Source organism: Anomaloglossus baeobatrachus, chromosome 5, assembly GCF_048569485.1.
Source record: "Anomaloglossus baeobatrachus isolate aAnoBae1 chromosome 5, aAnoBae1.hap1, whole genome shotgun sequence".
NCBI lineage: Eukaryota > Metazoa > Chordata > Amphibia > Anura > Aromobatidae > Anomaloglossus > Anomaloglossus baeobatrachus.
The window spans coordinates 255,980,034-256,098,805 of NC_134357.1; the positions used below are offsets into that span (position 1 = coordinate 255,980,034).

Sequence of the window (118,772 nt, forward strand, 5' to 3'; positions counted from 1 at the left end):
GAAACAAGTGAATATAAAAATCATTTTATTTCAAAGATACGTGTTTTTCCTGGCACGTGTTACACGGATCACACCTCTGTGTGGTCCATGTGACATCAGTGATGCCAGGAAAAAAAACTTGTCTCCGTGCGGAACACAAGGACACACGTGTGCGCCGCAGGGAAACACGGTCAGTGAGAAAGCACTGATGTGTGAGCAGACTCATTGATTTTAATGGGTCTGCGTATGTCTCTGATTCTGGTACGTATAAAAACTGCAACATACGTACCAGAATCACTGACATTTGGAGGAGGCCTTAAGGCTGCTTTACACGCAGCGACATCGCTAGCAATAGCACCTACCCCTGTTGTTTGTGCATCACGGGCAAATCGCTGCCCGTGGTGAACAACATCGCCGGTACGTATCACACTATCGTACCTTCCTAACAACGTTGCTGGGGCCGGCGAACAACCTTTTTTAAGGGGGCGGTTTGTGCGGCGTCATAGCGACGTCACACAGGAGGCCTCCAATAGAAGCGGAGGGGCGGAGACCAACCGCATTAACGATACGCCCACCTCGTTGCCGGAGGACGCAGGAACGCTGTTGTTCATCGTTCCCGGTCACACGTAGCGATGTGTGCTGCCTCAGGAACGACGAACAACCTGCGTCCCAAAGGAGCAACAATTTTTTGAAAATGAACGATGCGTCAACAATCAACAATTTGGTGAGTATTTGGGATCGTTAGCGGCCGCTCGTTGGTGTCACACGCAACGACGAGGCCGGATGTGCGTCATGAATTCCGTGACCCCAGCGATATCTCGTTAGCGATGTTGTTGCGTGTAAAGTGGCCTTTAGTTCATCAATGTTATATGCCCAGATAACCCCTTTTACCATAGTTTATATTATGGTTGTGTTTAACATTACATTCATGTAAAAGCCCTTTTTACATCAAGTTTTGACTCAAGATACACATTGGAGACATATCTCCAATATATACCACCAATGACCAACCGGGGGAGGTCCACCAATAACTGATAACTGCTACAAAAAAGTGGCACTAGAAAAGCAAAATTTCCAATCCGCCTCCTCAGCTTTATCCGGGCTCCTGCCTGGCTTCTTCTTGACTATAATTCACCTGCTACACAGTCTCCAACAAATGTACCAATAAAGTATTGCCAAAGCCACACACCAGCAAGTATAAAAAACAAAGCAGTTTATTTAAAACAAGACATATGTAAAACAGACAAAAACTGCAACGTTAAAAAACATGATAAAAACACATGTAAAAAAATGCATTGAAAAACACAATGAAAAAAATGCAAGTAAAGCTGAACCAAATCTGTAACATTAAAGGCTCACTAAACACTCACCGTCGGAATGTGACCTAAAGGCCGCTTTACATGCTGCGATGTCGCTAGCGTGCATACCCGCCCCCATCGTTTGTGCGTCATGGGCAAATCACTGCCCATGGTGCACAAAATCGCGCAGATTCGTCACACTACTTACCTGCCTAGCGACATCGCTGTGACCGGCGAACCGCCTCCTTTCTAAGGGGGCGGTTCGTTCACGTCACAGCAACGTCACTAAGCGTCTGCCCAATCGAAGCAGAGGGGTGGAGATGAGCGGGACGTAACATCCCGCCCACCTCCTTCCTTCCTCATTGCGGGCGGCCGCAGGTAAGGTGAGGTTCCTCGTTCCTGCGGTGTCACACATAGCGATGTGTGCTGCCGCAGGAACGACGAACAACATCATACCTGCAGCAGCAATGATAATTGGGAATAGGGGGGCATGTCCCCGATTAACGATTTTGCACGTGTTTGCGACGATTTTCGATTGAACGTAGGTGTCACACGCAACGACATCGCTAACGCACCCAGATGTACGTCACAAATTCCGTGACCCCCAACGACATCGCTTTAGCGATGTCGCAACGTGTAAAGTGGCCTTTAGAGTGTAAGCTTTTAGTGATACTCATTCACATTTTAATTTCAGTTTTTTTATTTTGGATTTTTATAGTATTTCCATATCAAATATATCAAATATATCAAATATGATTTTCCATGGATTTGTCAGTCGTAACATAGACCATGATCTTTGATTGATACCATTATATATGGGAGACAGGATTTCAATATTCTCTACATCTGGTTCAGATCATGTAATCACTCGAGACATGAAGGGGTTAAACTGAGAGTCCCATCAAATGTTGAAAGCAGGAGACATTAATCGTAATTAATTCTAGTAATTAGGCTTTGCCGTCTTTATCCTAGTGTTATATGAGAACACATATGACACCATGTTTCATGACCAATAGAATTTAGACACGGGGTTAACGCAGAACATGAACTTTTCAACCTGTTAAATGACATAAAGCCGATAAGTGTCCCGTAATCCCGATCCCAGACTTACGAGAGCTGATGGGCTTTGTCTATGGAAAATAGAGTAAACATGATGACGTTAATGGAAGAAACAAACGTCTGAATGTGTAAAAAGTAATGAAAAAAATCCCAACAAACAACATATTGTGCGATATTTTAACATCATGGGCTGGAATTACCTAAAATCGTCCTGTGAATTCCCACAGAATACTGCAATGACAATTATTGGCCAAACAATATATCCCTACGCTGCTACACAATACTTGGCTGATGTAAAGTTATTCTGGTTGGTAAAGAGGATCAGGGTGTGATAATAGAAGTGCATTAGTGAATTGTATTTCTTACTATTATATGTATATACAGTCAGGGCCAGAAATATTTGGACAGTGACACAAGTTTTGTTATTTTAGCTGTTTACAAAAACATGTTCAGAAGTACAATTATATATATAATATGGGGTGAAAGTGCACACTCCCAGCTGCAATATGAGAGTTTTCACATCCAAATTGGAGAAAGGGTTTAGGAATCATAGCTCTGTAATGCATAGCCTCCTCTTTTTCAAGGGACCAAAAGTAATTGGACAAGGGACTCTAAGGGCTGCAATTAACTCTGAAGGCGTCTCCCTCGTTAACCTGTAATCAATTAAGTAGTTAAAAGGTCTGGGGTTGATTACAGGTGTGTGGTTTTGCATTTGGAAGCTGTTGCTGTGACCAGACAACATGCGGTCTAAGGAACTCTCAATTGAGGTGAAGCAGAACATTCTGAGGCTGAAAAAAAAGAAAAAATCCATCAGAGAGATAGCAGACATGCTTGGAGTAGCAAAATCAACAGTCGGGTACATTCTGAGAAAAAAGGAATTGACTGGTGAGCTTGGGAACTCAAAAAGGCCTGGGCGTCCACGGATGACAACAGTGGTGGATGATTGCCGCATACTTTCTTTGGTGAAGAAGAACCCGTTCACAACATCAACTGAAGTCCAGAACACTCTCAGTGAAGTAGGTGTATCTGTCTCTAAGTCAACAGTAAAGAGAAGACTCCATGAAAGTAAATACAAAGGGTTCACATCTAGATGCAAACCATTCATCAATTCCAAAAATAGACAGGCCAGAGTTAAATTTGCTGAAAAACACCTCATGAAGCCAGCTCAGTTCTGTTAAAGTATTCTATGGACAGATGAGACAAAGATCAACCTGTACCAGAATGATGGGAAGAAAAAAGTTTGGAGAAGAAAGGGAACGGCACATGATCCAAGGCACACCACATCCTCTGTAAAACATGGTGGAGGCAACGTGATGGCATGGGCATGCATGGCTTTCAATGGCACTGGGTCACTTGTGTTTATTGATGACATAACAGCAGACAAGAGTAGCCGGATGAATTCTGAAGTGTACAGGGATATACTTTCAGCCCAGATTCAGCCAAATGCCGCAAAGTTGATCGAACGGCGCTTCATAGTACAGATGGACAATGACCCCAAGCATACAGTGAAAGCTACCCAGGAGTTCATGAGTGCAAAAAAGTGGAACATTCTGCAATGGCAAAGTCAATCACCAGATCTTAACCCAATTGAGCATGCATTTCACTTGCTCAAATCCAGACTTAAGACGGAAAGACCCACAAACAAGCAAGACCTGAAGGCTGCGGCTGTAAAGGCCTGGCAAAGCATTAAGAAGGAGGAAACCCAGCGTTTGGTGATGTCCATGGGTTCCAGACTTAAGGCAGTGATTGCCTCCAAAGGATTCGCAACAAAATATTGAAAATAAAAATATTTTGTTTTGGTTTGGTTTATTTGTCCAATTACTTTTGACCTCCTAAAATGTGGAGTGTTTGTAAAGAAATGTGTACAATTCCTACAATTTCTATCAGATATTTTTGTTCAAACCTTCAAATTAAACGTTACAATCTGCACTTGAATTCTGTTGTAGAGGTTTCATTTCAAATCCAATGTGGTGGCATGCAAAGCCCAACTCACGAAAATTGTGTCACTGTCCAAATATTTCTGGACCTAACTGTACACTCCTCATCAATGAAATGTCAACAAAAAGAAGGAAAAATCATGGAAATAGTGCCACAAGTAGAAATCCCCGCACTTAAGGCCCAGTCACACTAAACAACTTACCAGCGATCCCAACAACGATACAACCTGATAGGGATCGCTGGTAAGTTGCTATGAGGTCGCTGGTGAGATGTCACACTAAGCGACGCTCCAGCGATCCCACCAGCAACCTGACCTGGCAGGGATCGCTGGAGCGTTGCTACACGTGGAAGGGATGCTGCGCTTGGTAGCTAAGGTAACTATCGGGTACCAACCCGATATTTACCTTGGTTAACTGCGCACACCGCTTAGCGCTGGCTCCCTGCACACCTAGCCACAGTACACATTGGGTTAATTACCCGATGTGTACTCCAGCTACGTGTGCAGAGAGCAGGGAGCCGGCACTGACAGCTGCGAGCGGCGGACGCTGGTAACGAAGGTAAATATCGGGTAACCAAGGGAAGGGCTTCTTAGTTACCCGATATTTACATTGGTTACCAGCGTACACAGAAGCCGGCTCCTGCTCACTGCACATTTAGTTGTTGCTGTCTCGCTGTCACACACAGCGATCTGTGCTTCACAGTGGGAGAGCAACAACTAAAAAATGGTCCAGGACATTCAGCAACAACCAGCGACCTCACAGCAGGGGCCGGGTTGTTGCTGGATGTCACACACAGCGACATCACTAGCAACATCGCTGCTACGTCACAAAAGTCGTGCCTCAGCAGTGATGTTGCTAGCGATGTTGCTTAGTGTGACGGTACCTTTACACACCTTGACTGCTATCATTGAGGTGAATAATGGTTATCTAAGGAATGTTCTGCCACACTGAATGTACTTGGGCAAATCATCCAAATCCGCTGATGGCAGCTCCCTTTGCAATTGCCAACCAATGATGTCCCAGATGTGCTCGATGGGAGACAAATCCGGAGACTCTGCAGCTCATGGTAGCACACTTTAATCTGCACAGGCTGCTCACAGTAGCACGAACAAGATATGTCCTGGTGTTAAAATTGGTACCTCAAACACTTTGGAAAAATTATGATTTACATACCCAAATGACTTTATCAGAAGAAATTATGATTTGCATATCCAAATGGCTTTATCGTACTAAAACATTCCTCAGACAATAATGAACTTCACTGATAGCAGCCAAGGCATATACAGTAAGTGCAGAGATTTCTGCACAAAAGGTGATACCCAATATTAAATAAATCGAGAAGCTTCGCATTTCTTCATCTTCTCCATTCTAAGAGCCCATGGAAATTATCTCATCCGAGTGCAGTCCGATGATTTCCACGCACCCATATGTGGCACCCCTGAGGCTCCAGTCGCCAGAGAGTATAGCACCTCAATTAAGGTGCGGTATTCACCTCGGGTAAGGAGGGGGTTAATCACCGGTGTTCCACATTCACACTTTACATACAGCTTAGGAGCCTTCTCACTGGAGAACTGGACTAGGGTAGGCAGGGGGTTGGCCATCCCAAAGCATGGGAATTTCACGGTCACTAGGACAATCACCTGGGGGGTAGGTTACAATGAGAGTATAAGTAGGAGTAACCATACACAATGACCAGTCAGTCTTCTTGGGACATCAGTTCTGGCGACACGACACCACCATTTTTCTTCATCTTTTTCTTTCAAGGGGCCTAGGCTTGGAGCGGAACGCTCAGCCAGAGTTCCTCACTACTGGAGGGGCAACTCTTACAAAGGACACTTTGCAAATACCGGTGGCTTCTTCCAACTTATCCAAGGTCGACGGGGGCCAACACAGCGGTGACCAGTGCTACTGCGGCAGCAACCGGGTTACTTAAAGAACTGTGAGTAAAGACAACTGGAACCGCAGCAGCCGGCTCGGACTCTTATTACCGGCACTGCCGCCCTGCGCCTCGGCGCCAACAGCCCCCACTGCCACTACTACTCCAATCATCATCCTCCCCGGGTCCTGCTCCACCTGTGGGGAGCGACACCATCTCTGCTGCTATTACCATCCACCCCGGAGGACAGCAATAGCAGCAGCGGCTAATCCCTGGCCACGTACCACAGGTTGCGTCACGACAAGCATCATTCATCCCAACCTCCTATCCCCCCATTTATATCCCCCCATTTATTGTGGACACATCGGGGCACGAAACCGGGAAGGCCACCCATGACATCCCCGGACTCGACATCACCCGGCCCAGTGATGAGAAAAGATTAACCCCCGGCCCCCTGGGTGCCACACATACACTTGTATGGCTCTGATTTGTGCTGCCACTTGCGCTGATCAGCACTGATCCATAGAATAACATAGGTCAGAGTACTATCTAATAAAACATCAGATAGCACTCAGCCATGTTATACGCTTATGTGAGTTAACCCTTAACCCCAGGATTTAATAATAAACTATCTCAAAGTCCTGGACTATCACGGATTAAGGAATAACTCCAGCTATAATTGGGCAGTCCGGTTTCTTTGCCCTGTAAGTGCATGCAGTAAGATCAGGATCAGGCTACGTTCATGCATCCCATAGAATTTCATTGATCCTTACACACTTCCATTTTAGAAACTGATCCATGTATTCGATAAGACATTTCGGTTTGTTCATTTTACCTATATTCCTTTTTAAACGTGGATGCAAAACAGAAGATGCCCAGAAAAAACAGCTCATTATCAAGGATGTAAAACCGGAATCAGATGTGTGAATGTGGCCTAAGCGTCTTTTGGTGCAGATTAATCCTGCCTACAGTTTCTAGCTTGACAAGAATACTGATGGGTCCGTATTTTCAGTCAGGTATAAGGTTCCCTTCTTTCTATTACATTTTAAAAGGAATCTGTCACCAGGATTATGCTACGTGATCTCAGAGCAGCATGATGCAGGAATAGAGACCCTGATTCCAGCAATGTGTTACTTAATGGGCTGATAGCTCTAGTTTGGATAATATCACAATTTTATCTGCTGCAGATCTACCAGTCCTCTGAATGCGCCGAGCTTTCTATAACCCTCCCACATTATTGATTGACATCTTCCTGTGTTCACTGTGCAGAGGCAGAAAGCTGCCAATCATATTCAGAGTTTGTGGATATGGAGGAATACAAGGCAACAGGAATACTAGTTATCACTCACATAAAATCACTGTTTTATCAGTACAAGATTATCAAGACTGCAACAAGCAGAGTGACACTGGTATCAGGACTTCTGTCTCTACATTATATTGCTCTCAGATTAGGTGACAAATACCTGATGAAGGATTCCCTTTGAATATAAAGATATGCTTGAGTGAATCACTTCCTTTTACCATAAGGCTATGTGTCCACGGTAGAATGTACCTGCGGATTTTTCTGCATGAAAATCCGCGACTTTCGAGGCAAATCCACACCTTATTTTTGCCGCAGATTTGCCGCGGATTTACCGCGAATTTGCTGCGGATTTTGATGCAGATTTTTTTTTTTTCCCCATTCTATACCCAAAATCCGCAACAATAATTGACATGCTGCAGATTTTTCCGGATCAAAATCCGCGGCAAATCCACTGTGGAAAAATCCGCAGCATGGACACAGCATTTCCAAAATGCCATTGAAATGGCTTGGAAGTGCCGCTGCTGCAGATTTTCTGAAAATCCGCGGTAAATCCGCGGCAAATCCGCGGCAAAATCCGCGCAAAATCCGCAGCGTGGGCACATAGCCTAACACATCTGGTATTGTAGTGACCAAGGGTAGTCTCTAGTAGAATGTCCCCTGATGGGCCATGTGTTTCTCTATAATGTTGGACATTATCTGTGCCTTCTGAAGCCTTGCTCTGAGAGTTGTAGCATCTACACTGACCTCTGCTGGCCTTTCTAAAAACTACCTTTGCCTTATATGGTAAAAGGAAGTGAAGCAGCAGTGAGGAAACTTCCGGGTCCTTTTCTGACAGGAAAAAGGAGAAAGACGTCTGTGGCTGAGGACTGAGGAGGCGAGGACTGAGTTTGGTGGGAGAGGTGTATAAACGCTGGAGTCGGTGGGCCTCCTTCCAGTCACTTATATTCTATAAAGTGGCTATATATTTACTTGAAGATAAGTCACTGGTCAATGGTATTTTATACCAGCAGACATTATTGTTCCCCTAGCCCACAACCCATATGGCTCCACACATTCTCAGGAGCTGAACTACAGCATGACAATTGTAATACTATTTTACTGGATTCCACCAAAAGCATGGCCCAGGTTAAATGGAGCCATAATTAGTCTATGGTGTCCTGGTCTATGTCTATACTCCACTCACTTTATGGTTCATTAGTCCCTTATTAACCTACGGTATCTATTCCCACATAGAAGCTTTTTTCCAGGGGAAAGTATGATATTATGGCACTTTGTAGAGTCCCAAGCTCTCGGAATATGAGAGTCCATGTGCCCCTATATTGGACCCTTACCTTTTAGTTGAAACACCTGGATCAAAAATCAAGATGTGCATTTGTTTATGCTTTGAGATGTGAAAAATCTGGAAGAAACAGCCTCGCCACTCTGCCAATCCATTCACTGGCTTCCCATCACCCAACGACTGCAGTTCAAAACATTTACCATGACATACAAAGCCATGCACAACCTGTCTCCTCCCTACATCTGTGACCTAGTCACCAGTTACCTACCTGCACGCAACCTCAGATCCTCACAAGATCTCCTTCTCTACTCCCCTCTCATCTCCTCTTCCCACAATCGCGTACAAGATTTCTCCCGTGCATCCCCCATACTCTGGAATGCTCTACCTCAGCACATCAGACTCTCCCCTACCGTGGAAAGCTTCAAGAGGAACCTCAAGACCCACCTCTTCCAACAAGCCTACAACCTACAATAACCCTCAATCCAGTAGACCACTGCACAACCAGCTCTGTCCTCACCTATTGTACCATCACCCATTCCCTGTAGACTGTGAGCCCTCGCGGGCAGGGTCCTCTCTCATCCTATACCAGTCTGTTTTGTACTGTTAATGATTGTTGTACGTATACCCTCTTTCACTTGTAAAGCACCATGGAATAAATGGCGCTATAATAATAAATAATAATAATAATAAGAAGAAATGGAACAAAATTCTTAAAAATATCATCTTTATTTAGTTATACATTTTTGCAACATTTTATACAAATTCAATAACATTTGACGCAAAACATAAAGTGATTCTGTCATCATGTTTTTCCTACTTAATCTGGAAGCATCATGATATAGGGGAAGAGACCCATGTCAAAGATGTCATTTATTGGGCTACTTGCTATAGTTTTGATAAAATCACTGTTTTATCAGCAGATTATCACTACAGTACTAGTAAACCTGTTGCCAGGTAGTCCTCATAAACTCGGCCCCACCACTGACTAGCAGCTTTTTGCCTATACACAGTGTACACAGAAAACCACCTATCCGTGGTGTGGGTGGGGTTATACAGAGCTCAGCATTTAGAGAAGTGGTAGATCTGAAGATGGTAAAACTGCAGCAAGCAGCCCAGTTAGTGTCACATTGCTCAAATCATAGTCTCTGCCACCTCTTCATGCTGCTCTCAGAAGGCGTAACAAAAACTTGTTGCCCAATTCCCTTTAAATAGTAGATATACAATTGTCTGATACCGTTTCGGTGTCTCATGTGATATTACAGAGTTGGAACAAATTGCAGAAGGTACTTTGTTTACAGTATAACCTAGGGGCCTGCTTTTTTCCGTTAGCTATGTCTGGCACAGTCTTATTCACTTTGACGTATATGAGCTGCAATACCAAGTACAACCTGTGGACAAGTGCGGCACTGTTTTTTAAATAGAAAAAAAATATATGTTTTATACAACTTTTGTAAACTGACCACAGATAAAATAGTTTCCATTGGAAAACGCTTGAAATCTTGTGCAAAATATTTGTATGTGGAAGACTGAGTAGGCTTAAAAGATCCCAAATTCCCATAACATAAGACCAGCGCATGACGGAAGAAAATCCTTTAAACAGATATTGTAGTAGGGCCCAAGAGCCATAAGCTACTTAGCCATAATAAATACTGATAAATATTGTTAAAAAATTGTCAATAACTGGTTAAATTGATCATTAATTCTAGTCTTTAATAATATATATGTACACGGCCGGCGTCAGCACCTGGCGCACCCGGGCAAGTGCCAGGGCCCTGGACAGCATGGAGGTCAAGGGCGATGATGTATTCTACTGTTCTTGGGCCGATTTCCAGGGACCACAGTGCTCGGGCCGGCAGCTGCACTTTCCTGGCTGCCCTTTAAAACTGTACTTGCACGCTGAACACTGTGTGCACGTGTATTGAAGTTCATCTGTAGGCAAAGCTAGTGTGTGATGTCTCCCATCCCACAGTTGAAAAAGAGCCGCAGCACTACCAGCGTCTCCCAGTGTCTCCCAGAACTGTAAGCCCAACCAGACCCCCAGAGCTATACGCCCGACACCCCACTGCTGTATGACCCCCCACCCCAGTGCTGAATGCCCCCAGAGCTGTATACCCTCACCTCTCCAGTGCTAAATGTCCCCCAAGTGCTGTATGCCCTCTCTCCCCAGTGCAGTTTGCCCACCCCTAGAGCTGTGTGCCCCCCCTCCCCAGAGCTGTTTGCCCCCCAGAGCTGTATTCTCCCACTCCCCAATGCTGAATGCCGCCAGAGCTGTATTTCACCCCAGAGCTGTATGCCCTCCAGAGTTGTATGCTCCCCAGAACTGTACGCCCAACCTCAGAGCTGCATCCCCCAGACATGTGTGCACAACCCCAGAGCTGTATCCCCCCACCCCATGCTGTATGTCCACCCCCAGAGCTTTATGCCCCCCCCAGTGCTGTATGCCTTGCCTAGTGCTGAATGCCCCTTAGAGCTGTATGCCCACCCCCAAGGCTGTATACTCACCCCACCCCAGTGCTGAATGCCCCCCAGAGTTGTATATCCCATCAGAGCTGTGTGCCCCCCCCCAGAACTGTATGCCTGCCACCACCCCAATGATGTATGTCCATCCCCAGAGCTCTGTGCCCCCCAGAGTTCTATGCCCGCCCAGAGCTGAATGTCCACCCTGCCCCAGGGCTGAATGCCCTCTTTAGAGCTGTATGCACCTACCAAAGCTGTATGCCTACCCCACCTAATGTGTTTATGTGTGCATGTGTGATGTGTATATGTTAGTGTATATAACTGTGTATATATTTTTGTCTATTTATATGTATTTTTGTAAATTTGTCTTCAAATATGTATGTATGCCTGTATATGTACTGTAAGTATGTGTGTATATATTTGTGTATGTGCATGTATGCGTGTGCATGTGGCCCACTGAGACTTTCGCCTGGGGCCCACGAAAACCTGCAGCTAGCCCTGTTTATATATCATATCCATAATTCTTCTCAAATGTTCTTCTCACAGTCCCCTTGCTTTGGAAATTCTAGAATTAATTTTTATAACATATACTAATATTCTTCACTTACTGCTTACAGTGGTTTTGCTAAAATCACTGTTTTACCAGCAGAATATTATCATTAGAAGACTAGTAAACCTGCTGACATGTAGTCCTACATATACTCTGTATAACCCCGATGGAACCACTGATTGACAGCTTTCTGCCTATGCACAGTATACATAGAAAGCTGCCAATTAGTGGTGTGAGAGGTGTTCTCAGACCTCAGCATTCAGAGAACTGAACTACAGCAAGCAGTCCAGCATGTGATACATTGAATGACATTGCTGGAAACAGGATTTCTCGTACATCATCCTGCTCTCAGCAACAAAAATCTATTCAGAGATTCCCTTTAAGCTGATTTTACATGAAGGTTCCTGAAAGTGCTTTATGAAGATATGCCCAGACCTGGCAATAATACCTATCAGGAGCAGAGAAAGGCCTCTAAAAAGAGCTGAGGATGTCATATGAAATAAACCACAGACATGTTCTGTTAATGATACATGTACATAACAGCTAACTTCTGGCTGATATGAATATAGAAAATGTACAATGTATAAATTAATATATTACAACCTAGTTAGAATATGAAAAATAATGTACAGAATATTGACAATTTCACATTCTCCTCCAGTTAAAATACCATAGAAAGTTTTCTTTTTGTATTATTCACACGTACCGCCCTATTATGACCTAGTTATACTCGCCCCCATACTCACTGCACCCCACACTGTACGTCTCACTGCACTCCTGGCGCATGCTGCTATATGTGAACTGCCATATGACCTGCAATCTACAGATCAAATACTTTTACCTTTATTGTCACTCCTATGACCTAATAGATTGTAAGCTCTTGCTCACTCCTTTTATTTAACTATTAACTAACGTGTTACCTAAATAGAAAGACACTCTCTGATTTTATTTTTTACCCTAAAAAATACGCTAGGGCTTATTTTCAGGGTAAGTCTTATTTTTTGGGGGGGAATTATGGCTTGCCCCCAAAAGAAGGTGGACACATCCAGGAGAATCGCACTTACCAGACTCCGGATATCTGTACTGTATCTCTGTCAGGTCCCCCTGCATTCCACAGCTCCCCCTGCTGGATGGAAGCAATAACACTGGGTGGGTGTGTGTGAGAGTGGAATGTTATTGCAATCGTTTGCTAGCGATGTCGCAACCAATAGCACCCGCCCCCGTCGGTTGCACGATATGTGGTGATCGCTGCCGTAGCGAACATTATCGCTACGGCAGCGTCACACGCACACACCTGTGCAGCGACGTCGCTGTGACCGCCGAACAAACCCTCCTTCAAGGGGGAGGTGCGTTCGGCGTCACAGCGACGTCCTGCGGCGTCACTAAGTGGCCGGCCAATAGAAGCAGAGGGGCGGAGATGAGCGGGACGTAAACATCCCGCCCACCTCCTTCCTTCCGCATTGCCGGTGGAGGCAGGTAAGGAGATGTTCGTCGCTCCTGCGGTGTCACATATAGCGATGTGTGCTGCCGCAGCAGCGATATTAAGGAAATGAGTGACGTGTCAACGAGCAACGATTTTTCACGTTTTTGTGCTCGTTGATGGTCGCTCATTTGTGTTACACGCTGCGATGTCGGTAACGGCGCCGGATGTGCGTCACTACCGATGTGACCCCGACGATATATCGTTACCGATATCGCAGCGTGTAAAGCACCCTTAAGAGCGGAGGGATACTGCACTTGATCTGTGTGTGTGTGTGTGTGTGTGTGTGTGTGTGTGTGTGTGATAGTGGAGAGATACTGGACCCATTCTGTGTATGAGAGCGGAGGGATACTGGACCTGATCTGAGTGGGTGTGTGTGATAGTGAAGGGATACTGGACCCGATCTGTGTGTGTGTGTGTGTGTGTGAGAGAGAGAGAGTGGAGGGATACTGAACTCAATCTGTGTGTGAGAGTGGAGGGATACTGTACCCGATCTGTACGTGAGAGCAGAGGGATACTGGACCTGATCTGTGTGTAAGAGCAAAGGGATACTGGACCCGATCTGTGTGTGTGTGTGATAGTGGAGGGATACTGGACCCAATCTGTGGGTGTGTGTGTGAGAGTGGAGGGATACTGGACCCGATCTGTGTGTGTGGGAGTGGAGCATACTGGACACGATCTGTGTGTGGGTGTGGAGGGATACTGGACCCGATCTGTGTGTGTGATAGTGGAGAGATACTGGACCTGATGTGTGTGTATGTGAGAGCAGAGGGATACTGGACCCGATCTCTGTGTGTATGATAGTGGAGGGATACTGGACCCGATCTGTGTGTTAGAGCGGAAGAATACTGGACCTGATCCATGTGTGAGAGTGGAGGGATACTGGATTGATCTGTGTGTGTGTGTGTGTGTGTGCGTGTGTCTGTGTGTGAGAGTGGGGGGATACCGGTCTTGATCTGTGTGTGTGTGGGGGGGAGGAGCAGAGTGACACTGGACCTGATCTGTGTATGTGTGTGAGAGCAGAGGGATACTGGACTCAATGTATGTGTGTGAATGGAACGGTGAGGAACCTGACAGCGACACAGATCACTGTGGGAGAGCCCATCTCCCATCGGCACTGGCCAGCTGTAGTTCGGGGTCTGGTGACTGCTTTTTTTTTGGAAGGGGGGTTGTCTACTTTATTTTGGGTCCGTCTCTCTCTTTTGGGGCTGTCCTCTATTTTGGGGGTAACAAATAAGGGATAACGTTTGGAACACCATTATAAGTCTGAACTGGGTGCAAAAACCTAAAAAAACATCACTATGGGAAGATAAGGTATGCACACCAGTGACTATGGAAGGGGAATACATGAAATAGCAGAAACTGCTGTGTGAATACTGACTTGAAAAATCCAATAGCTATATGTAAGAGTGAAAATGTGAAAAATGGAATCTGCATTACTGCCATGAACATATGAATAAAGAGAAATTTAGCTACTGAATTGATCAACGCAATAGAGCCCCAACACTACCACAAAGTATTTCTCTATGTTGGGGTCCCTAGCTTGTGTGTGTCCTCTCATGCAGTTAAAAAACTTACCGTGTATGGGAATTATGGGAACGTAGAGAAATACTTTGGCGTAGTGTTGGGGCTCTATTGCATTGATCAATTCAGTAGCTAAATTTCTCTTGATTCATATGTTCATGGCAGTAATGCAGATTCCATTTTTCACATTTTCACTCTTACATATAGCTATTGGATTTTTCAAGTCAGTATTCACACAGCAGTTTCTGCTATTCCATGTATTCCCCTTACATAGTCACTGGTGTGCATACCTTATCTTCCCATAGTGTTTTTTTTTAGGTTTTTGCACCCAGTTCAGACTTAGAATGGTGTTCCAAACGTTATTTCTATTTGTTAGTGTTTTTTTCATTTGTGAACCCTCCCCACTCACACCTATTGCCAATCCATATCATACGCATAAATAGCCTGGGTCTCAGCTTCCCATACACGGTAAGTTTTTTAACTGCATGAGAGGACACACACTAGCTAGGGACCCCAACGTAGAGAAATACTTTGGCGTAGTGTTGGGGCTCTATTGCATTGATCAATTCAGTAGCTAAATTTCTCTTGATTCATATGTTCATGGCAGTAATGCAGATTCCATTTTTCACATTTTCACTCTTGCATATAGCTATTGGATTTTTCAAGTCAGTATTCACACAGCAGTTTCTGCTATTTCATGTATTCCCCTTACATAGTCACTGGTGTGCATACTCTATTTTGGAGGTGTCTGCATTCTTTAATGAAATGTCCTGTTGTATTTTTTAACTTTTTTAGCTGCATGGACACTTCATTGTTGAGCCGCAAGTAGGGCTTATTTCTAGTGGTTCTTATATTTTAATTAAACATACTCCAAAAAGGCCAAAAATTCCTGCTAGGGCTTTTTCAGGGTAGGTCTTATTTTCAGGGAAACACAGTTTGTTACTGCAGGGTCTGATTCCTTTTTTATACCCTTTAATTTTGGGTAAAAGTGTGTTACGTCACCACCGGAGTCCACTCCATCGACTTGTACTCCGATCGCCAGGCGATGTCGTGTTTCTGCCGTGGATAGTGCTGAGGATGGGAGAGTAGTCGATGCCAGCGGTGCTGGTGAGCGCAGGCTCCGCTCATCCACTGGTCTGGGTTTCCTGGGGATCTGCAGTGACACTGGCTGACTGTAGGTGGCGGGTGTCTCCCAGCTGAAGTACCATCATTCAGCTACAGCCTATAGGAAGACACCACACCCTTTTTAATGCCCCTCCTGTCTGCTGACCTCTGCCAGAGATAGTTCTGAAAATTCTGGTTCCTGTTCCGTCCTGTTCTGTGATTTTGTGTACTGATCTCTGCTTGTTTCCTGACTACCCTCTTGCCTGCTGTTTTTGTACCTTGCTGCCCGATCCGGTTTTGACCTCTGCTTGTTTCTGATTACATCATTGCCTGCCGATTCTGTCCCTGTTCCGCAATTCCTGGTTTGACCCTGCCTGACTACTACGTTCTCGGACTGCAACCTGCCACAGGTAGTGATCTCATTGGGCCCTGTGTAATTCCAAATCCCTGTATAGGGGTTAAAGGGTTTCAGGGTTCTAGGGGTCCTGCTTGGTGAGTGGCTTCCCTCTAGCCTGTCCATTACAGCCTGTCTGAGTCTGTGGATCCAAGCCGGCGTTACAAAGTGTTGCAGAATATTGGCACAATAAAAATAAAGGGTATTACATAATTATTATCTGTGATACAATACCCATATATTGCAATAAGTTCATACTTTACCACCAGATACCTTCATTTTTATATGAAGGCGCTCAGAGGTTCTTCACACATATGGAGTCAGACTTCAATGCCAGGTCTATTATGAAAGTAATTTCCTCTACAAACATTGCTTCTATGAGTGAATATGACCTAACATTTCAGCCCAAAGCAAAGTTGGGCATTTCTTAATTTTTTGTAGACCTTTCTTCTAGAATATATAGACACAAATGGTGCTGTTTATAGGAGATGGCAGGTAGAACTGCTTTTTTAATTCTGGTTATCCTCTTCAATGATGACACATTATGGTCATGCTATTAACCAGTAGTCGGTAGAATTAGCACATGTATTGCATACCTGTCATTTTTAACACATGCCTGTCTATTGGTCCCTGAATCATTTACTGTCCCTTGTAAACCTGGTCTAGTAATGAAGACTACCTGCAGCCACACTCCAGTACTTTCATATCTTCATAATTTCTCATGATGGATATCTGTTTATCATTCTTATATACCACTTGCAAACTGTCCAACTTAGTCGGCACACAGCAAACGCTTCCAACTTCTTTAGGTTTGGTCAAATGCACAAGTGACTGCACCAGTGCATGTTTTGTAGGCTTCAGGTTATCTGTCAGGGGAGGGTAGCAAGTTCCTACACATTGGCCAGCTTCATAACTTGGTGGATAGATTATGAAAGAGCCCCATCCAATGTCACTGAAGTTGACTGTTAGTGATGCTTTTGTGCAATGTTCCCTTTGTGCGGCACGCTTTGACCTTGTCTTACCTTCTTCCAAGGGTTCATGTCCTTCACCATGATCAGTTGTAGAGTTTTTAGAAAATATCCCCAGGTCGTTACTTTGCTTATAGAGCATAATTTGTAATAGATCCATGGGATCCTCCTTCACATTGTTGTCACTTTGATCATCTGAGAAAATTATTAGAATGGGAGGATGACTACTATCGGAATCCATGGCAAACAGTTTGGTATTGAAGCATGTTTCCGAGGGAACCTTCATCCTAAGAAAAATTTCTATTTTATTCAGTTGCACCTTGAATTTTATCCATCGTTTCACAGCCTTGGTAACATCAATTGTTACAGCTTCAGCCCCTTCAACATCTTTAGACGCTAAAAAGGAATTGAGGTCCCTTAAGTTCTCTGAGGGTTCAGTGTGTATGACATCAAACAAACTGAGGTGTCCGAAACCAGAGTTGCCTACAGAAATCTTCAGTTTCAGCTCAGCCTTTGTGACCTCCTCATGTTGTGGGATTGTCACATTAAACAGCAGGATGTGACTCTGTAGAAGATTGTCTTGAGGAATTGATGACAAAATGTCTGCAAGAGAATAAACATCTGGTTACTTCCAGTCAAGTATAGTAAAACTATTAAGTGATGGACCTAATTTAAAATTACCCAAGAAGACCAGACCATTCATTATGTTTGCCCCAAGCTTTTTTGACTGAAGTTTTCAGACTGCATTGATCTATAAAACCTAATTCTTTGGCTGTATGCAAGAAACCAGGGAGGCCTCAAAGTAATCAAACGATGTAGACGGTCACAAGAATGAACAAGTTCAGAGTTGTATTCAAGCTCTACATGAAGTATAGGGGGCGCAAACCTCCAAACTTATAAATGTGCAATCCAGACAAGATCCAGAGTGGTCAATCAGTGTGCAATAAGGGAAACACTGGTAGAAACATGTATAGATGTAAAGCTCTGCTGCTGGAGATTGTCAGTTTAGACGAGTGGCATGGTCATTCTAATTAGAACTCAGCACTCTTCCATGGGAGAAGCACATGGGGTCTGAAACTGGACAGGTCCAGCAATCTGGCCAGCTTCAGAGCGGTGCTTGATTGCAGGCTAATTCATTACATTCTTTTAGCCTAGTTAACTGGCCACTCTCAGACTACAGCTTGTTTGGTAGCCTACGCAATGAGCAGCACACAATATGATTAAAAAATTCCCTTCATTTTTAGTAATTGCTTATTTTTATAAGTACCTTGCATTACCCTTTAACGAGGATAAGACAACCCCTTTAAAAATTAATGCATATATAAGCAGATGGACAGTCTATGACTTTCCTTCCTGAAGACACAAATCATATTGAATTTATGTGAAATGTACTGGGTAAAAGGTTAAGTTGCCCAGCAACAGACTGCATGGTCAGAGACAGTTAACAGTGGGAGGAGCTAAAGTGTAGAGAGAGACTGTTTTTCCAGTTAGTTAGTGTGTTGTGAAGACCTCTAGACAGCTGGCAATTACAAGGCAGCAAGATCAGCAAAAATAAACCATTAGTGCCAACAGAGATTGAGCACAAAGGCAACTGGGTGATACATGCTGTAGAGAGATTTGGTGAGGAAGTGAGTCTAGTGTCGGACAGACGTGGAGGACCTTAGAGAAAAGGATCTGCCCAGTTTGTGACACAAGAAGAGGATAGCAACTCTAGGATCAGGAATCACAGTCAGTTGTCTGAGTGCAGGGCGCACAGAGTAACATATTGATCCGTGTGGCCTGTACCGGGAAGATGGAGATTCACCTTACCTCTTCTGCCTGTATACAGTACACAAGTAAAGTGGCATAACCCGCAACCATGATGAACGTGCCTCTGTATTACACAAAAGTGTCCTTAAAGTCCAATGCTGGCTGCCCTGTGTACTTGACTTTATTGCCAAGTAAAGGAAACTCTGTGTTTACCAACTTGTCTGAATTTGTTAACCTGGGGACAAAGGGGTCGGATGCTGGGTAGAGTGTGGTAGGCCTGAAGGTGAAGGTGTCCATAATAGCAAGGACACCACACACACACACACGCACACACACACACACACACACACACACACACACACACACACACACACACACACACACACGCAGCACTCGTCCATAGCTATATATAAAGGGGCCTCTGACTCGAGCCCCCTATAATAGCCAGGGGACAGGACCACTGAAAAAAATGTCACTGAAAGCCTGTATGAGCATTTCCCACTTTCCTTAGTTATATCTGCTTAACTGCGGTAGTATTATTACAATTTTACCGTAGGTTGCAAAATATATCCTTATCCTGAAATTGATATTGTACAATCCATGCATGACAGCACTTAAACAGCAGATGGCAGCAAATGTCAATAAATCAGCCATCATTTCCATTTGTGTTTCGTCCCGATAATAAAGCTAATATAAATTGTTGCATCACATAGATTGTTCTGTTCCCTCTGTTGCAGTATGCTCTTGTTACCTAAAGGCCGCTTTACACGCAACGACATCGCTAAAGAGATGTCGGTGGGGTCACGGAATTCGTGACGCACATCCGGCCTCGTTAGCGACGTCATTGCGTGTGAACCGCAGGAGCGACCATTAACGAACGATAATACTCACCATATCGTTGCTCGTTTACATGCTCCCCTATTCCCAAATATTGTTGCTGCAGCAGGTACGATGTTGTTCGTCATTCCTGCGGCAGCACACATCGCTATGTGTGACACCGCAGGAACGAGGAACCTCACCTTACCTGCGGCCGCACGCTGTTACATCTCGTGGCTCTCCTGAGGCAAGGACTGAGGCAGTCTCCCATTCCTTGCCTGCCACGAGCACTCCTGCTCAGCAGCGCCGAAGGTCTGCCAGACTGCGCAGTGTGCAGGAGATACCTTCTCAGAGAGGCAGCAGAAGGGTGACACCTAGTGGTTCTCCTGTTACAAGGAGTGAAGCGGTCTCCCATTCCTGGCCTGCCGCAGACTCTCCTGCTCAGCGGCCCCGAAGGTCTGCGAGGCTGCGCAATGTGCAGAGGTTTACTGCTCAGGGAAGCAGTGAGATTCCCGTTATCTCTGCACATTGTGAGACCGAGGATCCCGCTTCTATTTCCCAGAGGCAGGAGGGTGAGCATGTGCAATGCGTGGTGGGTCCTGATTAGCTCACTGACGTCACACGGCTTGATGACAAGGCTGGTGACGTGGTGAATCCTGACTGGCCAGGCTGGGACGTCGTGGACCCTGATTGGGTCAAGTCCGTCATCTCCGCCTCGCGCCCGCCCTCGGGTGGAGCTGCACCTCCTTAAAAGCTCCCCCTGCCATCATGGCGGCACGCGACCGTCCTTCTATGTTTGGATGTCTGGCAGCGTGCTGCCACGCCACTGCTCAGGCATTACTGTCTCTTGTGGGCTTTGCCCTTGCTGCTCCGGCAGTACCTCGTTTGCAGGCCGTGTTCCTGCCTTGCTGCTCCGGCAGTATCCCCTTCAACAGGCCGTGTTCCTGTCCCAGGTGAGCTCCTCGAGTCTCCACCGGACTCACCTGGTTATTGAAAGCACACGTGCGTGGGCACCTCTGTGCTACCCTCGTGCCATATTCTCGTGACTTCCACTGACACACGTGCGTGGGCACCTCTGTGCTTCCCCGTGCAACAGGTACACCGAGCCGTGAGATCTGTGCCATACAACCCTCACGGGTTAGGGCAGATCGGTGTACATAGATCGTCTGTGACATTCCAGACGATCGCTAGCAGCAACCCGCTCACTCTTCACCCACCATAGCGGCGGTCCCTTACACCGCACAGTGGACCTTGACCGGCGGAAGCTGTCCATTTCCCATCTTGGCACGCTTCCCCGGGTCCCCCTCGTAACATTACGGTCGCGCCAAAGGTCTGGCTATGGCTGAAGAGCAGCAGCAGTTGCTGCGTTATGTGCAGCAGTTGGAGTCACGATTGGCAGCAGTGGAGCAGTCTTCCTCCGATAAGACTACTCTGACGACAGTCGCCACCCAGGCGGCTACCCAGGCTGTGCTATTGGGCGGAAGGTCTCCTCGCCTTGCGCTTCCAGAGCGCTTTAGCGGCAACAGCTCTGAGTGCCGTGGTTTTATAAACCAAGTTACCACCTACTTAGAGCTGTCCGCGACTCTTTACGCTACCGAGAAGGCGAGGGTAGCCTTCGTCCAGTCCCTGCTCACAGGGAGAGCGCTGAAGTGGTCCACGCCGTTGTGGGAGCGCGGAGATCGGGTGGTGAATAACTTAACAGCTTATCTTGGGGCCATGAGAATGGTGTTCCTCGGGCCTCAAGTCACCCACGACTCCGCACTGAGCCTCCTACGACTTCGGCAAGGGTCCGCTTCAGTCGGGGACTTTGCGGTACACTTTAGGACACTTGCCGCAGAGCTAGACTGGCCGGATAAGGTCCTTGTCCCTGTGTTTTGGGAGGGCCTGGCAGGGTTTGTTAAAGACGCACTGGCCACGCGTGAGGTGCCTGCCACTTTAGAGTCCTTGATTCAGGTTGCCTCTCGCATAGGCATCCGCCAGGCGGAGCGAAGGCTCGAGGTCTCTTCAGCACCCACGTCTTCTCGGCCTAAAAAGCGTCTGCCTCCCGTCTTCCATCAGACAGGTCTCCCAGCCAGTCCTGTAGGCGACTCCGTGGAGTCAATGGAGGTGTCCAAGGTGGTCTCCTCTGCCCCAGGTTCTCGGTCTTGTGTCATCTGCTTTTCCTGTGGGCAGAGGGGACACATAGCTACCCGATGTCCCAAAACCGTCGGGAAAAGACAGCGTCTAGTTTCTATCAGAGGGGGGACTCTAGACGCTACTTCTCCCTCTAGGTTGACTATCAGCGCCCAGTTGCAGTTCGGCACTACTCTCTTCTCTGCCCTGGCTTGCTTGGACTCAGGCGCTGAAGGCAATTTCATCTCGACCTCCCTGACAACCCGATACTCAGTTCCCCTGGTTCTGTTGCCCAAGCCACTCAGGGTTCGGGTAGTCGACGGGTCCATACTACTCGATCCTATCACCCAGATCACCATCCCTCTCAGGATGGATGTACCACCGGGACACCATGAGCAGGTGTCCTTCCTGGTGCTTCCAGGGGGGACGGATGAGATCCTACTGGGCCTTCCCTGGTTGAGACAGCATGCTCCTATACTCAACTGGGCAACAGGGGAGATCTCATCCTGGGCAGGATCCTGTAGAGAGCACCTCGTGACTACCGAACCACCCGCTACCATTAGGTCGGTAGGGTCCTCAGGGAATACAGAGGGGCCGGGTTTACCGACACCTTATGAGGCCTACAGGGATGTCTTTTCAAAAAGGGCGGCAGATACTCTTCCTCCCCACCGGCCATATGATTGCCGAATAGACCTGAAGCCAGGCTCCGAGCCCCCTAGGGGCAGAGTGTATCCACTCTCTGCGCCAGAGACGGAGGCTATGTCCAAATATATTCAGGACAGCCTGGCGAAGGGGTTCATTCGCAAGTCTATTTCACCGGCTGGTGCAGGGTTCTTTTTTGTGCAGAAGAAGGAAGGGGATCTGCGCCCCTGTATCGATTACAGGGGATTAAATGCAATCACGATCAAAAACAAATACCCTTTGCCCCTCATTACTGAGCTATTTGATCGATTCCGCGGGGCAAAGGTCTTCACAAAGCTGGATCTACGCGGGGCGTATAATCTAGTGCGAGTCCGAAAGGGCGATGAGTGGAAGACCGCCTTTAACACCAGGGACGGTCACTACGAGTATCTAGTAATGCCCTTCGGACTCTGCAATGCCCCCGCCGTATTTCAAGACTTTGTGAATGACATTTTCCGGGATTTGTATCTTTCCGTGGTTGCATATCTGGATGACATTCTTATCTTCTCCCCCGATCTTACCGCCCATCGGAGGGATGTCATCCGAGTACTTAAGAGGTTCCGTACCCATTCGCTATATGCTAAGCTGGAAAAGTGCGTTTTTGAACGGGAATCCTTGCCGTTCCTGGGGTACATCGTGTCCAGTCAGGGGTTAGCAATGGATCCGGTGAAGTTGGAGACAGTGATGAACTGGCCTGAGCCCCGCTCGCTGAAGGCGATCCAGCGATTCTTGGGGTTTATCAATTATTATCGCCAGTTCATTCCCAACTTCTCGACGGTGGCAGCACCCATCATTGCCCTTACCCGCAAGGGCGCTAATCCCAAAGCATGGACACGAGAAACGGTAGAGGCATTTCACACTCTCAAAACTCACTTCTCCAGAGCTCCCATCCTTCATCGTCCAGACATCTCCAAACCCTTCCTACTGGAGGTAGACGCCTCTTCGGTCGGTGCAGGTGCAGTCCTGTACCAGAAAAACGAACGAGGAAGGAAGCATCCTTGTTTCTTTTTCTCCAAGACCTTTTCTCCGGCCGAGAGGAACTACTCCATAGGGGATAGGGAGTTACTGGCGATGAAACTAGCATTCCAGGAATGGCGGCATCTCCTGGAGGGTGCGAAGCATCCATTTGAGGTATTTTCTGACCACAAAAACCTCACATACCTCCAGACAGCACAACGCCTGAACCCAAGGCAGGCCCGTTGGTCTTTATTCTTCTCCCGGTTCCGCTTTATTATCCGCCACCTGGCCGGTGAGAAGAACGTACGGGCCGATGCCTTGTCACGTTGTATGGTTGTGTTGGAGGAGGACGAGGAGGAGCCTCGTCTTATACTACCCCCGGACAGCTTGAGGATGGTCACTCCCACTTCTTTGGACCAGGTGCCACCTGGCAAGACCCTCGTTCCCCCTGAACTACGGAACGAGGTGCTATCGTGGGCCCATGCCTCCAAGGTTGGGGGTCACTTCGGGGTCAAAAGGACCAGAGACCTGGTGACCAGGCATTATTGGTGGCCGAGAGTACCCCAGGACATACAGGAGTATGTGGGAGCCTGTATGTCGTGTGCTCGGAATAAGCCGTCCCGGCAGAGACCGGCAGGTCTTCTTCACCCACTGCCAGTGCCGGATCGTCCCTGGGAAGTGGTAGGGATGGACTTCCTGGGAGATCTGCCCAAGTCAGCAGGGCACGGGGTCGTATGGGTCATCACAGACCACTTCTCTAAAATGGTCCACTTGGTGCCTCTCCCACGACTCCCGACGTCACGTGCTCTCGCCACCTTGTTCATTCGGCATGTATTTAGGTTGCATGGCATGCCTGACAAGGTGGTGAGCGACCGGGGTCCCCAGTTCGCGTCTCGCTTCTGGAGAGAGCTCTGTAAGCTCCTGCAGATAGAGCTGAACATCTCCTCCGCATACCATCCCGAGACCAATGGACTAGTAGAGAGGACTAATCAGACCTTGGTAACTTACCTCCGCCATTTTATATCCGCGCACCACGACAACTGGGCTAACCTCCTTCCTTGGGCCGAATTTGCCATTAACAATTCGGTCCATGAATCCTCTGGCCAGACTCCGTTCCTACTCAATAACGGACAACATCCCAGAATCCCGGTTCCGATGCCCATTACGTCACCCGATACTAGAGTGGAGGATTGGGCGACCAAGGCCCGGGAGATCTGGGATGACACCGAAGAGGCTCTTAAAAGGGCTAAAGACCGGATGGTGACAACGGCTGATGTTCGCCGCCGCCCTGCACCATCCTTCGCCCCTGGTGACCTAGTATGGCTGTCCTCTAAGAATGTTAACCTACGGGTACAGGCAGCCAAATTCGCCCCTAGGTATCTGGGTCCGTTTAAAGTACTACAGCAGGTAAACCCAGTGGCATATTGACTCCAGCTCCCTCCACGCTGGGCTATAGCCAACACCTTTCACGTGTCCCTCCTGAAACCCGTACGACTTAATAAATTCTCGGGGTCCCTGCCGGCTCAAACCGACTCCCCGTCCGACGACCCTGAGGTGGCAAAACTTGTGGAGACAAAAGTCATACAGGGCAAGAGGTACTACTTCGTGGAGTGGGCCGGCCGTGGTCCGGAGCATAGATCCTGGAAGTTGGAGGATCATATCCGCGCCCCGGGTTTGATAGCGGCCTTCGAGCACGGACAGGGGGGGCCATGTTACATCTCGTGGCTCTCCTGAGGCAAGGACTGAGGCAGTCTCCCATTCCTTGCCTGCCACGAGCACTCCTGCTCAGCAGCGCCGAAGGTCTGCCAGACTGCGCAGTGTGCAGGAGATACCTTCTCAGAGAGGCAGCAGAAGGGTGACACCTAGTGGTTCTCCTGTTACAAGGAGTGAAGCGGTCTCCCATTCCTGGCCTGCCGCAGACTCTCCTGCTCAGCGGCCCCGAAGGTCTGCGAGGCTGCGCAATGTGCAGAGGTTTACTGCTCAGGGTAGCAGTGAGATTCCCGTTATCTCTGCACATTGTGAGACCGAGGATCCCGCCTCTATTTCCCAGAGGCAGGAGGGTGAGCATGTGCAATGCGTGGTGGGTCCTGATTCGCTCACTGACGTCACACGGCTTGATGACAAGGCTGGTGACGTGGTGAATCCTGACTGGCCAGGCTGGGACGTCGTGGACCCTGATTGGGTCAAGTCCGTCATCTCCGCCTCGCGCCCGCCCTCGGGTGGAGCTGCACCTCCTTAAAAGCTCCCCCTGCCATCATGGCGGCGCGCGACCGTCCTTCTATGTTTGGATGTCTGGCAGCGTGCTGCCACGCCACTGCTCAGGCATTACTGTCTCTTGTGGGCTTTGCCCTTGCTGCTCCGGCAGTACCTCGTTTGCAGGCCGTGTTCCTGCCTTGCTGCTCCGGCAGTATTCCCTTCAACAGGCCGTGTTCCTGTCCCAGGTGAGCTCCTCGAGTCTCCACCGGACTCACCTGGTTATTGAAAGCACACGTGCGTGGGCACCTCTGTGCTACCCTTGTGCCATATTCTCGTGACTTCCACTGGCACACGTGCGTGGGCACCTCTGTGCTTCCCCGTGCAACAAGTACACCGAGCCGTGAGATCTGTGCCATACAACCCTCACGGGTTAGGGCAGATCGGTGTACATAGATCGTCTGTGACATTCCAGACGATCGCTAGCAGCAACCCGCTCACTCTTCACCCACCATAGCGGCGGTCCCTTACACCGCACAGTGGACCTTGACCGGCGGAAGCAGTCCATTTCCCATCTTGGCACGCTTCCCCGGGTCCCCCTCGTAACAGCACGCAATGAGGAAGGAAGGAGGTGGGCGGGATGTTACGTCTCGCTCATCTCCGCCCCTCCGCTTCTATTGGTCGCCCGCTTAGTGACGTTGCTGTAACGCCGAACAAACCGCCCCCTTAGAAAGAAGGTGGTTTGCCGGTCACAGCGACGTCGCTAGGCAGGTAAGTAGTGTGACGGGTCCGAGCAATGTTGTGCGGCACGGGCAGCGATTTGCCCGTGATGCACAACCGATGGGGGCGGGCACGCACGCTAGTGATCTCACTAGCGAGATCGCAGCGTGTAAAGTGGCCTTTACTCTCCTAAACAATTGGATCTATACAATGCATATAACATGACAGCTGCTACACATCTAAAAGCTAAAACTTTGTCTCCACATAAACAGTTTCATAGATCTTTTGGTTGAAAAAAGACACAAGTCTGTAAAGGTCAACCTATAACCTGATATGATGGTCTAGAATAGAGGAAAGCAATAACCCCATGAGGCAGATGCCTGTACAGTAAGAAATTATCTTTGATGATAGAAAAACCTTACTTCTAGAGAGGAGCAAATATATTCAACTGAAATTAATTCTATTTTAATATTACAAAAATCTACTTTTGCTGCTCACTGTCACGTGTCCAGTCTTGTTTTCATCTTCTTATCACCACTTCAAGCATTGACTCCCAGGACTCTTCACGCTAGTCCAGGACATCCAACTCTGATGAGGCCCATTTTGCCCACGCTCAAGGTTAAGGATAAGGCCGGAACCCTACCCCCAATATGGGTGGAGGCCTGCATGACTTTGGTTAGGAGGAGGTGACACCAGGAGGGGGTGGGGGCTAGGGGAGCGCTTTGGTTTATATAGGTCAACCTGACGGCGGAGAATCCCTTTTAGCCTGCGCTCCCTTGGGATAGTCCCACCAGCCCTCCCTGTGTAGTGGTAACCGGTTTGCAGTGGCTTTAGGCGGTTGGGGTGGGTCCTCGAAGTTGGTGTAAATTGTTATTGGGGGTTCATGGAGATATGGATCCCTTTAATTTGCTGGTTTTGGTTGGTGGTCTGGTGATTTGGGGGACCGCCGGCAATGGACTGCCGGGTCCCGTGTTTGTATTTATCCCTTCCCCCTCTTTTCTATTGGTGCTTCCGAGTTGGTGGTTACAGCTGGGAGTAAGTGTGGTTCAAGGGGAAGTTTTTAATGTTAATAAGGTTATTATTATTATTTAATCACCATATTTATGAGCTTTGAGGACCCAACCCTATTTGAATTATTTTCTGATGTTTGTTTGCTAAATAAAAGGCTGCTGTGGCCATTTCATCCAATGTTGTGTTTGTGTGTTATTTATACCCATTGGGGGTAAGGGGACAAAAAGAAAGTTAGAATGGCGGGGTCACCGGAAATCAACTATACTAAAGTCATGACTTTATGGCATTACTAAACTCATAGAAGTGATAACAAGATGCGACGAGGACAGAAGAGGTGATGGTGAGATGAGCATTTGGGGTTTTTGTACATCATACTTTTCTGTGATCTGGGGTTTCTCAAGTGTGAAATGTATAAACTTTATTAATATTTGTGTTTTTGCGGGGGGAGGGGGCAAATATTTTAAAGCACTGATGCTGGTAAGCAAGTGGATTGGAGGTGCGGAAGGGTGGTTAGATGAACAAGTGCTCATCATTAGTGGTGAGCGCAAATACTCTTCACTATTCGTTACTCACACATATATTAAGTTATTTGCGATATCTGTTACTCATCGACTGTTTTCAAATTCCCTTTGTGAGATTCGAGACTCCACCCCAGCATGTTTGGCACCTGATTTTCAGCCACAAAACATGCTGTGATTGCCTTCTAATCACAGTAATGTTGTAGCCATTGTTACTACTGGAATTACTGTGATTTGGAGGCGCAGTGAAAAAACAAAAAATGACTTACTGAGATTCCCTGCAGCTGTCACACTACTTCCGGGTCCGCTCATTAGATCTCATACATATGCACTGCTTCCCCTGCCCATACTCTCTTCCGGTGTCTGTGATTGGCTGAAGTCAGACTGCTGCCATGTCGGCGTCTATGATAGGCTCTATTAAAGGCTCCTTTAAGGTTTCCAGGCCTGATAGCTGCCAGGAGACCCGGTGACTGTGAGCTCTAATAGGTTACGAGAGCTCACAACCACTGGAACTTGCGGCTCTTGTCAACTGGTAACTTTAAGAGAGCCTTTAAGAGAGCTTTTAACGTTCCTTGAGTTCCCAGCTGCTGGGACATTTGGAGACTGTGAACAGTTACCAGAGTTCACAGCCCCCAGGCGTCCCAACGGCTGGTAACTACAATAAACTTAAAGGCTCTCTCTTAAAGCCACTCTTAAAGGCTCCTTTTAGGTTTTTGGGCCTCAGAGCTACCAAACTGTCGAACTGCTGTGCCACTGTTTCCTGCAATCTGACAGTCCAGCAATCCAGTAGTCAGGTCACCAGAGTTCCCACTTGGGAACTCCTCCGCTGCTCGCAGTAAACTCAGTTGAACCCGGTGCCGGATTGCTGGTTTAGGCGATATGCACATGTGATGCCCTAGCACCGCCAGGTGGTCACAGAAGTGTACTACACCCTACATAACACCTACCCACACAAGGTTCCCTCAGCCACAAAATCCTAGCCACCCCCCCAGGGTAGGAAGGACACACCAGTGGGCAGGACCAGGGGGATTGGGAGCGCCCACCTACGGGTCTTGAGGATCCGGGGGCGGTAAAAAGTAGTCAGAGTCTAAGTAAGTGGAAGTTTGGAGTTGAAGTGGATAGGAGTGACAGCGACAGGCTGTCAAAGGAAAGCTGAGCCTAGTGAAGGGTAGACAGGGTAGTTGCCCTTGTCTACTGGCTAGGTGGCAAGCAGTGGACCGTGTCCAGAGGCGATGGGAATACAGTTGCGGGAAATCCAGAGTGGACTGGGACAGGGTTGGAGCCCGCCGGTACCAACAGCGAGATCCAGTCCGGAAACCGTGCACAGGCGGGGTACCTGGACCCTAGTTAGAAGACGGTTGCAAGCCCCTTCTCTAATTCACCAGGCCGGGGGCAGGTTTCAAGCCTAGCTCCAGAAGTGTTAGCCCAGATAGAGGGAAACGGCAGCCCACCGCGGGGAATAGGGTATCCGCAAACACCCACTGAAATCCCAAAGGTCAGTTTTCGCGGGCACATCTCCCAACCAGAACATATCGGGAGTGGACTTCCCCATTCCAGACGGAGTCATCCGAAAGTGAGGAAAATTTCAGAGTGCCGGAGGAAGGGACATCGGTACACCAGCCGGGTTTGGGACCCGAGTACACCCGGACGCGGCAGCCGGACACTGACACCTTGGTTTACCAACGGACTTGTGTGCAATTATTCCACAGTGAGTACACCAACACTCCCCGGTCCGGCCTGGCGTGCCACTTCCGGCCTGCATCACTCCCCGTGTTATGGACACTGAGCCCCGGGGCATCCATCCCTACCCACGGAGGGGTTAACATCCAGCTGCTATCTCATTTCCCCCAGGTTTTCCCCAACAGCAGCGGTGGCACCACATCTTACCACACTCCGTGGGTGGAGTCACAAAATATCTACAGTAATCCCCGTACAAATACGTCCCCTTTTTATTTGAGTGTCCGCGCGAACCCTGGGTCCGGAAATCCCTCGAGCCACTGTCGATCCGGATCCCAGCAGCCCGGCTGCTACTGACATGGGGGCGGCACACACATGTAGCATATCACCCACGGAGCAGATGTTTTAACTTACTCATAGCCGGGTCCGGGATGCAGATCCTCTGCGTCGTCACGGGGTGGCTTGGGTGGTACGCGGCCAGGGATGGGCCGCCGCTGCAGAATCTCTCACTGGGGCAGATGTTGGGGTGCAGCCGGGATGGTGTTGCTCCCCACATGCTTACCTCGGGGAGGATGACAGAGGACAGGGGTGGTGTGGTAGTCCCCGTTGGCACCGCAGCAGTTGGCACCGGTAAAGGAGAGGCAGAGACGGGAGCTGCGGTTCCAGATTTTTTTACTCACAAGTCATTCAGGTGCTGCCCCAGGGTACCGTCCTCTGCCACGATGGGCTCCAGCCGATCCCGGATCCATGGAAGGTCAAGTCCGGTATGTGTGTCAGCCTGTGAGTCCTTTCTTCCTTTGATGCGCTAAGTATCGGACCCCCGTGGCGTGAAGCACTTGAGGGTCCCAGTGTCAGTAAAGTGTCCCGTTCTGTATGCTGATAGCACGGTTCCGTTATGGGGTTGGTTCTCAATCCCGGATCCTATATGCTATATGCTGCAGACTCAGCAGGATGGGTCCGGTGACCATTCTAGCAATTCTCCGCAACCCTTGCAGAGTTGGTAGATATCATAAAGTATATCTTCCCTTGGATTCTCTATCCCGACAGTGTCGGTCCTGTGGAAGCAGCCGCCTGCTTCTCCCCAGCAACCGCGTTGAACGCCTTGGCCCACAGATCTGTCCGCGGTGTTACGGGGGGCTGTCTGATAATAAAACCCAAAGGAATATCAGACAGTCATGGTCCACCGTGCAAAGACTCTGCTGCAGACTATGGCAGAGGATAAGGGGTATATAAGTGTGCCACTGTAAATAGTAATAGCATAAGTGCAGAGTGCAATACCTCTGTTAAACTCACAGAGGAATATAATTAGAAAATAAAGCAATTCCTCCCTTACTTGGAGGGTGTGTGGAATGATCTCTGTCAAAGATCACAGAGACAAAAGCAGTGAGTGTGAAATGGCACCTACCTAGGTCCGTTCCTCTAGCGGTGCCAGGAGACGGACAGCAGCGTAAGCCGCACAAAGCTCCTACCTGCGTTCGCTCCACTAGTGTGCGAGGACACAAACCACTAGATATGGCACCTGCCTAGGTCCGCTCCACTAGTGGTGCAAAAGAGACGGACAGCAGCATAAGCCGCACAAAGCTCCTATCTATGTTTGCTCCCCTAGTGTGCGAGGATACGAACAACTGCCAGATGCAGTATAAGGAACGTTACCCTAGCGGCAACATCCACCTACGAGTAGAATCACAAGGCCCAGCCAGACCATGTGCCTCAGGCACCTGCCTATGTCCTGCTCCACTAAGAGGTAAGGATACGGACCGCAGCCGAAGCTGTAAGGTATAAGAACGATACCCTTCCGGTAGCGCTCACCTAGCATAGACAGAGAGATGCCTAGAGGGACGTGCACAGAGCGTCTATTCTCATGCATGAACCAAGAGGACTGTGCACCGGGCGGTGTGCATCAGGGTCTTATATAGACTCTGTGCCTCATGCAAGATGGAGGACACCAGAGCCAATCCGCTGCCAGAATGACAGCAATGACGTCACGCTGGCCTATCACCAAGCAAAGCGTCACAAGCACATGACCAGCGACCAATCAGCATAGAAGGTGTCAGAGACATGTGACCACATGTCACAAGCACATGACCAGCGGCCAATCAGCTTAGAAGGTGTCAGAGACATGTGACCTCGTGTCAGCGATGATGTCACCCGCACATGTGCAATGGCTCCAAGATAGGACTTAGTCTCCAGCGCTTGCTCATGTGCAGTAGCAAGAAATCCTAACATAGTCTCCAGTGCCACAGCAACCGTAACACGCGGCATGTCTGCTCTGCTCTGTGTCTGAAGCTGAACTCCCTATAGTGGTGTGGTGTGTTCTGAGCTGTTGCCCCCAGCCACTGCCACCGACTGGTTCACTGTCCTCACCAGGTCAACCTGATCTTCCCACTGTCTGCTGACTCCCCCTGGTAGTTGCTTCTCCCTGACCCTGAGTCCCCAGTCCAGTGGATCTAGGGAGCCCCTGGTGCAATGGCGTCCTGTAAACCCACCGCTGTAGTGACCCCCTACTGTGATCCTACCCATTGTGGAGGGCATCCCAGTGTTACTGTATGTTGGTGTAGGTGGAACCCGGCACCGACCTCTTCCGGACCCAGGATAACTACTACACCTGAAGCCTCAAGGGCGCTACACACTCATTGAGTATTTGGTTGCAGACATTTCTGCATCAAAACTGCATGTCCTGGCAAAAAAATGCATGAAATCACATTTTGATCCGTATTTTTGAAAGAAGATGCAGATTTGGTGCAGGAATTTTAGCAGAAATCAGAAATTTGGTGTATAAATTTCAGCACCAAATCTGCATCTCCTGGCAAAGAAAATCGCATTAATACCATATCAAAGCCGCATCGAGTTCTGATGTGTTTTTTGGCCATAAGAGACAGATTTGGTGCAGGAATTTGGTATAGAACTTTCAGCACCAAATCTGTATTCCTTGGCAGAAAAAAACTCAGTTTTCTTCCAGGATATTGAGGTTTGATTGAACTCCGTTGACTTAAGATGAGGTCACAGAGTTCAATTAGTTCACCTGAGGTAAATTTATCTGCGTTCACAGGTGCAGTACCATGGGAACCTCCAGCTGTGACCGCACATAAAATCAGTGACGTCACCGCTCACAGATGCTGCTCAGTCAGGCTCTGCCTGAAGCCACAGCGAATGGTCATGTTTTCTAATGTGCCCGCGTGCGGCAACTTCAGTATGTAGCAGTACCGGGATCGTCGTAGGACGTCATGATGTGGATTAAGTCGATTAAGTGGATTAAGACTGGAGGGGCAAATAACCATGGGCCGTCCTAGCCTGAGAATACTACTGTATAGCCCAGTTGTTAGCTTTATCATGGCTGGATATCAAAATTAGGGAAGCACTTTTTTAAAAAATATTTAACTAATTTAAAAAAAGCTGCATGGGGTCCCTCATACTTTAATACACAGCCATGATAATGGCCTTGGCTAGGGGCTGCATCTTATAGCCATATGCTTTATCAGTGCTGGGTATCTATATGCGGGGTACCCTCTGACTTTTTTTAATCTAATTATTTATTTTTAAACCCCATTATGGGACACAGACAGCTACTGTGAGTGCAGCCAATCAGAGATGTTGGCACTCTAGTAGTCTGACTGCAGCCAATCACAGACACCGGCAGAGAGGGTGGACAGGGGAAGCAGTGCATATGTATGAGATCTTATGAGCGGACCCGTAAGTAGTGTGACAGTTGCGAGAATCTTGATAAGTCTAACTGTTCTGCTTTAGTCTCTGTAATACTCTGACAATATTATCCCCAGAAAACAAATGTGAGTCAGAAATGCATCCAGGCATTTTCCTCATGCTGTTCCCATTCAGTTTCAATTCTTTTCCATCCATTGGAGCATTTTTATAGCCTTCCCAGACCGACACTTGCAAGGACCTTCTGAAAATTATTTAAGTTTCCCATTGACTTACATTGGGTTCGTTATTCGTGATGAATACACAATATTTAGCTTGCATAATCCGAACCCAAATATTTCATTAATCTCTCATCTCTAGTCATCATCTTACTATTTTTCTAGTAAGATACATACATACCTTGCCACATTGATAGCTGAGGAGGTAGACCTGAGAGCTGAGCAGTATGCTAGCCAACCAGCACACTCTGGAACTTACCTGGAAGGGTATTACTCATCTCCTGCTAAGCTCCTCAGCCATGGATATTAAAGGGGTTGTCCAGTCTAAATCCATTGCTCACATTGTGCGCTGTGAGGATTCGATGATGTAAGTGCTGAGTGCGGCCTCGCTCAATTAAAGTGTAATAAGCAAGGCAGGCCAGGAGAATGCATATTGTATTGTATTGTATTGTGATATATTGTATACCAGCAGCCACATAACTGCCTATGCAGGCTCTGACACCATCGAATCCTCCCACCGCACAGTGTGCCATATTCCAAACTGCAACCTCTGTGGAGTGCTCAGAAGTACAAGGTGTTCAGTGCTCAGATACATGGCCAAGGTAAGAGAGACTGAAACCTGACCACCACTGAGCAAACAGAAGGTGACAGGTCAAGACTGAGCCAAGAAGTATCTGAAGACAGAGTTTTCAAAGATTTTATGGACTGATGAGTGACTCTTTATGGACCAGATGGATGGGCCAGAGGCTGGATCAGGATTGGACACAGACCTCCACTGCAACTCAAATACCAGCAAAGTGGAGGTGGGTACTGCTATGGGCTGGTATTGTTAAAGCTGAGCCAGTTGGACCTTTTTGAGTTGAAAAAATACTCAAAATCCTCTCCGAAATCTATTGCCAGTTTTTAGAACACACTTTCTTCAAGCAGTGGTACAGGGAAAAGTCTACATCTTTCAAGAAAACCATGATTTTTATGCAGGACAATGCTCCACTGCATGCATCAGAGTCTACACTGCTTGGCTAGTCAATAAAGGCCTTAAAGATGAAAGAAAGGAGATGAAAGGAGGGCTACATTTGTCACTGAGATTTTTAAAATTTCAGAATGTCAGAAATGTATATTTGTACATTTTGAATTGTTTGGTTATTATTCTAATTTTAACAGATGTAAATATACAATTGAGAAGGAAAAATGGACATTTTTAATTTAGTTGCATAATAATTCTACAATAACCCGAAGAAAGACAAAACCTCACTTTTAGTTTTTTAAGTGTTCAGGTTTCAGGTTCCTTAACCTTTTGAATAATATTGGACATTAAAGCCCTTAATATTATTATATTATCATACTCTACTGGAGTCCCAAACATACGAGTATGTACCTACATAGGACTCCTGAAATAGAACTTGAAAGTAAATAGGTGACCAAAAAAGTATACAAATATATTAATTTTATTGACCAAATTTTATTCACACAAAACTGAAGGTACGATAAGAAAGACCCATAAAAGCAAGAGAAAGCAGTATGGTTAATGGCATGTCACATTATGACATGAAATATATACTACAAATACATAGTAATTGCATAAGTTATAGCACAAAAAGGGGGATTACAAAATTCATAATAAATAAATGGATAGAGATGCACAAAAATATGGATAACAATATAAAACTATTCCAATAATAGTAACTTTATCAATAACAAATGGCAAATGTCAGAATGGCCGGTCCCTATAGTGGGCCGCTCGATCTACGGCCACTTTCTCTCCTGCTGCATGCATGGCAGGCAGCATTAGTTTGCCTTGAGCCCGATCATGCTGCGCTACACAGCTAAAATCAGCAGGAGCAGGGGCTGGCGTGCTCCGTGCCACCCCCTGGTCCTGCTGATTAGATAGTGGACGTAGATCGAGCCTCTATCCGGCCCGCGAGATGTGCGAGTCCTACGCTGCTCCCTGCTTCCTGATCAGTGTAGCACCGTGACTGGACTCTGAAGTGCAGCAGCATCATGATTTCAGTACATTGCTGACGTCATCACACGGCATGCAGAGACACGTCGGCTACTGGTAAGCGATCCACAGAGCCGAAGATCAAACGTTTTATCGATGTGGATCAGAGGGAGGGGATTAGGGCACAAGATGGGTGAAAGGTTTGCAAGGGAAAGTGGAGGGAGTACTTTATACAGATGGGCAATGTGTGTCTCTAAGGGGGGGGGGGATTTTGTACTGGAGCAGTGTGGGGAGGATTATTTTGGAGAGGAACTCTGTGTGTGTGTGTGTGTGTGTGTGTGTGTGTGTGTGAAACAGGGATATTGTGGAGAGGGGCAGCCATGTGGGGGTGGGGGAATATGATGGAGAAGGGCAACCGTGTGGGGGTGGGGGAATATGATGGAGTGGGGCAGCATGGGGGGAATATGATGGAGAGGGGCAGCCTGGGGGGGAATATGATGGGGAAAGGCAGCCTGGGGGGGAATATGATGGAGAGAGGCAGCCTGGGAAGGAATATGATGGAGAGGGGCAATGGGGTGAAATATGATGGAGAGGGGCAGCCTGGGGGGAATATGATGGAGAGAGGAAGCCTGGGGAAGAATATGATGAAAAGGGGTATTCTTTGGGGAAATATGATAGAGAGGGCCAGCCTGTGGGGGAATATGATGGAAAGGGGCAGCGTGGGGGGAATATGATGGATAGCGGCAGCCTGTGGGGAATATGATGGAGAGGGGCAGCCTGTGGGGGAATATGATGGAGAGGGGCAGCCTGTGGGGGAATATGATGGAGAGGGGCAGCCTGTGGGGGAATATAATGGAGAGGGGCAGCCTTGGGGGGTGGGAGAATATGATGGAGAGGGGCAACCGTGTGGGGGTGGGGGAATATGATGGAGTGGGGCAGCATGGGGGGAATATGATGGAGAGGGGCAGCGTGGCGGGAATATGACGGAGAGGGGCAGCCTGTGGGGGAATATGATGGAAAGGTTCAGTTTGTGGAGGGGATATTTTGTGAAGGAAGCATTGCAATTATTTTGTTCAGGAGTGCAGAATAGGAGACATTTATGGGGCATTAATGATACTTTTATTTTTAAGAGCGCCATGTTGGGAAGTGCTGCGGAAGGTGGAGAAGAGGCAAATATGGACACACGAGCTCTGTGCACAACATCTCATCATGGCGTCTTTACATCATGGAGACACAAGGCACGGGAACAACTTTGATTTGAGATGACATTACCTATAAGGTACCTGCATGTAAATAATTTTGATACTGCCTGAATCTCATCAGTACTCAGGTTCCTATATGCTCCACAGTCTGATGATGCCTGATAACAACTCCCAATTCCCAGCTTCTCCTTACCATTTTTCAGGACAACCTGGGAGTTGTAGGTTTGTGCAATACAATTGTACATAGGGCTAAGCTTGGTTATTTATTCATGTACTGGTGATAGTTCTGGCTCTGCATTCATGTGCTGACGGTGGTTTTGGCGCTACATTTATGTGCTGACGGTGGTTCTGGCGTTGGATTCATGTGCTGACCTTGGTTCTGGCTTTGCATTCACATGCTAACGGTGGTTGTGGCATTGAATTCATGTGCTGAGTGTGGTTCTAGCGGTGCATTCACGTGCTGACCTTGGTTCTAGCTTTGTATTCATGTGCTGACCCTGATTCTGGCATTGCAATCCTGTGCTGAGGGTGGTTCTGGCTGTGCATTCATGTGCCGATGGTGGTTCTGGCTGTGCATTCATGTGCTGACCTTGGTTCTGGTGCTGCATTCATGTGCTGATGGTGGTTCTTGAGCTGGTTTCATGTACTGACGCTGATTCTGGTGCTGAATTCATGTACGGATGGTGGTTCTGGTGCTGCACTTATGTAATGACAGTGAATCTGATCTTGTACACATTTAAAAATCCAAAACAAGCTTCATGGCTAAGTTAAAATGTAAAAATCTTCAAAACTTTGTTTTGAAATTATGAGGAGAATTTGGTGAGATTCTTATCCATAAACAGTGTAAATTAGCGTAGGGTTCATATTTATTTTTTGAACAGAAACTGAGCATAATCTCACCAAATCCTCATTAAATCCTTAAAACTTTTTTCTAGGGATGCATTAATGTACTGATGGTGGTTCTAGTGATGTTTTTATGTAAGTACAACTTACATGATACTAACTGCTCACATCCTTTTGATATCTGATGCTTCCTTTTTATTATAAGAATTAGAAACTGCTGTTGTGCCAGCTGTCTATAATTGATTGGTTGCAGCACCGTCATTGTGAAGTGACATCAGCGTTGCAGACAATAATAGACCTGGGGAAAGAGAATAAAGCAGTTTGTTTGTTTTCAAACAAACAATCCAGGGAATGGGTTTCCAAAAAGGGAAAACCACTTTAAGGCTATGTGCACACAAGGTATTTTAAACTCAAGCAAAACCACCAAGTTTTTGAATTAGAATATGTTGAAAACCATGGTGTTATTTTCCAGACCCATCTCCTGTGTAGTTTAACAGTAGTTTCCTAGGCATTTTTTCTGTTTTTTTGACCATCTTTGTTTTTTTTTGTCAGATATTTTTTCCTACACTTCTAACAAAAAGCAATGGTAAAATGCAACAAAAGACGTTCGGACATCTTTCGAGCCTTCCTGTTGACCTGCATAGTAAAATACAGAGTATCTTCTGAGTGTCAAACACCAGAAGACTGGGGCGATCACTTCTTTTAACTGCTTGGTGGTATTAGAAACCAGAGTGGTTAAAAGATGCTCAAAAGCCTGAACCTGCGCACAGCAATAGATGCAGATGGTCATTCGAGTATTTTTGATAGTGGTATCCATGGTGGGATCTGCCCCCAAAAATGTCATTCCCTAAGTGGTATGTATACAAAATCAGCATCAGTGAAAACTACAGCTTCCTTATCAAATATCTGTAGAATAGGTCATGATCATCAATATTAGTTCAGGGGGATCTGATTTTGTAACCCTGCCCATCAGCTATGTGACGAGGTTGCAGCACTATGGAGAGCAGCATCCTCTTCATTATCTGTGAGACCCAGCTCTGTAAGGAAAATAGCAGCAAATAGAGCAATAAATAGGCCTGAGCTGTAATACTGGACGCAACTGTGACTACATGTTATATGGTCATTTTACACAATCTTCAAGTGCACAAAGATATTACACATTCACCACGTGACAAGTGGGCCTGTGAGAAGCAAGCACCGTGCGGGATCTCAAGGAGCGATGGGATATCGCTCATGTAAATCCATGGTATCACGCCCACAGGGGCGTGATACCACGGAAAACATGCAAACGCCCACAGGGCGATGCGACACCCATGGGGCTAGAGCCCCTGCTCATTTACATAGGGTATACATAAGTAATAAAACATATTTTTACACAAGCACATTACACAATACTACAACACAGGGATGGGTAGGAAGGGGTTACTAGGCCACACATCCCAATGCTATTAGGTTAGAACACATAAATTACCTGACAATTTCCCTTTAAATTAAGCAGGGCTTTCAAACTCGGCTGGGTATATGGGCACAAAGAAAAAAATTGAATCTGGGGGGGTCACATTCTTTGGAGAATAAAGTGACCGTTTAACATATTTTTTTTCTATACATATTTTGGTATTTTTTTATATATATATTTTTGGCGTGCTTATTTTATTTCTCTAAATGGCATTCACCGTATCGGTTATATTACTGTTTTATAGCTTGGGTCGTTACATATGTAGCAATAACAAACTTTTTGTTTGCATTAGTTTATATAGAAAATAGCATTATTGGTGCCAAAATATTTTTTCATGCTTTATTTATTTATTTTTTAACAGTTTTACAATCCCCCCACACACACACAATTTGCCACATACTGTAATATTGTCTTACAATTAGCACCAAATAATAATTCTGGCCAACATCTTGTAATAATATTCCCCCATCCTGGTCCCTATCTTGTATTTATGTGCCCCATCATGGTCCCTATCTTGTAGTAATGTGTCTCATCCTGTAATAATATGTCCCATCCTTGTCCCTATCTTGTAGAATTGTTCCCCATCCCGGTCATTATCTTGCAGTAATAAACCCATCCGGGTCCCCGTCTTGTAGTAATACCCCCATCCCGGTCTTCATATTGTCTTAATGTCCTTATCCTTTTCCCCTACTTGTAATAACATCTCCCATTCCAGTCCTAATCTTCTAGTAATGTCTCCATTCTGGTCCTCGTCTTGTAGTAATACCCCCATTCTGAACCATTCTGAACCTCATCTAGTAGTAATGTCTTCATTCTTGTCCCCTACTTGTAGTAATGTCTCCCATCCTGGTCCTAATCTTGTAGTAATGTGCTCATCCTGGTCCATAGTGTAGTAATGCCCCATGCTTGTCCTCCTTTTGTATTAATGCCACATCCATATTCAAATAGTGCAGTAATTCCCCATCTTTTTCCCCATGTTGCTCCATCCTTGTTCCCATAGTGTAGTAATACCCTATCACACTCCCCTTGCAACGGCTGTCGCCTTTCCTGGCACAAGTGTTTGGTTTCTGCATACCTCCCAACCATCCCATCCCTTTCAGAGGGACTGTCCCGATTTGACGGCTCCCTCTTGCCGTCCCGCTGTTCACTGCTCTTGTCCTGGCTCCTCCATTTAGTGCATTGAATAAATTAACTCAAGACGAGCAGTGCATAAATTAAATTCTCATTTGCAGTGGTTTCTCAGATGGGGCTAAAACTCATGAACTGGGGATGAGTTTTTTGTCCATATCAATGAGGTTTAGCAAAGGTGGCTCCTTTGTTAATTTAATTTATATATAGGGTGTCACCAATTGGGTTAATCACTGGAACCATCCGTAGTGGCGGTTCAAGGGCTCATCTACCCTCATGGATGGTTTTTCAGTGGTAATAAAATATATGGTTGAACAATGAGATTATGCATTGACTAATAGACTAATTGTTTAATAATATAAACTCTTGGATCTATATTTCCTTCCTTTCTTTTTCCTTCATCTTACTAAGTCTTTATGATGAATTGAATATTATGTGATAGATGAATTTGGAATATTAGCATCATTTTGGTGCCTGTGGAGGAAACTGTATCATGTTAATGTATATCCGCAAATGTATATTTTGTTGATAATCATGATTACCCAAATGTGATACTAATGAATGTTGTATGTCTATGGGTGTATTTTTTAGCTTAAATAATAAAGATATTTTTTACATAAATTGGGTTAATTGAGTTAAAAATTACATAGAGATATAGATAGATATATACTGCATGTCTATGTAGGTGAAGGAAAAAAATCAGATTCTTTTGTTCTTATAAAACTACTATAAACTGTATGCAGAATTATTATGCAAATGAGTATTTTGATTACATGATAATTTTTATACAAGTTGTCCTACTCCAAGATGTATAGGCTTGAGAGCCAACTACCAATTAAGTAAATCAGGTGATGCATCTCTGTAATGAGGAGGGGTGTGGGGTAATGACATCAACACCCTATATAAGGTGTGCTTAATTATTAGGCAACTTCCTTTCCTTTGGCAAAATGGGTCAGAAGATAGATTTGACAGGCTCTGAAAAGTCCAAAATTGTGAGATGTCTTGCAGAGGGATGCAGCAGTCTTGAAATTGCCAAACTTTTGAAGCGTGATCACCGAACAATCAAACATTTCATGGCAAATAGCCAACAGGGTCTCAAGAAGCGTGTTGGGCAAAAAAGGTGCAAAATAACTGCCCATGAATTGAGGAAAATCAAGCATAAAGCTGCCAAGATGCCATTTGCCACCAGTTTGGACATATTTCAGAGAGCTGCAATGTTACTGGAGTATCAAAAAGCACAAGGTGTGCCATACTCAGGGACATGGCCAAGGTAAGGAAGGCTGAAAAACCACCACCTTTGAACAAGAAACATAAGATAAAATGTCAAGACTGGGCCAAGAAAAATCTTAAGACTGATTTTTCAAAGGTTTTAAGGACTGATGAAATGAGAGTGACTCTTGATGGGCCAGATAGATGGGCGGGCCAAAGGCTGGATCAGTAAAGGGCAGAGAGCTCCACTCCGACTCAGACGCCAGCAAGTTGGAGGTGGGGTACTGTTATGGGCTGGTATCATCAAAGATGAACTTGTGGGACCTTTTCGGTTTGAGGATGGAGTGAAGCTCAACTCCCAGACCTACTGCCAGTTTCTGGAAGACAACTTCTTCAAGCAGTGGTACAGGAAGAATTCGATATCGTTCAAGAAAAACATGATTTTCATGCAGGACAATGCTCCATCACATGCATCCAACTACTCCACAGCATGTCTGGCCAGTAAAGGTCTAAAAGATGAAAAAATAATGACATGTTCCCCTTGTTCACCTGATCTGAACCCCATAGAGAACCTGTGGTCACTCATAAAATGTAAGATCTACAGGAAGGGAAAACGGTACACTTCTTGGAACAGTGTCTGGGAGGCTGTGGTGGCTGCTGCACGCAATGTTGATCATAAACAGATCAAGCAACTGACAATCTATGGATGGTAGGCTGTTGAGTGTCATCATAAAGAAAGGTGGCTATATTGGTCACTAATTTTTTGCAGTTTTGTTTTTGCATGTCAGAAATGTTTATTTCTAAATATTGTACAGTTATATTGGTTTACCTGGTGAAAATAAACAAGTGAGATGGGAATATATTTGGTTTTTATTAAGTTGCCTAATATTCTGCACAGTAATAGTTACCTGCACAAACAGATATCCTCCTAAGACAGCCAAATCTAAAAAAAACCCCACTCCAACTTCCAAAAATATTAAGCTTTGATATTTATGAGTCTTTTGGGTTGATTGAGAACATAGTTGTTGATCAATAATAAAAAATACTCTAAAATACAACTTGCCTAATAATTCTGCACACGGTGTAAAGAAATGAGAAAGAAAAAATGGTAAAAGCATAATTTTATTTTTTACCCCCTCTTGGAATCAAAACAGCAGCTTTCAAACACGCTACAGCAGCTCTAGCTGTGGAGCCACAGATTATGTTGACATTGACAGGATAATATGCCCCCAGTATATAGCGGAAAACACAGTACACAGGGTAATATGCCCCCAGTATACAGCGCAAAACACAGTACAGAGGGTAATATGTTCCCAGTATACAGCGCAAAACAAAGTACACAGGGTAATATGCCCCCAGTATACAGCGCAAAACAAAGTACACAGGGTAATATGTCCCTAGCACCTAACAGTAGAAAGTGCAGCACCTCTCCTCATAGGGTAATGTGTAGCAGACCTCAGCGCCTCATAATTAACATATCAATAAACCCCCAAGCCCATATAAGGCTACTTTCACACTTGCGTTGAACGGCATCCATTGCATTGCATTGTGTGACGGATGCAACGGATGCGTTGCATATAATGGCACAACTGATGCAACGGATCGTACAAAACAACGTGAACAACAACATGAAAGCTTTTTTTTTTTTCTTCTTTACAGTTTTACCGGCAGCAAACTATTGTGAACGATCAGCTGATCACCCGGCGGCCGGGCGTTCAGCTGAACGCTTTCGCATGCCGGCGGCCGGGTGCTCAGCAGAGCGCTCTCACATGCCGGCTGCTCAGCTGAGCGCTCTCACATGCCGGTGGCCGGGCGCTCAGCTGAGCGCTCTCACATGCCGGCGGCCAGGCGCTCAGCTGAGAGCTCTGACATGCCGGCTGCTGGGCGCTCAGCTGAGCGCTCTCAATAACCGGCTGCCGGGCGCTCAGCTGAGCGCTCTCACATGCCGGCGGCCAGGCGCTCAGCTGAGAGCTCTCATGCCGGCGGCCGGGCGCTCAGCTGAGAGCTCTCACATGCCGGCGGCCGGGCGCTCAGCTGAGAGCTCTCAAATGCCAGCGGCCGGGCGCTCAGCTGAGAGCTCTCACATGCCGGCGGCCGGGCGCTCAGCTGAACGTTTGGCCACTGAGAAACAAAATAAAGTTTCGTGATTTAAAAAAAAAAAAAGAGCATGCGCAGTGAAAAATAAAGGTTTCCGCCGCTCAAAAAAATGTTACATGCTGCGTTCCTTCCGTCCGACGCAGCGTCAAAATAACGACACTGCGTCGTCCAGCAGATGCAACGCTGACACTTGCGTTACAGTGCATCGTCCATACAAGTCTATGGAGAATAGCGCAGTGCGTTAACGGACTGCGCTATTCTCCATAGTGACGGACTGCGCTGAACGCAAGTGTGAAAGTACCCTAATATACACAGCTCAAATCCCCTCCCTCAGCTTTTTATAATATACACAACTCAGGCCCCCCAGCCCCATATAATAATATACACAGCTGCAGAACCTCGATTAGTCCTCCATCCAGCCCACCACAGTGCACAGTATAGCAGACCTGGACCCCTATCACAAGTTGTCACCACACATCGTCTTACCAGCCTCTGGAGCTATGTGTCTAGGAGAGAAGCCATGAATCACAACAAAGGAGGGAGAGGGGGCGGAGCCTGCAATGAGCTCCACAGGTTCTGTCTGGAGAGCAGAGAAGATGCCGGGATCCTCTTCATGCAGATGATCTGCCAGGACCTGACCACGCACGGTGTGCTGTGTAACCATGTAAGCGGCCAGACAGGAAGATTTAAAGGTACAGTACCGCCCGTGGGCCCTGTGAAGAGGGGGTGGCTGAGGCTTAATAAAGCTAAGTAATTACCCTGCCCCCCCCTCTTCACTGAGCTCGGTACACCAGTTTTGGTTGTAATGCCCTGATGGCGGCCCTGTATATCAAAGGTCATACACCATTAAAACTAAACTGTAATTTACAATGGTGGAATAATTATTGCACACAAAATGTAAAGAAACCACCACACTCCAAAATGAAGGATAAAATAAGAACTGTTGCTTTCATTGAGCCTTCAGCATGTGTTGGTAGATAAGTGAAAAGTTCACAAATGTTTTGGTCTAAATCGGTCCTTAATCACAGGCTATGAGATGTATATGTTGCGGACGGAGGCCGGGCCGCTGCAGAGGCTGCTCGGATCCGGGTTCGTTACTGCGGCTCAAGTGGTGGCCAGACCATGGCTCGCACGGCCTTCCGTCCTCACAACCGTAGGAAGGGAGTATTTACAGGGGATGGTTTTGTCGGTGACGCCACCCGTGGGTTGCGGTGAGAGTTCGTAGCACTACCGCTGCCTGGTGATGGGGCACCTAGGGCTGATGGAACGGGGCAGCAGGATGGAATCCCCTCCACGGGTAGGGGAGGTGTAGTCCCGGGGCCCAGGAATACAGGAGCAATGGCTGCTGGAGGGGACGTGCCGGCTTGGACCGGGGGTAAATGGTGTACTCCAGTTCAAAGAATCGCACACAAGTCTAGTGGTAAACCAAATTTCAAGTGACCGGTCACCTCCGGCGGGTGTATTCGGGTCCCACACCCGGGCGTAGCAAACAGGGGTCCGTTCCTCCTGCACTCAGTGTTTGTGTCTTCACTGGGACAACTCCGCTTAGAACGGGGAAGTCCACTCCCGATACTGTGTATGTTGGGAGCTGAGGCCCACGAAATTTGACCCTTGGGATTTCTGTGGGTTCTGACGGACACCCTATCCCCCGCGTTGGGCTGCTGTTTCGCTCTCTGGGCTTCTGTGGAACAAGGCCTGAAACCTTGTCCCCAGCTGGTCAATAAACAAGGGTGCTTGCAACCTTCCTCGTCCTAGGGTCCAGGTACCCCGACTGTGCACGGCCTCCGGACAGGATTCCCGCTGTCGGCACCGGCGGGCTACAACCCTGCCCCGGTCCACTTTAGGTCTCCCGCGACAGGATCTCCGTCGCCTGTGGTCCTGCTTGCCGTCTGCCACCTAGTCCGGTAGTCCAGGGGCCCCAACCCCTGACTCCACTGAACTTCCACACTCCTCCACTGTCAACTGTCAGAACTCAACTCTAACTATAAACTAACTGGTTCCCTCCCCTGACACCTCAGGACCCCTAGGTGGGCGCTCCCATCTGCCTGGCCCCGCCCACTGGTGTGTCCCTATTGCCATGAGGGGGTGACTAGGCTTTACTGGCTGTGTGGTGTACCCGGGTGTGGGTTTTGTGTTGGCATGCCAAGGAGGATGGAGCTTTGTACCAGAGAGATTTGTACAACTTCTGTGACTACCTGGTTTTGCCAGGGTGTCACATATACTGTACATATAACATACAGTATATACAGTCATATGAAAAAGTTTGGGCACCCCTATTAATGTTAACTTTTTTTCTTTATAACAATTTGGGTTTTTGCAACAGCTATTTCAGTTTCATATATCTAATAACTGATGGACTGAGTAATATTTCTGGATTGAAATGAGGTTTATTGTACTAACAGAAAATGTGCAATCCGCATTTAAACATAATTTGACAGGTGCAAAAGTATGGGCACCCTTATCAATTTCTTGAGTTGAACACTCCTAACTACTTTTTACTGACTTACTAAAGCACTAAATTGGTTTTGTAACTTCATTGAGCATTGAACTTCATAGGCAGGTGTATCCAATCATGAGAAAAGGTATTTAAGGTGGTCACTTGCAAGTTGTTCTCCTATTTGAATTTCCTATGAAGAGTGGCATCATGGGTTCCTCAAAACAACTCTCAAATGATCTGAAAACAAAGATTATTCAACATAGTTGTTCAGGGGAAGGATACAAAAAGTTGTCTCAGAGATTTAAACTGTCAGTTTCCACTGTAAGGAACATAGTAAGGAAATGGAAGAACACAGGTACAGTTCTTGTTAAGCCCAGAAGTGGCAGGCATAATGTGGCAGTGGCATAATAAAAATATCAGAAAGGCAGAGAAGAATGGTGAGAACAGTCAAGGACAATCCACAGACCACCTCCAAAGACCTGCAGCATCATCTTGCTGCAGATGGTGTCAATGTGCATTGGTCAACAATACAGCGCACTTTGCACAAGGAGAAGCTGTATGGGAGAGTGATGTGAAAGAAGCCATTTCTGCAAGCACGCCACAAACAGAGTCGCCTGAGGTATGCAAAAGCATATTTGGACAAGCCAGTTACATTTTGGAAGAAGGTCCTGTGGACTGATGAAACAAAGATTGAGTTGTTTGGTCATACAAAAAGGCGTTATGCATGGAGGCAAAAAAACACTGCATTCCAACAAAAGCACTTGCTACCCACAGTAAAATTTGGTGGAGGTTCCATCATGCTTTGAGGCTGTGTGGCCAATGCCAGCACCGGGAATCTTGTTAAAGTTGAGGGTCGCATGGATTCAACTCAGTATCAGCAGATCCTTGACAATAATGTGGAAGAATCAGTGACGAAGTTGAAGTTACGCAGGGGATGGATATTTCAGCAAGACAATGATCCAAAACACCGCTCCAAATCTACTCAGGCATTCATGCAGAGGCACAATTACAATGTTCTGGAATGGCCATCCCAGTCCCCAGACCTGAATATCATTGAACATCTGTGGGATGATTTGAAGCGTGCTGTCCATGCTCGGCGACCATCAAACTTAACTGAACTGGAATTGTTTTGTAAACAGGAATGGTCAAATATACCTTCATCCAGGATCCAGGAACTAATTCAAAGCTACAGGAAGCAACTAGAGGCTGTTATTTTTGCAAAAGGAGGATCTACAAAATATTAATGTCACTTTTATGTTGAGGTGCCCATACTTTTGCACCGGTCAAATTTTGTTTAAATGCGGATTGCACATTTTCTGTTAGTACAATAAACCTTATTTCAATCCAGAAATATTACTCAGTCCATCAGTTATTAGATATATGAAACTGAAATAGCTGTTGCAAAACCCCAAATTGTTGTAAAGAAAAAAGGTTAACATTAATAGGGGTGCCCAAACTTTTTCATATGACTGTATGAATATAAAGGGCTCAAATATATAGTAAAACACTACAATTGTATATATGTATTATATAACAAAATGGTAAGAAATTATATATGGTTAGCTGAAATGAAACATGAATGTATACGATTGGTATATAGCAGACACATAACAAGTGATAAATAGTAATGGGCGAGCACTAAAATTGCTCGGGTGCTCAGTACTCAAATCGAACAAATTGGAACGTTTGGGTGCCCGTCTCGAGTAACGAGTATAATGGAACTCAATGGAAAACGCATTTTTTGGCAGACACTCCCTGGTCTGGGGGGCAGCGAAATGGATGAAAGCAATGCTGAAATGGAAAGAGAACAGCGTGGGGAAGATGCCTGAATGCTTCTCTGGATGCCAACTAAGTTGTGAGAGTATTATGCCACTTTTACGGACTGATAAAACATACCAAACTAAAGGTAACATGGATTTTACAGGAAAAATTGTTAGGAAACATTCTTTACAGTATAATGACTTGTATATGAGGCAAATTTACTATAGAGAAAACTATCTACTCCCTTAGGCTATGTTCACTTTTAGGAGTTTTGCTGCTTTTTTGCACTTTCATTGCTTTCAATGGAGAAAAATGCTGCCATAAGGCTGAAAACAATGACTTGCTCCTTCTTTCAAAAAGGCAGCATTTTGTCAGTCAGAAAAATAAAGGAAAATAAATTTTGTATATGAGATTTTCCTATTTTCCATTTGTAAGGACTGGGACTCCTAGATAGAGATGAGGGAACCTGTTCAGTAAATGTTCACCAATTTCAAATTCAGTATGAGTGATAGCTTGTTTGATCGGGTTCAGTATCACCGAGCCTCTCCCCGAACGTCAGTAATGTTCATTTTTGTTTGGCTGCATTTCCAAAAATACTTTTTTCATAGTATTTTCTGCTTTTGGATAGGATTGTGATGCTATTTGAAGTGGAGACATGTAAAATCAGTTCAGGAGGCGGGAGCTCTGGCCTGGGAGAAGCCAGACACACGGGGCGCCATGCTTTGTTTTTTCCTTAATTTTATTCGTGGATGTTGCTGCAGCCAATCATTGCGCAGCAAACATCCACAAGGTTCAGACAGAAGGGCTTATGTGATTGGCTGCCTAAGTCACATGTCTGTGTGCATATAAATTGCGTACATGTTGCCTCAGTGCCATTTTGTGAATGTGAAATGTTAGGGAAGGTGCTGCCGCCGGGGCTGCTAGACTGTGCGTTTAGTTAGGGGTTTAATGCTAGGTAGTTCAGATAGGAGAGTGATAGTTTACAGTAGGGATGTGCAGTGTAGGGAAATCGGCACATTTCATAACTGAAATAGGGATTGGTACTTGTAGTGCCTGCTAAAGAGTTGCCAGTGAAGCATGTAAATAAGTATTGCTATGTATTACTGGCTGTTGAAAAGTATACAAACACAGTCATAGGTATGGTTACTGGTTAGTGCATGGCCTAAAAAAATAGCCAGTGAAGTATCTAAAAATTGGGTCTTGGCAATTTTAATTACCTAGTCAAAAATCTGGAAACACAGCTATAGGAATTGTTGCTTGTTAGTGCCTGGCCTAAAAAAAATTGCTAGGGAAGTATCTAACAAGTGGTTCTTGGCAATTTTAATTTCCTGCTGAAAATTATGCAAACACAATTAGGGCTCATGCGCACATAACTGCTAAATATTCTGCAGCGATTTGACACCACATGTGCGCGTCAAATCGCTGCAGAAACACTGCATAATGGATGCTGTTTTTTTGTACAAAAAAAGCCGATTTCATGCGCTATGGCTGCTGCCCCCACCACCCACCATAGACAGAGTGGGAGCTGTATCCATAGCGCATGGAATAATTGACATGCTCATTTTATGAACGCACGGATTTGTGTCAAAATTTTAGCACCCAAATCATAAAAGCATCGTGCGCACGTGTCATGCACAATCTGCAGGGAACGCAGAACGCATTCATTTAGGCTGCAGTGCTATACGCAGCGTAAATGCATGCAATTACGCAACATGAGTACAAGGCCTTATAGGTATTGATAGTTAGGCGTGCGTGGCCGAAAACGTTGCTAGTGAAGTATCTAAAAAGTGGTTATTGCCAATTTTAATTGCCTGTTCAAAATTCTGCAAACACAGCTGAAGGTATTGTTGCTTGTTAGTGCCTGGCCCAAGGTGGTAAGGAAGTGTCTTAAAAGTGTTTATTTGCAACTTAAATTGTCAGCTCAAAATTACGCAGTGAAATACATGTATAGGTATTGTTAGTGGTGGTTGCTGAAAATTTGCTATTGAACAAGCCAAAAAGGTCTTCTTGGCACTTTACCATATCTGCTCCAAATGACGTAGTGAATCGCATTTGTAGGTAGTGGTACGTTTTAGTGCCTTCACAATATTGCCAACTCAGGCAGGAAATAAATAAGTTATGTTTTGTCAGATGCCTGTCAGGTGTGGGTATAGGATTGTGAAACATCTGTTTCAAAGGGTAAGGGGTACTTTGCACACTACGACATTGCAGGTGCAATGTCGGTGGGGTCAAATTGAAAGTGACGCACATCCGTCATCGCAGGCGATATCGTAGTGTGTAAAGCCTAGATGATACGATTAACGAGCGCAAAAGCGTCGTAATCGTATCATCGGTGTAGCGTCGGCGTAATCCATAATTACGCTGACGCGATGGTCCGATGTTGTTCCTCGCTTCAGCAGCAGCACACATCGCTGTGTGTGAAGCCGCAGGAGCGAGGAACATCTCCTACCGGCGTCACCGTGGCTCCCGTAGGATATGCGGAAGGGAGAAGGTGGGCGGGAAGTTTACATCCCGCTCATCTCCGCCCCTTCGCTCCTATTGGCCGCCTGCCGTGTGACGTTGCAGTGACGCCGTACGACCCGCCCCCTTAATAAGGAGGCGGGTCGCCGGCCAGAGCGACGTCCCAGGACAGGTGAGTCCATGTGAAGCTACCGTAGCGATAATGTTCTCTACGGCAGCTATCACAAGGATATCGCAGCGGCGACGGGGGTGGGGACTATCGCGCTCGGCATCGCAGCATCGGCTTGCGATGTTGCAGCGTGCAAAGTAGCCCTAAGGGTACATTATTCTTCTTATTATTATTATTCTTCTTGACCTTTCTGCCGCCTTCGACACTGTTGACCACCATCTCCTTCTCCCTATGCTCCATTCGATCGGCCTAAAGGACACTGTTCTTTCCTGGTTCTCTTCCTATCTTTCTGGCCGCTCATCCAGCGTATCATTTGCTCGCTCCACATCTTCTCCTCTTCCTCTCACTGTTGGGGTCCCTCAAGGTTCAGTCCTTGGTGTTACATCTTGTGGCTCTCCTCTTGCAAGGAATGAGGTGGTCCCCCATTCCTTGTCTGCCGCGAGGCCTCCTGCTCAGCAGCGCCAAAGGCCTGGGAGACTGCAGAAGTTTCCTCCTCCTAGATGCAGCAGAAGGGTGACACCTAGTGGTTTACTCCTTGTAAGGAATGAAGTGGTCTCCCATCCCTTGCCTGCCACGTGCCCTCCTGCTCGGCATCGCAGAGGGTCGGAGTGGTTGCACAGTGTGCAAAGGATAGATGCTCAGGGAAGCAGCAAGACTTCCCTTAGCTCTGCACATTGTGAAACCGAAGATCCCGCCTTTATGACCCAGAGGCAGGAGGTTGAGCATGTGCCCCACGTGACGTCTTCTGATTCGCTCACTGGTATCACACGGCCAGATAACGAGGCTGGTGATGTGCTGAATCCTGACTGGCCGGGCCAGGACGTCACAGATCATGATTGGGTCACATCCGTCTCGCGCCCGCCCTTGGCTGGAGCTACATCTCCTTAAAAACCCCTCCTGCCATCATGGCGGCGCGCGACCGTCCTTCTATGTTTGGATGTCTGGCAGCGTGCTGCCATGCCACTGTACAGACGTCATTGTATTTTGCAGGTCTCGCCCCTGCCTTGCTGCTCCGGCAGTATTCCGTTTAACAGGCTGTGTTCCTGTCCCAGGTGAGCTCCTTGAGTCTCTGTCGGACTCACCTGGTTTCTGAAGCACACGTGCGTGGGCACCTCTGTGCTACCCTCGTGCCATATTCCTGTGACTCCTGCTGGCACACGTGCGTAGGCACCTCTGTGCGTCCCCGTGCAACAGGTACACCGAGTTGTGAGCCCCGTGCCATACAACCCTCACGGGTTAGGGCGGACAGGTGTACGCAGATCGTCGATGACATTCCAGACGATCGCTAGCATCAACCCGCTCACTCTTCTCCCACCATAGCAGCGGTCCCTTACACCGCACAGTGGACCTTGACCGGCGAAAGCTGTCCATATACCATCTTGGCACGCTTCCCGGGTCCCCCTCGTAACATTACGGTCGCGCCAAAGGTCTGGCTATGGCAGAAGAGCAGCAGCAGTTGCTGCGTTATGTGCAGCAGTTGGAGTCACGATTGACAGCTGTGGAGCGGTCTTCCCCCGATAAGGCTGCTCTAGCGACAATTGCCACCCAAGCGGCTACTCAGGCTGTGGAATTGAGCGGAAAGTCGCCTCGCCTTGTGCTCCCAGAGCGCTTCAACGGGGACAGCTCCGAGTGCCGTGGTTTCATAAACCAGGTTACCACCTACTTGGAGATGTCCGCCACTGTTTATGCTACTGAGAAGGCGAAAGTAGCATTCGTCCAGTCCCTGCTCACAGGGAGAGCGCTAAAATGGTCCACGCCGTTGTGGGAGTGCGGAGATCGGGTGGTGAATCACCTGCCAGTTTATCTTGAGGCCATGAGAAAGGTGTTCCTCGGGCCTCAAGTCACCCACGACTCCGCGCTTCGACTCCTACGCCTTCGGCAAAAGTCCACTTCAGTCAGGGACTTTGCGGTGCAGTTCAGGACACTCGCCGCAGAGCTGGACTGGCCAGATAAAGTCCTTGTCCCTGTGTTCTGGGAGGGTCTGGCAGGGTTCGTCAAAGACGCGCTGGCCACGCTTGATGTGCCGACCACCTTAGAGGCCTTGATACGGCTTGCTTCTCGCATAGACATCCGCCACGCGGAGCGGAGGCTCGAGGTCTCTTCGGCACCCACGTCTACCTGGCCTACAGAGCCTCTGACTCTCCTTCCCCACCAGACCAGTCTCCCAGCCAGTTCTGTTGATGACTCTGTGGAGCCCATGGAAGTCTCCAAGGTGGTCTCCTCTACCACAGGCTCTCGGCCGCCGGTCGTTTGCTTTGCCTGTGGGCAGAGGGGACATGTAGCTACCCGATGTTCAAAACCATCGGAAAAGAGACAGTGTCTGGTTTCCATCAGAGGAGAAACCCTAGACGCTGCCTCTCCTTCTAAATTAACCCTCAGCGCCCAGTTGCAGTTCGGCACCACTGTCTTCCCTGCCCTGGCTTGCTTAGACACTGGCGCTGACGGTAATTTCATTTCAGCCTCCCTGGCAACTAGGTACTCTGTTCCCCTGGTCCTGTTGCCTAAACCAATCAGTGTCCAGGTAGTCAACGGGTCCCTACTTGTCAAACCCATTACCCAGATCACCGTCCCTCTCAGGATGGATGTACCACCAGGCCACCATGAGCAGGTGTCCTTTCTGGTGCTTACAGAAGGGACGGATGAGATCCTACTAGGACTCCCCTGGTTGAAACGGCATGCTCCAATACTCAACTGGACAACAGGGGAGATCTCGTCCTGGGCAGGGTCATGTAAAGAACACCTCGGGACCACCGGGTCACCCACTCCCCTAGACCTGGTGCCACCTGGCCAGACCCTCGTGCCCCCTAGGTTACGGAACGATGTACTTTCCTGGGACCATACCTCCAAGGTCGTGGGCCTCTTCAGGTCCAAAAGGACCAGAGTTCTAGAGGCCAGGCATGATTGGTGGCCGACGGCCGACTCCTCGTCCGACAACCCTGAAGTAGCGAGGTTGGTTAAAACAAAAATCGTTCAGGGCAAGAGGTACTTTCTCGTGGAGTGGGTCGGTCGTGGACCGAAGCATAGGACCTGGGAATTGGAGGATCATGTCCACGCTCCGGGTTTGGTAGCCGCCTTTGAGCACAGGCGGCAGGGGGGCCCTAGACGGGGGGGTAATGTTACATCTCGTGGCTCTCCTCTTGCAAGGAATGAGGTGGTCCCCCATTCCTTGTCTGCCGCGAGCCCTCCTGCTCAGCAGCGCCAAAGGCCTGGGAGACTGCAGGAGTTTCCTCCTCCTAGATGCAGCAGAAGGGTGACACCTAGTGGTTTACTCCTTGTAAGGAATGGAGTGGTCTCCCATCCCTTGCCTGCCACGTGCCCTCCTGCTCGGTATCGCAGAGGGTCGGAGTGGTTGCACAGTGTGCAAAGGATAGATGCTCAGGGAAGCAGCAAGACTTCCCTTAGCTCTGCACATTGTGAAACCGAAGATCCCGCCTTTATGACCCAGAGGCAGGAGGTTGAGCATGTGCCCCACGTGACGTCTTCTGATTCGCTCACTGGTATCACACGGCCAGATAACGAGGCTGGTGATGTGCTGAATCCTGACTGGCCGGGCCAGGACGTCACAGATCATGATTGGGTCACATCCGTCTCGCGCCCGCCCTTGGCTGGAGCTACATCTCCTTAAAAACCCCTCCTGCCATCATGGCGGCGCGCGACCGTCCTTCTATGTTTGGATGTCTGGCAGCGTGCTGCCACGCCACTGTACAGATGTCATTGTATTTTGCAGGTCTCGCCCCTGCCTTGCTGCTCCGGCAGTATTCCGTTTAACAGGCTGTGTTCCTGTCCCAGGTGAGCTCCTTGAGTCTCTGTCGGACTCACCTGGTTTCTGAAACACACGTGCGTGGGCACCTCTGTGCTACCCTCGTGCCATATTCCTGTGACTCCCGCTGGCACACGTGCGTAGGCACCTCTGTGCGTCCCCGTGCAACAGGTACACCGAGTTGTGAGCCCCGTGCCATACAACCCTCACGGGTTAGGGCGGACAGGTGTACGCAGATCGTCTGTGACATTCCAGACGATCGCTAGCATCAACCCGCTCACTCTTCTCCCACCATAGCAGCGGTCCCTTACACCGCACAGTGGACCTTGACCGGCGGAAGCTGTCCATATACCATCTTGGCACGCTTCCCCGGGTCCCCCTCGTAACACTTGGCCCTCTTCTTTTCTCCCTGTACACTGCCCCAATTGGAATGACCATCAGCAGATTTGGCTTTCAGTACCATCTTTATGCTGATGACACACAGCTACAGTTAGGTCCAGAATTATTTGGACAGTGACACAAGTTTTGTTATTTTAGCTGTTTACAAAAGCATGTTCAGAAATACAATTATATATATAATATGGGCTGAAAGTGCACACTCCCAGCTGCAATATGAGAGTTTTCACATCCAAATCGGAGAAAGGGTTTAGGAATCATAGCTCTGTAATGCATAGCCTCTTCTTTTTCAAGGGACCAAAAGTAATTGGACAAGGGACTCTGAGGGCTGCAATTAACTCTGAAGGCGTCTCCCTCGTTAACCTGTAATCAATGAAGTAGTTAAAAGGTCTGGGGTTGATTACAGGTGTGTGGTTTTGCATTTGGAAGCTGTTGCTGTGACCAGACAACATGCGGTCTAAGGAACTCTCAATTGAGGTGAAGCAGAACATCCTGAGGCTGAAAAAAAAGAAAAAATCCATCAGAGAGATAGCAGACATGCTTGGAGTAGCAAAATCAACAGTCGGGTACATTCTGAGAAAAAAGGAATTGACTGGTGAGCTTGGGAACTCAAAAAGGCCTGGGCGTCCACGGATGACAACAGTGGTGGATGATCGCCGCATACTTTCTTTGGTGAAGAAGAACCCGTTCACAACATCAACTGAAGTCCAGAACACTCTCAGTGAAGTAGGTGTATCTGTCTCTAAGTCAACAGTAAAGAGAAGACTCCATGAAAGTAAATACAAAGGGTTCACATCTAGATGCAAACCATTCATCAATTCCAAAAATAGACCAGAGTTAAATTTGCTGAAAAACACCTCATGAAGCCAGCTCAGTTCTGGAAAAGTATTCTATGGACAGATGAGACAAAGATCAACCTGTACCAGAATGATGGGAAGAAAAAAGTTTGGAGAAGAAAGGGAACGGCACATGATCCAAGGCACACCACATCCTCTGTAAGACATGGTGGAGGCAACGTGATGGCATGGGCATGCATGGCTTTCAATGGCACTGGGTCACTTGTGTTTATTGATGACATAACAGCAGACAAGAGTAGCCGGATGAATTCTGAAGTGTACCGGGATATACTTTCAGCCCAGATTCAGCCAAATGCCGCAAAGTTGATCGGACGGCGCTTCATAGTACAGATGGACAATGACCCCAAGCATACAGCCAAAGCTACCCAGGAGTTCATGATTGCAAAAAAGTGGAACATTCTTCAATGGCCAAGTCAATCACCAGATCTTACCCCAATTGAGCATGCATTTCACTAGCTCAAATCCAGACTTAAGACGGAAAGACCCACAAACAAGCAAGACCTGAAGGCTGCGGCTGTAAAGGCCTGGCAAAGCATTAAGAAGGAGGAAACCCAGCGTTTGGTGATGTCCATGGGTTCCAGACTTAAGGCAGTGATTGCCTCCAAAGGATTCGCAACAAAATATTGAAAATAAAAAAAATTTGTTTGGGTTTGGTTTATATGTCCAATTACTTTTGACCTCCTAAAATGTGGAGTGTTTGTAAAGAAATGTGTACAATTCCTACAATTTCTATCAGATATTTTTGTTCAAACCTTCAAATTAAACGTTACAATCTGCACTTGAATTCTGTTGTAGAGGTTTCATTTCAAATCCTATGTGGTGGCATGCAGAGCCCAACTCGCGAAAATTGTGTCACTGTCCAAATATTTCTGGACCTAACTGTATACACCTCATCCCCTGAGCTCACCCCCGCTGTACTACAGAACACAAGTGACTGCCTGACTGCAGTTTGCAATGTCATGTCTGCTCTCTATCTGAAACTTAACCTTTCCAAAACTGAACTTCTGCTTTTCCCTCCATCTCCCAACCTTCCTAAACCTGACATCTCCCTCTCTGTGTGTGGCACAACGATTAGTCCTAGGCTGCAGGCCCGCTGCCTGGGGGTTATACTTGACACTGATCTCTCCTTCACCTCCCACATACAATCCCTAGCCGCACCTGCCGCTTGCACCTCAAGAACATCTCTAGAATCCGCCCCTTTCTCACAATGGAAACGACAAAAACCCTCACCGTGGCCCTGATCCACTCTCGCCTTGACTACTGTAACTCTCTATTAATTGGTCTCCCCCTAACTAGACTCTCCCCTCTACAGTCCATCCTTAATGCAGCAGCCAGGGTCACCTATCTGGCTAACCGCTACTCGGATGCCTCTGCTCTTTGCCAGTCATTGCACTGGCTGCCCATATATCATAGGATCCAATTCAAACTGCTTGTTCTCACCCACAAAGCTCTCCACAGTGCGGCACCCCCCTACATCTCCACCCTCCTCTCTGTCTATCACCCCACCCGTTCTCTACGCTCTGCAAATGACTTTCGACTAACATCCACACTAATTCGAACCTCCCACTCCTGAATCTAAGACTTCTTCCGAGCTGCACCAAACCTCTGGAACGCTCTACCCCAAGACGTTAGGACAAATCACAACTTACTCAGCTTCAGATGCTCCCTAAAAACGCATCTTTTTAGGGCGGCCTATCACACTCCCTAGCCAAACTAATTTCACCTAATCCCTCTACAACTTCTCAGAACATAACACCCATGTCAAACTCCATGGCACCCAAATGCATCTCAAGGCTCTGGCCAACTGGTCCAGGAAGCCATTATCTATCCCCCATGAGATGGCTGGATTCTCATTGTAAATAAGCACTTGTACCTTGCCCCTCCCCCCATCTCATTGTACGGTAGATTGTAAGCTCTCACGAGCAGGGTTGCCATTTTTCCCTTTAAATATTGTATCTTCTATAATTGTTACTTGTTTGTATATGTTTATGTATATGATATGTATATGTATATGAGCCTCCTGAATTGTAAAGCGCTGCGGAATATGTTGGCGCTATAGAAATAAAGATTATTATTATTATTTATTACATTAACCATGAGTGTTAAATCACGACGAGGTTGTCGTGGAAGGGGGAGTAGGCAGGGTGTTGGAGGTGTACATGAGGGAAGCTTTGTTAGTGAAAGTCTAGTGAGCAAATGTGGCGCCCTGGACTAGCCAGGTCGTCACAGGTAACACACTAACACCCCCACCACCACTAGACAGTAACATTAGCCAAACACAAAACCCTTGTTGCCTCCCTCCAGTGTCTGATGTCCACACCAGGTGGGGCGGAGCCAAGCGGTTGGCCCCACCCACCGAGGAGTTCACAGGCCTGGAGGCGGGAAAAGTGACAGTTCAGTTTTAGGAGTGGAAAAGTTGAGTTCAGGAGTTGAGTGGAGGAGATTGAAGTGAAGAGTGTCTGGGTTTGGGGCCCAGGCACTGACAACAAGGCTGGCAGACGGTGGTGGCTGTCTGCAGGAGTGGTGAATCAACGCGGAACCGTAGGACCGGGGTCAGGCGTTGGCCCGCCGGTACCAACCGGGGAGCGAAGTGAAGCCAGCACACACAGGCAGGGCCATCGGACCCCGACTAGGCTTGGAGTCGCCGTCAACAGTCAAATCCGAGTGTGACAGGAACTCCAGGGGTTTCCTAACAGCCAAAGATCCGATAGAAGGCAACCGCCCACACCATGAGGGTATACAGCTACCGCCTAAGACTAGAGACCCAAGGGCCAGCGCCTGCGGGCAAACGGGCTCCTCCGGCATCCATACACCGGGGAGCGGACTACCGTTGGAGATCCACCGTAGTCAAACAAGTACACAAAGGTGCAGGGAAAGACAGCCGCCATCACCTGTCTGGGGAGAGACACTGCAGCCGGCTGCGGGACCCCTCCATCCAGCCGTTTGGTTTACCGAGGACTTTGTGCATCTCTTACTGAGTGAGTACACCCGTGCAATCCGGCACAGCGCCGCGCTGTCCTTGCAACCCTGCACCTCACCAACCCTGCCTCCCCGTCACACCACCGGGCCCCGGGACCACCGACCCCCTACCCACGGAAGGGGAAAACAACATCCCAGCTGCTCCCTACCATCGCTCCCGGGATCCCCGTCACCAGCAGCGGTGGTGCCCATCTTCACCACAACCCGTGGGTGGCGTCACAGACTAAATCCCCAAACAATCCAACCACCCCTTTCACTCACGGGCGAGGAGCGCCGCTCGAGTCCCCGGATCCGGCCCACCGCTTGAGCCACCGAGTAGCAGCAGCCGCAGCAGTGCCGGACCCGAGCGTTGACGAGCGCGGCAGCGGCGTCCTCCCCGCCCACGACATAAACATCATACCCCAAAAGAAATGAGAACAACTTCGTTACTGGACAGCCTACTCCACTAGATTTATTTGGCAGGTGTACATCACTTCAACTTCGAAATGAGGCCTATATACAGCAGATGCTAGAGTGGATGGCAAGTGCTGCATCAAGTAGTCACTCCTCCTCTTCCTCCACCTCAACATCACACACACAATTCCCCAATTACACATGTTTGCGCTCGCATCACAAATCTCCACCCGGCAAACTGACTGTGGGGAATGACTCATGAACGAGTCTGCAGAGCCATTCACACTTTCCATCCAATGGGCATCACAGGTCCGCTACAAGGATTCCCAGACTATTGAGTAGGAAACCATCTGCACCGATGGCCAAAATTTTTATGAGTTGGATCCTGGCTTTGATGAAGTAGGGTTTCAGCAGGATCCCGACCCTTGTCAACTGACGTTAACCACCTGGGGTGGAGATGATGATGATAAGACTCAGATACCTGAGGCACACGCATACTGTGCTGTGATGTCAGGTCAGGAAGAGCAGGAGGGGGACAGCATAGAGCATGATGATGATGATGCAGTTGTAGATCCCACTTGGTGCTAACCCAGAGTCACACAGCTGAGTTGCTCTGCAGAGGAAATGGAGGAAGCCGAGAATGTTACGGTGGCGATTCCCGCACAAACACGTAGTGATGCAACCATGAGAAGCACTGCATCCTCACCCATAACTTTGGCTGTGGCCAGCAACAGTTGCAGGTCTACAGTTCTGAGACCTAGCCTGGGCCTTTTTTGAGACGGCAAAAGATGACCCAACTTCTGTTATCTGCCAACGTTGTAAACAACCACTGAGTAGAAGGAAAAATTCAAAAAATGTGACTACTACATGCATCAATAGGCACATGCGCAACCAATATGCATTAGTGTAGGAATCTCACTCCGTTAAAATCTGAACTAACGAGTCTACCCAGCCACCGGCCGCCAAATCAACATTGTCTGCTGCTTTTTCCTCCTGCGTCACTGGCAAAACTATTGTAACACAGGTCTCTGACCGCAGAACCTCCTCTAGTGTTACCGCTACAGTGGGGGTGAGTGAGGGCCCGTCAGGTATTATGGAAGTGACCGTGCCTGGTGAATATGATCCATGTGAGACACCAAGCACACTACTTCTTTCTCAATCCAGCATTACATCTCCCACTACACCTCCCTCCCAGTCCACTGCTCGGTCGTGTACACCTTACTCCACTCTCTCTCAGCTAGCCCTCGGTCCCGCAGTTTTGGTCATGTTAAAGATCATTTCGTCTGACAGATGCCAGAGTGAACAGCTTGAACTTCATCATATCAAAACGGCCACGGAAATGCTGCATTTCTGCCTGGTTGATACAGAGAGATTACGAAACCTGATGGACGTCGCAGTCCCCCAGTACCATTTGCCCAGTAGCCATTATTTCTCTAATAAAGCTGTGCCAACCCTACACATTTATGTTGCAGCCAAGATTACCTTTTGCTTGAAAAACTCTGTGTCTCCCAAGGTGCATTTCACCACTGACACCAGGACTAGCAAGCATGGCCAGGGGCGTTACATCTCACTGACTGAGCACTGGGTTACTCTGGTGGCTGTGGGGTCAGACAGGGAAGGGGCTGCTTCCCAAGTGTTGAAATCCCCAAGGCTTTCGGGACAAACTTCTGGATCTACCGCTTCCCCTTTTACTTCCTCCACCTCCTCTAAGATCTTGTGCTGTTCCTGCACTCCCTGCTCTCCTTTTCCCACAGGGACACGCACCACCCACCTCCACTGCCATCTTCCACTGGTGTCCCGGTGTTCCGTTCTCCTCCTCCCAGGGGAATGCATGTTAGTCACAACCGAGGCCAGCACGCACATATGTCCTGGTGCCTTCCTTATCCATGTGTGCGCTTTCTGCTTCCCTCTCCCGGGGCCTGTGCATGTGGCACAGGTCCTCAGGGAGTGTTTCTGGGGTGCGCGTGCAGCACTGCTCCTTTCTTAAAGGGCAAGTGCACCACTCTTAGGAAGTGCCTCTCAGCCAATTGCTGAGAGGCACTGGGTAGATAAGTACAGCTCTCACTAGGGGAGTTGCTTGATCAACGTAGTTAGTTAGCTAGTGGTCCTGTGTCCTAGCCAGCTAGTTGTCAGGTCCCCTTGTCCACTGTTGCTTGCAGTGTACTATTCGCCTTAGCTATCCCATTGGCTCACGCCACACTAGAGACTGTGCCTGTCCAACCCGGTCGTGTCTCTCACCTCAGCTATCCCAGTGGGACTGTGTCTATACGCCCCAGCCGTTCCTCCAGCCTCAGCTACTCCGGTGGCTTACACCACATCAATTACTCTACCTGTCCATCCCGGCTATGCCACCTGCTACGGCCTGTCTGCTCCTGTGCCTGTCCTTGCCCTGAGGGTCAGCTGCCCAGTCCCGCTCCCTGCCCTGGGAGTAGTACATGGCATCCGCCACGCGATGGGTACTTAGTCAAGCCCCTTCCACTAAAAGGGTAGGTCCAAGGTCCCCCTGTGGTCCAGTGGGTCCACTCTTGCTCGCCACTTCGCCATCTTCAGCGGTGAGCATAACACTTGCGCCCTCAACCTCTTAATGTAAAACATGTTCACACAGTGCAGAGAGAATCCCTCCACCACCGTACAGCTCAGCAAGGGCTCAACGCAAACACACAGTGCTGAAATTAATCTGCATCAGAGAACACAGTTACACAGCTGCAGAGTTGTGGACCGCTATCCGTGCCGAGTTTGATCAATGGCTATCTCCACTGCACCTGGATCCAGGGAAGGCCATGTGCGACAATGGTGCAAACCTGTTAGCGGCCCTACACCTGGGCAATATCTCATATCTGCCTTGCATGACTCATGCCCTGAACCTGGTTGTACAGAAATTTTTTGCCCACTATCCCGGGCTGCATGCGTTGCAACAGAAGGCACCCTGTGGCTAATCGACTTGCAACCCTAGAAAGGCCTACCATTTAACCACTTGATATGTGATGTGCCGACATGGTGGAATTCCACTCTGCACATGTTGCAGCGACTGTGGCAGCAGCAAGCCCTGGTGCACTATGCCATGATGCATAACCTTGGGAACATCACAAATACAGAGTGGGCACAGATGAAGGACTTCTGCAACCTCCTGTAAAATTTCAAAATGGCTAAAAAGATGGTTAGCGCTGATGATGCCGTCACTATTCCGCTGATCTACATGTTGGAGCGCACTTTGAATAGTCTGCGGGAGGAGGTAGTGGTCCCAGAGAGAGGAGGAAGCAGAGTAGGATAAGAAAAGGATACCATTTCCTGTAAGGTCTGGACAGTCGTCGCACAGGCGAGTGTCACAGGAGGGTAAAATCCATCGATCGAGGGGGGCTCATGGTAACAGACAAAATGAAAAGTGAAGGTGCAGGAGCCGAAGAACAAATGGAGGCGGAAGGGGTGATGGGCGCAGAAAACTCTGGAGATGAAGATATTGATCCCGTCTCTTTTGGCCGTGATTGATGGGATGGGACGGAAGAGGCAAGCTTGAGCGTTTCCCCACAACCAACACAACATTGACTTGGACCACATGAAAGTGTCCGACACATGAGTGCCTTCTTGCTTCACTATTTACAACATGATGTCTGTATTGTTAGTATTAGAAATAGTACTGACTACTGCGTTGCTACTGTCTTAGATTCATGGTTCAAGAGTTAATTTGGCAAGATACTTTCACTCCTGGAAAGGGACGTGCGGATACTGGAGTATCGAAACAAGCTTGTAGACCATCTTAACAGTACTTTTCCACAAGGCAGCTGTGAGGCACACAGCGTGATTTGGTGTTCTAGAATTCCAACCACGGGAATGTCGTGTTGTCAACAAAGTAACATTAAGAGCAGCAGCAGTTCAAGTGCCAGAACCAATTTGTGTTATTTCTGGCACACATTTTTTTACACCATTGTATGCACCAGCATAACAGAGTAGAAGTCTGACACTTAGTGAACAACTGGAGAGGATGGTGCAGGAGTATTTAGAACTCAACATCGATGCCATAAGGAGGGATTGGACCCTTTTGTATTTTGGTCTTCAAAAATGGAAAAGTGGCCTGAGCTCCTCAATCACGCCTTGGGAGTTTTGGCCTGAACGTGTCTTCAATGCTGCTGGCAGTGTACTGACAGATATGCGCATCCAGCTGCCCCTCAAAGCGTAGACCACCTAATGTTCATAAAGAAAAACAAGTTGTGGATATCCAGTCACTTTCCACCCAAGTCCCAGACTGTGCAGACTTGGCGATGGTGTACTGCCAGGCTTCTGTGAGCAAGAGGCCTACACCTGTTTGTCATGTATCTCTTGATTTTTTACATTTAATTGCCAGGCCACATCCAGTGTGTTGTATGAACCATACTTCTCTGCTCTTTTAAGGTCCTATTGGGAGGGGGGCAATTGAAGCTAGTGTACTGCTGTCTGCCTGAATGTTTTGTAAATGTGAAGACACGTACAAGATAGGTCTCTAAGTTGTGTCTTTTGGGTAGTGCTAATCTTCTGGGACCAAAAGGTCTACACCGGTCACTGTAGCATGTCTTAATTTTGCAGATTGTAATGCCAGCCCACAGCCTGTCTGCCTGAAAGGTTTTTAAACATTTCTGAAGAGTTTTAAAACTGAAATGTCAGGCAACATCCTGTGTTTAAGTCAAAGCAATAAGGCAGTACTTACATGAATATGTATGGCACCCCTGAGGCTTTTGGTCACCACAGGGTACTGTGTCTCATTTAGGGCACAATATTCATCCCAGGTATGGAAAGATTAATGTATGTTATGTCTCCATTAAACCACAAAGTCAGAGAATGAGTCAGCAATTTCCTTGCATAACACATACAGCAGGTGGATTCTCACTAATTAGAGCAGAGGTGATCACCATGACAACTGGAAAATCCCTTGCTTGGTGACTCATCCAGAGGGAGGGGGGAGCACTGGTAAAATACAGGAGCAGAAACAGAATTACTTCAGAACGTCTGGGGACACAGAACAACACGGTCATCCGCAGGGAGTGCTTCAGAGCTCCTGCGGATAGAATCGGCAAGACTGGGGGAAGGCTGAAGACATCGGGAAGAGAAGGAGTCCGGTACTGGTAGATCTTGTGGGATGGAGGAGTTTTACAGTGGTCGCTGGGGAGTAGCAGGCGGCTGTTTCCACAGGGAAGTTATACTTCACATTGGCTGTCAACATTTGGAGGAAGGAAAAATTTCAGGTCTCCCATCCACCACCCAAATAGCTTGAGACACAGTGATACACTAGATCCGGGACTGAGTTCAGCGGCTTATCCCAAGGTGAGGATCCACTTCACCTACGACAGGGCTGGAACACTTAAACAACCAAATGGGTCCCCAAGGTGCTTTATGCCACGGAGATTGACACAGCGCATCTTAGAAAAGGAGAGACCCACAGAGACTGCCATACCGGACCTAACCTATGACCTACTCGGGATTGACTGGAGCGTCATCACTGCAGAGACCAGTACCCAGGGTGCGGCGTTGAACCAGTAAGTAAAGACCTGGAACCTACACCTATTGACCCTGATTCTAATTGACATTGCCTTGCGCTCCAGCGCTCCCGGGGACTGCCGTGCCACCGCCATCCTCCCCGGGGCCCGCTCCGCCTGTGGGGAGCGATACCATCCCGGCTGCACTTGACATCTGCCCTGGTGAGAGACCCTGCAGCGGCGGCCTCCATCCCTGGCCGCGTACCACAGGTGGTGTCACGATCCTAATAAACTTTCCTAACCTCCAACTACTACCTCCATCCTCCCTACCATCCTTCAACCCTCCTTCCTGTACGCCTCGGAGCAACGGAACCAGATCAACCACCCCGTGACGACGCAGAGGATCTGCACCCTCGGCCCAGCGACGAGTAGGTTAAAACACCTGCCCTGTAGGGCGCTACATATGCATCAGACAACTCAGTGACACAGTTGCAGAGTTGTGAAACGCTATACAGTCCGAGTTTGATAAATGACTGTCTCCATTAAACCTAGAGCTAGGGAAGGCCATGTGCAATTAGGGTGAAAACCTAGTGGTGGCACTACGGCTGGGCGACACTACGTCTGGGTGACATCACATATGCCCTGCATGGATCACCATGGTTGTACAGCAATTTTTATGGCAGTATTATGTCCTGGATGCACTTCCGCAGAAGGCACGGTTGCTGTGTGCTCACTTTTTCAATGATTTTGAATGTCAAGACTCCAAAATGGGTCTCAAACTTATGTCTTGTGGGTAGTGCCAGGCTTCTAAGAGGAACAGGACTACACCTGCCACTCAGGCATATCTTCATTTTTAAAATTAAAATGCCGGCCCACAGCCTGTGTGTTGCATGGACTGTACCTTCCTGCTCTTTTAAAGCCCTATGGGGATGGGGGAAATTGATACTACGCTACTGCTGTCTGCCTGAAAGGATTTTGAATGTTGAGACTACTACATAGGTCTTCAAGTTGTGACTTGTCTGTACAGGCAGGGGTATGGGAGCACCAGCCCTACGCCTGTCTCTCATTCACCTCTAGATTTCTTCTGTCAATAGCCTAGGAAGCTAATAGTTATGCCAAAACAGTGGTGCTGCACTGTAAACCGTATTTTTGCTGTTTTGGCAGCTTTTCGACCCCCCTTACATTTGGCCTCCCATTGAATCCAATGGGGTTTGGAAAGGTTTGATAAAGATTCGACGTTTGGCTTCATAAAAGTTCAGCGAATGTACCCCTTCAGTTTGGAGAACTAAACCGTGGAAGGTGCACTCATCTACGAAGCTGAGTTCTAGGGCATGGGCAGGTTGCAAATCAGTTGGTGACCTGGCACTTGCAAGTCCTGCTGTAGCACTGCCAGACCAGCAGCAGCTGTAGCTGACTTGCAGAAAAGGGTTTACATGTGGTGCACCTTCACAAGTAGCTCAGGCAATTCTGGGTAGCTTTTCAGAAAGTGCTGAACCACTAAGTTGAGCACATGGGTCAGACATCATACAAGTGTCAGTTTTCCAAGATTCAGAGCTGCAGCCAAGTTATGCCCAATATCACACACGATAATTTCTGGATGGAGGTTCAGCAAAGAAAGCTACACATATGTCTGATCTATTAAACCTTTTAACAACTCTGCTGAGGTGTTCTGTTTGTCACCTAAAGATAGGAGTTTTTGCAGGGACTATTGCCGCCTCACTGAGGTAGTGCTGCTGTGCTTCCAGCTTACGACTGATAGGGGCAACAATTCAGCGATGGAGGATGAGGAAGAAGAGGAGGTGCAGAAACTGCCATAGGAAGTGGAGGAAACCCTGCTGAAACTATGGCCTGAAATTCTAGGAGTCGGTAGCAATTGTACTGTCTCAGGCTTCAACACATTTCCTGCCTCCACGAGGTTCATCCAGTCTACCATCAGGGAAATGTAGTGTCCCTGACCACAAGCATTTGTCCACGTGTGTGCTTGTGGTTAAGTGGACCTTGCCAGCATTGGTGAGGGCATGGGTAATGTTATGTGACACATGCTTGTGTAAGGCGGAGACAGCACACAAGGAGAAATAGTGATGGCTGGGGACCAAATACTAAGGGTCGGCCACTACCATCAGGTTAAAGAAATCCTCAGTGTCCACAAGCCTAAATGGCAACATTTCCAGGACAAGCAGTCTGGAAATATAGCCATTTAGTATTTGAACCTGTGGGTGGGTGGCTGAGTATTTCCGTTTGCATTTCAAGGCCTGGGGTAGAGACAGCTGGACGCTGCACTGCGAGAAAAAGTGGACATGCTTGCTGATGGCGGTTGGAAGATTCAAAGAACTGCAGGGGAGAAGGCATACTGCACCTGCGCGTCCTGGACAGGAGATTTACCACAGACACTGATTGTGGAGACAGGTGTTTAGGCCCCCAGTCGGATTTTTAAATGACGTGCTTGAGAATGCTTGTGGTGTTCAGGCTGGTATAGGTGAGGCCCCTGCTGATATTGGTAGGACAAAAGTTGCAAATGACTATTTTCTCATTGTCCACACTTTAAAAAATCACCAGACTGCGGAACACCTAACTCTTGGTCAGGGATCTTGATGTTTGTGGGTGCTCCAGGGAACAGTTGTCCACCTCTCTCTAGTCCCCTACACCCCCACTGCCGTGCTGCGGATCTCTCCCCCTCTGAGCTGCTGTCATCGCTCTGCATGCCACCCTACCATGTTGGGTCAGCGACTTTATTGTCCACACCTCAACATCCACTTCCACACTCTGTTCCTCCTCCTATCTGCTAGACTTCATTGGACTTGCTGTCAACTACTGTATGTCTCATCATCATCTACCTCTTGTGACAGTAATTGCCAATCCCCACTATCACCTTCTTCTGACCTTTTCTGCTCAAATATTTGGACATCACCGCACGCCATCTTCTCATGTGCCTCTTGAACCATGTATGTTGATAGGCCAAAACAATCTATAAATGAAAAGGTAGAGAGCTCCTCGAGGTGTCTAAGAGTAGGGTCACTGGTCTCCTTAGACTTGCTATGGTGCATACCCCCCAAACGTCCTGATTTGAGGGCTCTTTCCTGCAGTCCCGCTGTTCACAGCTCTTGTCCCAGCTACTCCTCTCAGTGCAGTGAATAAATTAACTCAGTTCGGTGCATAAATGAAACTCTCATCTGCTTTGGTTTCCCAAACAGGACTATAACTCATGAATTTGTGAGCTTTGTGTCCATAGGCATCAGCTCTACTATTAAGACACTGCCTGTACTGAGAGACTTATGAGGATTTGGTAATCTTCACCTGTATTGCAGGTAGAAGCCTAAGTAAATTATTCAGTTACATAGAGATATAGATAGATAGATAGATAGATAGATATACTGTATCTCTATGTAGCTGAAGGAAAAAGTCAGATTCTTTTGATGCTATAAAACTACTAAAGAGAAAAAAAATATTTAAACAAGATTCTTTATCTTCACCCCCCTTTGGAATTAAACCATCCATCAACTTTCAGACATGTGCCCAGCAGCCCTAGCTGTTCAGCTACAAGCTATGATGATGTCAGTGGAATTATTTTGTATAGCTGAACCTGCATTACTGCCCTTGACTTCACAGCAGATTACAGATATAGATATCCATTGTGCACAGCAGTATCAATATCCTGTATTCTAGAGGAAGAGAAAAAGAGATTTTTTTTTTCTTCCAATAAAATTCCTAAAAATAATAAAAAAATTAGAATGTCATTTTTATTGTGTTTTTTTTTTATAAAACAATAAACATCACAAATCAGCAAATAACATAGACATAATGTATTTGGTGTCCGTTTAATCGTAACACAGCAATCAGATTATTTATGAGAATCGGTAAATGACGTAAAACCATGGCAGGATTGATTATTTTTCTCTATTAAACCCATAAAAAATGTAATAAAAATGTAACGCTGAGGCTGTGTTCACACGTAGCGTAACTGCTGCGTTTTTTCTGCAGGTGTCCACACCACACAACGCAATAACAATCCTCTGATCATTTTATGTTTGCTGCATTTTTTTTTGCGTTTTTGCTTTTCCCCAGATATTTGATACATGTTTGGTGCAGATGTGAATTCTGTTTTTTAATGCTTTTTTAATACTACAGAAGAGCTTTGATTTTGCATTTAAAAATGTAATGGCACTTTTTTTTTTTGCTTGCGTTTTTTTCTGGCTCCACATAGAAGCCTATAGGAAAAAACAGCAAAACTGCACAGTTCAGTGGCGTCTTTAAGACACTCAGCGGGCGGAGATTTCTTGAAATCACATCCACTTTGCTTGGACATTTAGACTAAGTTACATAGTTACATAGTTACTAAGGTTGAAAAAAGACCTAGATCCATCTAGTTCAACCTTCCTCCACCAGTTCTACACCTGGTCACCAAGTCATTTATAACCAACAATGTTGTGTGTACTGAGGAAATCATCCAGCCCTTTTTTGAAAGCTGTTATAGTATCTGCCATTACGACCTCTTGTGGTAGGGTATTCCACAGTCTGACTGCTCTAACTGTAAAGAACCCTTTCCTATTAAGCTGTCGAAATCGCTTTTCTTCCAATCGCAGTGAGTGCCCCCTGGTCCTTAGTATTGTCTTCGGAAGAAATAAGTCATGTGCCAGTCCTTTATATTGACCACACATGTATTTATACATATAAATGAGATCTCCTCTGAGACGTCTTTTTTCTAAGCTAAACATATCTAACTTTTTCGACCTGTCATCATATCGGAGGCCTTCCATTCCTTGTAGTAGTCTAGTTAGCCGCCTTTGAACTGACTCTAACTTCTGAATGTCCTTTTTAAAATGTGGAGCCCAAAACTGGATCCCGTATTCCAGATGTGGCCTTACAAGTGATTTATAGAGAGGTAACAATACGTTGGGATCACGGGATCTAATCTCTCTTTTTATACACCCTAAAATCTTGTTTGCTTTTGCAGCTGCTGCTTGACATTGAGTGCTGCTGCTCAGCTTATTTGTAATGAGAATACCCAAGTCCTTCTCCTGTTCTGTAGTCCCGAGTTTACTTCCATTTAATGAATACGCAGCTATAGGATTACTCCGTCCTAGGTGCATTACTTTACATTTATCAACATTAAATCTCATTTGCCAAGTATCTGCCCATTCTGACATCTTATCCAGATCTTTTTGTAATATTATACTATCAAGTTCAGTTTTTAATATCCTACATAGTTTGGTGTCACAAACTAAGTTCACACACTGCGTTTTTTTGACGCTGCATTTTTGTGCGTTTTTGGCCGCTAAAAATGCACAAAAACGCACCCACATCGAAAAACGCATCAAAAACGCATGCATTTTTACCGCGATTTGGTGCGTTTTTGGCTGTGTTTTGCTGCGTTTTTGATCTCTGTGTTTTGCTGCGTTTTTCCAATGCATTGCATGGGGGGAAAACGCAGGAAAGAATTGACATGTCCATTTTTTTTTTCAAGCTCAAAAATGCAGCTTAAAAAAAAAGTTGTGTGCGGACAGCAAAAATAAAAACTCATAGACTTTGCTGGGGAAGCAAAGTCATGCAGTTTTGAGGCCAAAAACGCATCCGAAAAACGCGCAAAAACGCCGCGAAAAACGCACTGTGCGCACATAGCCCTAGTCCGTGTTCACATGTAGCATAAATGCTACATTTCTTTGTGCTGTTTTTTTGCACATATATTCTGCAGTGTCTCAGGCTATGTGCGCAAGTTGCGTAATTACATGCAGTTACGCTGCGCTTTGTAGCGCAGCGTAACTGCATGCGTCCTGCGTCCCCTGCATAATCTATGGAGATTATGCAGGGGCCGTGCACACGTGGCGTCTTAGAGCGCAGCGCTTCAGCTGCTGCCCGAAGCGCACGTTCTAAGAAGTGACATGTCACTTCTTCCGTGCGCTTTACCGGCAGCCCCTGCTCTTTCTATGGCAGGAGCTGCATGCCGAGTGCACGTTCTCTGCCGGCACCATGCGCTTCAGAACGGAGCTTTTCAGCTGCGCTCTGAAGCGCACCTTTTAGGTGCAGTGCAGAGCGCACACGTGCGCACATAGCCTAACTGTTCAAGCAAAGTGGATGTGATTTCATGAAGAGACGCCACTGTCTTGCAAGTCTGTAAGGATTTTTGTCTGTCTACTAGCTGCCAGGGACTTTGATGTGATTTCGTCTTGCCAGCCTGTCTTGATTTCCGTCTATCTGCCAGCTATCAGTGACTTCGAGGAGAGAAACCCTTCTTCGGCCCTAAGGAAGAGGGGGCGTAAGGGTTTCCTGTAACGTTGAGTGCCTGCTCTACTTCTCCTCCAGGGTTGTGTTCTGACTCATCGCGGCGGCCGAGTACTTCCATGATGCCCAGTGTCCCTGCCTCTCCTCCACTTGGGTTCTCCTCCCCCGCCTCCTAGAGTCTGTGCATGCGTCACAGCATCTTCGGGAGCACTCCTAAGTAGTGCTGAGCGGACCCGAACTGTAAACGTCCGGATCCGCGCGGTTTCAGCGCTATCCCGGGGAAGGATCCGGGCGCGGATTCCAGCTGCACAATCTGGCATCGGCAATTAATAAAAATGTTAAAAAACAATAAATAAATGAGCGTTTCATATTTACCAGACTCTGTCATGGCGGCACACTTGCTTCCGGGTCGCGCTTTCACTTCCTGTGCTGTGCACGCAGTCACACAGCTTTCTGTGCTTTCCCCGCCCACTGGCCGTCCTCTCAGCTGTGATTGGTTCCTGGCTGACGCGCCCCCAGCCTGTGACAGCTCTGCCGTGCAGTCATCGCAGCTCCTTAATAGGCTGCTAGACTGCTAGGCTGCACTCAGAGCGGGCAGCCGTGCTCTATGGCTGCTCGCTCTGACATGTAGCAGAGCTGTATGTGTCGCCACTGGATCTCGTGTGGATTACGCCGGAGGGCTGTGTTGGGATAATAAAGTGGTGAAGGAGGAGGCTGCGTTTCTACTTTATTCCAAATAAAGGATTTCTGAGTGTCTTGTTTATTTACTGTAATTTACAGGTTTGTGATGCAGGTATCTCACAGACGCCCGTGCGATCACAAACCTGGGGTTTAATAGCAGCCATGCGCTGTTATTAACCCCTGCTATTACCTTGATTGCCACCGCACCAGGACAATCAAGATGAGCTGATATTGCACCAGAATGGCCACATCTAACAGATGCGACCATACCGGGCGGCTGCGGGCTGAGGATATACCAGCCCCCGGCCGGCGTTATCATGACTGGGAATGAAATTGGGGGGGACCGCACGTCGTTTATTTTTTTTAAGTTATTTATTTAAATTTAAAAATAAAAGAAAAACACATGCGGTTTATTTTAGGCAGCAGTCACAGTGAGGGACTTCCACAAGTGTGACATCGCAGCACAGCCGCATACACATCTGACAGGAGCGTGCATGTGTTTCTAGGTACATGCACGCTCATGTTCAGACAGTGGCAGGTTGTGACGGGTGATGTCAGACCTGCACGAGTCTGACATCGCAGCACAGCCGCACACACATGTGACAGGAGCGTGCATGTGTTTCTAGGTACATGCACGCTCATGTTCAGACAATGGCAGGCTGTGACGGGTGATGTCAGACCCGCACGAGTATGACAGCGCATCACCGACACAGCTGCACACTTCTGACAGGAGAGTGCATGTGTTTCTAGGTACATGCACGCTCATGTTTAGACAGGCGTCAAAACACCACGATTTTTTGCTACTTGGTGTAGCTTGAATGCAGGAATATGGTGTAAAAATCACAGCATCAAATTTGCATCCCTTGGCCCCCAAAAATAAAAACAAAATAAAAAAAATTAGCCACAGGTGGGAATTTGGTGCTGAAAGCTGGTGCAGACGATTTCAGCACCAAATCTGCACCTCCTGGCAAAAATCGGGGAAAAATAACCGCGGCAAAAACCGTGCCAAAAACCGCGGCATAAAAATTGCGTCAAAACACCGTGATTATTTGCCAGGAGGTGTAGATTGGATGCAGGAATATGGTATAAAAATTTCAGCACAAAATCTGCATCTCTTAGCCAAAAAAACTGCGCTTTTTCTGCTAGGAGATGCAGGTCTGTGAACTCAGTGACCTCCACCTGAGGTCAGGTTACCTGCGGTCACAGATGAAGGACCGTGGGAACCTCCAGCTGTGACCGCAAATGACCTGAGTGACGTCACTGCTCAATGCGCAGCTCATTCATTCTCTGGAGATCACAGAGCAGTCGGTCGTGCTGCTCTCTGTGATATTCAGATGTAGCAGAGCTGAAGCGGCGTGGGACTTCTCCTGTGGATTACGTCGGAGCTGCAGGGTTTTTGGGGGTTAATAAAGTGGTGAAGGAGGAGTGTTTTGTACTTTATTCCAAATAAAGGATTTTTCTGTGTGTCTGTGTTTATTTACTGTCATTTACAGGTTTGTGTGATGTAGGTATCTGATAGACGCCTGTGCCATCACACTAACCTAGGGTTTAGCAGCAGCTATGTGCCGCTATTAACCCCTGCCATTACCCCGACTGGCACCGCATCACGCCAGCGGGAAGAGCCGGTATCGCACACCGGTTTGTCGCATCTAACAGATGCGACATACCGGACAGCTGCGGGCTGAGGATGTGCCAGCCCCCGGCCAGCGTTATCATGGCTGGATGTGAAGATTAGGGGGAACCGCACGTCGTTTTTTTTTTTACTTTCACCGGAGTCACACGTGTGAGGGGCTCACGCGAGTCTGCCGTGGCAGCACCCGGCAGCCTCGCACGTGTGACTCCGGGCACTGGATACACAGCACAGATACAGCGTGATGGCTGGGGCTGCAGCCGAGCGCTATAACTGTGCTGCCCAGTGTTTACTACTGTGAACTGACCGAGAGACTGTACTGCTTTCCTTTCTCACCGGCCGTCCTGTGATTGGTTGCAGTTAGCTGCCACGCTGCCACTCAGGATGGGGGCGTGTCTAGCTGTAACCAACTCGAGCCGGTGGGCGGGGAAAACAATGAATATTGAATTGTCAGCTCCGGAAGGTAACAGCGTGACCCGGAAGGAGTGTGCCGCCATGACAGCGCCTCGGTGAGTATGCCGCGCTCTCTCCTAGCCCCCTAGCTCCTCCACAAACGTTTTTAACCTCCAGATTCCGGTCCCCATTGACTTATATGGGCACCGGATTCCGGAGCTGATCGGATTCTTTTTTAAATCTGTAAGTGATCCGCCGGCCCCGGATTATTGGCAGTTCGATCAGCTCTACTCCTAAGGAGTGCGTGCACGCCGCTGCCCCTCTCTAAAAGGGCCATCATGCCACTCCCAGGAAGTGCTTGTGTCTCCAGCCTCAGTTGGTGGTGCTCGCTACACCAGAGACTGTGCCTGTCCACACCAGCCATGCCTCCAGCCTCAGCTATCCCGGTTGCCCTCGCCACACGAGAGACTGCGCCTGTCCACCCCAGCTGTGCCTTCAGCCTCATATATCCCTGTGGCTCTTGCCACACCAGAGACTGCCTGTCTGCCTTGGTCGTGCCTCCAGCCTCAGTTACCCCGGTGACTCTTGCCACACCAGAGACTGTGCCTGTCTGCCCCTGCCATGCCTCCAGCCTCTGCTACCCTGGTGACCCTCACCACACTAGTGATTGTGCCTGCCCAGTCTTGCCGTGCCTCCTGCCTCAGCCACTCCGACGGTCCCAGCCTAGCTTGTGACCCTGCCTGTCTGCCCTGGCTGTGCCACCTGCTTCTGTTACCCTTATGGTTCCCATCCACACTGGAGACTCAGTCCCGTCTTCTCCTGTGTCCACCCCTGCCATGTGGGTCAGCTGCCACGGTCCCACTCCCTGCCCTGGGAGTAGCAGCTGGTGTCTGTGTGCTGCCCCGGTGTTAGTCAGGTTGCTCGGATCCGGGATCGTCGTGGCTCGAGGGGTCCAGACCCGGCTTGGTGGACATTTTGATCCGTAAAAGAGCGATATTTACAGGGGGAAAGTTTGAGACGCCACCTGCGGGTTGCGGTAATGGGAGTACCGCTGCTGCTGGAAGGAATACCGGGGCAGATGGTATGAAGCAGCAAGGTGTCAGTCCCTCTGCAGGTAGGGTAGGCCCCGTGCTCAGGGTGTTGGTAGATTTGGGATTAAAGGGTGCAAGGGACCAGGGTACTCACTGTGGGTAGCCGTGGTGTTGGATGAGGTTTAGAAAGGAGACACACACTGTAGGTAAACCAAAGTCTCTGCCACTGTCGGGAGCCCATCCAAGTACCCGGTCCCACTTAGTGATTCGGAGCCTGCATCCAAGCACAATTTCTTGTCTGTTGGTGGTCCCCGTGGCTTGAAGCTGTTGGGGGCCCTGCTCACTATGTGTAGTGTAGCCGTGCTTGTAAGGGCTGGCACTTGGGACCTTAGTGGGTTGCTGTGTCTGGAAAAACCCTGTCCCCCTCATTGTGCTGATGCCCTCAATCTCTGAGCTTGTAGGGACGTCCTTGAAGACCCCCTCCCTTTTTTAGGTGAATTGTCAGGACGTTGAATCGGCTCCTGACCTAGGGTCCTGTACCCCGTCGTGCTCGGTACCGATCAGTTCTGTTGGGCCCTTCTGGTGCCGACAGTCCTCCAAGACTACATCCGTCACACCCTTGTCCAATGTCCCTGCAACCGGTCCCCGACTCCTCTGGACCCGAATCACCACTTGCAACCCAACCGGTTTTCCCTAGCTCCCCAGGAGCTCACTCTCCCAGCTCCTCTCTCTTTGGAGCCTACTTCTTCCTGTCTCTCGCTCACAGTCTGCTCAGTTTCCCCCAAGTGGTTGGCCCATTTTCCAGGTAGTCCAACCCCCCTGATGTGTCTGGCAGTGTCTGATGTGAGGTGATTCAGTTTTGGTGCAGATGGGAGTGACATCGGGTTCTTGGGTACCTGGAACCATGGGGGTAGGCCCTGCACCTTGGGTAAGGATGTAGTTCCCTGTGGCACCCTGATGTATTTAGGGGCGCCACATCTGCCTCGCGGTGGGCGCTTAGTCAAGCCCCTCACACTAAAAGGGTAAGCCTCGGGTCCCCCTGTGGCCCAGTAGGTGCACTTTTGCTCACGGCAGTACCATCCCCGGCTGAGAATCCTTGCTTACATGCCTTTATTACACTAACCCTTCTCCAGCAGCTTGCCCTGCACTAAATACAAAGAAGAGCGATATTATTATAGAATAGAATAGCTTTCAATTAGTCCTGAAAAGGACTGTTGATTTGTTTACTGTTGTAACAGCAGGTAGTGTAACGTTATAACACATTGTCCCTTCTCCAGCAGAATCTCCACACTATTTCCAGGTACAGTGTGGCAAACATGGCATCTCTGGCTATGCGACCGAACAATCACAGTAATGCCAGTAGCCAACATGGCTACTGCATTACCATGATTGTCAAGCAATTCCTGCATGTTTACTGTCTGATAAAAATCTGGGAAACATGTGGGGCAGGGTCTCGAGCATGGTGTCCGAGCAGCAAAATGCTTGATCGTATCGAGCACATGGAGCACGCTAATGCTCGATCGAGTATTTAGCTGTGCCGAGCATGTTCACCCATCTCTACTAAGGAACCAGAGCCCTCTTACTACAGTAGAAAAAGCATTACTTTTGCTGGTGACAATGCAGTGGATCTTGATCTGCCCATTATCTTGCAAGCAGATAACAATTTTTGTTAAGGTGGCTTTACACACTGCAACATCGCAAACGACATCGCTGTAACGTCACCGGTTTTGTGATGTTATAGCGACCTCCCCAGCGACATTGCAGTATGTGAAACACATCAGCGACCTGGCCCCTGCTGTGAAGTTGCTGATCGCTACAAATCGTTCAGGACCATTCTTTGGTCCTTTGTTTCCCGCTGTGCAGCATGATCGCTAGAAAGTCTCAGTGTGTAAAAGGACTTTACAGCGACTTCGTTAGCGACTTCCCTTTCAAAAAGCTGCTTTACAACGTCCCCAATGACTAGCTAGGTCGTTCTGCAGGTCCGGATCGCTGCTGCGTCGTTGGCCAGGTCTGCCTGTTTGACAGCTCACCAGCGACTCACCAGAGACTTTGTAGTGATCCCGGCCAGGTTGGGATCGCTGGTGGGATCGCTAGAAAGTCTCAGTGTGTAAAGGGGACTTTAGTTGCACTTGGAGGACTTTGCAGTCCTGCTGAGGCAGGCCATGAATGACCTATCTGCCAATCTCCTCTCTCAATTGCTGACATTTTTCATGACTGCTTCATTATCTACTCTCATTTTCCAACTACATGTCAGCAAGTAAGTGTCTGTGGATGTGCATTTGTAATGTTTTGTGTGAGAAAATATAGATAACTGTATATGAGTATGTATATATGTTATAACTGTATTCATGTCTGTATATATCTGAACTCATCACTATATATCTGAATTCATGTCTGTATATATCTGAACTCATCACTATATATCTGTATTCATGCCTGTATATAACTGAACTCATCACTATATACTGTATTTATGTCTGTAACTGTCTGTCTATATCTGTATGTACACATGCCTGTATAGATTTGTATATGTTTCTATATATCTGTATTCATGTCTATATATATCGTTATACATGACTATCTATATCGTAAATACATTCCATATATACAGTATATTGTATTCATCTCTATGTCTCTATTCATCACTGTATACGAGGCTCTCCTGAGGCTTCAGTCGCCACAGAGGTACTGCATCTCAACCAGAGGTGCAGTATCCCATTCTCGGGTAAGGAGGAGGTCGCAAACCGGTGTACACACAAACACAGCTAATAAAAAAATAAGAAAATAGTGTGCAGACACTTAGAATTAGAAGTATGGGGGAGGTGCTAGTGTAAGAGGATCAAAAATCCCTGATAAATCATATATAAATATAACACTGCACTCTCAATGGGCAAGAATGAATAAAGATATAACTCTTTTTCTCAATGCTAATAGATTTTTAATACAGAAGGCAAGATAGCAACAATTGAAAAACATGTGACACTTGCGACAATTTTGCGACAATAACGTTTCGGTCCTTCAGAACCTTGATCACATTAGTCGCTAAATTACTATGAAGAAAAGTGGTTTTTGGGGGGGTTCCTTTAATGATTAACAGACAGTAGTCTCCTTACTCATAGGCAAATGTATAAAGACGTTCGTCCAGGAATCCAAACAAAAAGTGACAATACGGTGAGGTCTTTCCTGTTCCCTCCACAGTGGAGTTCAGGGTAGGAATATCCTGTCCTTCCTGGGCAGTTAGGGAAAATTAATCGCCTGTACAGAAGTGCAGGAAGATCCTTACAGTGATGAATGCATGTGTCTTATGAGTGGGCTCATAGAATGAGTTTGTGCTCCTAGACCCTCTGGGGTTAATGCTGTATTTGTCTTTGTATACACGTTAAAGCTGAATTGCAGTCTGCGTCCCCAGGAGTTGTAGCCATGTGTAGTACACTTTATACATTTGCCTATGAGTAAGGAGACTACTGTCTGTTAATCATTAAAGGAACCCCCCCAAAAAACACTTTTCTTCATAGTAATTTAGCGACTAATGTGATCAAGGTCCTGGAGGACCGAAACGTTATTGTCGCAAAATTGTCGCAAGTGTCACATGTTTTTCAATTGTTGCTATCTTGCCTTCTGTATTAAAAATCTATTAGCATTGAGAAAAAGAGTTATATCTTTATTCATTCCAGCCCATTGAGAGTGCAGTGTTATATTTACACACAAACACAGCTACACTCTCATTTAGCAACACTCCATCAGGGCAACTAAGCTATGATATAGCTATTGGCTTGTAGTAGCACCGTCCCCTAAGCCAGCTTGGAGGTGGAGTCTAGTTAGTGGGAGGACACTGTGGAAAGTTAGTCAGTCGGGAAGTAGGCGAGGAGGAGTGAAGACCTGTGGTCTGGAGCTGGTGCAGCTCTGCCAAGGCACATGACTGAAGGGGTCCTAGAGCCCACAGGAAGGGCACCATACACCCGTGGTCTTGTTCCACAAACGGCATACCGGAGTGGAGGGACTTGGCCGCAGAGGGGGAATGGCTCCTCAACTAGTGTTGACACTGGCTCAGGGCTCTGTGTGTACAGGCGAGGGACAGGCGGGAGAGGTCAGCGCAGGAAGATGACCAGAAAGGAACACAGAAGGGTGCACCAGGTTCTGCCTCCGAACTATCCGGGATTGGCTGGAGCCTATCACAGCAGAACTCAGCACTCCATGGGCAGAAATTGACTGTCTGGACGTGTTAATCTGGAACCCTTAAGGCCCCTTTATACACTGAGAGTTTCTAGCGATCCCACCAGCGATCCCAACCTGGCCGGGATCGCTACAAAGTCTCTGGTGAGTCGCTGGCAAGCTGTCAAACAGGCATACCTGCCAACGACGCAGCAGCGATACGGACCTGCAGAAAAACCTAGCTGGTCATTTGGGACGTGTCAAAGCAGCTATTTGAAAGGGAAGTTGCTAACGAAGTCGTTGTAACGGTGTCAAACACACCGATGCATGCTGCACAGCGGGAAACAAAGGATCAAAAAATGGTCCTGAAAGATTTGTAGCAATCAGCGACCTCACAGTGGGGGCCAGGCCGCTGATGCGTTTCAGACACTGCAATGTCGCTGGGGAGGTCGCTATTACGTCACAAAACTGGTGACGTTACAGCGATGTCGTTAGCGTTGTTGCAGTGGGTAAAGACCTTGTGACTAGGGCTGAGCGGATCAGGACTGTAAAAGTCCAGGTCCGCGCAGTTTCAATGATATCTGGGTGCCAGACTCGGGACCTGGATTCCAGGTGCACGATCCGGATTTCGCAATTAAAGTAAAAATAAACAAAAGAAGAAATGTGAGAGTTTCATACTTACCGAGACTCGTTGTCATGGCGGCACACTGCTTCCGGGTCGTGCATTCACTTCCTGTACTGTATATGTATACACACAGCTTTCCGTGTTTTCTCCGCCCACCGGCCATCCCCTCGTCTGTCATTGGTTGCAGGCTGACGCGCCCCCCGCCTGTGAAAGTATCTGCCTGCAGTCATTGTTCATCGCGGCTGAGTAATAGGCTACACTCATAGCTGGCAGTCTTCTCTATGGCTGCTCGCTCTGAGATGTAGCAGAGCTGGATGTTTTGTACTTTATTCCAAATAAAGGATTTTTTCTCTTTGTCTGTGCTTATTTACATTCATTTACAGGTTTGTGATGCAGGTATCATAGACACCTGTGCCATCACAAACCATGGGCTTAGTAGCAGCTGCGCGCTGTTATTAATCCCTTATTACCCCGATTGCCACCGCTCCAGGGCAATCGAAAAGAGTCGGTTTTGCACCAGGAATGTCACATCCATCTAATACATTTGGCAATACTGGGCTGCTGCAGGCTGGGAATACCAGCCCCCAGCCGACATTATCATGGTTGGTGATGAAAATTGGGGGGAACCGCATGTCTTTTTTTTTAATTATTTAAATAAAAAAAAATGCCACATGCGTTTTTTCTTAGGCCGCAGTCACATTTGCGAGGGACTCCTGCGAGTCTGACATCGCAGCACAGCCGCGCACACTTCTAATAGGAGCGTGCATGTGTTTCTAGGTACATGTACACTCATGCTCAGACAGCGGCAGGCCGTGCCGGATGATGTCATGGCAGACCCGCAGGAGTCTGACATTGCTGCACAGCCGCACACTTCTGACAGGAGCGTGCATGACACAGCCTCAATGAGTATGTCGCGCTTGCTCCTACCCCCCTATCTCTCCACAAACGTTTTTAATCTCTGGATTCCGGTCCCCATTGACTTATATGGGCATCAAATTCCGGAGCGGATCGGACTCTTTTTAAAATCTGGCAGTGATCCGCCAGTCCCGGTTTTTGGCGGGTTCAATCAACTCTACTTGCGACTGCATCCCTTTGTTGTCCGGTTATTCCCTGCGCCTCCAGCTCTACACCCTGCCATTACAGACTACTACTCCCAACAGCCCTGGGGCCAGCTCTACCTGTGGAGAGCTATTCCAACTCTGCTGCGTCACCACCGACGCCACGGTTACTGAACAGCAGTGGTGACACCTCTCTTGCCGCATACAACAGGTGATGTCACGACATCTCCCCTGTAAATAATCCCCACCACCATCATCAGTCATTAACGACACCGCCGGGGCCACAGAATCGGGCCCTGTCGCCGTGACATCCACTGAGCAGAACAGAGCCGGCCCGGTAACGAGTAACCCCCAGGCCCCGGTGCGGGCGTGTCATATATATCAGTATTTATGTCTGCATATATCTTTATACATAACCATAAAAGGAAAAATATCATTCATAAGTATCATTCATGTCCATTTTTTTTTTCAAGCTCAAAAACGCAGCTTAAAAAAACAGTTGTGTGCGGACAGCAAAATTGAAAACTCATAGACTTTGCTGGGGAAGCAAAGACATGCAGTTTTGAGCCCAAAAACGCACCCGAAAAACGCCGCGAAAAACGCACTGTGCGCACATAGCCTAACCATCCCCCTTTTGTTTGTAATCAAATGCTCACTGCTCACAATTAAGGAGGAAGCTTTGCATGTGGACCATTTGAAGATGGAGGAAGAAAGTGCAAAGGGTGATAATACCAACCCAACCTCATTTTCTCAGTACATATTTGGTGATAATGAGGAGGGGAAGGCTGAGGAGGAGGAACAGGAGATGGTTGCCTGTGCTACAGAGAGTACTACCTACACCAGCTTCATCCCATCTGTTCAGCGTGGATGGGCTGAAGAAGAGGAAGACTGGGAGAAGTAGATGGAGAGTCATCCTTCTGTGGTAAAAGGGAAGCCTTGACTGTTGGGAGTCTGACACACATGGCTGACTTTATGTTCTATTACATTTCCTATGACCCCAGCATTATACGCATTTTGGCCAACACTGATTGCTTGTTGTTCACTCTTCACGACCCATGCTACAAGGACAACTTTCTATCCCTCCTTCCTGTGGTGAAGAAGGCTAGTAAAATAGTGCAATACCAGAAGGCCATAGTCAAATAACCAGTAAAAATCTTCCAATCTGATAATGCTGGCTTCAGAGGTAACATGGGCAACAAAGGAGAATAGAGGAGGGATACATACATCAGACCCAAGAGAGGCAGGGGAACACTATCAAAGGTCTAGGACAGCTTCATTAGACCCTCCCAGTGACCAGGCCCTGATGCACAGGGTAGTCTGACAAAGAGGGAAAAGCTTTGGAAGATGGTGAAGGAGTACCTAGCCAAATGTAAGTGTCCTCCATGATTCCTCTGTGCTGTACAACTATTGATTATCCAAGTTGGACATGTGGCATGAATTGTCCCTCTATACCTTTATAAGTGCTGACCTACCCTGCCACTAGTGTTTTGTCACAGCGGGTTATTAGTACCCTGGAGGAATAATAACTGAAAGGTGCATCCGTCCGTCAATTGAAAATTCTAATAGGCTGACTTTTATCAAAAATAACAAGGCATGGATTAGCCCATACTTCTCAATCCCACTGGATGACAGCAGAAGAACGTAAAGCCAATTCTAATTGTCTTTTTTTTTCTGCTGTATTCCCATGCACCCCTTCCCACCCAAACAAGGGTATACGTTCCTGTTTTCTTCTTGTACATGTCCTCCTCCTCCACCATATCAACAGGGTTATGATAAAACCCTCGCTCTTAATTTTACTGGGTGTATATGATGCTCTCTTACATCATAGGAGGTGTTTAACCCCCAGGGGTTTTCAGCCCTTATACTTAGTGCATATGTCGCGGGCGGAGGAGGGGACGCTGCGCTCTCCCACTGCTCGGGTCCGGCTGCTGCTGCTGCTGCTCAGTGGTGGCTCGAGCGGTGGGCCGGATCCCGGGGACTCGAGCGGCGCTCCTCGCCCGTGAGTGAAAAGGGGGGGTTGTTTGGTTTAGGGATATTGTCCGTGACGCCACCCACGGTTGTGGTGAGGTTGTGACACCACCGCTGCTCTGGACGGGGATCCCGGGAGCGGTGACAGGGAGCAGCTTGGATGTTGTTTTCTCCCCTCCGAGGGTAGGGGGGTTGGTTGTCCCGGGGCCCGGTGAGGGGTAGGGATGGATGGCAGGCGGGTTACAAGGCCTGGCAAGGTGCAGGGACGCGGGGGCAGCGCTGTGCCGCACGGCACGGTGGTACTCACTCAGCCAATGATGTACACAAAGTCTCCGGCAAAACAAACGGCTGGATGGATGAGTCCCACAGACGGCTGCAGTGTTTCTCATCCCGGCAGGTTGATGGTGACTGCCTTTCCCTGCACCTGTGTAGTATAAACGGTTCCAATGGGTTCCCACCGGTAACCCGCTCCCCAGCTTGAAGGTTGCTGAAGGAGCCCCTTTTGCCCGCAGGCTCTGGCCCTGGGAACTGTAGCCTTGGCGGTGACTGTGTTTCCCTCTCTCGGTTGGACTGTTGCCTTCTGTCGGGATTTGGCTGCTGGTAAACCCCGGAGGTTCCCTTCGCTAACGGATTTGACAATTTCAACGGCGACTCCAAGCCTTGTCGGGGTCCGTAAGCCCTGCCGGTGGGTGCTGGCTTCTCTTTGCGTACCGGTCCAGTACCGCCGGGCCACCGCCCGTCCACGGTCCTTACGGTTAGCTCCGATAGGCCTCTCCTGCAGACGGTCACCACCGTCTGCCAACCTTGCTGTACCGTCCGGGCCACACACCCGGAACAACTTCAGACTGCTCAACTGCCACTTCACTTCCAAAACTAAAGTGATCTGCTTTTCCCGCCTCCAGGACTGTGAACTCCTCGGTGGGCGGGACCAACCACCTGGCCCGCCCCCTGGTGTGGACATCAGCCCCGGGAGGGAGGCAACAAGGGTTTTTGTTTGACTTTGGTGTGCCTGACTGGGGGTGTGGGGTGTGTTGGTGTAGTGCTTGTGACGTCCTGGCTTGTCCAGGGCGCCACACATAGGCCTTACAAGTCTAGGAGTCCCACTCCTTAGTCGTAGGAAAAAATTGTATTCTGAGGTCCTTCTCTACATGTCTTCCAGGATGTATTGCAGTCCCTCCTAATTTTTTGCAGCCCTTTCACATGAGCATCTGACCTGCTCAACTTGAGTAATGAGCACCCGAGCCCCTCTCTACTGACCACATGTCGTGGATATTCATAAAATGATTTCAGATGGAGGGGCATAAGGCAAAGCCTGTCATTTGGCATAATCCATTGAGAAAGTTAACATGTATATATCACAAGTAATTTTATCTGTGTCCGCTATATTGGCCTTATGGATACATTTGTCATTAGCATTGGTTGCTTCTATAATGAATATAGCAAATGTACACTGCAAAGCAAATTTTGTATTTATGACTGTGTGTGGTGGAAGGATGGAGGATTGGTGCTCAATTTGCCTAAACTTCTTAGAGCACTAAAATAGCTTGTGCCATCTGACTACCCTCAAATGGCTGGTCAAGGATTGCACACGTGAAAAGATGTACACTGAATGACATTGCAAATAATGGAGCTCAATTTATTAATAGGGATCTATTGCACCAGAATACAGTGCCTTGCTTTTCCCACATTTCAGGCTTCAAACATAGAGATAAAAAAAAAATAATTTTATGGTGAAAAATCAACAAGAAATGGGACACAATTGTGAAGTTGAATGATATTTATTGCTTATTTTAAATTTTTGTAAAAAAAAATAAATTGAAAATTGGGGTGTGCAATATTATTCAGCCCCTTTAAGTTAATACTTTATAGGCCACCTTTTGCTGCGATTACAGCTGCAAGTCGCTTGGGGTATGTCTCTATCAGTTTTGCACATCGAGAGACTGAAATTCTTGCCCATTCTTCCTTTGCAAACAGCTCAAGCTCAGTGAGGTTGGAAGGAGAGTGCTTGTGAACAGCAGTTTTCAGCTCTTTCCACAGATTCTCGATTGGATTCAGGTCTGGACTTTGACTTCGCCATTCTAACATCTGGATACGTTTATTTGTGAACCATACCATTGTAGATTTTGCTTTTTTGGATCATCCCAATCTCAGGTCTCTTGCAGACTCCAACAGGTTTTCTTCAAGAATGGTCCTGCATCTGGCTTTATCCATCTTCCCATCAATTTTAACCATCTTCACTGTCCCTGCTGAAGCAAAGCTGCTGTGGCTGCCACCACCATGTTTGACAGTGGGGATGGTGTGTTCAGGGCGATGAGCTGTGTTGCTTTTATGCTAAACATATCGTTTGGCATTGTGCCCAAAAAGTTTGATTTTGGTTTCATCTGACCAGAGAACCTTCTTCCACATGTTTGGTGTGTCTCCCAGGTGGCTTGTGGCAAACTTTAAACAACACTTTTTATGGATAGCTTTGAGAAATGGCATTCTCCTTGCCACTCTTCCATAAAGGCCAGATTTCTGCAGTGTATGACTTATTGTTGTCCTATGGACAGACTCTCCCACCTCAGCTGTAGATCTCTGCAGTTCATCCAAAGTGATCATGGGCCTCTTGGCTGCATCTCCGATCAGTCTTTTCCTTGTTTGAGATGAAATTTTTGAGGGACAGCCGGGTATTGGTAGATTTGCAGTGGTATGATACTCCTTCCATTTCAATATGATCGCTTGCACAGTGCTTCTTGGGATGTTTAAAGTTTTGGAAATCTTTTCGCAACCACATCCGGCTTTAAACTTCTCCACAACAGTATCACGGACCTGCCTGTTGTGTCCCTTGGTCTTCATGATGCTCTCTGTGCTTTACACAGAACACTGAGACTATCACAGAGCAGGTACATTTATACGGAGACTTGATTACACACAGGGGGCTTATATTTATCATCATCAGTCATTTAGGACAACATTGGATCATTCAGAGATCCTCAATGAACTTCTAGAGTGAGTTTGCTGCACTGAATGTAAAGGGGACGAATAATATTGCACGCCCCACTTTTCAGTTTTTTATGTTTTACAAAAATTTAAAATAAACAATAAATATCGTTCACCTTCACAATTGTGTCCACTTGACTCTTTACCATAAAATTTAAAGTTTTATCTTTATGTTTGAAGCCTAAAATGTGGGAAAAGGTTGAAAAATTCAAGGGGGCCAAATACTTTCGGAAGGCACTGTATTTTTATTTATGTGGCAGTATAATGACATTTTTAAATTTAAGGGGACCATGCTGGGATGTGCTGCAGAAGACGGAGAAGAGGTAAGTATGGAGAGATGAGCACTGGGCGTGAAATCTTATCATAGTACTATGACAAAAGGGTTGCAGAAAAAAAGAGATCAGAATGACTCCAATCAGAAAAGATGACACCTATAAAGTACTTGGATGTAAATATTTGATTATGATACTATGTCTGAACAGTACTGTGGTTCCTCTATGGTCCTCAGCCTTATAATGGCTGGAAACAATATTACTGATATAGGAAATGACAGTTGCTGTTGATAGATTTTTAAATAAATAAAATAGAATTTCTTTACCTGCACCTATCATCTCCCATCTCAGTAATGTACAAAGGAAGCTGTGGACTAACAATGTTCTTGACTAAACAATGCAATTTGAGATGAATTGAAGGGGTGCAAGAGTTCCTGAGGGGAGACCACAGAACGAGATGTTGTAGTAGTCTAAGAGGGATATGATGAGGACATTTACATTGTTTCTGATTAGCTCAAATGAAATTTGAGAGCAGTATTTATCACAGTCAGTTTGTAGGAGCACTTGATCAGCCTCCTAATACAGGTTTTTAATAATCCCCGTGGTATATCTAAACTCTACACGTTAAATCCTAGCACTAACAAGAGAAAGTAGTCAACACCTTTAAACTCTCAGCTTGTTCCTTGAGATAAAATTTTCACAGCTTTCCTAGTAAATGAGGGACCTAGACAACTACCTAACGACTTTGGAATAACAAGATGATGACGACAAATTCATAGACTTCAGTTGCTGTTCATAGAAGGTAAGTATGAAGCAAAACTCTCTAAAGAGGACTTATCACCGGGTCAAGAGTGGCCAGTTTTTGCTCTACTTGGAGGGGGCCACAGGAATAAGAGCAAAAACCGGCCATGTTTGACCTATTTAATAGAGGTGGTGGCAGGCAGAGTTGAAGGCCTTATCATATGTTGGTAACATGACAACACTTGAAGTACCACAAGGATAAATGGGGTCAATTTTACCATTTGCACACATGGCAAATTCAATGAAATATTGAAAATTTGTCAAATGTAGTAATGGTTGCTACAAGTAAACTAAGTAACAAAATGGTTATCAGTAAACTAAGCAGAATTAGTCAACATCAAGCAGCAGCTAAAAAAAGGAAACATTTCTGATCTTGACTTTAAAAAGGAAGAACATAGAAGAGATGGAAAGGGATGTCTAGCCTCACTAAGAACTCTACAGGTTCTATGGATAGGCGCAAATAACAAGATGATATCTACTTAGTAGCTGTTACCCTCGTGGATTGAGTGCAGGCAGCACCAACTTTCTGTGCCACCAATGGAAGCCTTGACATTACCATTCTTCTGTGAGAAGACTTCTAAGTCCCAAGATTAGCTTCACCAGTCAGCTGACTGGAATAGCTTGTTATTGATTGTTTCTCTGATGATGCACCATTCCATTAACCTGAATGCTGCACTCAATCATGAACCTTTACAGTAAAGTGACAGAAAATAATGACTCCATGGCTTCCGTTGCCAGTGCAGACCACCACAGGGGCCTATGTTGGATCCACAAGGGTGACAGCTGATGACTATACCTCTTTTTATTATATTTACCCCATCTACTTTGCAGGTCGTTTACTGGATGATTAAATAGGATGGAAGAGCTCTCTTATATTGACAGGCTGGAAATATTGGATTTGATCCAACTGACGTGTATAAACAGTGTTGGACTGGTGTGCCAAAGTTCCACTAGTAAATTTAATTCTGGGACTCAATGTTGCAATTTTAAAATACATTGGTAATGCCTTCAGCAATATTAATCATAAAATTGATCCGCTGTTAGCAGTAAATAGTGTATGGAACTGGGAAATGTAGGTCAGCTCCTATTCACTTCTATGGAAACAGAGCTGCAGTACGTGAGAATGTCCACAACAAAGTATACAGAGCTTTGGAGTTTGAGCCCTATACACTGTGCACTTTCAGCCACTGAGGAACATTGTAATGGTTTATCAGTTGGGATGTTGACCATCAATAACAGTCAATATCAGTTCTGTACAACTCCATAAGGTTAAGTTCTCACAATGTGAGTTTGGAGAGTGCAATAAATGCAGAGTCTTAAGGTACCGTCACACATAACGAGATCGCTAGCGAGATCGCTGCTGAGTCACGGTTTCTGTGTCGCAGTAGCGATCCCGTTAGCGATCTTGTTATGTGTGACACCTACCAGCGATCAGGCCCCTGCTGTGAGGTCGCCGGTCGTTGCAGAATGGTCCAGGCCATTTTCTTCAAAGGCGATGTCCTGCTGGACAGGACGCATCGCTGTGTTTGACACTGTGTGACAGGGTCCCAGTGACTGCTGAGATCGTTATACAGGTCGCTACTGCGACCTGTATTGTTCCTGCATCGCTGGTAAGATCTGACTGTGTGACATCTCACCAGCGACCTCCCAGCAACTTACCAGCGATCCCTATCAGGACGCATCGTTTTTGGGATCGCTGGTAAGTTGTTGTGTGTGACTGGGCCTTTATACAGTTCCAGCAAATTGGATAGGATTTGAGATCTGCAACATGTCAATTTCTCGAGTTTTATGTGCAAATTTTCCCCATAGAATTACATTAGATGTGGAAAATCCACAGTTAACATGAACATAATGCACACATGACTTTATCAATAAAGTTTAATCTGAAACATCAAAAACTCACCAAATACTCATTGTGGGAACATAATCTTAAGCAATACCAAGCAGCTGCAATGTGATTGTTTGGGACGAGGGTTAGGCTAGGAGAAGGTGGATACTGAATGGTCTGCTACGGCTTCATATCATCTCAGCCAGTCTCTTAATATAATAATAAAATGCCACTACCTCTGTCTGTATATAGGGCATCAAGTGCACTATACCAAGCACCACTCATGTAGGGTGAATGGGGCGAAAGGTATATCACTACACCAGAGGATTCTTCTGTTCACCTGAGGGCCAGTCTGACCTTGTTTATAGGCAAATATCTGATCAATACAAAGTAGCTCATGATTTATTTATCTGTAACCATGCCCTCTGCACTGACTGACAGGTCGCTCAGCATTAGAGGAATCTGACAGTCAGGTCAGGGGGCGTGGTTACAACCGCCGCTCTCCATACACAGAGCAGTGACTGAACCTGCATCGGTTTTCCGCCCTCTTGACTGAAACCTGAGTGCTGCAGGGAGGATGAAAGTTAATTTCCTCCCAACAGCGTAGTTCAGTATATGGGTGCTGGGCACCTTTCATACAGATTAACCTTATATCTGTAGGTTAATAGCATTTTTACACGTGACAGGTTTTCTTTAAGTACTAAAGACACTTGTCATGAAGGACTGATTCATTCTAAGACTGCGGTAATCAGTAAATGTGATATTTTGTGTTGAATTTGGAGAAACCACATATTATATTAATTAGTTGTGTTGCGCTATTGAAGTTGTTTCTGTTTAACTAGTTAAATAGCTGAACTTTGTACATTTTGCTAATCAATTTAATTTACAATGGAGGTTGACTCAGTTTAATTGCAACTTTTAAGGGGCTGCAGGGATTACAGTAGCATTCAGGCTCTGGTGACAAAGATTTTACATTACAGCCCAGGAACTTCAACTACGTCTATTGTTAACATTTACTGTAGGAAACTAGGTTATTTCAGAAACAATATATAAGCATTCATAAAAATAAACAATATTATAGGCAATGATGTGGAGTTATGAACATAGAACCAAACAATCTATTATTACTATTTTATATTAGGGAGTGTAACAGTGTGAAAGTGTATCTGTGCATAGCAGTGGACGGGCACATATAATATTTTTTAATTTTGCTAAAGCATTTAACGATGCTCCAATATATATATATACACCTAAGGAGTAAATGAGTACTGTTGGTTTAGAAATGATCATTTGTGCTTGACTAAATAACCAGCTCGAGGACTGATTACAGGGAGTCGGGCTTAACGATTCATAGTGCATATAGTGCTTCATTATAAGTGGTGTGCCCCTATATACTGTGCTGGGACCATTATTTTCCAACCTACTGATAATATATACAAGTTAGGAATAATAACATTGTTTATATGCCTCTAGTTACAATTAATCTCTAGGCACCAAATTGTACATGGTGGTAAAATTGGGAGAGTCACTTTTAGACTTTTAGAGAAGGATCTGAAGGAGAATGCAAGGTCAACCTTCTGCTTCTAAGGTCAACATAACATTGTTTTGTATCCAAAGATGTCTAAATTCAGGACAGGAACTTTTTTTTTTTGCTTTACAGTTACCACAACCTTATTTTACAAGAATGTAAGTCATGAATTTCCAAAAACATGCACTGGAGTTTAAAAAGGAGCGAAGTTTGAAAATAGAATTATTCAGAACGATAGAAAATTTGGATTTGAGTGAAGATTATTTGGGCTAAATCAATGACTAGTGGATAACTTGACAGGTTATAGAAATGCATAACTGATTCATTAAAAAATACTATGTTGAATGATAAGGACACCTCAAACAACAATCTTCAACAAAAATAACCAAAAGCTGTAAAGCTGAGTAATCAACCACAAGAATTCATTTGCGGAATCTTGGGTGGATTGAAACTTTCTTCAAAATAACATAATGCAAAAAGTGATAAAAAATGTAATCAGATGTCTATTCAAGGTTGCGAGTTTTTGGACTTAAGTCTACAATTAATACACCAAAGGTCAAAAGAAGTCCTCACCATTTCATGATACAACCTATGCTTGAAATCTACAATCGGTAAATCAAAGCTCAAAAGAAGTCCTCACCGTTTCATAATACAACCTATGCTTGAAGTCTACAATTGGTAGATCAAAGCTCAAAAGAAGTCTTCACCCTTTCATGATACAACCTATGCTTGAAGTCTACAATTGGTAGATCAAAGCTCAAAAGAAGTCTTCACCCTTTCATGATACAACCTATGCTTGAAGTCTACAATTGGTAGATCAAAGCTCAAAAGAAGTCTTCACCCTTTCATGATACAACCTATGCTTGAAGTCTACAATTGGTAGATCAAAGCTCAAAAGAAGTCTTCATGATACAACCTATGCTTGAACCGCATGGTACAAAATGTTACTTATAAAGCCATCAAAATATACATTTGTTAGTAAAAGCACTAAACCTTTAACAATAGAAACATCACATTATTCAATTTTATGTTATATGAATAAATACATAGATATCCATATATCTATGTATTTATTCATATAACATAAAATTGAATAACGTGATGTTTCTATTGTAGAACATATGTTTTTAACAGCCATACAAAAGGTACATGACCTACCTTCAACATTAAAGCTTCGTATTATGTTGGACACTGGCATAGACGTCCTATCATGTGCATATCGGTTATAGAGATCAATCATATACTGAGGAAGCTTCATTGGGGTCTTCTCTTGAAATAAGAATCCTGTTAGGTTCAGACTCTCTTTAACATGCTCTTCCCTGGTTCCATTTATGGAGCTCATAATTCCCTCAGCCTCCTCTTCATGATGCATCAGAAGATCTTCCTCTACTCTTTCAGGCAATGGTTTATTCAGTGCAAACTTTGCTAAGAATATAAGTAGAGAGCACAGAATTGGGAACCTGACAAACCACATCATCTTTGGGTTTTCTCTTAACGATGGAGTTTCTTATATTATTATCCCAATATTCCTTCCAGTGCAAAGAATCAATTTAGCAGGAATAAGCCAGGCAGGGCTCTTCTTGAGTTATTTTTCAAGCTTCTATCCGGGCAGTTATGAAGCAGACCAAAGTGTTCACTGTTTCTTATCTGGGTTTCCAATTGCAATGTATCAACTGAGCTTATCACACTGAAGTCCATAGTTAATGAAGATTCTATAAACATGTTGTACTGGTGTGGGGTATGAAGGGAGGCCCTTCATATATTACATGGAAGACGCTACTGCTTAATTAACTGTCCTTGACCAAATATCCGCATTCTTGATTTGTGAAATTTCCTGAAACTCTGTTTATTCCATTAGACATGACGCCATCCATCATTTTGTCTTTTGAAAGGTTTGTATCCATAAACAAATATATAAAACTATTTATGGAGGGTTAAAATATTATAGCCTTTAAGACATATGTACAGTCTAGCATTATGATGATATGAAATTGCTAAAATGTCAGCTGTAGATCTCAAAAGTTACAGTATATTACTAGTCTCTTATTATGGGAAAGACGCAAAGTGAGACTGGACATCTTTATTAGATAAAGTTATCTAATAAAATGTAATCATTGCATCACATCAGAGGGACAAGTTTAATATCTACTGTATTATGGGATAGGATTCTACTTGAGCACCTTTTGACCAGACATGCCGTGTTTTTTCTCTTCATTGGGCTTGTTTATTGTCAGGGCTAACATATATACAGAATATGACTTAAAGTAAAGAGATCCCATGTACCACTCCACTATTCGTGCTGCTTGGTACAGCCCTCTATTAGGCTGCAGAAATTGAAGAGAGCTATAAAGTCCAAGGCACCGCAAACTCCTTACAAGTATCCAAAACTATTTATTGTTTGTCCCTGGATACAAAGAAAAAGTGAAGGTAGCAACGTTTTGGCCAACCCCAGGCCTTTGTCAAGGATTAAAATTACATATTGTAACAGTTCTCATGTATACAGAATATGCGCAGCTTTACTTTCATTTGAAAGTTTGTTGTTATTATTGTACATTCCGGACATATCACCAACTAGATCTTAAAGGGTATTTGACCTGCATCGGCACCACCACAAGACTGAAACCTGAAGACTGCCAGGAGGACAAAAGTTCTTTTCCTCCTTTCAGTGGGGTTCGATGTACAGGTATCGAGCAAGTTACAGACATTATTAAGCAACAGATTAATGTCATATCTGAAGGTTAATAGCGTTTTTTCACGTGAGAGGTTCCCTTCAACTCCAAACTATTTTACATTTATAGCACAGGGTTAAAACTGTTGCTCAAACAATCTATCAAAAGCAGGTAGTATGTCCTATTGTCAGACACATGGTGCAATAGCAAATTGCGTATGTTAATTAAAATATAACTTTTAATATTTAAGATTAAAACCTAAAAGGTACGTACAAATAAATGACATACAGATTACCACCGGATTGACCTGTGGACAAGGAACACAATCGCCCAAATTTTTGGGCCTTATAAACAACTAAGACAACAAGGGAAACCTCAGTTGACTCAGTGGGTAAACACTGAGAAAATTGGTTATATCCCATAAATCTGCACAGGACCAAAAAAAAAAAAAGGGCTGTGGTCCAAAAAACAACCAGGGCAGTGGTCCTAAGTTGTTTCACATGTGATAATATCAAATGAGACCTAGGTTATTAAAGGAACATCCAAAGAGGTCCCTTGTATCATCAAAACAGGGGAAACCTCAATAATCAACTGATCCTAAATAACAGTGTCCCATATATATTGGTATATACATATGCATATATTTAGTAGATATAAAAGGAAGGATCTCACCAATCCAGATGATCAACAGTCCATCGTGTCCTTCCTATCACACGGGCGGTGCAGAGGGGAGAGGGCACTTGTATTAACACCGTCAAACTCACCCTACTTCCTCAATGACTCCAGCCCTTACAAGGACGGTCCACAGCTGACACCTAGCTGCCGTCCTATCAGTCCCCATATGCCTCCCAACGCGTTTCGTCAACTCGTTGGCATATGTGGCTGGTGGCAACTTACTAGTGTCCCCTCTGTTTTGGGTCTAACCTATGCAAATCCCTTAAGGAGTCATGCAAGTTAACAAAACGCGCTGGGAGGCATATGGGGACGGATAGGACGGCGGCTAGTCAACTGAGGTTTCCCTTGTTGTCTTAGTTGTTTATAAGGCCCAAAAATTTGGGCAATTGTGTTCCTTGTCCACAGTTCAATCCGGTAGTAATCTGTATGTCATTTATTAGTAGGTACCTTTTAGGTTTTAATCTTAAATATTAAAAATTATATTTTAATTAACATACACAATTTGCTATTGCACCTTAATCGTGTTATTTCTGTCCAGGAATTTGGTTTCCTTGCTTTTTTTCTCTATTGTCAGACACAGCAAAAAATCTTGGGGAGAAGACAGAAGCCATTTGTTACTATTTCTGTCTTCTATTTCACTGGTTACAGGGCATTCAATAAGTGCATAGAAGCATTAGTGCCACCTGAAGGTCAGTGGAGCAGTCATGATGTGCACTTTCGACATAATATGATAATGCAGCCATACAGAGACCAAAATAACGGTGGACAGCCAGTGCTATCTTGCTTTATTATTTTACATGACTGCTAGCTTCGGGCGTACACTTAGTAGTGGAAACCCCCTTTGCATGTCATGTAGTATCAAAGGGTGATATCATTTTGATAGAACAGAACTTAGCTGACTAATTGTGTACTCTTCAAGTAAATGGGTTTCTTCCCCAATGTACTCGGCCATTTTTGTTTTTGTTAAGTTGTGCCCATATTTAGTAAGATCCTTCTAAATGGACTAAGCACAAAGATGTACATGTAAGGAAAGGAATCTAACAAAAATGTTAGTATGTAAACTAAAGAATAGTGAAAGCAAATTTTTTTTCTGATGTTGTCACAATCAATAATTAATGCAGCTGGTCTTGACAGGCTATGCCTATTAGCATTAAGGAGGCACTATCACTCATAAAACTCATTGAGTCATAGTAACATGCCAGAAGTTTTGGTCAGAGGGAGTTCTTGGTACTGAGAAGCTCCAGCACTCTTTAAAGGGAACCTGTTACCATGCAAATTCAGTCTAATTTGCCCGCACCATGTTATAGAGCAGGGGGAGCTGAATATGTTGATATATAGTTTTATGAGAAAAGACTCAGTATAACTCGAATATTATTCATTGAAACCTCTGTTCTTTCTGGGATTTTTTGTCCAGTGGGCGGTCCTATCAGTGATAGCCTTATTTGTATCAGTGTGCATACTGAAATAGCTGTCAGAGATGGCCCACTAGTCCATAAATCCCAGGAAAAGCAGAGGCTTAAAACCTAGGTGATATTGCATCTTTTCTCTCAAAACTGTATATCAATCTACTCAGCTCCCCCTGCTCTATAACATGGTGTCCGTAGATTGGACAGCAATTTCATGGTGACAGGTTCCCTTTAAGAAAAGGAAGCCTAAGCCAAGAAAGACCACGACTATACCCGTTTGGATTTCCTTAATATTCAAATGACAAATCAACACATTTAGTTTCTTAGAATTCTCAATACGTTTTATTTTTGTTCATGCCATGATACACTTCCACAAACATATGTTGTGAAGATTAAACTTTGATAGATCCCTGTTCTTTAAATATAACAGCTCACCTACTCACACTTGAGTCATCCTGTTGACTGAAAGCACCAGGCTCTTATTTTACCTTCCAAATATCTGCTAATGCTAAAGGTTCACATACTTTTTCCACTCTGACATATCATATTGAATCATTTTCCTTAATAAAAAAATGACAAAGTCTAATATTTTTGACTCATTTCTCTGATTTAGTTATATTAATCTACTTTTAGTACTTCAGTGAAAATATAATGTAGTTTTAGATCAAATTTATGCATAAATATGTTCGCTCATCTCTACTCCTCAGTCACCTAAGTTTCACTGGGCATGTATGTCACAAAATATCAAAATACAAAAATGTTCTGTAGTGAAGTGCATATCCACATGGTCCTCCCCAGCTGTGATGGAGGCCATCCAGATGCTCATTTCGGCATGAGGCCTTCATCTGGAGTATACAGTTTGGGTCCGGAACTTCGTGGCATTAATATTTTTTGTGATTAAAAAAGATGGTGCTGTTAGACTCACACGCTACACTACCCTCCCCCCCCCCTCGAGGAAGTCGAAACGCACATTGGGTGTTACGGGGGGGCCGGCAGATTAGGACCAGGGGGTATATATCCTAATCGCCAGTCGGGGCCCACCGTGCTCCAGATGACAAAGGAGCTGCTGGCACCTGAGGGTTAGGCGGAGACTATAGAGCTGGATGGCTCTGAGATAACCCAGGAACTCTGGGAACCGGTCACGTGTGTTGGGACACGTCAGACCGGACGACAACCCGATTAGCGTTTTGGTGCACCTAGCGCTACACCAACCACGTGTGCAGGAAACACGTCAGGCCGGGTGGTAACCAGGTAGCGTTGACCGGAAGACCGCCACGAAAGCGCCCTGTCGGCCACGTGTGTAGGACACGTGAGGCCGAGCGGTCCTCCGATTAGCGTTTCTGTCCACCTCTCGACTGGCCACGTGTGTAGAACACGTCAGGCCAGATGGGTACACCAGTAGCGTTGACCGGGAAGCCGAGTAGGATAAGGAACACCCTGTTAACTCCACAGGGGTCCTGGGGTACACTGTCCGTGCGTGAAGGGGGCACAACCGGACAGGTGGCGCAGCAGGTGCGTTGTCCGTGTGCGTAGGGGGCACAATCGGACAGGTGGCGCAGCAGGTGCGTTGTCCGTGTGCGTAGGGGGCACAATCGGACAGGAAGCACAGCAGCCGCAACCCAGTTAATGCCACTGGGCTGCTATAGCAAGACTGGAACGGCAGGAGGGAAGCACGGTGCCTGACCCTGATGTGCCGAGCCACGAATCTTGGCGTGACAGGCACCGTTCACCTAACCCTACCTACCGCTTCCCAACATAGGCTTATGCCGCAATGAGGCTCTAACATGGAGGTGTGCTCTGACTGAGCAAATGTGAAGACTGCGCACCTCCATGTTGTCTCCAGCCCCTTTTATAACCTGGGTCCGCCCCAAACCCAGGGTGGAACCACCAAGGTCCAATAGCAGAGTGCCATGTCATCAGTGACGTCACATGCAACCTATCTGGAACCGCCACGTCATTGATGACCTCATGGCAGCCACGCCCCAAACACTTCACCAGTCATCGTCTGACGACCAATACTGAGGTGCCAGATCATAGGGGCGGGCCTCTGCGAGCCAGTCCGGAGTTGCCACGTCATCAGGACACCTGACACCCTCTGCCCTATCAAGGCCTGCCACCTCACGGACATGCTCAGTGAGGTCCTTACCGGACCTAGCCTCTGGTGCACTAAGTGCCTGAGCATGCCCAATAGCCTGAGCAACAGGCTCAGAAAGCAGACTATCAGTTTGAGCATGCTCAGTAGGCACATCCCAGAACTTAGACACAGCACGAAGTCCAAGTACCTGTGCAAAGAGGCTGTTAGGGTTAATTGTGGGAGCATGCTCAGTAGCCTGAACTGAGGACTTAGTCTCAGACATAACACAATCAGGCTGAGCATGCTCACTAGGCAAAACACCGGGCTTAAACTCTGGCTGGGGTAAATCAGCGCACGCATGCGCACTAGCCGCCTCTCCACACTTAGACGTGGTGGAAGGAACAGCCAACTGGACGACCCGAGACACGGCCAAGAACGTCAGCCGGCGCCTGGGCGCAACAGGAACCGCAGCAGGCTGCTTGCGGCTATGGCGGCGCCGGTTCGTAACAGTACCCCCCCCTCTAGCGGCCCTCCCACTCGAATGGTCTATAGTCGCCACAGATACCACTGAGCGACGGGCGGAAGATGGAGACATGCAGTGGGAGCTACAAGACTCGCTCCACCGCGTAATCACCCCAGACGACCAGTCGATATGTGGGGAATGTTGCTTCAACCAAGGAATACCCAGCAGAATATCATCTGCACCGTTAGGGAGAACCAGAAATGAAATGGTCTCTCTATGCCCAGATGACATGGCAAGGGTAATGGGCACTGTCCGCTGGTGAATTACCTTGGGCAACAAGGACCCATCCAATACACGGACTCTCACTGGCCTTGGCATTTGCACCAGTGGGATGGCATGCCGCCGGGCAAAAGAGGAGGAGATGAAACTATCCCCAGCACCTGTGTCCACACTTGCCCTTGTGGACCATGTTGACCCCTTAAAGGAAATTGACGCGGGAAACGTCACCCTAATGGATGACGCAGAGTCCAGTCTACCTTCAGCTATGGTCACCAATCGCGGTCGCTTACCCTGACGCTTTGGGCAATGGTTGGCATAATGACCATACTGCCCACAAGCGAAACAGGAAATGCCCTTGCGACTCGAAGACCTAACAACACCAACCCTAGCGATGTCCATAGGGACAGAGATGTCCTCTAAGGGAGGTGCAGTAGGAGACACCACTACAGTGGCTGAACGACCCTCTGACCTGCGCTCCAGCTGACATTTGGAGGTCCGCAGGTCAATGCGGGTAGCCAGAGTCATGAGGCCCTCAAGGGTAGTTGGTACCTCACGCGACGCTAATGCGTCCTTCACGTGCGAGGCTAATCCCCTCCAGAACAGTGGAATGAGAGTCCTCTCTGACCACCCCAGTTCTGCAGCAAGTGTCCTGAAACTCACAGCATATTGACTTGAGGAGGTACGCCCCTGCTCCAAAGTCAGTAGCTGTAGGGCCGAGTCGTGAGTGACCTGAGGCCCCAGGAACACTTGTCGCAAGGACTCCAAAAACTCCATAGAGTCCTGTACTACGGGGTCATTCCTCTCCCATAATGGTGTAGCCCACTCCAGTGCTCTATCAGAGAGCAAGGAGATGATAAACCCCACCTTCGACCTCTCTGTAGGAAACCGTGCAGCCAACAGCTCTAGATGGACTGAGCACTGGTTCACGAATCCCCTACATGCCTTGCTGTTCCCCGTAAACTTGTTGGGCAGCGAGAGGTGAGGGAGGGTTGGAGTAGGCTTGGTGACTGACACCATTGCAGCCGCTTGAGCCACCACATCATCCATGTCAGCAGCAAGAGCAGACTTCTCCAGAGACCTCACTCTGGCATCAAGCTGCAGCATGCACTGACGTAGCTGCTCCATCTCCGCCATGCCAGCCAGACCCTGGCGCAGTCTTACTGTTACGGGGGGGCCGGCAGATTAGGACCAGGGGGTATATATCCTAATCGCCAGTCAGGGCCCACCGTGCTCCAGATGACAAAGGAGCTGCTGGCACCTGAGGGTTAGGCGGAGACTATAGAGCTGGATGGCTCTGAGATAACCCAGGAACTCTGGGAACCGGTCACGTGTGTTGGGACACGTCAGACCGGACGACAACCCGATTAGCGTTTTGGTTCACCTAGCGCTACACCAACCACGTGTGCAGGAAAAAACGTCAGGCCGGGTGGTAACCAGGTAGCGTTGACCGGAAGACCGCCACGAAAGCGCCCTGTCGGCCACGTGTGTAGGACACGTGAGGCCGAGCGGTCCTCCGATTAGCGTTTCTGTCCACCTCTCGACTGGCCACGTGTGTAGAACTCGTCAGGCCAGATGGGTACACCAGTAGCGTTGACCGGGAAGCCGAGGAGGATAAGGAACACCCTGTTAACTCCACAGGGGTCCTGGGGTACACTGTCCGTGCGCAAAGGGGGCACAACCGGACAGGTGGCGCAGCAGGTGCGTTGTCCGTGTGCGTAGGGGGCACAATCGGACAGGTGGCGCAGCAGGTGCGTTGTCCGTGTGCGTAGGGGGCACAATCGGACAGGAAGCACAGCAGCCGCAACCCAGTTAACGCCACTGGGCTGCTATAGCAAGACTGGAATGGCAGGAGGGAAGCACGGCGCCTGACCCTGATGTACCGAGCCACGAATCTTGGCGTGACAGGCACCGTTCGCCTAACCCTACCTACCGCTTCCCAACATAGGCTTATGCCGCAATGAGGCTCTAACATGGAGGTGTGCTCTGACTGAGCAAATGTGAAGACTGCGCACCTCCATGTTGTCTCCAGCCCCTTTTATAACCTTGGTCCGCCCCAAACCCAGGGTGGAACCACCAAGGTCCAATAGCAGAGTGCCATGTCATCAGTGACGTCACATGCAACCTATCCGGAACCGCCACGTCATTGATGACCTCATGGCAGCCACGCCCCAAACACTTCACCAGTCATCGTCTGACGACCAATACTGAGGTGCCAGATCATAGGGGCGGGCCTCTGCGAGCCAGTCCGGAGTTGCCACGTCATCAGGACACCTGACACCCTCTGCCCTATCAGGGCCTGCCACCTCACGGACATGCTCAGTGAGGTCCTTACCGGACCTAGCCTCTGGTGCACTAAGTGCCTGAGCATGCCCAATAGCCTGAGCAACAGGCTCAGAAAGCAGACTATCAGTTTGAGCATGCTCAGTAGGCACATCCCAGAACTTAGACACAGCACGAAGTCCAAGTACCTGTGCAAAGAGGCTGTTAGGGTTAATTGTGGGAGCATGCTCAGTAGCCTGAACTGAGGACTTAGTCTCAGACATAACACAATCAGGCTGAGCATGCTCACTAGGCAAAACACCGGGCTTAAACTCTGGCTGGGGTAAATCAGCGCACGCATGCGCACTAGCCGCCTCTCCACACTTAGACGTGGTGGAAGGAATAGCCAACTGGATGACCCGAGGCACGGTCAAGAACGTCAGCCGGCGCCTGGGCGCAACAGGAACCGCAGCAGGCTGCTTGCGGCTATGGCGGCGCCGGTTCGTAAAATTGGGCCTAAGGCTGACGAATTCCACGGATCCCTTCTTCTAGGTATTTAATATTCCTCTCTATTGCTTCATCTTTATCTTCGTTGCAGCATTTTCACTTGAGCACTATTGCACCTTACTATTGCCTAGATATCTGCTATTGGAGCTTTAATAGTTATTGATTGGTATTGGATGGATATTTAATTATAGCTTTTTGGTGGTCCCTCTGGTATTTATTCTCCTCGTCTTTTGCCTTTTTGGAATAACCCTGTCTTTTCAAATATTGTTTGTTCCCAGTAATCATAATGAAAAAATCGTAATATTTAAATGTTTAAAAAAATATTTTTCTAATAAAGCATACTTTTTTATATTTTTATTGCTTGGTGTCTTGTCTCTCGTGAGCAATTTTAAGCCTTCTACCTTGTTCATGGGAGCTTTTTGAAATGCTCATGTATTCAATACCAGGAACTTAGCAAGACTCGTGCAAATAAAAAAAAAAGTACTCTCTTATTCTAAATGTCTATAATCAACAGTTGGGAGCCCTTTGGTTCACCAATTTTAATATTAGGGTGACTTATAACATTATCCGCATTAGAGAAAGAGATGAGTGGAAGAACTCCAGAAGGGTCACTATGAGTATCTGGTGATGGCTTTTGGGCTAAGTAATGCCCCAGCTGTTTTTACAAGTTTTGGGAATCAAGAGTTTGCTGATAGATTAGCGAGACTGCAGGGATTCGCAAAAGAAACTCAAATCTCATACCTTCTGGTATACCCTATGTGACTAAGCAAAGTTGTTGAGGAAAAAACAAAAAGTTGTAAAGCAAGAAGACAACAAAAACTTGAAATCAAAGTATAAGAAATAACACGCGAATACTAAGGCCACTAAAAAAAGCAAATTACTCCAGAAAACTGTGGCTCAGATCTATGTGTTGTTTCTCCACTTTTCTGGAGTGACTTGCTCTTTCTTTTAGAGACTTTAGTATGTGCAACTTATTCTCTATATGTTGAATTGACTGACAGCTGGTTCTAATGCTGAGATGATGTCAGTCAGTGCAAGGGGCGTGGTTACAGCCACCGCTCTACATACACAGAGCCATGACTGAATCCACACCACCGCCACCCCGTCACTGAAACCCAAACGCTGCCGGGAGGATTAAAGTGATTTTCCACTCAGCAGTGGGGTTTACCTTTTCACCGCCCAGTTTGTATTCATCTTCATGACGAGGCCAATTTTTTTAAATCTGACCAGTGTCACTTTATGTGGTAATAAGTCTGGAACACATCAACGGATCCGAGTAATTCTGAGATTGTTTTTTTGTGTGGCATATTGTACTTCATGTTAGTGGTAAATGCAGGACCATATTTATGCGTTTATTTGTGAAAATATCAGAAATTAGTCAACAATTTTGAACATTTCTCAATATTCAAACTTTGAATTTTTATGCCCTTAAAGCAGAGTCCAAGAAGATAAGGGAGAGTCCAGCTCACCAAGGACTGACCTGCTGGCTGCAATCAGGGATCCTGCGCAAGGAATGAGGCTCGGCAGCCATCCAATTGAAAATAGAAAGAGAGGTTTCCAGCGCCAGGAATAGATTAAAAATCCTTTTTATTGAAAATAAGGTAATAAAAATCCAGCAGATACCATTATAGATGTCAGAAAGATGGCAGAACAACGTGTTTCGACGCTTCAGGTCTTAGTCATGTTCTGACTTAGAGTGTAACCATCTCCCTTAAATCGGATCCCTGGTCCACTAATTAGTTTCACATGTGTGGTTTCACTAGAGGCAACTCCTCAACTAGTAATTACGAGGGATCCGAAACAAATGGAGATACACAGTAGCAAATTCACATATATGAGTATACATGATATAATATGGTACAATGCAAGTGTGCACAGATACAAAAAATATAGACAAAAAACATATATACACATAAAATAACAAACATATTAAAAGCATTTGTATAGACCGATTTCCCTTGTTGTTTAATGTAACTATGAATATAGTATATAGTGATCCAACAAAACACTCTGCATATAGCAATATAGATATAATTAAATACCTCAAGAGATATATGATCTCTGATAAAATGACAATCTGACAAATAACTTTCCACAGATATATAACGTGCTTTCCCTTCAATAATATCCCAAATGCAGTAGAGGATGGATATTATGTACTAATCTAACATTCCATTCATATTAAGGTAAGCAATATTCCAATAGCAATTTTTAGATTGCAAGCATATGGTAGAGAAAAAAAAACAAACAAAAAAAAAACGCATAGTATGAATTGGGATATAAATCACATTGATGCCATTAGGTGTAATATCAATAGGGTGTAATACCAGTTATATTTAGTAGTGTAATATCAGATCCTGGCGATTATTTAAGCCTTCCGGATGTCTAGTGTTGAGAGTAAAAATCCAGAAGGATTCCCTGTTTAATAGTTTCCTTCTATGGTCTCCACCTCTGATCGGTCTGGATATCTGTTCTACACCCTTGAATTGGAAACCGCTAACATCACCCTGGTGCACCAAGGCAAAGTGTTTGGAAACCGCTGATATAGCAATTGCGTTCTGTTTAAAAACATCAGAAAGATTTCTTCTAATTCTTACTTTCAAAGGGCCCGTCGTGCAGCCTGTATATTGAATGTTACAGGTTTTACATGTTATTAAATATATGACAAAGGTCGTGTTACAATTGATTAGGGAGTTTATGTGGAAAGTTTTTTGATTTGAGGTAGACTGAAAGGTTTTTCCTTTCTGTGCAAAGCCGCACGCTTTACATTTATTCGCACCACATTTATAAAAACCTTTCAGGGTAATCCAGGAGGGTTTCTCTCTATGGTCAGCTTCACTCAAAAAAAGACTTGGAGAAAGAATGGTACCAAGGGTGGGAGCTCGTTTAGCAACACATCTAATATTATTTTTAGTTACTTGTTTTAAAATTGGGTCCTCACCCAGTATAGGTAAATATTTATTCACTATTTTTGTAATTGAATCAAATTGTTTACTATAATTAGTCGAAAAAACAATATTATTGCTTTGTTCCAATTTATTCTTATATTTTCCTTTCCTTGGATTTTTTCCCAATAAATCTGATCTATTTATTTGTGCCACTATAGATTTGGCTCTATTAAGAACCCAGTCAGGGTACCCTCTGTCTGCGAGTCTGTCACAAGTCAAAGTCTCTTCCTTAAAATAGTCACTAGGTTGGGAACAGTTTCGTTTCATTCTAATTAGTTCTCCTACAGGGATATTATATTTGGTCCGTGAGTGATGGCATGAGTCTGCTGTAAGGATAGAATTAGTAGCAGTAGATTTACGGTATGGTTTGATAATAACTCTATTCTTATTCTCAGAGCATAAAGTAATGTCCAAGAAGTTCATAGTTGTCTCATGGAAAGAAGATGTAAATTTCAAATTAAAACCATTGTCATTAATATAGGTAAGAAAGTCTTGTATGGTATCAGTAGGGCCCGACCAAATCATGAGCAGATCGTCCAGATACCTACCATACCATTGCAGATATCCGGAGAATCTATTCTGTTCAGCATATAAAAAATCCTCCTCCCATCTCGCCATCACAATATTTGCAAGCGAGGGGGAGAAACGGGCCCCCATGCTAACTCCTCTACACTGTAAATAGAACTTTCTGTCAATCGAAAAATAGTTATGATTTAAGAGAAAATCAATTGAGGAAACTATCAAGTCCTTGAGACATGTATCATAATCACTGAATCTATCCAAATGCTGAGACAGACATCGTAGTGCAATGTTATGAGGTATGGATGGATAAAGGGATATTACATCACATGATAGCCATAAAAAATGATTTTTCCACTCATATCCATCCAATGCTCTCACAACCTCTTTTGTATCCCTAATGTAACCCGGTAATTCAGGTATCAAGGGTTGAAGAAATTGGTCTATCCAACCCCCCAGATTTTCACCCAAAGATCCTATACCCGAAACAATTGGCCGTAGTGGGGGGGGAAAGTTTTTTATGGATCTTTGGGAGACAGTGGTAGATTGGAACAACAGGATTTTTGTTGAATAAAAAATCCTTTGTTTTATCATTGATAGCACCAGTACAATTGCCTTCCTCCAAATTTTTTAATAATAAATTATTATAATGTCTGTTTTGCCAGACAGAATTGCCACTAACATACAACCTCCACTTCCAAATAGGGATTATTATCCCCTTCAATCTCGACCTCAAATTCTGGATTTATTTCAGGAACTTATTGTTAAAGATTTTATTGAGTTGAGTGAGACAATGACGCCCCCTAGAGACAACCTGAGCCACCGGGAAAGATTGGCCCTAAAAGAATTGGGGACAAATTCAGATATTATAATAAGGGAGGCGGACAAAGGGGGCGCCATTGTCCTATTAAACTCAGGTCTATATAAAAAATTAGTACTACAGGATCTACAGGATCCAGACACATATATTGAATTGAATGGTGATCCAACTAGACATTATAATAATTTATTATTAAAAAATTTGGAGGAAGGCAATTGTACTGTTGCTATCAATGATAAAACAAAGGATTTTTTATTCAACAAAAATCCTGTTGTTCCAATCTACCACTGTCTCCAAAAGATCCATAAAAACCTTTCCCCCCCCCACTACGGCCAATTGTTTCGAGTATAGGATCTTTGGGTGAAAATCTGGGGGGTTGGATAGACCAATTTCTTCAACCCTTGATACCTGAATTACCGGGTTACATTAGGGATACAAAAGAGGTTGTGAGAGCATTGGATGGATATGAGTGGAAAAATCATTTTTTATGGCTATCATGTGATGTAATATCCCTTTATCCATCCATACCTCATAACATTGCACTACGATGTCTGTCTCAGCATTTGGATAGATTCAGTGATTATGATACATGTCTCAAGGACTTCATAGTTTCCTCAATTGATTTTCTCTTAAATCATAACTATTTTTCGATTGACAGAAAGTTCTATTTACAGTGTAGAGGAGTTAGCATGGGGGCCCGCTTCTCCCCCTTGCTTGCAAATATTGTGATGGCGAGATGGGAGGAGGATTTTTTATATGCTGAACAGAATAGGTTCTCCGGATATCTGCAATGGTACGGCAGATATCTGGACGATCTGCTTATGATTTGGTCGGGGCCTACTGATACCATACAAGACTTTCTTACCTATATTAATGACAATGGTTTTAATTTGAAATTTACATCTTCTTTCCATGAGACAACTATGAACTTCTTGGACATTACTTTATGCTCTGAGAATAAGAATAGAGTTATTATCAAACCATACCGTAAATCTACTGCTACTAATTCTATCCTTACAGCAGACTCATGTCATCATTCACGGACTAAACATAATATCCCTGTAGGGGAACTAATTAGAATGAAACGAAATTGTTCCCAACCTAGTGACTATTTTAAGGAAGAGACTTTGACTTGTGACAGACTCGCAGATAGAGGGTACCCTGACTGGGTTCTTAATAGAGCCAAATCTATAGTGGCACAAATAAATAGATCAGATTTATTGGGAAAAAATCCAAGGAAAGGAAAATATAAGAATAAATTGGAACAAAGCAATAATATTGTTTTTTCGACTAATTATAGTAAACAATTTGATTCAATTACAAAAATAGTGAATAAATATTTACCTATACTTGGTGAGGACCCAATTTTAAAACAAGTAACTAAAAATAATATTAGATGTGTTGCTAAACGAGCTCCTACTCTTGGTACCATTCTTTCTCCAAGTCTTTTTTTGAGTGAAGCTGACCATAGAGAGATCCTCTTGGATTACCCTGAAAGGTTTTTATAAATGTGGTGCGAATAAATGTAAAGCGTGCGGTTTTGCACAGAAAGGAAAAACCTTTCAGTCTACCTCAAATCAAAAAACTTTCCACATAAACTCCCTAATCAATTGCAACACGACCTTTGTCATATATGTAATAACATGTAAAACCTGTAACATTCAATATACAGGCTGCACGACGGGCCCTTTGAAAGTAAGAATTAGAAGACATCTCTCTGATGTTTTTAAACAGAACGCAATTGCTATATCAGCGGTTTCCAAACACTTTGCCTTGGTGCACCAGGGTGATGTTAGCGGTTTCCAATTCAAGGGTGTAGAACAGATATCTAGACCGATCAGAGGTGGAGACCATAGAAGGAAATTATTAAATAGGGAATCCTTCTGGATTTTTACTCTCAACACTAGACATCCGGAAGGCTTAAATAATCGCCAGGATTTGATATTACACTACTAAATATAACTGGTATTACACCCTATTGATATTACACCTAATGGCATCAATGTGATTTATATCCCAATTCATACTATGCATTTTTTTTTTTTTTTCTCTACCATATGCTTGCAATCTAAAAATTGCTATTGGAATATTGCTTATAAAAAAGCAAAAAAGAAAATATCATTACTTACAGCAAGATGGAATTGCAGCTGTATATTGCTCAGGCCAAAAGACTACTACTACTCCAGCAGGATACAGCAAAACCCCCACTAGGTGGAGGCATCACAGGTGCAGGTGGAGCCATTCACACTCACTTCAAATATGGAGGAGGTGATGGCTGGATGGTAAAACTGCACACTGGTGGCTTGCATAGAGCACTGTTCACACTAGCAGACGCACAGTCACAAACCCGCAGCCTATTAGGTGACGCCCATACTATTAGATCAGGTGGGCTGCCAAGCCGTACCCCCACTGCGCGCTACGTAGGGACAGAAACTCTGATAGCAAGGCCTAACAAAAAGGGGCCTGGCTGTATCCTGTACAAAAAAGTTTTTGAGGTTTTTTGTTAGCATTATGGCCATATATGGAGGAGGTGATGGCTGGATGGTAAAACTGCACACGGGAACCTCATGCTTGTAGGTCCCTACACTATATATAATATAAAAAAGCAAGCAAGCCACCAGTGTGCAGTTTTACCATCCAGCCATCACCTCCTCCATATTTGGAAGTGAGTGTGAATGGCTCCACCTGCACCTGTGTTGCCTCCACCTAGTGGGGGTTTAGCTGCATCCTGCTGGAGTAGTAGTAGTCTTTTGGCCTGAGCAATATACAGCTGCAATTCCATCTTGCTGTAAGTAATGATATTTTCTTTTTTGCTTTTTTATATTATATATAGTGTAGGGACCTACAAGTATGAGGTTCCCGTGACGAGGGTTGTAGGCTTACGTCTTATGGCCATAATGCTAACAAAAAACCTCAAAAACTTTTTTGTACAGGATACAGCCAGGCCCCTTTTTGTTAGGCCTTGCTATCAGAGTTTCTGTCCCTACGTAGCGCGCAGTGGGGGTACGGCTTGGCAGCCCGCCTGATCTAATAGTATGGGCGTCACCTAATAGGCTGCGGGTTTGTGACTGTGCGTCTGCTAGTGTGAACAGTGCTCTATGCAAGCCACCAGTGTGCAGTTTTACCATCCAGCCATCACCTCCTCCATATTTGGAAGTGAGTGTGAATGGCTCCACCTGCACCTGTGATGCCTCCACCTAGTGGGGGTTTAGCTGTATCCTGCTGGAGTAGTAGTAGTCTTTTAGCGGAATATTGCTTACCTTAATATGAATGGAATGTTAGATTAGTACATAATATCCATCCTCTACTGCATTTGGGATATTATTGAAGGGAAAGCACGTTATATATCTGTGGAAAGTTATTTGTCAGATTGTCACTTTATCAGAGATCACATATCTCTTGAGGTATTTAATGATATCTATACTGCTATATGCAGAGTGTTTTGTTGGATCACTATATACTATATTCATAGTTACATTAAACAACAGGGGAAATTGGTCTATACAAATGCTTTTAATATGTTTGTTATTTTATGTGTATATATGTTTTTTGTCTATATTTTTTGTATCTGTGCACACTTGCATTGTACCATATTATATCATGTATACTCATATATGTGAATTTGCTACTGTGTATCTCCATTTGTTTCGGATCCCTCGTAATTACTAGTTGAGGAGTTGCCTCTAGTGAAACCACACATGTGAAACTAATTAGTGGACCAGGGATCCGATTTAAGGGAGATGGTTACACTCTAAGTCAGAACATGACTAAGACCTGAAGCGTCGAAACGCGTTGTTCTGCCATCTTTCTGACATCTATAATGGTATCTGCTGGATTTTTATTACCTTATTTTCAATAAAAAAGGATTTTTAATCTATTCCTGGCGCTGGAAACCCTTCTTTCTTAAAGCAGAGTGTTATATCACACATACTTGCTAATAATTAACATTTCCCACATGTATACTTTACATCAGCATAGTTTTTGAAACATCATTTTTTTTCTATATGAATTTAGAATCGTTTGAAAAATGTGAAAAGTTAAAATAATGTATCCCAGGGGTCATAAAAGGTCAATAATACTAGCCCCAGCTGTAGGCTTTATCATAGCCAAGATAAGCGCGTGGCTGGTGGCTGCAACCTGTAGCCGTCTGCTTTATGTGCACTGGGTATCACAATATGGGGGGACCCTACACCAATTTATTTATTTATTTATTTTTACACTACTACAGAGATGCAGACAGCATTTGTGATTCCAACCAATCACAGATGGCATGACACAGGTGGTGGCACGGTCTGATTGCAACCAATCACACGCCAGAACTGCCTGTGGGCGGTGGAAGCAGTGAATATCTATAAGGGTTAATAAGTGGACCCAGAAGTAGTGTTACAGCTGCATGGTAAGTATAACTGCCCCGCTCTAATCCCCCTGGCCTTTTCTATCACTGTTTTACAGCACAATGTTTGGGTCCCCAAACAATTACAGTATATGGAGTTTGGCGTCCAGGCACATGTTTGGGTTCAAGTCGGGTCCCGAACCAGATTTTTTTTAAAATCTGCCTCGACCCACCAAACCTGAACATCTGCAGGTTCTCCCATCTCTAACCAGGAGAAATTGTATAATATATTCTTTGGTCCATTTTCTCTTATTACCGGTTTTAAATTTTTAAAATTTAAAGCCAAAGCAATAATTTAGTGGAAATTTTTTTTTCATTTTCACTGCCCAATGTTTAAAATACAGTGAATCACTCAAAGGTTAAAATTGACCACTACACCCTGAGATGAATTCCTTGACAGCTTCAGTTTCCAGAATGCGTTCACTTGTGGGGATTTTCTGCTGTTTTAAAATGTGATAAGACGTCCACAATCTATTCCAGCCAAAATAATGCTCCAAAATTCAAATAGCACTCTTTCTCTTCCGATCCGTGTGGTTTTCCAACTCATTATGGGGTATCGGTGTAGTCAGGAGAAATTTCACAACAAATGTTATGATACATTTTCTGCTGTTACCCTTGTGAAAATACAACATTTTGGGCCATAATAACATTTGCCAGACTGGTTAATTTTTGTAGCAGGCGTTAGTACCTGCATTCATGCCCCTAATTCTATTTACAAGAATCCTCTGAAGAGTTCAATACGGACGAAAAGCGTCAGGAGGTCTATGGGATTAAGGAAGGGTATAACCAGTTTAGGGACAGCTGTGGCCTGCCCTTGTTAGGGCAGGAGTTGGGGTCATAGCACTCAGCGATAGATGTAGGCCTGAGGATCCCATTATGGAATCACTGGAGGCCTGGACACATTAAACGGCTGATCCCTAGTGACGGTGCATCTACAGATGGGTGAGACCGTTCCTTACTATACATCACCGCTGTGATATTGTTTCAATTGATCATATACATTTTATGTTATTATTGCGGTTCTTTATGTGCCTGAAAATATCTTATGGAATATGAGCCACTGCCCATATACTTATATCATAGGCTTCTTTTTGACCCGCCAAGTCTAGTTGAATTACAGGGGTAAATTGTTATATAGTGCAATCTATGACATATCCGTTTTTAGATGTATATGAGTGGTGGGATTGCCAACAACTACTGTGATCCCCTATATTGGGCGGAAGTGAGGGTGTAAACTATTTTGTCTCATCCTCTAGACTTCACCATCAATTCTCCTTATTTGACAAGATATGAATAGTGGATTCCCATTCTTATTTTAACTTTGAGCACATTTGAGCACTGGAGCACTTTGTAATGGGTGCTAATTGATATTTTTAATAGAAGTATTAAAGGTTATGTTTTAATAATCCCTTCAGTCCTCTATCTTTTTGCTTATTGGTTTAAATTGATAGATAACATCAAGCCCAGGGGTTAGTAATGGGTAGGGCATCAATCAGAGTAAAAAAAAACACACACAAAGGAAAAAAAAAATATTTGAATAAACACTACCCCACACGTCCTTGTTCACCAATTTAATAATGAAAACTAAATTCTTGAATTTCTCATGTAATCCAAAGAGTAATGTCCCAACACATCCATTGAATCTTATGGCGCGGCGGGCTGCTATTTTCAGTTTGGGAGGAGCCAAATTACCATGGGCCTTCCTAACCTGATAATACCACCTCCCAGCTGTCAGCATGTTTGGCATTGCTGTAGTGAGGAGACACCTCCTAATTTACTGGGTGCGTGTCTCCAGAAGCACGAGCTGGGCATAATCTATGAGCACTACAATGTACTGGGCACTACAACGAACTGGGCACTACAATGGCAGATTTGAAATTTTCACTCAGCAATAACCATTGCTGCTTGTATCTGGAAAACACCTATGGAGTCAAAATAATCACTACATCTGTACGTAAATTCCAAGAGGGTGTAATTTCCAAAATGGGGTCACTTGAAGGAGATTCTACTCTTCTAACACTTAGGGGCTCTGTATATGGAGTCAACAAACTATTGTAAGAAAAATGTTACTCCAAGAGTCAAATAGCGCTCCTTCCCTCCTCAGTCTCGGCGCGTGGCTGACCAGTACTGTACAGCCACTTACGGAGTATTGCCACATTTAGGAGAAATTGTGTGAAAAATATTGGTGCCATTTTACCCATTTTCCTGTGTGAAAATGTAAAATCTGGGGATAAAACAACATTCCCTGCCTAATGGTATAAAATTATGTGACATATGTGTAGTGTCAATTTGACCACTGCACCCCTAGAGTTCATTGAGAGGTGTAGTTTTTAAAATGAGCTGATTTATGGGGTTCTGCTGTTCTGGCACCTCAAAGGGTCTGCCAGTATGACATGGCACCCACAAACCATAACAGCAAAATCTGCATGATGATATGGTGCTATTTCCTTTTTGAGCTTTGCACTGTACTTCAAAAGTTGTTGTTGACCACATATTGGGTATTGACAAATTCAGAAGAAACTGTACTGTTCATTTTGTCCCATTACCTCTTTGAAAAATAAAAAACTTGGGGCCGAAGCAACATTTTAGTGGAAAAAAGAGTAATTTTCCGTTACTCAGCTCAAAGTTATACAATTCTGCAAATCGCCTGAGGGTCAGAAATGCTCACTAATCCCCCACATAAATTCATTGAGAAGTGTAGTTTCTAAAATGTGGACACTTGTGGGGGATTTCTGCTATTTTAGCATGTCAGGGGCTCTTCAAATGTGACATGGTGTCAGCAATCTATTTCAACCAAAATGGCGCTGCTTCCCTTCTCAGCCTTGCTGTGCACTCAAACAGTAGTTCTCCACCACATATGGGGTATCGGCGTATTCAGGAGAAATTGAACAACAAATTGTATTGTTGCATTTTCTCCTATTACCCTTGTAAAAATGCAAAAATTGGTGCTAAAACACCATTTTTGTGGAAAAAATATGATTTTTTTATTTTAAAGGTTCGTTATAAAATTCTGTGAGGCACTTGGGGGTTCAAGATGCTCACCACACATCTACATAAGTTCCTTGAAGGCTCTAGTTTCCAAAATGGGGTCATTTGTGGCTGGTTTCCATTGTTTAGGCACATCATGACCTTACAAACGTAAAATTGACGTCCATTACAGATTACAGCCAATTTTTCTCTCTAAAAGTCAAATGGCGCATTTTTCTTCTGAGCCCTGCCGTGGACTCAAACAGTAGTTTTCCACCACATATGGGTTATCAGTGTACTCAGGAGAAATTGAATGATGGATTTTCTGCTGTTAAGGTCGCTTTACATGCTACGATTTATCTGACGATATGTCATCGGGGTCACAGTTTTCGTAATGCACTTCCGTCATCGTTAGCGACGTCGTTGCGTGTGACACCTACGTGCGACTCCGAACGATTGCAAATAGGTAGAAAATCGTTGATCGTTGACACGTCGTTCACTTTAAAAATATTGTTCATCGTTTGGAACGCAGCAGACATATTGGTACGTTTGACACCCTGACAATGACGAACAACATCCACACGACCGCTTTGGTCAAATAATATATCGTTGAATGATTTTGCGTCGCTTGTGAGATCGTTATGTGTGACCGCTAATAAACGACCTATGAGCGATCTCGCCAAATCGTAACTACGATCTGGATGTGTCACATCGCTACTGAGATCATCAGATAAATCATAGTGTGTAACGGGGCCTTTACTCTTGTGAATGTGCAAAGTTTGAAGCTAAAATAACATTTTTGTGGGAAAAAGTAAAATTTTCATTTTTTTTTTCACATTGCTTTAGTTCCTGTGAAGCACCTAAAGAGTTAATAATAAACTTTTGAATTTGGCTTTGAGTAATTTGTAGGGTTCAGTTTTTAGACTGGTGTCACTTTGGGGTATTTTCTGTCATAGGCCTAGCAAAGTCATGTGATGTTGACCCTAAAAAAATGTTTTTGTAAATTGTCTTGGAAAAAATAGAAATTGGTGATAATATTTTAACCCTTCTTTGTAACAAAAAATAAGTTTCAAAAATTGTGCTGATGTACTACATGTGTGAATTATTAAGTATTTATTGTGAGATAATGCTCTGGCTTAAGGGTAAAAAAATTCAAAGTTTTAAAATTGAAAAATTTTCAAAGTTTTTGCCAAATTTAGAAATACCCGCAAATACAGAAACGGGAAATGATGAACCGTTCCTATGACGCCTCTCAATATAAAGGTAAGTATCAGCAATAGTAGAGGTGGTATTTGATACATCTGAGGCTCATGGGAATTATCTGTCATAGGTGGAATTAGGGCTCTAAATGACTATTTTTTTACTATACTAATCGAGCATCATCCCTCCATATGACTGTCCATGGAACATTATCCCACAGACAAATTTTTGTATGATTTATATGACATGCTATGGTATCTTCCCGCATGTTTGCTAGGGACTGGCACGCTTGCTAAAACTTCACTGCACTAAATGCAACCTACTCCTTTGTGAGAACATACATGCATGGTCTGTTAGACATAGTGCTTTGGATGCAGGATCTGCGCTGACAGCGCTGCGCTCTTTGCTTAATGTAGCATCAGTACATACTATGCGGCAAGGCATTGTGGGATTGATGACTCGCCCCCAGGGGCGGGACAGTATGACGATGTCCAGCGCTGTTTCATGCTGCACATGTCACAGCTATTTGAACATGGGGCATTTTGGTATTGATGACGCGCCCCTAGGGGCGGGACAGTATGACGACGTCCAGCACTGTCCCATGCTGCACACATCACAGTTATTGGAACATGGGGCATTCTGGGATTGATGACGTGCCCTGTAGGGTGGGACAAGATGGCTGCGCCCAGCGTTACTCCATGCTGTGTATGGTACTGCTATTACCAGTGTTTGCAATCCGCCCCTGAACAACAGGTGAGTTTAAACACTCCTATGAGTGATTTCTGGGCACATAATAGGATGCATGCTTCTCTGTCTGATTGGAGCAATTATGCATTGATGGTCTATTTAAAGATGGACACACACTGCGGCAGCTTGTCCTAGCACTAGACCATTCTAACTGGGTCTCCTTGTCTGTATCATTAGCCCTTCACCCAAAGCTTCTCCCCTGATGCATCTTGGCAGAGGAAACGCGTCGGGAGGCTTCTTGGTGACGACTTTTTAGGGCCATTCTATTTAGTGTCAGCTTGGCACTGTCCTTGTAAGGGCTGGAGTTAATGGGGTGTTGAGGAACTAGCTAGTTCTTGCCAGGGAGAGAGCTCATGCCTGGTCGTGGACAGCTACCCGACTGATCTACATTGATGACCCCCTCCAGCAACTGAGCCAGACCTACATATGGGTGAGACCAACCCTTTATATCAAGTGTATAACTGCACATTATAAGATTTTTTGATCCGGATGTATTACTCATCAGGCAACATTCATACATATATGTTATCGCCATAGCCATACCCATTTAACTTAAATCCAGGAGACACCACTGTGACCTTGGTTTGTTTCCCTCTGGGTAATGGTTGGCACTATTGGGTTAACATATATGGTCATATGCCTGTCCTTTGGATGATTCACCAACTCCATATATGATATTATATTATTATGTTATCATGTGAGGTTTGGTTCCCACTGGAACACACCCAATTTAAATTTAAACAATAGACAGGATTGCATTCTTTGTACCTTTCACCCGGATCAAAGCAGTTTATCTCACAGTGTCCATGAACCTTAGGTACTGACGTGTTGTTGAACCTTTTGGTATTCGTCTGATAAATTGGATATTTTGCCGACTGTTACCATCTCCTAATCGTGTGGTGGTTCCAACACCGTTTTTGTTGTGGTCCTTTCGGACATGAATAGTGTTTAATGTTTTTATGGTTGCAACACTACGCAACTTTTTATAGAAAGTATAATTAAAAGTTATGTATTATCCCTTCTACTATTGCTGATACTTACCTTTTTGCCAAATTTGTGATATTTTTACAAATGAAACAAAAAATATCGTCCTAAATTTACCAATAACATGAAGTCACGAAAAAATAGTCTCAGAATCACTGGGATCCGTTGAAGCGTTGTAGAGTTATAACCTGTCAAACTGACAATGGTCAGAAATGTAAAATTTGGCAGGGTCATGAAGGTGAATATGGGCTGGGGATGAAGGGTTATGTGGTGAGGGGCTACAGTACGAAACGCGCAGATCATTTACTAGATTGCCACTGTTTCAGGGGGAGAATTTTTTCCACTTATTGACAATTCCTTCAATTGATTTATTGTTGTCAGTCATGTCTACCATACGTAAGTTAGGAAACCACACACAATAAACAAGAGTAAGTTTTATTAGGGCATGTGTACTATAGACATTTTATAACACTATTATGAATGACATAGGCAGAATACATATTATATAGTCGTCTAATAAAAAAATATTCCATACATATTATTAATAAAGAACATAAATTACATCTTCAGAGCAATGAACACAATGCAAAAAATCCTACGAGCATTACATCTAGAGATGACCTAATAATAGAAGTGATTCATCCAATATACACTATATAAAGTACCAGCTGTGTCATTACTACTGGCTTAAATTAGGAGTCAGATTGTGACATAGACCCCCCGAAATGTGAATTATTGAAACTGAATTATGACCATTAGGGGTATTACCCCAAGGTGACAATATAGTAACTGACAAGTGTCCTATGTACATCATATTATAGAATATTCCTACCTGGAAAAAATAGTCTTAAGTATATCAAGACCATTTTTAGGTCTAAAGATCTGTGCTTATTATTTTTCGGCAAGAGAAAACAATCACAGCATGCTGCAATTGTCAGTGAGTCTCTTATCACTGGCACCCATACAAGTCTATGGGTGCGTGGGAAACATCAGACTGCAATCAGATGTATCAAACCGATATAGATAGACAATGGAGAAGCTAGAGATATTAAGTTCTCCGTCTTCTCCATACCTTGGATCTGATTCTTGCATTCAAGAGAATTGGATCACGAGTGTCATTAGTATACCGCATTCGATGCTATACGTTTATGTGACCCCAGCCTAAAATGCATCTTAAAATACCCACTAACTTTTGAGGGCAAGCGATACTGCAATAACGCTTCTGCAATCTAGCAGGAGCAGATCAATTATCTGGCTGTCAGAGACAGTTTATCACTGCATATGGCTTCTCTTAGCTGGACTGATCTGCAGTGACACCTAGTCCTGCAGTGATAATCTCCTACTCATAAAACACTGATTGTATTGAAACTACAGCAAGATGCAGATCATGTGACACACATCCCTGGAATCAGGCTCTTAGATTAAATAGCAAAAACCTGCTGACAGATTCCCTTTTAAGACCATAAATAGAATAGAAATGTGAACCAATTTATGTAAGGGCAGACATTCACCTTACACTAACCAGATTACTATTTCTGTAGAAAATTAGAGGACACAGTAATTCATATAAACTAAATAAATCATTAGATCTATCATCTCTTAATATAGTGACTAGAGACATGTTAGATGTTCTTCTGAAGATATACCATATGCCATAAAAGTGAGTACTCCCCTCACATTTTTGTAGATATTTTATTATATCTTCTCATGGCACAACACTGAAGATATGACCCTTTGATACAATGTAAATAAGTCAGTGTCCAGTGTGTATAACAGTGTAAATATGTGTGCCCTATAAATAATTCACACACAGACATTAGTGCCTAAACCACTGGCAACAAAAGTGAGTATATCCCTAAGTGAAAATCGCCAAATGGCCAGTAATCCATGTGCTTAGTCTGCTTGTTTTCAGCAAGCTGTTTGTGGGTTTTCTTTTGCATCATCTTTAGGTTTCCTTCTGGGACGACAGCCATGCAGACCAATGTGATGCAGTGTGCGATGTATGGTCTCTGCAGCAATGATGGTAGCACTCATATGTCTATTTTGAAAAGACAACATCAGGATATGAAGCTAAGCATGTGCATTCAACCTCTTTGGTCAACCATGACAAGGCCTGTTCTGATTGGATTCTGCCTTTTGAAACCACTATATGGTCTTGGCCATCGTGCTGCAGCTCAGTTGCAGGGTGTTGGCAGTTTTCTTATAGCCTTGGCCATCCTTATGTACAGCAATAGTTCTTTTTTTCAGATCCTCAGCGAATTCTTTGCCATGAGGAGCCATGATCAAATTCCAGTGACCAGTATGGGAGTGTGTGAGCGGTAACACCAAATGTAACACAACCTGTGACCTTGGAACTATTCAGTCACATGACATCGGGGAGGAAAAATGGCTAATTGCACACAATTTCGCCATTTTCACTTAGAGGTGTACTCACTTTTGTTGACAGCGGTTTAGGCATTAACCCCTTCACGACCTAGGACGTAATAGTATGTCCTAAATCATGAAGGGGTGATCACCGCTGACTGTTGCGGTGAGCCGGTGGTGATCCCCACACATGTCTGCTGATTTGAACAGGAGATGTGTGCCTTGCAGGCACGCGTGAATGTTAACTCCTTAAATCACTCTGTTAAAATGTGACAGCGCAATTTAAATGGCCGTGGCGAGAAAATTGCCTTTCCCTGCCGTCATCGGAGTCCCTGTGATGTGATCATGGGGGGCTGATGGTTTCCATGGTAGCGACGGGTCATGTCCTGTCGCTATCAAGAAGTAGTTCCTGTTACAGCCGACAGAGCAGCGACTGTAACAAGAACGCAGCATTTCTGCTGATCTGAGCTGTGCTCCTCTGATTAGCAGAAGTGAATGACCAATCAGATTGCTGATGCTTATATTCCCCTAAGGGGACTAGTAAAATAAAGAAAAAAAAAGTAAAAATAAAAATTAAAAAAAAAAAAATAATAACAAAAAGGACCTTAAAGTTCAAATCACCCCCCATTTGCCCAATTGAAAATTAAAGAGTTAAAAAAATAAAAAATATACACTTATTTGATATTGCCTCATTCAGAAATGCCCGATCTATAAAAATATAAAAATTATTAATTTGACTGGCAAACAGCGTAGCAGCAAAAAATTCCTAACGACAAAATTCCTTTTTTTGGTCATTGCAAATTTTACGCAAAATGAAATAACAGGTGATCAAAACATAGCATCTGTGCAAAAATTGTACTATTAAAAAAATGACGAAAAAAGTGCGCCACTTCTTTTGGACAAACTTATTTTTAACCTCTTAGATAAACGTAAAGCTATACATATTTGTTATCTACGAACTCATACTGACCTGAGGCATCACATGGATGCATCAGTTTTACTATATAGTAAACACGGTGAATAAAATACCCCCAAAACAATTGTGCTATTGCACTTCTTTTGCAATTTTTCTGCACTTGGAATTTTATTGCCGTTTTTCAAGACACTATATGGTAAAACTCATGGTTTCATTTAAAAGTACAACTCGTTCCACAAAAAACAAGCCCTCATATGGCAAGATTGACGGAGAAATAAAACAAGTTATGGCTCTCGGATGGAGAGCAAAACACAAAAATGAAAAATGGAAAATCTCCTGGGGGTGAAGGGGTTAAGAGCTGTGTGCTGAGTTATTTAGAAGGCACCCCAAATTTACACTGTTATACAAGCTGTACACTGACTACTTTACATTGCATCAAAGTGTCATAGCTCCAGTTTTATCCCATGAAAAGATATAATAAAACATTTACAAAAATATGAGGGGTGTACTTACTTTTGTGGCATATTTTATATGCGTGTATTATACAGTCATATGAAAAAGTTTGGGCACCCCTATTAATGTTAACCTTTTTTCTTTATAACAAATTGGGTTTTTGCAACAGCTATTTCAGTTTCATATATCTAATAACTGATGGACTCAGTAATATTTCTGGATTGAAATGAGGTTTATTGTACTAACAGAAAATGTGCAATCCGCATTTAAACAAAATTTGACCGATGCAAAAGTATGGGCACCTTTATCAATTTCTTGATTTGAACACTCCTAACTACTTTTTACTGACTTACTAAAGTACTAAATTGGTTTTGTAACCTCATTGAGCTTTGAACTTCATAGGCAGGTGTATCCAATCATGAGAAAAGGTATTTAAGGTGGCCACTTGCAAGTTGTTCTCCTATTTGAATCTCCTATGAAGAGTGGCATCATGGGCTCCTCAAAACAACTCTCAAATGATCTGAAAACAAAGATTATTCAACATAGTTGTTCAGGGGAAGGATACAAAAAGCTGTCTCAGAGATTTAAACTGTCAGTTTCCACTGTGAGGAACATAGTAAGGAAATGGAAGAACACAGGTACAGTTCTTGTTAAGCCCAGAAGTGGCAGGCTAAGAAAAATATCAGAAAGGCAGAGAAGAAGAATGGTGAGAACAGTCAAGGAAAATCCACAGACCACCTCCAAAGACCTGCAGCATCATCTTGCTGCAGATGGTGTCAATGTGCATCGGTCAACAATACAGCGCATTTTGCACAAGGAGAAGCTGTATGGGAGAGTGATGCGAAAGAAGCCGTTTCTGCAAGCACGCCACAAACAGAGTCGCCTGAGGTATGCAAAAGCACATTTGGACAAGCCAGTTA

At 45.7% G+C, this 118,772-nt stretch overlaps 1 protein-coding gene across 1 annotated transcript; it reads right to left on the reverse strand.

The window, feature by feature from the left end:
- Positions 1 to 16,915: 16,915 nt before the first annotated feature.
- On the reverse strand, positions 16,916 to 90,686 carry LOC142309930 (dorsalin-1-like). The gene is made up of 2 exons (XM_075347398.1): positions 90,368 to 90,686; positions 16,916 to 17,811 (listed from the first exon to the last, which is right to left on the reverse strand). Exons 1-2 carry the CDS (start codon positions 90,684 to 90,686, stop codon positions 16,916 to 16,918), a joined length of 1,215 nt encoding a protein of 404 aa, XP_075203513.1.
- Between the last annotated feature and the right edge of the window lie 28,086 nt (positions 90,687 to 118,772).

Coding starts and splice junctions, on each gene's coding strand:
- LOC142309930 (XM_075347398.1), bottom strand. CDS start 90,686: ATGATGTGGTTTGTCAGGTTCCCAATTCTGTGCTCTCTACTTATATTC. Junction 17,812..90,367: donor ACGAAGCTTTAATGTTGAAG/GTAGGTCATGTA, acceptor ATTCTCTTGCAG/ACATTTTGTCATCAATTCCT.